General features: G+C 37.6%; 1 long non-coding RNA gene across 1 annotated transcript, besides 2 other annotated features; it reads right to left on the bottom strand.

The window, feature by feature from the left end:
* Nucleotides 19,232-20,431: an enhancer, noted in NCBI's record as "P300/CBP strongly-dependent group 1 enhancer chr9:118453216-118454415 (GRCh37/hg19 assembly coordinates)". NCBI's record gives its function as "activates an origin of replication core promoter dependent on BRD2, BRD4, P300/CBP, MED14 and CDK7 cofactors, with strong dependence on P300/CBP, by STARR-seq in HCT116 cells {active_cell/tissue: HCT116}" and the evidence as "EXISTENCE:reporter gene assay evidence [ECO:0000049][PMID:35650434]".
* Nucleotides 38,088-39,287: an enhancer, noted in NCBI's record as "MED14-independent group 3 enhancer chr9:118434360-118435559 (GRCh37/hg19 assembly coordinates)". NCBI's record gives its function as "activates an origin of replication core promoter dependent on BRD2, BRD4, P300/CBP and CDK7 cofactors, and independent of MED14, by STARR-seq in HCT116 cells {active_cell/tissue: HCT116}" and the evidence as "EXISTENCE:reporter gene assay evidence [ECO:0000049][PMID:35650434]".
* Nucleotides 38,540-114,685, bottom strand: LOC105376235 (uncharacterized). Its single transcript, XR_930270.3, has 7 exons — nucleotides 114,623-114,685; nucleotides 114,259-114,339; nucleotides 46,892-46,984; nucleotides 46,431-46,532; nucleotides 45,703-45,765; nucleotides 38,852-38,931; nucleotides 38,540-38,723 (listed from the first exon to the last, which is right to left on the bottom strand). It is a non-coding gene; the product is annotated as an uncharacterized LOC105376235 (long non-coding RNA).
* Nucleotides 114,686-141,988: the final 27,303 nt, after the last annotated feature.

Below are 141,988 nucleotides of genomic sequence, written 5' to 3'. Positions count from 1 at the left end.
CACTTTGGGAGGCCGAGGTGGGCAGATCACCTGAGGTCAGGAGTTCAAGACCAGCCTGGCCAACATGGCGAAACCCATCTCTACTAAAAATACAAAAATTAGCCTGGTGTGGTGGCACACGCCTGTAATCCCAGCTACTCAGGAGGCTGAGGCACCAGAGTCACCTGCACCCGGGGACGCTGAGGCACAAGAATCGCTTGAACTGGGAGGTGGAGGTTGCAGTGAGCAGAGACCTCAACATTGCACTCCAGCCTGGGCGACAGAGCAACAACAACAACAAAAGATATAGAGCATTTTATTGCTCTCTTGCAAACACCTCTGCCAGGCAAAGATTCATAACAACTATCAATTTGCTATCTGTTACTCTAGTTTTAACTTTTCTAGAATTTCTTAACAATTTAATTATATAGCATGGAGGAATTTTTGCCTGCCTACTTACCCTTAGAATAACCAAAATTTGAAATTTTGAAACTAATAATAAATGTATTAATAGTTCGTTTCTTTTAATGGCTGATTAGTATTTGGTTGGTATAACATAATTTATTTGTTCATTTATCAGTTGATAGATATTTTGGTTGTTTCCTACATTTAACTATTAAGGAAAACAACTGCTGTGAACATTCTAGTACAGGTTTTATTGTCAACATAGGTTTCTACCTTTCTTGCATAAATACCTAGGAATTGGATTGCTAGATTATGTAGTGAATACTTATTTAATTTTGTAAGAAAAATCAAACTACTTTCCAAAGTAGCTTACAATTTTGCGTTCCCACAGCAATGATTGAGAGTTCCAGTTGTTCTACAGTCTCATCAACACTTGGGATGGTTAAACCAATGATACCCATTTGGGTATGTATGTAGTGGTATCTTCTGGTTTTGATATGCATTTGTCTAATGGCTAATGATATTGCACATCTTTTCATGTGCCTTGGCCGTAACATTTTTTTTTAACTTGGAGTTTTTGTTTTCTTGTTATTAAGCCTTAAGTATATATATATATGTATGTGTGTGTGTGTGTGTGTGTATACATATATGTGTATATATGCATACATATATAATATAAACCCTTAATCAGATGTATGGTTTGTAAATTTTTTCTTTCAGTCTACTCTGTGACTTACCTTTGTTATTTCTTAACAATGTCTTTCAAGGAGCAAAATTTTTAACTTTGGTAAAATACATCTTAGACATTTTGAAGTTTTCAGTTCATGATTATGCATCCTTTCTAAGAAATATTTGTCTAAACAAGTAGCAGGAAGATTTTTCTCACTATAATCACCAAAATAGTATGGTACTGGTATAAAAATAGGCACATAGACCAATGGAACAGAATAGAGAACCCTGAAATAAAGCCAAATTATTACAGCCAACTGATCTTTGACAAAACAAATAAAAACATACAGTGGGGAAAAGACTTCCCATTCAACAAATGGTGCTGGGATCATTGGCAAGCCACATGTAGAAGAATGAAACTGGATTATCTCCCACCTTATGCAAAAATCAACTCAAGATGCATCAAAAACTGAAATCTAAGACCTGAATCATAAAAAATTCTAGAATATAACATCAGAAAAACCCTTCTAGACATTGGCTTAGGAAAAGACTTTGTGACCAGGAACCCAAAAGCAAATGCAACGAAAAACAAAGATGGAGCTTAATTAAACTAAAAAGCTTCCGTACAGAAAAGAAAAAAAAAATCAGTAAACAGACAACTCACAGAATGGGAGAAAATCTTTGCAAAATATGCATCCGAAAAAGGGCTAATATTCAGAATCTATGAGAAACTCAAATAAATCAGCAAGAAAAATACAAACAATGGCAACAAAAAGTGGGCTAAGGTTATTAATAGACAGTTCACTAAAGAAGATGTACAAATGGCCAACAAACATATGAAAAAAAAGCTCAGCATCACTAATGATCAGGGAAATGCAAATCAAAACAACAATGCTATACCACCTTACTCCTGCAATAATTTTTTTTTATTATTATTATACTTTAAGTTCTAGGGTACATGTGTATAACCTGCAGGTTTGTTACATATATATGTATACATGTGCCATGTTGGTTTGCTGCACCCATTAACTCGTCATTTACATTAAGTATTTCTCCTAATGCTATCCCTCCCCCATTCCCCCACCCCACGGCAGGCCCTGGTGAGTGACGTTCCCCTTCCTGTGTCCAAGTGTTCTCATTGTTCAATTCCCACCTGTGAGTGAGAACATGCAGTGTTTGGTTTTCTATCCTTGTGATAGTTTGCTCAGAATGATGGTTTCCAGCTTCATCCATGGGGCTACGAAGGACATTAACTCATCCTTTTTAATGGCTGCATAGTATTCCATGGTGTATATGTGCCACATTTTCTTAGTCCAGCCTATCATTTATGGACATTTGGGTTGGTTCCAAGTCTTTGCTATTGTGAATAGTGCCATAATAAACATATGTGTGCATGTGTCTTTATAGTAGCATAATTTATAATCCTTTGGGTATGTACCCAGTAATTGGATGGCTGGGTCAAATGGTATTTCTAGTTCTAGATCCTTGAGGAATTGCCACACTGTCTTCCACAGTGGTTGAACTAGTTTACAGTCCCACCAACAGTGTAAAAGCATTCCTATTTCTCCACATCCTCTCCAGCACCTGTTGTTTCCTGACTTTTAAATGATTGCCATTCTAACTGGTGTGAGATGGTATCTCATTGTGGTTTTGATTTGCATTTCTCTGATGACCAGTGATGATGAGCATTTTTTCATGTGTCTGTTGGCTGCATAAATGTCTTCTTTTGAAAAGTGTCTGTTCATATCCTTTGCCCACTTTTTGATGGGGTTGTTTGATTTTTTCTTGTAAATTTGTTTAAGTTCTTTGTAGATTCTGGATATTAGCCCTTTGTCAGATGGGTAGATTGCAAAAATTTTCTCCCATTTTGTAGGTTGCCTGTTCACTCTGATGGTAGTTTCTTTTGATATGCAGAAGCTCTTTAGTTTAATTAAATCCCATTTGTCTATTTTGGCTTTTGTTACCCTTGCTTTTGGTGTTTTAGTCATAAAGTCCTTGCCCATGCCTATCCTGAATGGTATTGCCTAAGTTTTCTTCTAGGGTTTTTATGGTTTTAGGTCTAACATTTAAGTCTTTAATCCATCTTGAATTAATTTTTGTATAAGGTATAAGGAAGAGATCCAGTTTCAGCTTTCTACATATGGCTAGCCAGTTTTCCCAGCACCATTTATTAAATAGGGAATCCTTTCCCCATTTCTTGTTTTTGTCAGGTTTGTCAAAGATCAGATGGTTGTAGGTGTGTGGTGTTATTTCTGAGGGCTCTGTTCTGTTCCATTGGTCTATATCTCTGTTTTGGTACCAGTACCATGCTGTTTTGGTTACTGTAGCCTTGTAGTATAGTTTGAAGTTAGGTAGCATGATGCCTCCAGCTTTGCTCTTTTTACTTAGGATTGTCTTGGCAATGTGGGCTCTTTTTTGGTTATGTATGAACTTTAAAGTAGTTTTTTCCAATTCTGTGAAGAAAGTCATTGGTAGCTTGATAGGGATCGCATTGAATCTATAAATTACCTTGGGCGGTATGGCCATTATCACAGTATTGATTCTTCCTACCCATGAGCATGGAATGTTCTTCCATTTGTTTGTATCCTCTTTTATTTCATTGAGCAGTGGTTTGCAGTTCTCCTTGAAGAGGTCCTTCACATCCCTTGTAAGTTGGATTCCCAGGTATTTTATTCTCTTTGTAGCAATTGTGAATGGGGGTTCACTCATGAAGAAATAACTAAGATCAGAGTGGCGCTGAAGGAGATAGAGACACAAAATCCCTTCAAAAAATCAATAAATCAAGGAGTTGGTTTTTTGAAAAGATCAACAAAATTGATAGATCGCTAGCAAGACTAATAAAGAAGAAAAGAGAGAAGAATCAAATAGATGCAATAAAAAATGGTAAAGGGGATATCACCACTGATCCCACAGAAATGCAAACTGTCATCAGAGAATACTATAAATACCTCTACGCAAATAAACTAGAAAATCTAGAAGAAAAGAATAAATTCCCGGACACATACACCCTCCCAAGACTAAACCAGGAAGAAGTTGAATCACTGAATAGACCAATAACAAGTTCTGAAATTGAGGCAATAATTAATAGCCTACCAACCAAAAAAAGTCCAGGGCCAGACGGATTCACAGCTGAATTCTACCAGAGGTACAAAAAGGAGCTGGTACTATTCCTTCTGAAACTATTCCAATCAATAGAAAAAGAGGGAATCCTCCCTGACTCATTTTATAAGGCCAGCATCATCATGATACCAAAGCATGGTGGAGACACAACAAAAAAAGAGAATTTTAGACCAATATCCTTGATGAACATCGATGCAAAAATCCTCAATAAGATACTGGCAAACCGAGTCCAGTAGCACATCAAAAAACTTATCCACCAAGATCAAGTTGGCTTTATTCCTGGGATGCAAGGCTGGTTCAACATACGCAAATCAATAAACGTAATCCATCACATAAACAGAACCAAAGACAAAAGCCACATGATTATCTCAATAGATGCAGAAAAGGCCTTTGACAAAATTCAACAGCTCTTCATGCTAAAAACTCTCGATAAACTAGGTATTGATGGAACGTATCTCAAAATAATAAGAGCTATTTGTGACAAACCCACAGCCAGTATCATACTGAATGGGCAAAAACTGGAAGCATTCCTTTTGAAAACTGGCACAAGACAGGGATGCCCTCTCTCACCACTCCTATTCAACATAGTGTTGGAAGTTCTGGCCAGGGCAATCAGGCAAGAGAAAGAAATAAAGGGTATTCAATTAGGAAAAGAGGAAGTCAAGTTGTCTCTGTTTGCAGATGACATGATTGTATATTTAGAAAACCCGATCTTCTCAGCCCCAAATCTCCTTAAACTGATAAGCAACTTCAGCAAAGTCTCAGGATACAAAATCAATGTGCAAAAATCACAAGCATTCTTATACACCAATAACAGACAAACAGAGTGCAAGAACTTTTTAAATCAAAAAATAAAAAATAATAGATGTTGGTGTGGATGTGGTGAAAAGCGAACACTTTTATACTGGTGGTGGGAATGTAAACTAGTACAACCACTATGGAAAACAGTGTGGAAATTCCTTAAAGAACGAAAAGTAGATCTACCATTTGATCCAGCAATCCCACTCTTGGGTATCTACCCAGAGGAAAAGAAGTCATTATTTGAAAAAGACACTTGCACATGCATGTTTATAGCACTAGAATTTGCAGTTACAAAAATATGGAATCAGTCCAAATGCCCATCAATCAATGAGTGGATAAAGATAAAGAAAATGTGATACACACACACACACACACACACATACACACACACACACACACACACAGAGACACACCATGGAATATAAAGTAATGAAATAATGACATATTCAGTAACCTGGATGGAACTAGAGACCATCACTCTAAGTATAAAAACTCAGGAATAAAAAACCAAACATCATATGCTCTCACTTATAAGTGGGAGCTAAGCTATGAGGATACAAAGGCATAAATATGATACAACAAACTGTGAGGACTCAGGAGAAAGGGTGGGAGTGGGTGAGGGATAAAAGTCTACACATTGAGTAGAGTGTACACTGTTCAGGTGAGGGGTGCACCAAAATCTCAGAAATTGCCACTAAAGAACTTATCCATGTAACCAAACACCACCTGTTGCCCAAAGACCTATTGAAATAAAAAATTAAAATTAAGAAAGGTAAATGGTAGTCCCTCTGATCCATGCATAGACAATTGAGAGTTTAAATAGAGCACATCATCTAATGACTTAACTCTATTTTTAATAAAGTAACTGTTAAAAAGAGGTTTTTTCTCCTATGATTTTTATGAGCTTTATAGCTTTAAAGCTAAATGTTTAACAGATTTGGCTATATAATGCACTTCCAGTTAATTTTTATATGTAATGTGAGATAAGGGTTAATTTTTTCAATAGATCTCCAGTTTCTCTGCTGTTTGTTGAAAAGACAAATATACAACCATTCAATTACTTTGACATCCTTCTTAAAAATAAACTGATCACATATAAACATGTCTATTTCTAGACTTTCAATTTCATTGTAATAATCTATATGTTTTTCTTATCCTAAACCACAGTTTATAGTAAGTCTTGAAAACAAGTAGGGTAAGATGTCCAATTGTATTGTTCATTTCAATAACATTTTTGACTATTCCATGTTACTTACATTTCCACATACATTTTATTATCAGCATGTCTGTTTCTACAACAACTCCTGCTAGGATTTTGTTTGGGATTGTTTTGAATCTATTTGACAAGAATTGTTGAAATGTTTTCTTAATGAATTGTGTTTTCTCCTCATGAACATGGTATATCTCTCTGTTTACTTAGGTCTTCTTTAATTTCTTTCAGCAGTTTTGTAGATTTCAAAGTACAGTCCTTGTACATATGTTGTTAAATGTATCCCTTAAGTATTTCATAATTTTGATGCAATTGTAAATGGTACTTAAAAATTTAATTTTAGTTATTTTATGTTAATATAAACAAATAAATGTATTTGAAGAAAAGAGTTTATGAAGGTGAAATTCAAATAACACAAAATTAACTAAAGTGAATAATTCAATTGCCTATAGTATATTCATGAAGTCATGCAACTATCACTTCCATCAAGTTCAAAAATATTTCCATCATTCCAAAGTAAAATCTCTTATTCATTAATCAGTTTTACCCCATTTCCTCCCTCCTCCATGCCCTGGCAACCACCAATCTGCTTTCTGTCTCTATGGATTTATCTATTATGAATATTTCATATAAAGGAATTATAAAAATTGTGCCTAGTTTTTCCATTTAGCATAATATTTGCAGACCCACCCACATTGTTGCATGTATGAATACTTCATCTTTTTCTGTGAATGAGTAATATTATATTGTATGTATATACCATAATTTTTAAATCTATTCATTTGTTAGTGGACATATGAACTGTTTTCACCTTTTGGCTGTGATGAGTAGTGTTGCTGTAAACATATATTTATATGTACTTGTTTGAGTACCTCTTTCAGTTTATTTGAATATATACCTAGTAAGAGAATTACAAGTTTATATAGTAATTGTATATTTATATTTTTAAGGAAATGACAGATCATGGTGATTAAATTATTATACAGTTCCACAAGAAACGTTTGAGGGGACCAATTTCTCCACATCCCTGTCAACTTTTTTTTCTTTTCCTTTTTTTATTATGGTTATCCTAGTGGTACCAATAAAATGATACCTTATTGTGATTTTGATTTTCATTTCTCTAATGACAAATTATATTGAACGTCATTATCACTTTATTTACTTGATGACCATTTATATATCTTCTTTGAAGAAATGTCTACTCAAATTACATGCCCATTTTAAAAATGTGTTGTTAGTCTTTTTGTGGTTGAGTTGACTTATTTATATATACTGGATGTTAGACCCTTATCAGATATACTATTTGTAAGTATTTTCTCTCATTCTTTCAGGTGGATATCAAGTTGTTCCAGCATTATTTGTTAAAGAAACTATTCTTTCCTCTTTTAAATTGCTTTGGCACCCTTGTTGAAAATCAAATGGCCATAGATATATGGATTTATTTCTGGACCCTCAATTCTATCTCATTTGGCCTTTGTGTCTATCCTTATGACTGTACTACACTGTTTTGATTGCTTAAGCTTTGTAGTGAGATTTGAAATCAGGAAACATGAGTCCTCCAACTTTGTTCTTCTTTTTCAAGATTGTTTTGGTTATTTGGGGACATATATAATTCCATATGAATTTGAGGATTGGCTTTTCTATTTCTGCAAGAAAAAAAAGAGGCCATTGAAACATAGATTGCATTGAGTCTGTAGCTTGCTTTGAGTAATATTGATATCTTGACAATATTAAATCTTCCAGTACATGAACATGGAATGAATTTTCTTTCATTTCTTGACAATATTAAATCTTCTAATACATGAGTATTGAATGCATTTTCATTCATTTTAGTCTTCAATTTCTTTCACCATTGTTTTATAGTTTTCATTTCTTCCTGGGTATTTTATTATTTTGGATGCTAAAAAAATTGACTTGTTTTCTTAATTTCCTTCTTGAAATGTTTATTGCTTGTATATAGAATAACAACTGATATTTGCGCGTTGGTCTTAACATTACAACATTGCTGAATTTATGTGTTAGCCCTAGTAGCTCTTTTGTTAATTCATTTAGATTTTCTAAATATAGAATCATGTCATCTGTTAATACAATCACTTTACTTCATATTTTAAGGTTTGAATATGTTTTATTATTTTTTCTTACATAATTACTATAGCTAGAACTTCTAACACAATTTTGACTAACAGTGTTCAGAGTGTGAAATCTTTTCTTGTTTCTTCAGGGAAAATATTTCAGCCATTTACCATTGAGTAAGATGCATGCTGTGGGTTTTTCATAAATGTCCTTTATCCATGTTAAGGAAGTTCCCTTCTATTCCTAGTTTCTGAGTACTTTTATATATATATATTTTATTATACTTTAAGTTCTAGGGTACATGTGCACAATGTGCAGGTTTGTTACATATGTATACATGTGCCATGTTGGTGTGCTGCACCCATTAACTCAACATTTACATTAGGTGTATCTCCTAATGCTATCCCTCCCCGCTCCCCCCACCCCACAACAGGCCCCGGTGTGTGATGTTCCCCTTCCTGTGTCCAGGTGTTCTCATTGTTCAATTCCCACCTATGAGTGAGAACATGTGGTGTTTGGTTTTTTGTCCTTGTGATAGTTTGCTCAGAATGATGGTTTCCAGCTTCATCCATGTCCCTACAAAGGACATGAACTCTTCATTTTTTATGGCTGCATAGTATTCCATGGTGTATATGTGTCACATTTTCTTAATCCAGTCTATCATTGTTGGACATTTGGGTTGGTTCCAAGTCTTTGCTATTGTGAGTAGTGCTGCAATAAACATACGTGTGCATGTGTCTTTATAGCAGTATGATTTATAATCCTTTGAGTGTATACCCAGTAATGGGATGGCTGGGTCAAATGGCATTTCTAGTTCTAGATCTCTGAGGAATCACCACACTGTCTTCCACAATGGCATCTCACACCAGTTATAATGGCGATCATTAAAAAGTCAGGAAACAACAGGTGCTGGAGAGAATGTGGAGAAATAGGAACACTTTTACACTGTTGGTGGGACTGTAAACTAGTTTTGAGTACTTTTAACATGACATGATGTTAAATGATTGGATTTTTGCCAAATGGTTTTTTGAAATCAATTGAGATAATTGTGTGGGTTTTTTCCTCTTTATTCTATGAATATGATGTATTACTTTGATTTTTTTTCAATGTTGAGCCACTCTTGCATTTCTGCAGTAAATCCCACTTGGTCTTTTAGATATGCTATAGAGTTCAGTTTGCTAGCATTTTGTTGTGGCTATTTGTATCCATTTCAATGATGAATATTTGTATGTAATTTTATTTTCTGATGTGTTTATCTGGCTTTGTTATATGGTTAATGCTGGACTCATACAATAAGTTAGAAAGTGTTTCCTTATACATTTTTGGAAGATTTTGAGAAAGACTAATGTTAATTCTTCTTGAGATATTTTACAAAATTCACCAGTGAGGCTGTCTGATCCTGGACTTTTATTTTTTAGGTAACATTATTTTTTTCTTATAAACTTTCTATTTTACAAATTTGCCAAACTAATTTATTAATTCTAATAACATATATTGTAAGATTATAAGGATATTTGAAATAGAGAATCATATCATCTGCAGATAAAAACAGCTTCACTTCTTTTCAACATTATATGATATTTTTCTTGCCTTGTTGCACTGGCTAGGAACAATAATATAATGATAAACAGAAGTTTTGAAAGTGAACATCTTTGCTATTTTCCCTAATTTTAGCGGGAAGCATCTCGTATTTCACTGTTAATTTTTATGTTAGCTTTAGGAATTCTTAGGTGCCTTTATCAGTTTGATAATTTTTTCTTATTTTTTCTACTTTTCCTAAAAATTACTTAAGAGTATGTATTGGATCTCATCAAAAGTTTTTTTCTGCATCTATTGAGAGGATTATATATTTTTTATTTTATAGTCTAATAATAGGATGGATTGCATTGTTTCCCAATTGTTAAATTAATTTTACATTACTGACTAAACCCATTTGGTCATAATGTACTAAATGTTTTAGATGTTGCTGGATTCAATTTGTTTGAAAAACATTCTTGCACTTGTGTTCATGAAGAATGTTGGTCTATAGTTGACTTTTTATAATAGTTGACTTTTTATAATAGTAGCTCATTTTGAGAATGCATTGAGCATGATTTCAGTCATTTTAAATTTATTGCAATTTGTTTTATGTACTAGAATATGGCCTATAATAGTGAATGCTGTTTGAAAAGAAGGTGTGTTCTATTCTTTGGGGTGAAGTATTCTATAAATTTTTATCAGGTCAGGTTGGTTTATGATTTTGTTCAGATTTTCTCTATCCTTATTGATTTTTATGTTTGTTAGCTTGTTTTATCAGTTCCTGAGAAGGGAGTGTTGAAACCTCCAACTAGATTTGTACATTTTTCTTTCCTTTTCTATTACTAATGTTTTTTGCTTTATGCACTTTGAAGTTTCAATACTTGATGCATTCATATTCAAGATTATTATGCCCTGTTGATTAACCTCTTATCATTATGGAATGTCTCTCTTTGTCTTTAGTAATATCGTTATTCTGAATCTGTTTTGTTTAATATTAATATAGCTACTCTATCATTCTTTTGGTACGATTTTCCTTGGCATATCTTCTTTTTCCGTTTACTTCTAAACTCTCTGTCTTTATGTTGAAATGAATTTCTTATAGACAATATATAAGTATGGTTTACATTTTATCCAATCTGAAAATCTATGCCTTTTATTTGGTACATTTAGACCCTTTAAATTTTATGCAATTAAAATTTGGTAAATCTACTACTCTGCAAATTGTTTTCTATTTGTCTCATGTGTTCTTCTCTCCCCATTTCTTTTAGGTTAATTGACTATTTTTATTATTCCATGATACATATACTTATGTTTTATTGGTTATAATGCGTTTTACATTTTAGTGGTTATTCAACCATTAACTAATATTATACCACTTTATATATAGTGTAAGTACTTTATAACATAGCATTTTTATATTATTCTTTCATCCTGTGTGCTATCGTGTTCAGAGTTTTATTTCTACATATGTTATAAATAGCAAAATAGATGATTTTACGTTGTTCTGTTGGTGGCCTTTATTGAATGAGGTCTTTTATTATTATTGTCACCACCATTACCATTATCATGTTGACATTTTCGATCTGTTTAGCTCTTTAGAAAAATACCTAGTATTTTTGGATTTTTAAAGTTTTTGTATCTGTAAAACAGTGAGAAGATTTTTCTCATAAAATTATAAGAAATTTTTCTTCATAAAATATGGCACATTGCAGGCATTTTATAAGGGCTGAGTGAACTTCATGAAATAAGTATGAAACACATGTATAGCTCTGTGCTAGGCACTAAGGGAAACAGAAGTAAGTATAGGAATATTAACCTGCATTTACAGAATTAATTATGAATTTCAATTATGGAAAAAATAGAGTATATATTAAATACTGATTTGGAAGTTCAATTTGAATTTCTTATAAATCTTAATAGAAGTGATGTAGACATGCAAGATTAAACTCAGATTAAGAATTTTGTGTAATAATAATTATTGGAGTCAAAAGAGATATCAAAGAGAGAAGTGACTATGTGCTCTGATATAAAACCGTTTCTAGAAATTGAGAACATTAATTTCAATAGGATAAATGAGGACTGTAGCTGAAACAAAAACATAGAAGCAAGATTGTTCAAAATGTATTTGCTTATCCATATCTTCTATTTCACTGATAGGCCAACTAAGTACAGGGTGCCATTAAATCTTGGCTGAATTAAGTTAATTGCTTTTTCCATTTTTGCAAGCTCAGAGTGAGACATCAAATCCATTCCCTCCTTATATTCTGTCCTTAAGTATAATAGTAACCATCTATCAGATTCCCAGTAGTGAAAGAGGCAAATAAAGAGAAGATACATGAAGTGTTAAGGAATTGAAGTTAAGGAATTTGCATGCTCTGTGGGGAAATAGGTTACAAAAGCATTTATGCAGAGGCAAGAATCTCTAGGATTGTTTTTATTGATGCATAACAATTGTATAGATTTATGGGGATACATGTGATATTTTGGTACATGTATACAATGCGTAATTATCAATCAGGATAGTTATGCCATCCATCACCTCAAATATTTACCATTTCTTTGTGTTGAGAATATTCCAAATCTTCTCTCCTAGCTACTTTGAAATATATAATAAATAACTACTGTTACCCTACTGTGCTATGAAATGCTAGAACATATTCCTTCTCTCTAACTGTACTTTTGTACACATTAACCAACCTCTCTTCATCTTCTACTTCCTCCTACCCTTCCCAGCCAGTGGTAATAATCTAGGATTATTTTTGATTTCTGACAAAGAATCATTGTAGTAATAAGTTTGTACAAACTTAACTTTCTAGGTTAAAAAAAAAAATTACAGACTTAGGATAAAAGTAGAAATAAAACCTGGAAATCATCCTTGATTCCTCTGCCTCCTGTAGACTGTCTTACAGTTGAACACAAAATCTTGTGTATTCTACTTTCTACGTATCTACTAATTCCATGGAGCTATTTCCATCCCACGGCCACCATTCTAATCCCAAGCGCTATCATTTCTCCTCTGATTAAAGTAGATCAGCAGTAACTTCACTAGCTGCCAGCTTCCACTCTTGTCCTTCAAAATCCGTTCTGCAAATTGCAATCCCAGTGTTTGAAGGATCATTATTTTTGACATTCTCTGATTTTATGGTAAAAAAAAATTCTCGTATCTTTAAGAATCTTTCATGACAATGAAATCTTTCATTTTCAAGTTTGCTTTGGGCACTTACTAGCTTGTGTGGACCCAGTTAAATGCAGACCTGGGAAATTTGGCCATCAAAATCTCTTAATGAAAATAACCACATAGTGACAATCATTCATTTCTATTAAAAATTGTACACTGGGAATATGATAAATGCCTGTGTCAGTCATTGTACAGGAAGCCATAGCAGTGAAGACAGTGGGTGAGTGAGAATGTATCAGAGAAACAAGGAGATTCTATGTGCATCAGGTGATGAAAACTTAATGACAAAGGGGAAAAGAAGTGTAAGAATTTCTTTCTCTCTTCCTTCCTTCCTTCTTTCCTTCTCTCTCTCTCTTTTTCAGAATTTCACTCAGTTGCCCAGGCTGGAGTGCAATGGCACGATCTTGGCTCACCACAACCTCCGCCTACTGGGTTCAAGCTATTCTCCTGCCTCAGCCTCTCGAGTAGCTGGGATTACAGGCAAGCACCACCACGCTCGGCTAATTTTGTATTTTTAGTAGAGACGGGGATTTTCCATGTTGGTCAGGCTGGTCTCGAACTCCTGACCTCAGGTGATCTGCCCCCCTCGGCCTCCCAAAGTGCTGGGATTACAGGCATGAGCCACCGCGCCCGGCCAGTATAAGGATTTCTTAAGAGCTCGATGTAACCATATAAAGAGCGTCTCTAGAAGATGTAATGTATCAAGCTTAAAAAATTACTCAGAATTTATTCAATTATTTTATTTTTCAGAAACAAAATATGTTATCCCCTTTGTGTGGCTAATCAAGAAATATTTTTGCAGGGGTCAGAATCTTAAAGAGTGAGAACATTGTAATTCCTTCTTCCAGGAAAATACATACACACACACACACACACACACACACACACACACACACACACACACACACAAATATTTTACAATGAGTATTTTTAGATAGCCTTCGAGGGATGGCTACAATAAGTTTATTTTAACTTAATATCTCTTTTTTCAGCATTTGTATTTGATGTGGTAGTTTTTGTATGAAGGGAGGCTTTAGAAAAGATATAGGTAAACTTTCAAGCAGGATTCTACTCTGATATCTCTCTGCAAAGAGTGCAAATGTAGGGCAAAAAAGTAAAAGCTGGCCAGTCAAATAAATTGGGAACACATATTATGCCAGAAGTGGAAAATATTTCAAACAGCTCTTATAGCCTGGACATCCCTTCATTTATCCATTTGGTCATCTGGCAAATATTTATTAAGCATGTTTCATTGAAATAAAATAAATGCATTTTATATTTAGGATGACTTGGTTCCAAACTCTGAAATTTATAAACTGATTTTGGGTAAATCAGTTATTTTATCTTATCCCTACATTATTTTACCAGGAGTAAATAATCAGAATTGCTTTATAGGATTCTAATAAAGATAAACTGAGATGACTTTTGAAGGTGCTAGTCTAAGGATAGGAACATGTGAAATACTTTGAGCTTATCTCATATAAAGAGGAAATTTGGATGCAAAGATGAATAAGGTGCTTCCTTTATCCTTGAGTACCATAAATACTTGAAGATGAATATAAATTACTAGATACTCAATAGCGAGAGACACGGATAAGTGGAAGGTTTGGGTTGCAGCCGTGACCTAGACCTGAGTTCACTTTCTTCAGAGTAAGAGAAATAAGTGTCGTTATACTTAGAACTGAGGATTGCATGTAATTTGCACCCTCTTTACCTGAGTAAAAATGGCCAATAGTGCACTGTCACTATGTTTGGAGTCTGCCAAGATGTAAATGTGATCCCCCAAATGTAGAACTGGGATTAAAAGATTGAGAACCATTGCAGTGCAGAGGAGTCAACATATTGACATAATGTATGCCATATTCTCACCTCCTGTGCATTGGCAGATGTCACTATCAGATTTCAGTCCTCTTTGCTATTGAACAAAGTTGTAACCTCAAGGTTTTCTCCAGTGACCTCAGGATCAAATAAATATGACACCTTAGAAGAAATATACTTCACTTTTTGTTTTAGATACAGATAGGAATGGTAAATAGGGTTTCCATTTATTTACAAACTTCAATCAAAAGGTAGTGATTGCATCATGGAGTAGAGAATTCTGGAACTTTGTTCAGGCTTTTGAATAAAGAGAACCATTAGTGAGTGATGCCTGCTCTAGTGTATTTTTAGAGGCCCTGGAAAAGCATTTTCGTTCCTCAACTTATCTTTCAAGTCGAATATTAACATAATTTGTTTATCCAAAGTGACATGCAAAATGCTAGATCCATAAAATGACAATTCCACTTAATTTAGTAAGAGTAACCATAGGAATAATCATGAGATCCCATGGGAAAACCACTTTGGGGGAAGAGGATGTATCACAGGATTCTTCGAAAAGAGTAACCCATGAAATGAATCTTAGAGAAGGAGAAATCATGAGACAAAAGAGGGAAAGGGGTAGTATTCTAGACATAGGGATTTTTTGAGCAAAGATTAGAAGCTAAAACTAGCAAAACATATAAGGGATGCCAAGAAGAGTCAGTTGTGCTGAAACATGATGGGAAGAGCAAGGAGTGGTAGGGATGAGGCTGGGCAAGTAGGCTAGAGCCTGCATCAAAAAAGGTCTTGATTGTCATGCTAAGTTGTTCATACCATTTACTAAAAATGGAAAATCATAGAAATAATTGATGGAAAAAGTGATATGATCAGAATTGTGTTATTGAGAAAGACATTGCTAGTTACACTGAAACAACAATTAGATGAAATAAGGAGTTTGGAAGCAGCAATCTTGGCTTCCAATTCCTGCTTGGGGACTAAATTATTACATGGTATTGAGAACAAAAGTTCCCCCTTTGGATCTATCTGTTTAAGTGAAAAATGATTGAGTTGGGCAAGGTGATTTCACTGGGCTCTTGTAGATACAATATTTTATACTTATCTTTTGGTAACTGGATTATTTGATTATCTGCTCCTCAATTGTGTCATTGGAATAGTAGAGAAACTTATCTTTGGGTTTCCTACCATGTACAAAGAGATTGTATGATGTAAATGAGGTTACAGATATTTTGGAGAATGAGGAAATAGTCAAGCAAAGATGACAAATTGTCATTTTGTTTTCTAAATAAATAGCTAGCCCACAGATAATGAGGAAAATACAAGTTTAATGCATTTCCCCAAACTTGCATTTTCCCATTTATCTGTAGATAATTTCTTCTTCTATTGTGAAACATATCTTTGTGTGTGACTAATGTGGGAAGTCTTTGCTGGACCTCTATAGAGATGGGAAAATGCATTAACCTGACAAAGAATGGAGACAGAACTGTGTCACCTTTTTCACAACTTAGAGATCTAGTTCCTCAGAGCTGCAAGAAATGTTATAGATCTTCTTGTCCCATAGTTTTCAGGTTCTGTTCCTTATGACTTAGATGTTCTATGGAGGCACCTGAGGGATAACCTACCAAGGAAGAAAGCAGAGATGAGGAAGACAGCTTTTTTATTTCTTTCTCTTCTCCTAGAACCATGTTGCTGCCACACATTGAGAGCGCACTGAGAAGAAAGCCAAGTAGATATAGGTACATAGGAAATGGAGATGTGGATCTCTGATGACAGCTTTCAATTCCTCACCCAGCCATGTCTGACATGGTTCTTCCACTTAGATTTCCTGGTTATTTTAGGTAATAAATTTCCTATTTTACTTTTAAGCTTGTTTGAATTGAGTTTCTGTCCCTTATAAAGAGTTTTGAGAAGTACTTTATATGAGAATTTCATGTATGACTTTATTTAATAAAATATTTTTCCACTGTTTATCATTGGGAAAATATAAATTTGGGAACCACTGATTTCATGCAATGTAATCTTTTTTAAAGGAAGTGACTGAAACAAAATCCAGGATTATTTCCCAAAGTTACACATCAAATACATGGCACTGTTGGTGCCAGAATGCAAAGCCCCTGATGTTTGTAGCTGCTCATCTCACTCTAGTTATCTTCCCACATGCACAATATCACCACTTATCTCCACGCAACATCACTGTGACTTACCAAATATCGAGGAATAATATTCCCACACTGACCAACAGGAAATCATTTGAGGAAGAAGGCTTATCCATCTCTATAGAGGTCCTGCAAAGACTTCCCACATTAGCCACACATAAAAATGTGTTTCACAATAGAAGAAAATTTGCTCAATCAACCAGACAGTGTGGAAAGACCTTGTAGGATTCTTGGAATCCCTTAGCCCCAACAGGGGCAATACTGCTTGGACACCGTTAGTGATGTGTCATCATGGTACTGGAGCACCACCTCCTGGTTGTGTTGAAAGTTTAATTTACCTTTTCTAGTTAAAGAAGGTCTGGTATTTACTAGAAATTTATGACCTTGGAACTAGAAGGGCCTTTAAGAATGACCTGGTCCATCACTCTTCTTTCATGGATGGGGAGATAGGCCAGAAGAGGAAAAGTGATTTCCTCCCACCATAATAACCAATTAAGAGCAGGGACACAATGAGAACCCAAATGTAGTCTCCCTTTCCAGTGCCTAATTCTATGGTTGTAAAAGTTGATAATTTTTTAGTGTAAGAAACCAAAAAGAGTCTGAATTTACCTGAGGAGAAGAAACAATGAAAGTAAGTACAAACAACTTACAGAATTGAGAGGTCATTGAACAATTGAGTCACAGGCAAGAGACAATTGAGAATCTAGATAGAAAGAACCGTAGGCATTCTGTTCAGGAACTATCCCAATTCACATGAATCAGCTTTAAATGTTTCCCATTCACGCATTACTTCACTCAAGATGTATATCCTAAGGAAACAAAGACTGATTGGCCTAGATTGAGATACTTGCCAAGCCATGGTGTGAAAGTATAAGAGCCTCTGACATAATTCCATCGAAACTTTGTAGGAACTACCCCTATAGGGAGAGGTATTTTCTCAAAGGAAAATTCAATGCTGTTCCCATAAGAAAAGGGAAGGGAGCCGGGAATGGTGGCTCATGCCTGTAATCCCAGCACTTTGGGAGGCTGAGGCAGAGGAATCACCTGAGGTCGGGAGTTCGAGACCAGCTTGGCCAACATGATGAAACCCTGTCTCTAGTTAAAATAAAATTGGCCAGACGTGGTGGCATGCGCATGCATTCCCAGCTACTCAGGAGGCTGAGGCAGGAGAATCGCTAGAACCTGGGAGGTGGAGGTTGCAGTGAGCCGAGATCATGCCATTGCACTCCAGCCTGGGGGACAGAGCAAGACTGTGTCTCAAAAAAAAAAAAAAAAAAAAAAAAGAAAAAAAAAAAGAAAGAAAAAAAGAAAAGGGAAGTGATGCCAGTGAACAAAAACAACAGATGTCCAGTGCAGAAACAAAGTCAAGTTATTACTCAGGCATTTTCAAACTAGTGTCGTGAATCATCTACTCATAGACCAGAACACAAAATTCACATTTAAAATCTTCCTTTGCATTGTAGATGCCCTAGCTCCAAAGCATGGACAGCCATGACTTTACCACCTCTGAGTATCTGATACACCTGCTCCTTGGCACTTTCTGTTCCACTGCTTCTTGATATTGAAATGACATCTGTTTTACTTTTAGCTATTTCAGGAATGACAAACCAGGTCACAGAATAAGACCATATAATTAATACCTGGGCCTTGCTGTTGATGGAAAATATGAGGGGCTCAATAGAAAAGCTCCAAAACCATAGCATTTCTAAGGCCTCTCTTCTAAGAGGGGGTTCCGTCTATTATATGGAAGGTCTCCTTTAGTACAGGGCTTTTCTACTTTGGCAAAGTTGACATTTTGGGCTGGAAATTCTTTGTTGTGAGAGGCTGTCCTGTCCATTGTAGGATGTTTAGCAGCATCCCTGGCCTCCGCCTACCAGATGCTAGGAGTACCTTTTAGTTGTGACAACTAAAAATGCTGGTTGACTTTGCTGATTTTCTCCTAGTGAAGGTGACAGGGAGTGTGTAATGTATTCTAATTGAAATACATTACAGGCATATGTATTTGGAGGTGACCCCAGGATAGGTAAAACTAATTTCATTTTTTTACCCCAGAGGGAACTTTTTATCAGTCAACACGACTCAACAGTGGGAGACTTTGCCTTGGAAAGTAAGAGGTGTTTTAGGGATATTTAGCTGAAGCTGGGTACATACCGGTTAGTGATGCTGTTGGGAGTGGAGCAACATCAGATAGATGGTTTTTTTTGTTTGATTTTTGTTTTGTTTTATTCTTTAAAATGAAAAAACCCTCAGATACAGTTATTATATCATTTTATTGCTCTTTGTCCAATAGATATGTGTTTCTGTTCAGTTCTTTTTGTTACAAAGAAGCCAATAGAAACTCAATTTAATGCACAGAAAGGAGTACATGTGAACTGGATATGGAAAAGAGAAGTCATAAAAACAATTAAGGTATTCTATAGGACCCGATACTCTCTCCATCCCTCCTTCCCTCAGGGAGCCCACAGTCAGTCTTTTAAAGTCCCTCTGACCTTTTCCTCTATTGTCCTCTTCCCAGCAGCTGGCTACCTTTGCTTACTCACAGTCTTTGCTTCCTTAGGACTTGCGTTGGCAGTGACTCATTAAGGCAATTCCAACATCTTTCTCTAATTAGTATCCTTGGGGATTTAGCTACTAACCTAAAATTTCTCTCTTTCCGTTGTTTCAAATTCTAATTTCTGAAAAAGAAAAAAGAATTAAAAGTTAGATTATCCTTCTGCATGTCTGCATGTGACAGCAACATAGGTAGTTGGTCTGTGTCTAAATTTGCTGTATTTGTTACTGTGTTGTTAGTTACAAATAACAGAAAACCCTGATTCAATTGGCTTAAACAATAAGGAAAGTCTGTTATCTAATAACATAAAGTCCTGAAATAGGGCCTTTCTGGGCCAGTTAATCTTTATATCATCCCTGCAAATCCCATTGATGACCCAAGGATCTAGGTTCTATACGTGAATCTGATCTGCTATGCTCAGCGTGGTGGCTTTGTTCTAGGGCTAACTCCTCCTCATGATCATTACTGTATCCTATCTAAGCCATCTTAGCCAGACATAGCAACATCGTGTGTAAGAAGGCACTGCTCTTACTAAGTTTTCTTTTTAAGAATGAAGAAACCTTTTCCAGAAGTTCACCCGGAGACTTTCCCACATCAACCTCACATTTCATTAACCGGAATTATGACACATGCTATGACTAAGCCAAATGCTGACAAGGGGAATGAGACTACTATGTTTGACTTAGACTAATCATGTTTTAAATGTGATCAGGGGAATAGAGTCAACTTTCCTAAACAATTGATTCTTGTACAAACATCAGATTGTGTTATCAAGGACAAGATGAAATAGAATGTTTGTGGTAAGGGTGTCTGATTGACCTGGCTTTGGATTGAGTGGTTACTTCTTGCCTTTCCTTCTGTGGTCAAGGAAGATGAGATTCATGACACAGCCTTGCTGCCTAGCTAATCTATGGATGTATCTGTCCTTGGATCTGGTGCCCATCCCAATTTCAATAAATTGTTATAAATCATTCAGCTGGTGGAAATGACAGCTTCCTGTGTAGCAGGGACCATGACTATGACAGCTTCTTTTCAGATGGGGGAGTTGCTAGTACCATGATCTTGTGTCCAATAAAAATTTTTAACTCCATCTGTTTTTATATAAGTCCTCATCTTTCTCATTTGTTCAGTTATAGGTCTATCAATCCTGTACTGAGTGCCTACTATGTGTGAAGTAGTTTGGATACATAGATGAATAGTACATACAACAGAAATTGAGGAATCCACAGTAGCAGTGCCACAAACTGGAGGCTGTGTTTACCGGCATGAAATGAAATCTCCTAACAATTTCAGCTAGGACAATGTATTATCAAGAAAGGGTCAAACAGTGGTATATATGAGAAAAAATAGTTGGCTTATGAAAAAATAGCCTCTTTGCTTAAGTTTTTAATTTTTAATAATACTAAAATTAATAATAGAATTACTTTATATTCTGATACTGTTTCATAGTGCACAATGCACTTTCACTTAGCACAGTTAATCTTTATATCATCCCTGGGAATCCCACAGCAGAGCTATCTTGATTCTTACCAGAAATGGTCTTAGGATAATAATTCTCACCTGACCTCAACTATGTAAAAGGTAACATAAGTAAGAAACAGAAGAACAGGGGCTTAAACCCAAGATCTCTTGTTTCCATATCCACTCTTTATTCTACTTCATAGTCTACTAAAAACATTGTGTTTCTTTCTTGATAAAAATAAAGTCACAGGTTATTAAATGGAACTAATTATGGCACTCATGGCCTGTCCAAGTTAGTATCAATATTTTAAAAGTTTGATGATTACAAAATAAATGAAACTGACTTCTCTCAGGAGCACATACATTGGGTCAAACTAAGCTAAGTCCCATAGGTAGAAATCACCATAGGGACCTGCTATAATAAATAGATAAGAATAATCTGTAACTAGCATGTCATCTCTCTATGTATAAATTGTGTTTTAAATGTATTGAGGAAAAGTTTGCTCGCTTAAAGAGGTTAAATATTGCTGCCTGCCATCCTGTTTACACTGTTAATTTGCTTTCCAAATCCTTTTAGCTAGATAAAGCAAAGGTAAACTTCAGAATAGGCTCTGTACAAATTATCACCAATTGTAAATTAATGAGCTTTTTGCTTTATCTGAGTTGCAGAAAGACTAAACAAATGAGCTGGAATCATATATTTTCTTTCCATCTGAAGGGCTATATTCCCCCCTTTACCACTATTTCCTCTCTCAGGAAATTCAAGAGGTCCACTGATTTAATACATCCAATGTTTCAATATAAAATGGACAGCCAGGCCACCCTTTATCTTTTTTTGTTTCACCCAATTGGTGACTAAGCCTTACTTACTGGTTTAATCTAATTTTTCCCTTTCCAAACTTACATTCAACATAATCAAACACTAATGTAATTGTGTATGATGTCTTCCTTTCTTCACAATTCTATAACGAGGGGAAAAGGTTTTGTCAGTAGGAGTGGTATCATATGTAGTTTAACTAAAGGAGCAATGACTTATTGTACTCTCTCCCATTATGTGGCCCAGTTGAGGCTAATTAACTCCCATTTATATACTCTTTACCTCAATTCATACCAGGAGTTTGAACCTGCTCTTCCCAATTCATGAATTTTGTAATGGAGAACATTGGATCCAGACAAATCCTGATTTAATTTCAACTTTACACCCTCAGGCAAGTTACTTCCCTTTATTAAGACTACATCTTTCCATATGTAAAATGAGATTATCTGATGTGATTAAGATCTCTTCAAAATATTCAACATGTTTTACTTCCACTTTGCTAAATTTTTATCAAAGTAGTGTTCTCTAATTACCCACATCATCAGAACTACTCAAATATTGTTCATGCACTTCTTTAGAGCACTTTGGAAAATTTCAACAGAATTGGTTGTCTGGTAAACCCAAGGTCACAGGCATAGAAACCAGTTTATAGTATTCTCTTGCAAAATATCTAATGATATCCATAATGTGGAAAGCAAACAATAATTTTATGTCCAAAAATAGAATAAACTGTTCTACCTGGCAACCTTTGCCAGGAGAACAAATGCTTGCTTTTGAAATTTATCCTTCCCTACACCATGACCAGGCTGAATGTATATATTCATGACCTAGGCATTTTTCCTGCCACCTCCAAAAATTTGTTTTTTACCATTTATCATTTTGTCTGGATAATGTGCATGATGATTTCAAAACCTAGTAAAACCTATACATGTTTGATTTGTTCTTCTTTCTACAAATAAAACAAAACAAGAAAAAAGTGACAAAAAAGCAATACCTTACAGGTAGCTACATTTTATAAAACCTATTTACTCTCTTGTCTTATTCAACAATAACAGCCAAGCAAGCAAATAACAGAAGAAGTAAAGGAAGCCAAACAACATCAAAATTTAAAACCAACCAACTAGTCATGTGTGGTGCCTCATGCCTGTTGTCTCAGCACTTTGGGAAGCTGAGGTGCAAGGATCGCTTGAGGCCAGGAGTCTGAGACCAGCCTAAGCAACATAGCAAGACCCTGTCTCTACAAGAAAAAAATAAAAATAAAAATTAGCTAGGTGTACTGTGTACCTGTAGTCCCAGCTACTTAGGAGGCTAAAGCAAGATGATCTTTTGAGTCCAGGAGTTTGAGGCTACAGTGAGCTGGGATTGCAACCTCACTCCAGCCTGTGCAAGAGAGCAAGACCGTGTCTCAATAAACAAAAACAGAAATAAAACAAAAAAAACAAGTAACCAGTCACCACCACCGTCACCACCACCACCGTCACCACCACCACCATAACAACAACAGAAAATGCATGGTTTCAATCACCACCCATTTGTAGAGAACTTTTGATTCATAGACCCAGGCCAGATCTCTCCCCGCCTGAACTATAAACTTGTGTACTTCTTTTGCCCCCTTGACATTTCTATCTGCATATCTCACTGAAAATTTTATTTCTATATACATATCTAACTGAAAATGCTTAAAACTGAACAAATTTCTACACAAATTCTGTTCTATTATTCATGTTACCTTATTTCGGTGAATGACAAAAACAAGACAAAAATATGGGGATTATTTTCAACTCCCCTTTTTGCCACACCTTTTATAATGAATCACTTCCTAAGTCTTTATGATCTAACTTTTCAGAATTCTCAAATCTTTCTCCTTACTTTTATCTCCAATTGCAACATATATATTAGTGTGTGTATGTATGCGTACTACCATCATCCTTGCAGCTGACTTCTTAATGATGCTACTATTTGCTGATCAATGGATTTTCTATATGGCAGTTTCAAATGTGAGTGGGACTCTTTGCTCTTCTGCTTATGACTCCACAGGGTTCCAGTTGCCCTCCAGGTAAAGTCTAACTCACTAATATGGATTGCAAGTCTTGATGAGATCAGAACCCTGACGATTTTCTCGTTTCACTTTTACTCTGTTCACTGGCCTCCCCTTAATCTCTAATTCAGTATTCTCAATCCTGACTGCACCTTAAGATCATCTGGAGAAAAAAAAATGCTTCTCCACCCCTCACCCTCATACAAATGATGATTTAATTAGTCTGAGATAAGGTTATTAATCAGTAGTTCAAAAAAATTGCCACAGATGTTTCTACTATGCAACTACATCCAAACACACAAAGAGCTCTCTTGTCTCTAGCTTCTTTCTACTAAGAACCCTCTTTTTACCTGTTTTACTACTCCTGTCTGTGTCTCAGATAGAGACTTTATTCATTAAATATTGGCTACATGTGTTCAGACAGGCATTTAGGCAGGTTGGGTATGGAGAGAAATAACAAAGTGTGCTGAAAGAGAATAAAAAAGATCTGGATTTGAATCTTCATTCTGATAGATAGTAGATATGTTCAGAACATTACTGAAACACAGTAAACCTTGGGTTCATTATTTGTAAATTGCAGAGAATACTATCTACTGCACAGAGTTTCTTTGATAATTAAATTTGATAGCATATGTACATTTCAGAAAACAGGGACTACAGGAATACAACTTTAGTAAAGAACACTGGCTTTGGAACCATCTAACACTCATAATCAAGTTTTAAGTCATATGCTTAATAACAATATCACCTACTTTAAAAGTTGCTTAAACTCTCTTGGCCTTAGTATTTGTAACCTTAAATTAGGAATGATATTACCAAAGTTAAAGTTCATAACAAAAATTCAGATAGATATGGAGGACATTTGTAACACATAAAAATTCTCTTGATACTCTCTTCTGTGTATGCATTAGGCTTGAATAAAAAGTTTAAAGTCTGTATAAATTCTAGATATTATAATAATTATAATAGAATCCATTATTATTAACATTATTATTTTCTCATTTGTAAAATTTACTCCTTTTCATAACCTTGTTCATTTCCTGTAAGTACCTATAAAATATCAGTTACTTATTTTATGTAACACTTCCCACTATAATGGGAAGCCTTTCTTCAGCAACTAATGTTTTAACTTAGTGTTGGAACCTCCAAACAACTATGTGGATGATCAATGCTAGGCCCTGTATTGACTCTTTTTTGAAGGTTCTTCTTGTCTCATTTTATCTGACCACTCAGGCTGGAAACTGGAGACCCTTGCAATATTACTCTGATATTAATCCCATCTAGAAATCATGTTGAGTCATAAAATGCAAGTCATTCTTCAAATTACTCGATGTCAAAAGATTCTTCTATATTGGGTCTGATGTCACATGTGATGAAATTAGTTGGCTATATTTTCTGGATGTGAAGTCATACATTGATCATGCCCTTGACACATACTGAGTAGTCTCATTTTTCTGGATTTATAGTTTTTGGAAAATACAAATACATTCAATATTCCATATATCAAAATATGTGAAGAAAACTGGTGTTAATAACTTATACAGGGATTAATTTCTGTAAGTGTTCATCACAAAATAGCACTTCAAGATGGGGGGTTATTCATTAAATGGAAGGTATGCTTAGCCAATTTGTAAATGACAATTGTTTGAAAGATATAGAGGACATGGATAGCTCTCAGACTCAGTATGCAGATAAATAGGAAGAAAGTGGAGCAGAGATAAATTGTTTGTAACAGAAAAACACCTAGTAGAAATAAATTCAAATTCTTTCTTTTAAATGCAAAGAACTAATTCCACAAGAACTGTTTATGGAGTTGTCACTAAGCAGAATCACTGATGGAAAGGGATGTGATTAGTTGACATAAGCTCACCATATCAATTGTGCAGTCTGCCACAAAGAGAACAGGGATAGGTCTTTATTGTATCCTCTGCTGGCTTATTACATTATTTTATTTAATCCTCACAATAATGACGTGAAACTATCTTTAGTTGAACAACTGATGTCTTTAATAAAGAACAAGTTTTACAAGTTTACTAAATGGAAAAAACAGAAATAAAATCCAGATAAATGGGGTCTCTAAACATTTTTATTCTATTTGGTTTCCTCCTCCTGGTGTCTATATAAGTTCTGCTTCCACCAAGATAGACTAACACAAACAACTTACCTTTCCATCTAAAACAATAACACACACTCACACAAACAAAAAACAGACAAAATACTTGAAGCAACACATTTTAAGATACTGAACATTAGGCAAAAAGAACAGTGATCCCTGGAATATGACACAAATATGAAATAAGCCTTACAATTGCCTTCTGTTATTGTATTGAGAGGTTTTCCAGACCATAACACAAAGAGAATAAATATAGACAAAGTCCCAAGGAACTTTTTGAGTTTAGAAAATAGAATGGTAAGTCCAGGGAGGACAAGGCCTTTAGAATTCATGGGACAGCATACCAGGAAATAAAGAGCAGCACACAGAAATTCACAGATATCCAGAGGATCCCTCTCCAGTATTCAGTTGTCTACTGAACAATTCTTGCATGTAAGAAAAGTAGTGTAAAGTGGAGGAAAACAACCAAAAGAATTAGAAGAAACAGCATTCAGTACTCACTCAGGGTCAAGAAAAATGTATTTTCTCATCAACCAGACTAGAAAACCCCTAATTCATAAGGCAATGGGTGGAAAACACAGAAAGGCTGTGCCACAGTAATGAGGAGTAATTAGCTCTAGATTGAACATTGTTCTGGTCTCAACTAATAAATCTTAAAAGCAAGACATGAAAGTATTCACAACTAGTTTAACTTCATTATAAAACAAAGTTTAATAATATAAGTATATAAATATATCCAGCTCTCAACAAGGTAATATTTACAATGCTTAGCATCCACTCAAAAATTACCAGGCACACAATGAAAGAGAAAAATATGACTTATAATGAAAAATCAATCACCTGAATTCAACCCAGAACTGACACAGATGTTAGAAGTAGAAGGCAAATACATTAAAACAGTAAAAAGACATAATTAGACATAATTATGAAGACAGGGAAGTAACATCTTTAAAATAATAAAATTATAATTTTTAAAACTGCAGGCTGGGTGTGGTGGTTCATGCCTGTAATTCCAGCATTATAGGAGGTCAAGGCAGGTGAATTGCTTGAACCCAGGACTTCAAGACCAGAGACCAGCCTGGACAACACAGCAAGACCTCATCTCAAAAAAAAAAAAAAAAAAAAAAAAGAAAAGAAAAGAAAACCTCAAGACCTAGAATTTTATGCCCAGTTTAAACATCTGTGTAAAAGAAAACAAAGAATAAATAAATACGAATATCTTCAGACATACAAAAGTGAAATATTCACTTAATCAGACCTGAACTCAAAGAAATGTCAAAGAATTCCATCAAGCAGAAGAAAAATAACACTAGAATGAAATATAAATCAACACAAAGGAATAAAAAGCACTGGAAATGGAAGCTACATGGGTAAATATATGAGTTTTCTTAACATTTAAAACCCTTTAAAAGATAATTGTTTAAACAAAAACAAACATGTAGAGTAGTTTATATGACCATATAAAAGTGAAATATATACAAATAATAAAGTTCAGTAGGGGAAAAATGAAGTGATACAATATCAGTTGGAGGTAGGCTAATTAGTTAAAAATGCGTATTACACATCCTAAATAAACAACTAAAAGAACAACTAAAGAGTTATGATTAGTAAGCCAACAAAGAAATTCAAGTGGGATAATAAATACATTCAATTAACTCAAATAAAGACAGAAAAATAGGGGGCAAATATCAGATGTGACAAATAAAAAACAATGGTAATTTCATCAGCAAAGATAAATGTAAATCTAATAATGTCTGCAATTACTTTAAATATAAATGGTCTAGATAATTTAATTAAAAGCCAAAGATCATCAGACTGGATTAAAAAAAAGAGGACTGAACCATATGCACTGTTTTGGTAATATTTTAAATAAAAACAAGTTATCATTAAAAGGATATGAAAAGATATTCCTTGCTAACACTGATCAAAAGAAAGCTGAAGTGGCTAAATTAATATTATAATAAATAGATTTCAGAGTAAAGAATGTCGCAAGGGATAAAATAAGTTTGTTTCATAAAAAGATAAAATACATCAAGAAGATGTAACAATCCCAGACCTAAAAGCAGACCTTCAATATACATGAAGAAAAAAATCAACGGGACATCAGTGAAAGTGGACAAATTCATAACTATATTCAGAGGTATCAATACCCATCTTTCAATAAGTACTAGAAGTAGTAACAGAAAACAAAAAAGGATATAAAATATTTGAAAAAATTATCTAATTTGACTTAATTGGCTTTTATAGTATACTTCTTTCAAGAACAGGATAATAAACATTTTTTTTTTCATGTGTACGTATAACCTATACCTAAACTGTATTCTGGGCAATGAAATAAGTCTCAATAAGTTTCAATGGATACAGTTCATTCAAAGTATGTTCTCTAACCAAAGGGGAATTGAGTTAGAAATCAACAACAGAAAGATCTCTAGAAAATCCAAAAACATTTGGCAATGAAATAACACTACTAAATAACCATGAGACAAAAAGAAAATACATTTGCTTATGTATTTTCATAGCAAATTTGAGAACATTTTGAGATGAACAAAGATACAAACACAATATACCAAAATGTGTGAGTTGCTATTAAAGCAGTTCTTAGAAGAAAATTTATAGCACTAACACATACATTAGAAAAGAAGAAAGATCTCAATGAAATAACCTCAGATTTATCATTTAAATCTAGAAAAAGAAGCATAATTGAATCTAAAGTAAGTAGGAGAAAGAACATACTAAAAATCCACATGGAAACGAACAAATAAAAAAACAATAATAACAGAAATAAATTGGTGAATCCAATATTTATTTTTTTCTGGATATCAATAAAATTGATAAATAACTAGAAAAATTTATCGGTGGGGAAGAGAGGAAGAACTGGAGAGAGAGAGTGTGAGAACACAAATTATAAAAATCAGGAATGAAAAAATTGATGTCATTACAGAGTCTACAGATATTAAAAGGATAACAAAGAGATGTTATAGCAATGTTATGCCAATAAATTCAACACTCAAACGAAATGTGAAAATTCCTTGAAAAACAGAAAATGTCAAAGGCTCATTCAAGAAAGAACAAAGTAAATAGCCCTATATTTATTAAATAAAGTGAATTTGTAGTAAATATTCCACAAACAAAACCCTAGCACCCAATAGCTGTACTGGTAAATTATTTATGAAGAAATTAAACACCATTTACATAACTTCTTCCAGAAAATTGTAGAGGAGGTAATACTACCCAACTTATACTATGACCCCAGTATTCTTTTAACAAATCTAGATTAAAAATATTACAAAAAAACTACAGAACAATACTCTCAATGAATACAGATGCAAAATTTTGAATGAATGTTTATTAGATCAAATAGATAATATGTAACAAATATAATCCTTAGTTACTAAGTAGGTTTTATCCCAGGAAGGCAAGATTTGGTTAATATTTGAAAAAATAAAAATAAACTAATGTAATTATCCAAATTAACAGACTAAAAAATAAAAACATGATTATCTCAATAGATGCAGAAAATCATTGACGAAATCCAATATCCATTCCTAATAACAATTTTCAGCAAACAAGGGTACTTCCTTAATCTACAAAGGGCGTCTATTAAAACAAACAAAAACTGTAGCTAACATCATACTTAATGGTGAAAGACTGAATGATTTTTCCTAAGAGATCTGGAACAAAACATGTCTGTTCTCACTACTCATTTTTAATATTGTACTGGAGTTTTAGCCAAATAATGAGGCAAGAAAAAGAAAATAATGACTCCCAGTTTGGAAAGGAAGAAATAAACTACCATTATCTGCAGATGACATGAAAAATCTACTCCCCGAAAAGTAAAACATAACCTAAACTTAGTAAGTGAGTTTAGTAGGGTTGTAAGATGCAGAAGTAACTTTAAAACTAAATTTCATATTTATGTATTAGCAATACACAGTCAGAAATTCAAATTAAAGAAAAAATACCATTTACAATAGCATTGAACATATAAAATACCTATGGAAAAATATGGCAGAATATTTGTACAATGTTAATTGCATAACATTAATGAGAGAAATTAAGACCTAAATAAGTGTAGAAATATATCCTGTTGTGGGACAAAAACTCAATATTGTTAAGCCGTCAATTCAATTTCATATAGATCAATTTGATCTATAGATTTCATGGCATCTCAATTAAAACCATAGCCGGCATTTTAATATAAATATGATTTATTTAAATTCATATACAATTGACAAAGGGAAACTAAATTAATTTTCTTTGTCACAATAATTCAGTTTAGGGTATGGCATTTAACAGATATTTTCTTAATGATTTAATGTTTAAGTGAACAAAATGAGGAATAAGTTGAAACTTGCAGACAGAATTGGATTTATTAAAATAAATAACTTCTACACTGTCACAGTTACTGAAGTCAGGTTGGATTTCCTTGGAGAGTTCAAACTCATAACAGAGGAAACAAGTATTATACAATGTTAATAGTGGAATCTAAATGGTGTGTATATAGGAGTTCAGTTAATTTTTTTTTCAACTTTTATATATGTTTGAACATTTCCATAGCTTAATACTCAGATTTTCTGTGAGATTTCTCATCTACTCACTTTAAATTTTGGGGAGAATCCAATACCTTCTCCCATCTCCAACAGACTTATTTGAGGGAAAATACACAGTTGTTAAGGAATGATTAGATTTTTTTAATCTGTCTTTTATATGCAGATCTCTTTGGGAACTGTTTTCCACTCCTATCCACACTCCTGTTTAAAGAAGTGTCCCATGCCCATTTTCCTTATCTTCCCTACCTCCCTTGAAACAAAACAAAAACTAAGTAATTAGTATGTCAGGTATCGTGCTGAATATTTTAACACTGACTCATTTAATTTCTAATTTGGCATGAATATTGGGATTCTCCAGAGAAACAGTACCATTAAGATTAGGATATTTATTTATTCATTTATGTATTCACTTATTTTAAGGGATTAGCCTATATGATTATAGAGGCTGGCAAGTACCCAAATCTGCAGTTAGTCAGCAAACTGAAGACCCAGAAGAGCCAATGGCTTAGTTTCAGTTCAAGTCCAAAAGGCCTGAGAACCAGGAGAGCCTATGTTGTAGTTCTAATTCAAAGGCTGGCAGCTTCAAGACCCAGAGAAGTCCTATGTTTTAGGTTAAGTCCAAAGGCCAGAAAAAAAGCAGATGTCCAAGTTCAAAGACAATCAGGCAGGAAGAATTCTTTCTACTTGAGGAGAGTCAGCTTTTTTGTCCTATGTTAATCTTTATCTACTTAGATAAAGCCCAACCACATTAGAGAGAGCGACCTGCTTTGCTTAGTTTACTAATTTAAATGTTAATTTCATCTGAAAAACACATAGCTGGAGCATGGTGGCTCATGCCTGTATTCCAAGCAGTTTTAGAGGCTGACGCAGGACAATAGCTGGAGTTTAGAAGTTCAAGACCAGCCTGGGCAACATAGAGAGACCCTGTCTAGAAGAAGAAGGAGGAGGAGGAGGAAGGGGAGGAGGAGGAGAAGGAGGAGGAGGAGGAGGAAAGAGACGAGAAGGGGAAGGAGAGGAAGAGGAGGAGGAGAAGGAGAGGAAGAGGAAGGAGAAGGAGAAGAAAAAGAAATAATTAGCTGGGCATGGTGGTGCACACCTGCAGTCCCATCTGGGAGGCTGAGGTGGGAGAATCACTTGAGCCCAGGTGGTTAAGGCTGCAGCAACCTGTGATGGCAATGCTGCACTCCAGCATGGGCAGCAGAGTGAGACCCTGTCTCAAAAAAAAAAATAATAAAATTTTTAAAAAGACACATAATATTAACTTTCACATGTTCACCCTTTGCCAGCTTAGTGCAGATACACATCTCCCTAAACCATACTTCATCTTCAAATAAAAACAATAACAGGGCCATATGCCACATAACATAATACAACTATCCTGTGTGCAACTGAAAACACACTAATTCCTTCTCCAGAAAAGGAGATAAAGTACATGAATGATGTTTACTCTTCTTGATATATTGTAAGATAAATACTGTGATGTAAAGTTTAAAATATTTAAATACTATGATATAAAGCAAATAATCTTATGTTACATGATAAGGAGCTAAGGCAGGGAAGAAAACAAAGATATTTGCTTAACATGTATACACAAACATATTCATAACCAGACAAAGGAGGACATACTCATGACAATTACAATCCTTGTTGCTGTAGGGGTCACATGGTCCTAGGTGGCATTTATAATGACCTTATTCTATGTATTATGCATTCTTTCTGCATTCAGCAAGCACCTCAGCTGGTCATGGTTAACTACCTGATAGGGTGACCAAATCTTCATTCCTGAAGGGTCTGGTTTATTAGTAGTCCTTCCTTAATTGGGTGGCTATAATTTTCCATTGACTTTAATCACAGGACATGAAAATACCCAAACCCCCTAAGGGATCTCCTGTATTCCAGACATATGCTTCCTTACCTCCAGAGTAGACTAGTAGTCCAATTTCCCTTTAGGAGTCAGGATCAATCACCCAATTCAACACAGTAACTCTCTTTGCATATCAATTCAGAGGCATGAGGAGCCCAAAGTGGAAGTTAAGCAGTCTTAACTTCCACTTCAATTTAATCACTGTTGTGTCTTCTCATGGAAGCATTCCTCCCTCTGGAACTAAGACCGCCAGGCCAGCAGAATATAGCAGAGGATAAGATTGTGGTGACAGGAAACAAAATTTTGCTAGTGGGTCACTAGGGATAATGGTGAGATGAGCCACTCTCATTTCCACCACTTGATTCCTGGACCTGTGAAATCTAACTGTTGGAGAAATAACATCATTTATTAGATGCTGATTCAGAGCATATAGAGCCTTCTGTAGAACTTTGCCCCAGGCCTGCAAGGTATTTTCATTTAGCTGGCACTGCAACTGAGTCTTCAACAGGCCATTCCACAACTCTGTCAAGCCAGCAGCTTCTAGATGGTGGGGAACATAAGACCAGTAAATTCTGTGAGCATGGCCTCATTGCTGCACTTATTTTGCAGTGAGTTGAGTTCATTGATCGGAAGCAATGTTGTGTAAAATACCAAGACAGTAGATAAGGGACCCTGTAACTCCATGGACGGTATTTTTGGCAGAAGCATTGTATGCAGGGACAGCAGATTCATATGCAGATTTTGTCTATTGCAGTGAGAACAAAATACTGCCTTTTCCATGATAGAAGCAGTCCAATGTAATTAATTTGTGACCAGGTAGCTGTCTGACCACCTCACACATTTATTTCTCACAGTCATGATTCAAGTTGTGAGTTCTAAACTCCCAGGGTAGATGAGTTTGTCTTAAATGACAAATCCACCCTAACATACTGTGATGGTTAATACTGAGTGTCAACTTGATTAGATTTAAGGATACAAATTTTTGATCCTGGTGTGTCTGTGAGGCTGTTACCAAAGGAGATTAACATTTGAGTTAATGGGCTGGGAAAGGCAGACCTACCCTTAATCTGGGTGGGCACAATATAATCAGCTGCCATCATGGTTAGATTATAAAGCAGGTAGAAACGTGAAAAGAGAGACTGGCCTAGCCTCCTAATCTACATCTTTCTCCCATGCTGGATGCTTCCAGCCCTTGAACATTGGACTCCAGGTTCTTCAGTTTTGGAACTCAGACTGGCTCTCCTCAGCCTGCAGAAGGCCTATTGTGGAACTTTGTGATTGTGCGAGTTAATACTTAATAAACTCCCATATATATATAGAATACATATGTATATTGCATTACTTCTGTCCCTCTAGAGAACCCTGGCTAATATACATACTAATCCCCCTAAGCTTTTAAATTCCTTTCTCCACATTAAACCAAAGCAAGTACGTATTTCTGACTTGCTAATTATTGGTCACCTTTTGGTCCCTGTTTCAGCCAACCAACAAAACAAACTATTAGAACCCCTTTTAACTCCCTGAGCTGCAACATTGGTTAAGAATCACTGCTTAGTGAGCTTATATGAATAATTTAACTTGATCCAACTTTATGTTCCTTTCACCATTATCCCACACCATTAGTATCTGTTCCCACACATGTTCCCTGGATTTTTGTCTGTATAAATTAGAAAGCACAAAGTAGTTCTTTTGGAATATAGTGCACCTCCTTGTTTTACTCATGAGGATGTATACTTCACCTTTAGGCACCTTCTGGACTTTAGCTATAAGTCTAAAAGCAAAGAGGGATCATGGGGATGGGTCCTGAGGAGAACCATTAATCTTACAAGATAACTCTCTCAGGAGAAGCCATTAGAGTTTCTTCAGGCAATACATAGTAAATCCCCTCAAATGGGGATAGAAAAGATGCTTCCACTATGTCTGGAAAGTCTGCTTCCACTGGCAAAAATGATGCAGAATTTAGGGGCTCAATGTCTTAACCTTCATCAGGATCTTCCCACATATCTCCATTTCATCTTTCAGGAACCCCATTACTTCCTTTGCAATCAATGTCCACATTTTAACAGAAGGCAACCTGTGAGGTTGGCAGTTCAAACTTGTATTGTAATTCAGCCAGTTGCATGATAAAGATTTGGTTTTCCACAACCTCAGCCCTGAGCTACAGGAGATAGCAGTCTCCTTCAGGGCTCATATAGAAGCTATCAAGTCATTTACGTAGCACTTGAATTGGGACATTGAATCCTTGAGTTCATCTTTTTCTTTTCCTACTTAATTAAGCAACATTAGGAGCAACCAGCCAATCTCATTATACTTGTTAGTCAGACAGAAGTGTTTAAAAGTATCATATATAATCATGCAGATCCTTCCAAGATTCTTATATGCCATTGATCAGTAGTATGCAATGGTGAGATTTTGTGTATCTGTACTGTCAGACCATGCCACAGACCATCAGTACTTTTTCTACCACTGAAAATAGAATCATTAGCATATTTAAATCTAATCAGATTAGAGAGCAGATTTCATAAACCCCACAACCCATTCAGAAAACTCATCTTAAAATTCTGTTTCTCTTAAACAATAAACATAAGATGGCAGTCTAAAAATTGAAAAAAATTTGCAAACCATATATCTGACAAGGGGTTAATATACTGTATTTATGAAGAATTCATACAACTCAATAGTGGGAAAAACATAACCCAATTAAAATACAGACAAAAAACCTGAATAGACATTTCTCCAAAGAAGACTTAAAAATGGACAACAGGTATATAAAAAGGTGCTTAACATCATTAACCATCAAGAAAATACAAATCAAAACCACTATGGAATATCACCTCATACCCATTAAGAAGGCTATTGACAAAAAGTCAAAAGATAATAAATGTTAGAGACATTGTGAAGAAAAAGAACTCTCGTAATGCTGTCAGTGGAAATGTAGACTGGTGTCGCCAATGTGGAAAACAATATAGAAGTTTCTAAATAAACGAAAAATAGAATTCTCATATGACTCAGCAATATCTTTTCTGGGTATATACCCAAAGGAAATGAAATTACAATCTCATAAAGATATATGTACTCCCATGTTCATTGTATCATTATTCACAATAACTAAGATATAAAAACAACCTAAGTTCCTGTTGACTGGCAAATGGATAAAGAAACTGTACTACATGCATACAATGGACTGTTACTCAGCTTGAAATAATGAGAGCTTGCACTTTGCCACAACACGGTTGAGCTTGGAGAACATTATGCTAGGTGAAATAAACCAGACACAGAAAGAAATTTTTCACATTATCTCACTTATATGTGACATTTTAAAAAATTGTTTAAATATACAGAGACAGAGAACCAAACAGTGGTTACCAGGTGAGGTGGTGGGGGAAGAGGGAGGTGCAAGTCAAAGGATATGAAGAAGCAGATATGTAGGATGAACAAGTATACAGATCTAATGTGTAGGATGAGAACTATGGATAATAAAATTGTACTGCATATGGTATCAGGCTAAATGAATAGATTTTAGCTGCTCTTGCTACAAAAACAACAACCGAAAAAGAAAGGGCATTTTTTTTTTACTATCTATGCATATCCCATAACATCATGTTGTATGCCTTATAATAAATATGCACAGTAAGTATAAAAAAGAAAGAATATAATACATATATTGAGTTTATAGAAAGGGACTTCTAGAAGATTATTGAACCACTAGATGGAAGGGCCTTGGGTCCCTAAATGACTATCTGAAGCAGATCAGCATCACACTCCTCCCCCAGCATGCCACTGACTATGACATGTGAGATGAGTATGTCATGTCTTTTGGCTATGGCATTAGAAAGAGTAATAAACTGTTAAAATACATGTTTTTATTTTTTTATTTTTACTTTTTAAATTTATTTACCTGTCACCCAGGCTGGAGTACAGTGGTGTGATCTCGGCTCACTGCAACCTCTGCCTCCCAGGTTCAAGCAATTCTCCTGGCTCAACCTCCTGAGTAGCTGGGATTATAGGCACCCGCCACCATGTCTAGCTAATTTTTTGTATTTTTAGTAGAGATGGAGTTTTGCCATGTTGGCCAGGCTGGTCTTGAACTCCTGACCTCAGGTGATCCACCTGTCTCGGCCTCCCAAAGTGCTGGGATCCCCGGCCACAATATTGTTAATAGAAAACAAATATTCCTCTAGAACCACTCTCAGTGCCAAAATTTCTATTTGTCAGAATTCTCTAGAGAAGCAGAACCAATAATTATCATCTCTTGGTATCTGTTGGGGGTTGATTCTAGGACCCCTCCATCCTCGAGTATACCAAATCCCAGTAATGCTCAAGTCCCTTATATAAAATGGTGTGGTATCTGTATACAACCTACACATGTTCTCATGTATGCTTTAAATCATCTCTAAATTACTTATAATACCTAATGCAATGTAAATACTATGTAAATAGTTGTTATACTTTATTATTTAGGGAGTAATAAGAAAAGACAAAGTCAGTACATGTTCAGTGCAGATATTCTTTGTTTCAAATATTTTATCTGAAGTTGGTTGCCTCTATATACATACGGAGAGAGAGAGAGAGAGGAAAGAAAGGAAAGAAAGAAAGAAGGAGGGAAGGAAGGAAAGAAAGAGAAAGAAAGAAAGAAAGAAAAAGGAAGAAAGAAAGAAAGAAAGAAAGAGATATATTTATTATAAGGAATTGGCTCATGTGATTATGGGTACTTGAAAGTCCCAGGATCTACAGGGTGAGTCAGGAAGCTGGAGTGGAGACTGAGGAGAGCTGACGGTTTAGTTCCTGTCTGGACTGTCAGGCTTGAGACCTAAAAAGAGCAAATGTCCCAGTTCAAAGGTCATTAGGAAGAAAGACTTCTCTGTTACTTAGCCTTTTTGTTCTACTTGGACCTTCCATTGATTAGATGAGGCCCACCTACATTAGCAAGGGCAATCAATATTCTTTACTCAGCCTACCAATTTAAATGTAATCTCATTCCAAAACATCCTCACAGAAACAGAATAATGTTTGTGTAAATATTTGGGCACCATATGGCCCAGTCAAGTTGACACATAAAATTAACCATCATGGCACTACTAAATCTTGGAGAAGAAACTTCCACCATGGTGGAGCTAGGACTCTTTAAAGATGTAATATTTGAGCAAAAACTTGAATATTATGAAGGAATTGAAGGAATCATGAGATTCTTGGGTAAGAGCCTTTTCCTCAGTTACAGAGGGAAGACCAGAGCCAATGACCATGAGTCACAGCGGGTTACATGCTCTAGGAATAGGAAGGATGCTAAGATAGCTTGTGTGAGAATGAGTGTTGGAAGCAGTGATAATAAAGTTCATAGATATAGCCAGGTGTCAGATCATGCATGGCTTTGTAGGACATCAAAAGGCACATCGATTATATTCTATTTGTGACAAGTAAGGACTAGAAGAATTTGAGCCGGGAAAGGACATTCAGTGCTTTGAGAAAAAAACATAAGATTACGAGACAAGAATAAAAGTAGGAAGATCAATTGAGAGCCTGTTTGTATAATTCAGTTTCATTTTCTTGAAATTAGACTACAGAATGTATACTGGCGGGTTGCGGTAAGTGTCCCAATTTGAATGCTGCTCACTACATAGACAGCCCAACCTTTCATGTGTACCTTCCTTAAGAATTCTGGAGTAAAGTGTGGAAGCTGACATACATTAAGGTTATTGACCACCTCTGATCTCAGAGGGCAGATATTACTCTCAGGATTTCCTTTGCAGCATTAGAAGCTGCAGGCTCATTAGACTCCAAATATGTGAACCACCACCACATGTCAACTTTGATTTAAAGCAAAGGAGCTGGCATTGCTTGAAGGTGAGGTCACTGGAATCGGAGCCTTGATGAAGTTTCTCAGAAAGAAAACATTGTGCTGTGTTTGTGTCTCCCTCACATTCCTCTTTCCCCCTCGCCTCACTTCCCACCACATGTGGGTTGGCTGTTCCTAAGGCCCCAGGGATTGAAGGAAAGGCGTTGAGTTTGGAGCATATCAAAGAGTCTACACAAAACCAGGGAGAAGTCCCCCTCAACCTGGGCACAGTTTTCCAAGGAAAGATATTCTAATTTTGATGGGAGAAAGAGACTGGGAGAAGAAGCTACTTCAGCCTGTTACAGAAAACAACTCTTGGTGTGTGTTCATGGAATTCGCTACATAATAAGGAAGCTGATTCTCCAGCTGTGAGTCAGAGTCTGGCTGATGTAAAACGATGAAAGAAAAAGCCCCTAGAGGTTTACACACAGGCAAAATTTCCAGGATTGTGTCCCCATTAACAAAGGCTGGGACCAGGGAGTAAGGTTACCTGGGTTTCAAGATCAGTCCATTCACAGGGGTCATGCAAGACTGAGCTAGTTAATTTTCTCCTTTGGCTTCAGTGTCCTCTTCTGTAAAGTACGGGTAATAATGTTATTTCGTTTGCAGGGTTAATATGAGGAGGAGAAGACATAATGCATGGGAAAATGCTTTGTAAATTCCAAAGCTATTACCAGTATAAGTTTGTTTTACTTCATACCATTCAACTAATATTTATATTGAAAATCCCTTTGCTTCTATTCCTGTTCTAGGTCTGGAGATTGAACCACAGTCGAGTACCTAGTGGAGACAGAAAGTTAAAATCATGTTGTTTGTTTGTAAAAGTGGAAGTGTTGGTTGGGTGTGAACAGTTTGATTCCTTAGAAGTGAGTTGGAACTCACCTTAGAAGATAGTTATTCATTGTATATCCAAAATTCCTTTCTACTCCAGTCTTTGTCTCAGAAGATGCTATTATATGATACCCATCCAATTGCTCAAAACAAAAGCCTAGGAGTCTTTGTTGATTCTTTTATTTTTTTCTTTTTTTGAGACAGAGTCTTGCTCTCTTGCCCAGGTTGGAGTGCAGTGGCACGACCATGGCTCACTGCAGTCTCAAATTCCTGGGCCCAAGTGATCCTCCCACCTCAGTCTCCCAAGTAGCTAGGACCACAGGCATGCACCATCACCACACATGGCTAGCCCAGCCTTTTTTTTTTTTTTTTTTTTTTTTAGATAGAGGGGTCTCCCTCTGTTGCCCAGGTTGGACTCAAAGTCCTGCGCTCAAGCAATCTTACTGTCTCAGCTGCCCAAAGTATTGGGACTATAGGCATGAACCACTGTACCCTGCCAATTATTTTCTTTACTCCTTCCACATCCAGCCTATCAGAGAGTCCTATTTCCTCTGCCTGAAGAAAATATCTTGAAATCTCTCCTCCCCTGCCCATCTCTACTGCTGTCACTCTGATGCAAGGCCTTCTGTCACTGCTTACATGAAAGTTTCCAACTGCTTTCTCTGTCTCCAGTATTATCATCTATCCTACAGCAAACAGGTCTCTTAAAGATACCATACCATTTCTTCAAGAAGCTGAGGTAGGAGAATCACTTGAATCCCGGAGGCGGAGATTGCAGTGGTCGCACCACTGCACTCCAGCCTGGTGACATAGTGAGACTCCGTCTTAAAAAAAAAAAAAATGCCATACAATTTCCTGCTAACCCCTCTAACCGCCTAGATTTCAAACTCCTTAGCATGGCCACTCATGCCTTATGTCATCTGGCCTCTGTCTTCAAGCTAATTGCTCTCTCCAATGGTTTAGTCTACTATAAGTACACTGGCATTCTTGCTGTACTTCAAGAGAATGTTACTACTATCTTGGAGCATTTCACTGGCTGTTTCCTTTTCCTGAAAAGCTCTGATCCCAGATCATTGCCTCCTTCTCAGGTCTCAGCTCAAATGTCTTGACCTCAGAGAAGCTTCTGTCACCACCCAATATAACGACTGCCAGCCTAGTCACTTTCTGACTATGGTGCTTTTTGTTTCCTGTGCATTTATCATTATTTGCAATGATCTTGTTCAGTTGCTTACATCTTTGTTGTCCATGGTCACCTATCTCAGAAACTCTATGGGAACTGGCATCTTCTTTATCTATCTAGTTCAGTACTGTACCTGGCTGCCAATCTCACCATGATACACAGGAAACCTGGTCAGGTCCACAATCAATAGCTTCAGAGTGGATCCAAAGGCCCCTTTTATTTTTAGGAAAGCACTTTATAGTACCTTTTAGGGCTAAATCTAAAAATCTAACCCACCTAAATCCACCCTAGTTATGCAGGAATATCTAAGGTGAATGACAGGATCTAAGGTAAATTCTGCAGATTTAGAGAAGTTTTCTGTTCAGTGATATCAATTGGTTGTTTTTTGTGTTTTTAAAAAAACAACTCATACTTCAGAAAATTGCTTCCCTGGAAAACAATATTTTTCCTAAATTTGGATTTTGACTTGCCCAGGGCTATAAATCATAGGGTGTTCTTGTGGAGTTATCAGCAGCTGCATACAAAAGGAGAGTAGATGGAAAGGAATTGTCAGCAGGGGTTTGTTGATTGGATATGTTCATCATCTCACTCTGGTGAAAAGCTTGTTAAAAAAAGAAAAAAAGGAATGAACAGAACTCAGCATTGGAAAGAACACAGACTGAATACCCTTACTTGGTATTATTTACCAAAGCATAGACATGTACCAAACAAGGAAGAACACCTTGTATACTCTGGATCAAGGGGCCATAATAAGTGTAAGTGGGTAAGTGTAAGGTTAAGGTTAAGGTGAATAAGTGTAAGGTGAAGCAAATGTATATTCTCTGTCATCAATTACACAGGAAATTTTGTAATCCTGTTGCAGAAGATGAGGCCTGGGGCAAAATGGCTTTAGAAAGGGAGAACAAGGCCAGGCGCGGTGGCTCACACTTGTAATCCCAGCACTATGGGAGGCCAAGGTGGGTGGACCCCTTGAGGCCAGGAGTTCAAGACCAGACTGGTCAACATGGCAAAACCCCGTCTCTACTAAAAATACAAGAAAATTAGCTGGGCATGGTGGTGCATGCCTGTAATCCCAGCTATTTGGGAGGCCAAGGCAGGAGAATCGCTTGAACCTGGGAGGCAGAGGTGGCAGTGAGCTGAGATCATGGCACCGACCTCCAGCCTGGGCAATAGAGCAAAATTCTGTCTCAAAAAAAGAAAAGAAAAGAAAGAGAGAGAAAAAAAGAAAGAGAACAAAAGGTTTCCACTTTTATTTATTTATTTATTTTAATTTTTTTATCTTTTTCTGAGACAGAGTCTCGCTTTGTCGCCCAGGCTAGAGTGCAGTGGTGCAATCTTGGCTCACTGCCACCTCTGCCTCCTGGGTTTAAGCAATTCTCCTGCCTCAGCCTCCCGAGTAGCTGGGACTACAGGCACATGCCACCACGCCTGGCTATTTTTTTTTTTTTTTTTTTTTGTATTTTTTAGTAGAGACCGGGTTTCACCGTGTTAGCCAGGATGGTCTCCATCTCCTGACCTCGTGATCTGCTCGTCTTGGCCTCCCAAACTGTTGGGATTACAGGCATGAGCCATTGCTCCCAGCCAAGTTTCCACTTTTCTATGGGGACATTACATAAGACTAATGTCAAGTGTCAAGTAAAAGGCAGATGCTTGGAAAACCCCATGCAATTGTTGGGGGAGGTGAATGGGGGTGGGATGGCATTGGGAACTGATACCTGCTTTTAAAGGAAGACTGAGAGCTAGTCAGGTATGAGTAGGTAAGGAACCATGGCATTGCATTTGACCTGTGGATTCTGAATGAAGCCACTTCCAGTGGCAATTATAAGTTACTCTCTGTGTTGTGTATCAATTTCATTATCCCCAGCTTCTTAGGAGTGTCCCCTCACCCTTGGTCAAGTCAGGAGGTAAGAATGATCCCAGTCTACTGAGGACACTGTGCCCACTGGAGTGGCAATCTGGTGAGGACCAATGGCAACCAACGAAGTTAGATGATACCACAACCAAGAGGCAGATGGCAGGAAATAAATAAAGAAATGGCTCTGTCTACATGTGCTAAAGTGGAACTTGGAAAATCCCCTACAGGATCAAGAGACATAGGTGGGGTGGAGCACCATTTTTTGGCAAGTAGGCTGGCTGAAGCTGATACTAGAGTAATTTTGCTATAAAAAGAAATGTGGCTTATTTTAGAGTACCGAGCTGCTTGTCTAGAGGAAAACAGCTCACACAGAGATGAGGAAGACACAGCTCACAGGATACTTACAGTTGGAATAAGCTATTTCAGTGCCTTTCAGGACTCACATAATCCTTTCGATGCCCCTCAGTGAGCTATGCACAAGTGTTCATTTTTCAATTCCCATTTTGGAAAATAGCTGAGCCCTTTACAAAGCCTAGCAAGAACTCCACATGTGAGGAAACATAGAAAAGGGCTTCTGAAAACTTATCCTGAAGAAACAAATTCTTCAGTCTGGAAAGGAAGATGAGTCAATCACACATTCCAGAAGAGGTAAGTTACCCAACATATTCTTATGTTGCACACAGGCCTGGCTCCACAAGCATGAGATAAGTGCAGCCACACAGGACCAACACTTGGAAAGGCACCGTACTTTGGGCTTAAAGCTCCACAGTCACTTTCTTGAAATCCTTAATTTTTTGTTTGAACTTGTATTGTGGAAGTGAAATCTGATAGGACAATGGAGCATGTTTCAGGACTTGGAGTCTTAGTCCTATGGACCCTACAGCCTGCTGCCTTCTCACCTCCCCTGGATAGGTTTTCAGCCACCTGCTCCAGGTCCCTGGTACTTAGTACCTGGGATTCCAGCCAGCCATCCCCTCCAAGCCCCTGCTCTGTGACTGTTGCTGCCCTCCAGCCAGGATTGTGAGGACCCTGGTAGTGTCATCAGGGGTGAGAAGCCTATGTTCACTGTCATCATCCATCTCCAGTTGGGGTCTGCTCATGGTGCAGGGTGGGCAGATCAGGATCAGATGTGCATGCCCTGTGGTGTCTCTAGGAGTGTACGGCAGCAACATGCCCTGCCACGGGTTAGTCCCAGTATTAGGACTGAAATTCTTTAGTGGTTTCCTATCCCAGTGGGTTGGAGCAATGAACTCTGGAAAGAAAAGACTGAATTCTGTGCTCCCAGTTAGGGCATTCCACTCCAGTGTGGAGGTTGATGGGAAAGAGAACCAGGCAGCAAGATGCACACAGCAGATTATGGGACAGACCTTGGTCACCTGGGAGGGTCTGCTCACATGCAATGAGTATCTTCCTGTTAGAGGGTGACATTGAATAGTGTTAAATAAAGTTTATAGGAGGGCATGGGTTTGGACTGAGCTCCTGCACTCGGCCAAACAGACAGAACCAAAGTGGAGTTACTTATGTGGAAGTTCCACACCACCAAGCCAAAACTAAGTTGTTTATCTGACTTTTCAAGAAGTCAGAAGTGAGAGAAATAATAGCTAAATCCCCAAACAGGCCAGTTTTACCCTGAGAAGAAAGTCACATTTGCTTTAACTTTTACAAGAAAAATAACTTTGAAACAACCAACCCACTTTTTATTCTGTTTCTGCTTTCCTCAGCCCTTTTCTGTCTATTAAGTGAACTTCCTCTGCTCAACTCATCAGAACACTCATACTATTTGATAAAATGAGGTGCTGTCCAAATCTGGAATTGCAAAAGAAACCCAACTAAGGTCTTTAAATTTATTGTAATTTTGTCTCTTGACAATAGCAAACAATATGACAACTCGGGAGGAGACTGGTGAAGAAGGAAAATATTATATTTTAATATAGTTCGTGGCACTTTTTATGTTTGTTAAACAAGGAGCCTCACAAATTGTATAGCCAGCCTTGGTTGCATGCATAGTTTTGTGGCTCTTCAGATAGTCCTTGTGTTCCTGCCTACAGCCTTTATCTGCCCAAGAAGGCAAGCCTGGACATTTCTCAAAGACAGTGCCAGGACTTAGAACGTTGAAAAGCTGAGAAATCTGGTGATAGAGGCAACAGAGAAGGATAGGAGCAAACCAAGAATTAGTAGAAAGTCTGAGAAGATACGAGCTGTCCCCAAAGTTTCAGTTTAGCCAGCTTACTGCACTTTCTAGAAATGGGTGGGAAGAGCGCCTAAGCAAAATCTATCCCTAAAAAACCAATCTGCAGAACTATGTGAAGTCAGCAGCATGGCTAGAGGGTGTGTTTCTTACTGGATTCTGAGGGGGTTTTTAGGTGTTTTTTTCACCCAAATATGCCCAAGACAAACTTAAATGTTACACTTATAAAACTCCAATACATCAGAGAGGAGAAAGCAAAAGAAACGTCTTAGCGTTCACCCCATACAATTTACAGATGAGGAGTAGGAGATCTATACCACTGCCAAGGGGGGCAGAAGAAATGCTCAAATGTATTAGAATAACCTGGTTAGTGACAGAATTTGGAAAAGAACTTCTGAGACCCAATCCAGGGAAGTTTCCATTAAATCTGAGTTTGTTTCTTTCTTTTTCTTTCTTTCTTTTTTTCTTTCTTTCTTTCTTTCTTTCCTTCCTTCCTTCCTTCCTTCCTTCCTTCCTTCCTTCCTTCCTTCCTTCTTTCTTTCTTTCTTTTTCTTTCTTTCTTTCTTTCTCTTTCTTTTGTTCGTTAGCTTTCATTTTTACAAATATTAAATGTGAAAAGGCCAGAATTTGCCTTAAAATATACCATGTGTGGAGTGTCTGCTTGCTACATGACAGGCCTTGAACATTCACACTTTAACATCCAACAGTGTTAGAAACATATTATCATGACCCTATTTACAAGAGAGGATGTGAAGGCACAGAGAGTACAAATTGTGTAGTCTGTATATAAGCTGAGATTTAAATCCAGGTTAGTATACTCTAAGCCTGTTGTAATGGGTTCAGTGAAACCCAAAATTCAAATCCACCTGGAACCTGTAAATGTGACCTTATTTGAAAAGAGGGTCTTTGCAGCTGTGATCTGAGGTCATCCTGGATTACCTGGATGGGTCCTGAATCCAGTGAAAAGTGTCCTGATAGGATACAAAAGAAAAGATATAGGATATGGTTTGCCTGTGTCTTCACCCAAATCTCACTTGAATTGTAGCTCCCATAAACCCTACATGTTGAAGGAAGGGACCTGATGGGAGATAATTGAATCATGGGGATGTTCACCTCCATGCTGCTGTTCTTGTGATAGTGAGTTCTCATGAGATCTGATGGTTTTACAAGCGGCTTTTTCCCCTTTTGTTTGGCACTTCTCCTTCCTGCCATCCAGTGAAGAAGGGCTGTTTGCTTCCCCTTCCACCATGATTTTAAGTTTCCTGAGGCCTCCTCAGCCAGACAGAATTGTGAGTCAATTAAACCTCCTTCCCTTATAAATTAACCAGTCTTGGGTAGTTCTTTATATCAGCATGAGAATGGACTAATACAGACACACAGAGAAGATGATGTAAAGATAGAGGCAGAAAACTGGAATGATGTGTCTATAAGTCAAAGAATGCCAAGGATTTCTAGCAGCTCTTAAAAGCCAGGAGAGAGGCATGAAACAGATTCTACCTCAAAGCCTCCAGAAGGATTCCACACTGCTGACACCTTGATTTTAGACTTCTGCCCACCGACCTACGAGAGAATAAATTTCTGTTGGCTTATGCCACCAAGTTTGTGATAATTTGTTATGACATCCCTAAGAAACAAATACCTTTCTTTTTCACATCTTATAGCTTTATATATATACTTTTCTTTGTTTTGCTCCCTTTTAGTTTCAAGGCTTGTCCTGACAGGAAGATTCTATAGATAATGGATAAAAAGGAATTAAAAGAAAACATCTCATATCTGATTGCTATTTTCAAAGCCATTTCTGGATCAGTTGATTCCATTACACAAGCAAGAATTCTTAAAATGAATTTCCTTGGAAAAATGAGAGGAAGCACCCATAATAAATTACAAGCCATTGCTCCAGTTGCTTTTTGTTTAAAAAAAAAAAAAGACCACTGAAATGATTCATAAATCATGTGATTTTAATACTGCAGATACCATACAAAACTTTGTTGTTTACCAGGACTTTTATTTCACATGCATGATCTCATATCATTCCCAAGTCAAGCCTATATTTTTGTGTTATTTTATTCATGAAAATACAATGGATCAGTGAGTTACCTTCCCAGGGTACCATGATTAGTATGTGTTAGAATAGGGACTTAAGCTCAGCTCACTTGCTCAAATGCTTTTACCATTATGAAATAAAGGCATAGCCCCCTCGTATTCTTGATGGAGAAGTGACTTACTTGTTGAACTTTTTGTAGAAGTAGAAGAGAAGCCAAAAGACAATTGGAAGGATTACACTCCAGACTTTTACTTTTCTTATCTGGTCTGGTTCAAAGCATTTTCTGAATAAAGAAACATTTTATTGTGTGAGGCATTTTGGAATTCAATATTGGGATTAAAGTCATAAAACTACCAGACGTTTTAGAGCAAAATCTCTAAACGTGCTAGAGAATGTACTGTGATGCCCGCCACTTAAACACATTTGAGACACAGACTTGGAAGAGGAGCCTCATTTTTCTAGTTTCCACAAATGGTCATATTCAGGGTAGTACTAAAATGGGAGTGGGGGAATGCTTTGAAGCTTATGACATTTGTACACTTTTCCCTGCCTTTATAACTTTGATCCTATCCCTGAAACAGAAGATATTGTCATCATTTTACAGATGAGGAAATTGAGGCTTAGAGGAATCTAATGACTTACCCAAGGTAACAGAGCAAGAAAAGCTTCGTCGCTGGGATTCTGATTCTGGATTTACACACTCCTCATTCCATCTGACTTCATAATGAAATCACACTGTAGAGGTAAATTTAATTCCTGTTAATGGACCAGAAATGTTATGAAGTGTCATCTGCAGGGTAGGACGCTGAGTGACAGAAATCATTAATGGCTCCAAGTAGCTCACAGTCAAGTAGGAGAAAGGGGAAAAAATGCCTCAGCACAGTACCTACATTACAACTACCATTCTGAAGGCAGTTGTCCCTCCGTATCTGTAGGGAATTGGTTAAACAACCTTGAGAGTACACCAAAATCCAAGGATGCTCAAGTCTGTGTTATAAAATGGTGAGGTATTTGCATATAATGTATTCACTTCTTCTGTATAATTTGAATCATTTCTTGCCTACTTATAATACTTAATACAATGTAAATGCTTTGTAAATAGGTGTTTAACTCTATTGTTTAGAGAATAAAAACCAATAATGAGTCTGTACATGTTCAGTAGACATGCAATTATTTTTTACTATTTTCAACCTGTATTGGTTGAATCTATAGATATGGAACCCATGGATGTGGAGAGCCAACTTTACTTTCAATTTTAACAGTTTATACCTGAGCCTTTACCATCAGCTCTGTGTAGTTAGGCATATATTCTGTACTATCTAGCATGCCAACTAGAAACAACAAGGTTCTGACTATTAGTAATTAATACAATACAGAAATGTACTAGCTGTTTTATTTAGAATGCTGATAATTGACAATTCCAGGGCTGGTTCTGTGGCTCAATGATGCCATCAAGGACCTAGATTTTTATCTGTGTGCTTTTCACTTCATGGTTATAGAATAGCTGCTCCAGCACCAGACCTCACATACTAGTGTCCTAAAGCAAGGCAATAAGAGTTCTGTAAAACGGTTCTCTTTTTATCACAGACTTACTCTGAGCCAAGCGTTGTACTTCTCTTATTTAATTTTCATGGAAACAAAACAACCTTGAGAATATCATATTTTCTACACCTTACAGGTAAGGCAGTTAGATTTGTCCCAAGTATGAGCTCAGAATTCAAACTCAGGTCCAAAATATTCTGAAGGGTAGGGCTTTAACCATCAAGATGCTATGAAACTTGCTTTGCTAAACATGATAAAACCATTAAGGTAAAATGCATACATTAATCATATATTTGTAGGCTTATCATATAGTGGTTCAAATAGTTAATAAAATTTATTTCCCTCCTTCATTTTACAGACAAGGACACTGTAGGAAAGAAAAAAGAGAATCTTTGAAAGTCATACCACTGTTTAGTGGAGAGCCAGGTCCCAGGCCTCAACTTACATCTCCTGCTCCACCTTTCTCCTTTTATCCCGTTGGTTTTATTCTATTTCTGCCTATGACAGGATGGGCCTAAGATGAGTATATGCTTTATATGTTTCAGTGAGAAGGTGGGGAAAGGGAAGTAGAGAGGGGTACACTTTGCTGCCATATCTCAGGCAAGGCTCGAATACCAAGAATTTTCCTCCCTTTCTCATAAGAAAATGTCAGGAAAGAAACCACTTCAAGATGCTTCTATCTTCCTATGCAGGGGGTGGGGGTGGGAAGGAAGGAAAAAGAGAGAAAGAAAAGAAAGTAAAAGCCTAGAATGTCTTTCCATCTATATTACCAGAAAAAAACACTCTTTTAACCACTGCTTACCTGCTTACATCAGATGAGAGACTTTTTAAAATCATTTTTCTTTTTCTTTTTTTTTCATACCTTCACTTCCTGAGGTTTAAGACAGTGCTGGTGAACGTAAGCAAATGAGGTGGAACAGTGTGCTTAGGTTTGCCCTGGCTGAGAGAATCATTCCTCTAATGTTCTTTCTATTCTTTTCTCATTCTTGGCTATGCTGTTGTCACTTTCTCTGCACTGAAATCTTTCCAAGCCTCATGATTCCTTAAGTCTTATGTATGGTCCATAAAAAATAGACTCATGATTCCTTGTTTTGGTAGCAATTTTCAATTAGCTTTGACCCTGGTGATCCTCTCCAAGGTCCTGTGATTTTTGTTGCCTCATTTAATGTAACTGATGAATTTGGGTGGGGCATGGAGTAGAACCTAATAAAGAATTGTACCTCCGTAATGGAAAACAAAAGCCAATAATATTTTTACATACATTCTGAAAAATTTAAACTATAGAGAGAATGTAGCATGCATATTGGGGTCTTAAATCAGCCTAATTTTCCAGACAAATTAGATAATTAACAAAGATCTTCTTAAAGGGTCATTAGCAAAGTAAGATTTGAACATGTGACAATTACAATACATGTTTTTCTCATAAAACAGCCAACATGATGACTAGTAATTAACCTCAGAACTGACAGAGCATTATTCCTTCTGTTTCTTTCCCAAGCAAAATTGTACCAAAATGGCAAGGAAATCCCAAGGGATCTGTTAATTTTCTCAGTGCAAATTAATTTTATGTATTTATTATTTATACCATACATTTGACCAAACAAAATCTATCTGGCATCTCAATGGTAATGTCAGTATCTTGAAATCTTATTTATTTCTCACAATCTATAGTAAAATGATTTCAAGTCATATCTCCTGCTTATAGAGATAATATGTCTAGTTTTTTTTTATAAAACAGGAGCTCTAGATAATATATTGTGTTTATTAAATGGAAGGTAACTAGCATTTTTTGAGCACATATAAAGTGCTAGGTATGAAACTAGATGACTTTTTCTGTTCATTTGATTCTTCCAACAACTTTCTTGGATAGGTTTTATTAATCCCATTTCATGGGTAAGAACCCTGAGGATTAGAGGAAAGCAAAATTATTGGAATAGGATCCATCTGGTTTCTAATCCTGTGCTTTCTTTTACACCACAGTGCATATGCACACACACTTACAAACATGTACTATAAGCCCATTTATATTTTGTACTACAATTTTTCTAATATGACTGCAAGGTAGAGCATGAAAAATGATCCATTTAGGTTGAGTCCTTCTAGAGTCACACATTCAAAGTCAACAAATGCAAGGCATACCATTGTCATTTGTGATCCTTTCCAAATATCTAAGTGTATCTGTGAGAGATATAACCTGTGCTAGCTTGATGACACTCATTGCATAGGCTAGCCATGAACCTTTTCGAAGAATGTGGAGAAGGAATGGCAAACAAAATGTGGCTGCATCCTATCCATCTTCTTGGGTTGCCTGGGTGTTTCTTCCTCCAGGAATCATTCCAACTGCAAACTGAGTGTTTCTTTTTCCCTGAATTCCCCTTTTTAGAGCAGTGTTGCTACAACACTCATATACATACAAATTATCTGGAACATATGTTAAAATGCAGTAGGTCTGAGGTGGTGCCTGATACCCTGCATTATTAAGCTTCCAGGCGATACTGATGCTGCGAGTCCATAAACTACTCATTGAATATAGCAAGAGTTTCGAGCACTCTCGACTTCTTGCCTTATCTGATTCTTTTTTTAATTTATAGGCCTTACTTCTCCAACTGAATTATTGTCATTTTTTGGCAATCTGATTGCAGCTTTAAAAATTCATGTTCAAGAACGTCCCTGAACAATCTAAATGGACATTCAGTGACACTATCACATACACTTGTTTTAATTATTGGAATGGGATTTATCATTTCTCTCCACACCCCTATCCCCGCCCACACACATTATAGAGTAAGAGTGTAATTTTTTTTCAGCTGGAACCCACACATTAAAATATTACGTGATACAGAGTAGACAAACTCTTTTTTTCTTACTACCAATTTCATTTTCTTTATAGTTAATGTAAGATTCTACCATAAACATGGTATGGTAACTCTAATAGTTTTCTGTGTTCTTTAAAGTTCATTATTTTTGTAGTTTATAGCACAGCAGTTAGGCTGAATTGAGGGCTACTAACAAAAAATGCCATATTAAACCAAAAGCTTTTGTGTATGGATACAAGTGTCTGTGTAAGTATAAAATATGCATAGTATAAAATATAAAATAAATTATATATATTCCACTTGGATTCCTATCCTATCTGTGCTGGTTTTTGAGATTCTTGGTTAAAATTAAGTAAAGCACAATCTTTTTCCTGGGAAGAAAAAATCCAGTATTGATTTTTCTTTATTGACCAATCATACATTGCAGCATAAATATTTATGATGGCTACACATAATAAAAAGAATAAGTTAAATACCACAGAGGAAAATGAAATGTAAATGGGAAATGATTCCTCGTGGGTAATACATCACTTTATAATCTTATGTTACTTTAAGAAGCACCTAACAGCTTTCTAGAATCAATGCTCAGATTACAAAACCTTCATCATCACAAACAGACATTTGCAATTTGGTCTCCTGTCCTCTTGGGGCTCACTCGTGTCAGGTTTATTTGGCGATTTAGCAAGTGAAATACAATATATATGCAAAGCCCTTCTAAAGTGGCCGGGTGTTTAAATTGAACTCTTCTAATATTTTAGAGCGTTTTTGTAGATTCCCCAAATGTCAGAGTTGAAAGGAGCCATAGAGATCATTATTCCATGGTTCTTATTTTATGGTGAAGGGAAAGGAAATACAGAGAGGAAAAGTGCTGGTCTGAGATCACACACAGCACGTTGTTAGTTGAGCAAGAGTTGTATGTGGCTCCCAGTCTTCCAGTACAGTGTCTCTCCTGAGCAAGTCTCTAATTTTGGAGAGCAGAGAGTGATGTGGAAAGGGCAGCAGGGATGCAGTATGAGTAGAGTGTGGATAGCTCAGATAATAAAAGATGAATTTTCCTTAAATGCTTAGCCAGGCAGGTTTAAAATTCTAAAGGACACAGTAAAACAGTAAACAGCAGCTCTTTTTTTTTCTGGAGTTGTTAATGACTTGGTTAGAATATGTGGAGACAGCCATTTGGTTGGACATCAATTTCTGTCTTATTTATCTCAGAAGGCTGGTGAATGATACTGAAGGGTTTTCAGTATCAGTCTCTAAAAGTCTTTAAGTGGTAGTCACAAAGATGTTTAAGAAAAAGTGGGTCCTCACTGCCACCTTCTTTTCCATTACTTAGTCTTGTGAGGCAAGTAACTTCCATTTTTATAGACTTAGCCCCTTTTGATAATTCAAGAAGGTGGAAGATGGGATACCCCAGTAAATATTATCTACAGAATTAGAGATTCTAAATGTACAATGCATATGTGTTTGAATGTGAGCAATATTAGTAAATTAAAATTTATGTTATACAGTTAAAAATACACTATGCATTTATCTTCTACATACTATTTATGGGAAAGAGGAAGAGAACATAGGACTTCTGCCTTTTTTATTGTCTTTCAGTCTCTTCCCAATTATTGTAGCAGGAAATATATAACGCCTCCCTTCTTTGTCATCAACCTCCTTAAACATGCTTACTGAACAAGATTCTCAAATGGCAAATGGTTATGAAAATACATTTCAGTGAGATAACTTCAGGAATCAGACATATATCTAAACTGGGTAGAGATTATAAACCCTTTATTCAAAACTGTTATGTTTGTCCTCAAAAGGAAGTGCTTTTTGGGTGAAATATGTGTGTCTCTGTGTGTGTGTGTGATTCTATCTATCTATCTATCTATCTATCTATCTATCTATCTATCTATCTATCTGCATGTATGTATTTTTAAAGAAAAGAGCAGAAGAAAGTAATAGCTGCTATCTTGCATCAAAAATGCAGATATTCAAGGTAACTTGAGTATTCATACCAGGTCAGCAATACAATGCAGTTTGAGAGTTAAAAGAACTCCCTCAATAGCTCTAAAACCAGAGTCCGGATGACGAAAAGGATACCTGATGTTTGAATTGCCTTTGCAACTACATTTTTTAGTGCGTTCAAATTGCAGCTCGATAACATTTATAGTTCTCTGCAGCCATAATATACCTCCATGGGATTTGAAAGGAGATCAAAGAAGCAGGAAAGATATTTCTATTCCCAAATTCTTACTAGGAAAAGATCGGCACATGTCAAATAGCTTTTAATGTCCACAAACCCAGTTCTGTATACACACAAGGCCATTTCCATTAGTAAAACCTACACTTTTCTCATCGAAAATCTGTTCAACTCCAAAGAGGAAAGAAACTCTGCTGTGAATGTTAATAGTTATAGATGTTAGCCTTCAAAGGAACTTTCTCAACATTTTAAGTCCCTTTCCCATTGGTTACAGAATATAAACATGCCTTTTATTAAGAGAACTTGCTCTACATAAATTCCTACTTTTGCTTAAATAATTGAAGTAGGTGCAGGAAAAGTAGAATATTTTAAAGAAAGGATTTTTCACTTTGTAAACAAGGCTTGACAAATTTCAGAAAAGCATACCATATGCATAGCATATCTCTTCTCTAAGATCCACATTGCACATATATTAAAATGGAACAGAAGCAAAAGTAAACAAATTAAAATGATTTTCTCTACAGAGGAGGGAGGAGACAAATAGAGGGTACAAATAAAATCTAGATTTCTCTGAATGTATCTCATTTTGTAAATTTTACTTTGGAGCCATAGTAAATATATTACATCATTCTAAAAAAATAAAAGAAACCGGGAAATATATAAAAATTGAAAGCAAAACATAATAAATGGATGTGTGTATTCAGCTGGTGACAAAGACACACACGAAAGATTTATTTTAGTTGACTATAAAGCACAATGAAGTGGAAATATACACCAAGAACAAAATAAAATGCAAGAAACTTCTTAACTTGCTTTCAGCAGTCATATTGATAGTAAAAACATTGGCTTGTATTCTAATATTATTAGCTATTTTAATTGGATAAAACATATAAGTGCTTGGGAACCAAAATTTTTCATCAGATAATTTAAAATCAAGATGTTAAACAAACCAAAGATTACCCAATTTTGAATTAGAAATAGTATGACTTTGTGAAATATTTTATCTTAAAGATATACATATTTCCTAGTTCTGTCCACAAAAAGCATTAGAAACAACGTTTGACCAGTACTAACCAGTAGCAAGAAGTCCCTCTAATTTCCAGGTGACTGCTTCAAGATGTCAGTTCCCACTAACGAGAACAAGGGCACCTTGAAGAAATGATTAATTACTTCTGGATCTGGTGTCAGAAACTTACAAGATGAGCCTGAGATATTGTATCATACCTAGAAAGCAACTCTATTAAGAAATGAGAATATGTCAAAAGGACTTAGGAGTTCCCCAAAAATATTCTCAGGAGTTGGCCAAAAAGTGGGAGAGTTTGGGCCATGAAAAGACTAATAACTGAAATAGATTAAAATATATACAATGTTTTATAATCCATGAGTTCATAAGGACACCTTTAAACAAAGTCACAAACTCACATTTTTCACCTTTATATGAGCCAATATATTCTGAAAACTTCTAAACAAGAAGAAAAACACAATCATTAATTCTTCTTCTCCATAATAACTGTATATTATTATCCAAATATTTATGGAAGATATTTCTTTATAGAACAATTGCCGCTATTAAACCTAGGGGTAATAATAGACTCTTAACATTTTGGCATCCCTCATGAAATAATAATAAATCTAGGCAATGAACATTCATGGATTTTAAAACCTTAGGTGAAATGCCAATGAGGAACTTTAAGAAGTTTAATCATCATTTAGCTCCTACTTATAAGTGAGAATATGCAGTATTTGGTGGAGAGTTCTGTATATTAGCTAAATGATGAGAGCACATGGACACATAGAGGGGAACAACACACACTGTGGCCTATTGGAGGGTCAAGGGCGAGAGGAGGGAGAGGATCAGAAAAAATAACTAATGAGTAATAGGCTTAATACCTGGATGATGAAATAATCTGTAGAACAAATCCCCATAACACAGGTTTACCTGTGTAGCAAACCTGCACACGTACCTCTGAACTTAAAGTTAAAAGTCTGACATTGTGGAAAGATTAAAAAAAAAAAAAAAAAGAGTAAGATAAATTAGTTAAGTCATGGAGATGCCAAACACTAAGTTTGGAAACTTAAACAGGAAGCAGGAGACAAAAATTAACAATTCATAATAAATCTGATAAGGCCTAAAAATTGTTCAGTCAGATGGAAAACACTTGAATCAACTAATTAATCTTAACATCAGAAGAATAGACATCATCAAACATGAATTATCTTCTGATATGATGGAATAGGAACCGATAGATTGCCTCCTATAAAGTATTCAAACCTTACCAGTTCACAGAAAATACAAGACTAAAGTAAGATATTAAATAAAAATGCAATATAAAAATTCAGAATGAGAAAAATTCTGAAAGACAAGATACCAAGTTTCTGCAACACACAAATTACATACAAGCTCAGGTGCACAAGCACATACGCACAAAGAGGGATAAGGAACCTGTACATTAAAATGCATTGCAGAGACATATCATTCAGATTAATTGTTTTAGATCTTGTTTGCATCCTGCCTTAAAATTATGCTAAAATTATATATATTAGACAGTCAGGGAAATCTGAATATGGGGCACATATTTTACACCATGAAGAGATTTTTTTGGTATGATCTTTATATTGTGGTTATATTTTTCTGAAAGATTCTTAATTTTAGAGATGTATATTGAAATATTTATGTTTGAATGGCCAAGTGGTGTCTGGACTGGCTTCAAACTAATCCAGTAGTGTCTTGGGTAGAGGGGAGACAGGGGCAGGGAGATGGGGTGAATGAAACAAGATTAACAACATACTAAAACTAGTTGAAGTTAAGTATTTATTATACTAATTTCTCTATGTGTGTATATGTTTGAATATTTCAATGATGAAAAGTTTTTAAAATGGTAAAATAGGGTTTAACACATATTTCTTATAATGATAAACCACACTAAAGAATTAGTACATTTTTTATAGCAAGTAACAGAAACTCAGCTTAAACTAGTTTAAGCAAAAGGGAAAAAAACGAAATGTATTTGATGTATTTGTTTAAATTACTGAAAGTTCCAGAGATGGAGCTGGCTCAGAAACTGAAGATTCAAATGTCAACTTGTTCCGTTTCTTTTTCCTTTTGGCCCATCCCTGTCTCTCTGTAACCTCATCTTCCCTGTTTCCCTCATCCTCTCTCTCCTCTTGTTTCCACTTCCTTTTCTTTGTAACTCATTTCTCCTTCCTGCAGCCAGCATTAATTTATGAGAAGAGGGAGACAAATCCAATAATATACAATCCCAGTTTAGTATCCCTAGAAAAGACAGACTCTCTCCCAGTGAAGGTCTTACTGGTTTCAATAACAGAGTTGAATTGAATTATTATAAGCCCCAGTCATGGCTCAGTCACCTCTCGTCCACTTAAGGATTCTCTCTGGTTTACTTTATTCTAATTTTTGGCTCTTTCATCCCTAATTCTTATTATCATTTATTTTCCCTGACCCTTAGCAAAAATATTGCCTCATATTTTGTTATAATATACTTTTCTATATAAGTACCTTTGTAAAATATATATTATGGTTTTGCATGCATATATACTTACGATAAATATCTCATCTAAAATTAATCTTTTTTGCCTTTAAAATATTGTTTTAAAAATAATTTTATTCGGGTGTATTTACATGCAGTAAGATGCACAGTTCTTAAGTGTACAGTTAAATGAGTTTGACAAATGTCTATTCCTGTGTAATGGACACCATAGCCAAAACATAGAACATTTCCATCACCCTGGAAAATGTCCTTCTCTCCCTTTACAGCAAATCCCAAAATAGATGCAACTACTGTTCTGATTTCTATTACCACAGATTAGTTTGCATGTTTAACTTCATAAACATGGAATCACATGGTACGTACTCCTTGATGTCTGGCATCTTTTATTCCACTTAATATTTGTGAGATTCATCCAAGTGTTTGCCTATATCAGTAATTTTTAAATTATTATTTTGTCACTTATTAATATTCTACAGTAAAAGTATAACACTATGTTTTAATAAAGGTATGTGTGCATCTAGTTCCTTTCTTCTGACTACTTCATAGCATTCTGCAATATGCACCTTGTATATTTTATTCATCCAGTCCCCTGGTCACAGACGCTTAGGTTGTCTCTCAACCCCTACCAGCAGAAAATAATGCTGCAGTAAACATCTTTGAATCCATTCCCTTTAGGATCTGTGTGAGAATTATTTGGAGCCAATAAACATTCTCATTTCATTAAAAAACAGTTGCTTTCTAGAATGCTCACATCAGTTTTCATTCTTCTTAGAAGCACTTCCAGGCATTGTTTACCCATATAATCGCCATGCATAACAATACAATAAGTTAAAAAATACTAACCAGTTTTCAATATTTAGAGCAAGACTGTACAATAGAAATTTCTGTGATGAAGGAAATATTCTATATCTTCAATGTGCAAAATGGTATCTACTTGCTACATGGAGTTATTGAATGCTGGAAATGTGGCTAGTATCACTGAGACACTGAATTTTAAATTTAATTTTCATTAATTAGTCACCTGTGTTGAGTGGATACCATGTTGGACAGTGTTCATTTCTAGTCCATCAGGATGATGACATTGGACTTAGATTCTGAGACTAGTGGGGAGTCACTGGAAAGAGTTGGAAGAGAATGGTATAATACAACTTGCACTTTAGATCATTCCAGGAGGGGTGGAGAATGAGTGAGTGGAGTGGGGTTAAACAGAAGTCAGAGAATATTAGCTGGAATGCTATTGTAGTGATGCTAGCTAGAGAAGATGGTAGCTTGTGTTAAGAGCTGCAAGGCTTGAGAGAACAGTCAAGAATTTAAGTGGAAACACTAATAAGACTCACAGAGTGACTTCAGTAGGGGATCAGAATGAAGAATCAACAATAAATTTGAAGTTTCTAGCTTGAACACCAGGATACATGGCTGTACATCATCTCTGGTAAAAAAATAAAAGGTCCCAGCAAATTCACGTGGAAAAATCACCCATCCACCAGGGGTGGTGATGCAAACTTAGCTGCAGTCCTTTGAGTCATGGAAAGATTGTGTCTGTGGACAGATTCTCTCAGGCTCGGGAACCCTATTACTGCTCTTGTTTCACCAAGGTTCACACCAAAGGTCACCTTGATCTTTCACAAACCATCTTTTGCTCAGTCATATGATGACATCTTTTAGCACAAGAGGAATGAAGCGACCTGGGGAAACTTGCATGTATCTGGAAGCTGTGAGGTTGACACAGAAGGAAAAGTCTGGGAACTGATGTGCAACCATTGTTTAATGTTGCAGGCAATTAGTGAGCAGGAACAGCTGCTATGGTTAAACTGTTAAAAATGCCAAAGTAAGTGATACAGAGCATATGTGATAGGTTTTATCTCCAAAGAACTACTTTGAGGATTATATTGACATAATTTGCCGATCATATTTTCCCCCTTTGAAATGATTTGCATAACATTTCCTAGAAATATGCTCCATATGCGTTTTAGTAATTTGGTGGTAGAAGTGTAAACTCAAGCTCACTGAAGGAGAGCCAGCTAGAAGAAGAGCCATGAATCTCCAACTGGAGCCAGAGAATCTCTCTCTTTATGGGGAAAGAGGATCCACAGGGAAAGCGAGCTGGAAAATGGACAGTTACATGAGTCCTTTCACACGCCAAACACTATACCAGGCACATTGTGCTGCCATAGTAGACATTTCAGGTATTTGTTACCAGCCCCATTTATATATTTGCAAACTGAGACTGTATTAGAGAAGGTAATTCTCTCAAGTTATAGTTAAAAAGTGTCAGATCCAGGATATAAATCCATTTTACTTAACTAAAAAATGACTTTTTTAGACAAAAATTTCACCTATGGAGTTGGACTAATGTAGTATCTCTCAAAGTGTGATTCCAAGTAGGATAGACCTTATGTAAAAAATGTTTTACAAGTATGAATCACCAGAATCACTACTTCAGACTTATTGAATCACATATTCTAGAGTTGGCCACAAAATATGTATTTTTACACAGGTTCAGGTAATTCTGATGTATGTTCATGTTTTAGAACCACTGGAAAAGTGAGATTTAATTATCATATAGGAGTCAGTTATCCAGGAAGACTATAGCTGGGATTATGGAAGATCAAAAGAAATATAACATATGTTTTCCACAAAAAGTAGTTGCAGAATATTTGGGGAAATATGCATTACTGAAATATTGGCAACTTGGCTTAATTGAAAGAATGCTAGATAAGTGATGCCGAAACTTTGTTTTCAGCCCCAGATCTGATGCTAATGTGCAGGTTGGCTTTGAATAAATTATTTAATTTCTATGTGTTTTCTTTGATCATCAATTATAATGATAATGGTGACGGTGATAAGAGTTAGTACATTTGCATGGCCCTATAGAGTTTACAATGCGTTTGCATTATTTTAGAGATAAAATTGAAGGTGTTTGCTTAGAAAATCTCTGATATGTTTTCTAGATTGACATTATGGGAGACTTTCCATATAAGTAAGGTTAAAATATTCAAAATTATAGATGACCATGTCTATGGGTCTCAAGCATAATTGCATTTCAAAGTCACCTGATAGCTTAACAGAGAGCAAAAAAATAAAAAAAATAATAATCCAGGCCTCTCTCTTCAGAGCAGAGGCTCATGCCCTATATATATATCATCTGAAGGGTATGTGTATGAACCAAGGTAAGTCATATTACAATCACCATATTAGAATCACACACATGTTCATATATTCTTCTGGTGATTCTAATATGTTTCTAAAGCTGAGAACTATGGCTCTAAATGTGAAGTGAGTTCAAATAAAGGAGAGATAACAGTGGCTAATAGTAGTTCTCTGAAGATGTAGGGTGACATCCTAGCCAATCATCCTCAGACTCTCTGCCATCTATGAGGAAATTCTAGTTTGCTTAGCCTGGAATTCAAAACTTTTTATGTTCTGTTTCTTGAGAACATTTCCTGCTTTCTGTTCAATTAATCACTCTTGTAAAACCTAGCTTTAGCCAAATTTGATTCCTTACTTTCCTCCAGCTATACCCAGAGCTCTACATCTTTTGTAGTTTTTCTAGTGTTGTTTCCTATGTCTGATTTTGTCTGTTAAATGTATACCCTTCTTCCACAGCAAGATTCAAATGTTAGATCCTTCATGAAACCATCCCTGATGGTATCATCTAATGAGCTGCTCTCCTTCCTCTGTTGTCCTATTACTTTTTGGATATTTTATTGACTAGGATGTTATTGACTGCCTTTAGAATTCCTTGTCTCAAATTACTTCAATAATAAAGACAATGTATTATCTCACAAGTCTGGAGGTGAAATGACTGCAAGGCCAATTAATTTAACAGCTCAACAATGTCATAAAAGACTCACATTCTTTCTACCTTCCCCATCTTCTAACCTAGCTTTAGTTCCCTTGGTAAATCTAAAACAGCCACCCAGTTACAAGTGTCTCCTACTGATATAAAAATGTCCAGTGGGTGATGGAAGCTTTTGTTGGTTTCTTTTGAAGAACATGAAAACCTTTCCAAGAATCTGCCTATCAGACCTCCCTACATGTTTCATTGACCAAAATTATGTTACATGCTCATTCCTAAACCATTCATTGGCAAGGAGAATGCAATTTCCATGACTGGGCTCATTGAAATACATGTTTAATGGGAGGATTTTCTAAACAAATGACAGTGCTCTTAGCAAGAAGTGGTGGTAATTGGTGAACAGTTGGCTAAGCTGCTAACTCCTTTCCTCAAGCAAGTATACTCTTTCCATTTATATGATAGTTGTCTATTCCTGTGTTTTGTTTTGTTTTTTATTAAACTCAAGTCTCCTTGAAGACAGATTTTTGCTTTATGATTAAAGGCATCAGCTTTGAAGCCAGGACACACCAGTATTGAAATTAGGGTGACAAACTCATCCCAATTTTCCCAGGATTTTCCCAACGTTAGCACACAAATTCCCACATCCATAGAAAGTTCTTAGTCCTGGGAAAAGAAGAATATTTGGTCACCCTAGTTGAAATCTCATCTCTGCCATATACTGACCACATAAGTTGGGATTCCAGTCATTAGATTTCCCAGTGTTTCATTCAAGACCTGCTTCTTGAATGTCCATAATGTGCCAGACACTGTTTTCAGAAAGCTCTCCTTGTTTTTCTGATCACTCTAGCACTAGCTGTTTGATTTCCCGCAATCGTGCTAAAGCTTCCCCTGGACTGCCTTCTGCGTGACCCCCTCTCTGCACCCCATCACTCAGAGATGATGTCAGAGGAAGCCTGGCCGCCTGACGAATGGGGCTTGGGAAATCCCCAGGAGTTTTCAGACACTGTTTCTGGCCTGAAAAACAAAACACTCGTGAAACAGCCAAGGGTCCCAATCTGCTCAGGGAACATGTTGTCCTCTCCTGTTTGCAGGGCCATTTCTTGGACAAGCAGCAGCTCTGTTTGCTGGACTTTTGGCCCCATGCAGTCACTGTGAGGCAAGGCACATCTCACACAAACGGGCCAGTGAAATGAGGTAATTGCGGCTTTCGATGAATGCTATTTCTGTCTCATGGGCTATGCTGGCTGGGATATGAAGAACAAGAGTTAGTGTATCTGACACATTATGGCTTTCTCCACAAAGTGGAAATAGATAACGCAGGAATGGGAAAGTCCCTCTCTGTTTTCTTCTCCTAATGATGAGTGAATATTCCATGCACATGCTATTTTCAGGCAAGACCTGCACCATGTTGGAAAGTCTTTACAATTGCCAGAACATTCCCGTTTGGGCACAAAAAATGACCTTTCAACATGATTTAATACAACTATATGGAACATAATCTATGTGTCGAGCGTGTTATACACGTCATCTATTTTCCTCTTCACAAGGACCCTCAGAAATAATTAGTTTTCCTACTGTAGAAACTAGTAAATATGACTCAAAGTGGTGAAACTCCAGGACACAGAACTAACATGTATGTGCAAGGCCAGGGTGGGTACCAAAATATCTTCTCTCCATAAGCTAAAGCCATTTACTGCACCAGTGCATATTTTAGTCATTTAAATTAGATTATTTTCCCTTGAAGTATATTTTATTCTGTCATATTACTTCAAAATGGGAACTATAACATAATTTCTTTTTAACCCAGAGTTGTCACTCTTCACAGTGACATTCTGGACCAGAATATAGTGACAATTTCGCTGAATTTAACAAACTTTGAATTTTCTCACACTGACTGTTTCTGTTTGTTTGAATTCCATGTTTTGTTTTGTTTTTGTTCTTTTGTGTCCGCTCTCATTTAATTTTCCAATACTCACTGACATTGTCCACAGGCCTACCTCTTGGATTCCCTCATCACTATGACTTATTAAATTTATAGTTTTTAATGTGTCAACTAGATAACCAGGTATCATCATTAAGTTATCATATAAAAAAAGAGTAAATGAGCTCTACTCTGGAACTTAAGGGGCTATTTCATGACTAAAATTTAAAACTTGGTTTAGTAGGCACATTTAGTTATCCATAGGAAGAAGCCTTGGGTTGAAAATATTTGGTAAATAGCAGGCTTTTTGGAATTAGAGTTCTAGTGCTAGTCCATCATATTCTAACTCATAGACCTTGGCATCCATTTAACCTTTCCAAGTCTCAGTTTTTCTACCAGAAAAATTGGAAACATGCATAATATGCACGCTATCTTTGCAAATGTTAGGCACATCATGTATGAGAAAAACTGTTTACAAAGTGCCTGGTGCCTAGCAAGCTTCATAAATGCGAGCTATGTATTATTATTGGGGGTTATTTTATATCCTCTCATTTCACTGCCTACTCATAGGTCACAGGCTGTGCTGGAAATAGTAATCTCCAAATAAGTGAGATATCTTTGTGTTTATAAATGTGTCTACAGGTTCATAGTGCCATTTCCATGAAGACTGCCCAAGCATGTTTTTGTCTAGAAAGTGGTAGATAGACTGTAACTGTGCCATTAATTACTTACTGGGTAATCAAATGACCTGCGCTCAAGTTTTAAGTTTCAAATGTGCCTGGGATTCAGTCTCCAGTCCCTCGCCATTGTTGTTCAATTTCCCCTCACTTCTCTGTTCTCTTCTATGCCTCAACTTTACTGATTTTTTAATGCTGAAAACAAAAATCATTTAATTTCCTGACTCTAACCATGCCCTAAGTGTCTCATCTTCCACCAAAAGCAGCTAATCAAGGTACTTTGATAGACAAAAGATTTCCCACTCTGGGAGGAATTTTCATGCTAGCTGTTGGGTTAGTCTATGTATTTCTTCCCTCTATGATTAAAACAGAAACGTGGGCTGTGTGTGGTGGCTTGCACCTGTAATCCCAGCACTTTGGGAGGCCAAGAGGAGAAGACCGTTTGAGGCCAGGAGTTTGAGGCTGCAGTGAGATATTGTCATGCCACTGCACTCCTCCCTGGGCAACAAAGCAAGACCACATCTCTAAAAAAAAAAAAAAAAGAAAGAAAAATTATCCCTGTGTGGTGGTGCACACCTGCAGTCCTACCTTCTCAGGAGGCCAAGACGGGATGATCACTAGAGCCCAGGAGTTTCAAGCTGCAGTGAGCTATGATCAAGCCACTGCAGTCTGGTCTGGGTAACAGAATGAGACTCTGTCTCCAAAAGAAAAGAAAAAAAAAAAGCAGACGTGTGTATATAGTAAACAGTATCCTTATCAACTAGGAGGCAACTACCTGTCTGAGCCACATTTAGAGGCAGGTAGGGAAGTTAATGAGAACTTCACTAAACATATTTATCTAAGCTGAACCTTAAAGGATGAAATAATCAGGTTCTCAGTCCAAGGACATCCCGTTCCTTGGTGCTATTTCAAGTCACAATAAGGTAGACCCAATTAGGTGAGCTACCAGCATGCTCAGAGAGACAATTTACCACCAGTAAAGACCATTAGAGTTAATAGAAGTTTCAAAACCAGTGAAGGGCTCATGAAGGGTGAGAATGGAAGGTGTTCTTGGACATTTGCTCTGGGTCGAAAATGCTATTGTGTATTCATTAAAACAGCAACAAAATAAAAGACCCTTCAGGAAATCCCAGTAACTAAGGTCATCAGTATCAAGAAAGCAGAGCTCTAGTCCCTGAGCAGACATTCTGTCATGCAAAGCCTCATTTAGAAATATTGACAAATTGATCTATACTATTTTTTAATGCTTAAAACACTCATGGCTGTCCTTATGTAATTGGAAGGAGGAGGCAGGAAATGGAAGGGAGGCTGTATTATTCTTTCAGAAAGTGCCTCTGAGTAAGCAAAACAAGGACAAACCTGTGACAGAGAGAGCCCTAAGAATATCGCTAATAGAAGCACTGAACTGAGGCAAACAGGTTTTATACCTGGAGGGAATATCGAAGAAAGCTCAAGAAGTACAGCAGCTAAGGACTGCCATGCTACTCTAAGTTTGGCATTGAATTGACGTCAGTTAAAGCAGCAAAAGCTATGGCTACTTTGAGTCCAGATCCTCTTAGCCACCCAGTCTATAAATGTCTGGATGATCTTTAGCTCCCCCTTATTCCTCATCACATTCACTCAAGTAATCTACTTCTAGGAACTCTCTCTTCTACGTTTCTATACTGTTGAATTCACTCTATCCTTCATGTGGTTTGGCTGTGTCCGCACTCAAATCTCATCTTGAATTGTAGCTCCATAATTCCTGTGTGTTGTGGGAGGAACCCAGTGGGAGACAATTGAATCATGAGGGCGGGTCTTTCTTGTGCTGTTCTCGTGATAGTGGTAAGTCTCATGAGACCTGATAGTTTTATAAAGCAGAGTTTCCCTGCACAAATTCGTTCTTTTATGTCACCATGTAAGACATGCTTTTTGCCTTCTGCCATGATTATGAGGCCTCCCTAGCCATGTAGAACTGTGAGACCATTAAACCTCCTTTTCTTTATAAATTACCCAATCTCTGGTATGTCTTTATCAGCAGCGTGAGAACAAAGTAATACACCCCCTGATGCTACTTTCATAGTGAAATTCCATCTAGTTTTGTTTTTTTGTTGGTTGGTTTTTTTTTTTGTTTGTTTGTTTTGTTTTGTTTTGTTTGCCTTGGTATCCCATCTCATTCTTCAAACATCAACTTGCAAATAAGTCACATGGGGATTTTGTTAAATTGCAGATTCTGCTTTAGTAGGTCTGGGATGCAGCCTGGAATTCTGCATGTCTATGTTGCTGCTGGTGAGAGGACCACACTTTAAGAGTGGAGCACTAGGGGCAAAGCCAGGTCTTGAACCCCCTATGGCCATGTTTCTTATACCACTCTCAGCAGTCTTCTGAAGGATTAGGGGAATAGACTTTCTCTATGGACCCCCAAGCCTGAAATGAGGACCACTGGGTGGAAGGAAAGCAAAGTATTAGTATCCTGAAAACAATTCTGACATCAAGAACTGATGGACAATAATATGGACTGTCTTGTGAGATAATGACTACCCTGTCATTGTAAATATTCAAGCAAGGATCAGACAGTATTTTTTTCTAATATTTTACTGTAAACATTTCAACCATAAAGGACACTTGTAAAAACTACAGTGAAAACACATATGCTTACTTCCTAGATGCTATATTAGCATCTTACTATGTTTGATTTATCCCATAGATATCCATTTATTAATCCCTGTATTTACCAAACAATGCAGTATTGTTTTTCTAGTCCTTGTACATGGGCCCCTCCATCCCAAAGCCAGCAATGATGTGTTGGATCATTCTCATGCCTGGAATCTCTCTAACTCTCCTACATTCAGGTGAAGAAAGTTTTCTGCTTCTAAGAGCTCATGTGATTGGGACCAACCCAAATAAACCAGGACAATCTCCCTACCTTAAAATCTGAACCATATCTGCCAAATCTCCTTCATCAGGTGTAATAGTCCGTTTTCACACTGCTCTAAAGATACTACCTGAGACTGGGTAATTATAAAGGAAAGAGGATTAATTAACTCACAGTTCCACATGGCTGAGGAGGCCTCAGGAAACTTACAATTATGGTGGAAGGTGAAGGGGTAGAAAGGACCTTCGTCACATGGTGGCAGGAGAGAGAAGAGTGTGCAAGATCAGGGAAAACTGCCCTATAAAACCATGATATCTCATGAGAACTCACTCACTATCATGAGACTAGCATAGGGAAAACCACTCGCATGATCTAATCACCCTGACCTGGTCCCTCCCTTGACACATGGGAATTATGTGGATTACAATTTGAGATGAGATTAGGGTAAGGACACAGAGTCAAATCATATTACCACGTAATGTAACATATTCACAGGTTTCAAGGATTAGAGGATGGGTATCTTTATTCTGCCTGCCATAGCCCTATTGCCTGACTAGGGCCCAACATTCTGCTAGATGAGAAGATTTGAAATTTTGATTTTCATCTTCCAAACTCTATTTCAGTTTTCCTTCTCTATCACATTTTGTCAACTCTGATTAAATGTGTCTGATATTTTATGTAATTATATCAAGAACAACTTCATATGAGTATCTTAGTTTAACTTGGTGATTATAAGAGTGCTACCTCATAGGATTGCAATAATAATTCAGTAAGTTAATTGATGCAAGGAAAAGCAGGGGGAATAGCACCTGCTAAAAGTAACTTATTATTCCCAAATTCATGATGCTAAGGAGAATTAAGATCAAAATCTCTTTTCCTTGAGAGTGCAAACTTTCCTTTACCAGGCTGTCTTTAAGGTCATAGCTGTTAGAGTGAAGATTTAGCATACTTGAGTTTCAGAATCAGCATGGAAACAGGTGCATGGTAGCAGTAAAGATGTTTTTGCTAAATATATAACTGACTGAAGCAATAAATTAATGAACAAAAAAACTTTTGCAGATGAGTTACGCTGTCACAAAGAAGCCAGAGTCAGACAGAGGTTGACACAAAAGGTGGTCAAAGCCAGGCGTTAGGATATTAGTTGGAACTACTAGGGAAGAGTGTCTCCAGGAAGATGAGGTTCTTAGTGCAAGCAGAGTTTGAACAAACCTCCATTGCTACCTTCTAAACCCTTTCCCGTTGCCAGGCACAGAATGTTCCCATGCAGGGGAATTACTCATGTTTCAGCATTCTTAGGGATTACATCTGTTGTCAGGTGGATTGCCTTGGATTATACTTGTTATATGCTATGGAGAGAATGCCAGGACAAGGTATGGTTTTCACCTAGAATAACAGCATGACAGAAGAAAATCTGATTTCCCCTCAGGAGTACAAACAGCTTCCCAAAGTTAATTTGCATCTCTCCCTTACTAAGGACATGTTATTAACATATATTATGCTTTCCATCGATTATTACATTTAAGTGTCATAACTGCTCTGTGAGGCAGGCATTATTAGTCCCATTTACAAATTTAAAAACTGACACTCAAACAGTTTACATGACTTGGCATCACAGAATAGACAAGTAGCTGAGCTGGTACTGAAAAGCAGGTTTATCTGACCTCAAATGCCTGTTCTATACCTTCTATCAAAATACCACAAACAGTAATCGTTACTGGAATTTGGCTAGTGTTTTAGAACAACACTGTATTCTGCCAATTACTTTTGCAATTCTTATGTGAACTTATTTCCCTTTCTGAACAATTAATACCTTGATGGCTGGTTTATCTAATTAGCTCACTGTCTTCTTTTCATTACTTTAGTTAAAAATTGTATTTCCTTTTTCTGAAATCTGAAAGTACATCTAAACTTGCATGGTGTATTATCTCTGCATTTCAAGTTATAAAATAGGAGTTTTAGTTCAACTCACCATTTACCTGTATAACCTTGGGTGAATAATTTCAATGCTCTGAGTATCAGTCTGATCACCCAATAAGTGAGGGTGATTATCCCTGCTCAATCTAGTTCAAGGGACTTTGTAGGAATTATCAAATTAGATAATGGGTGTGAAAGAACTTTGTGAACTATAAAGCTCAGTGGAGATGTATTAGGTTAGTAGGTTATTCTTGTGATTTTATCATTCAGCATAGTGTGTGTGTGTTTTATTAGTCTTCCACCTAGTTATATGGATTAGATAGGACAAGTTTGCTTATTCAGGATTTGTAGATTTCTTTCTTCATTTTTTCTTTCATCCACTTTCTTCTCTCCAATTTTTCTCCTCCTCTACTTTCTTCCATCCTTCTATTCAAAAAACACATTTTATGTTTTATCATGAACTTGGCTCTCTGTCACAGCACAGCATAAGGTCGAATAAGGCATAGTCCCAGCCATGAGGAAGCCAACAGATGATCACAAGGAGTAAACAGAGACATGATCAAGAGAGGGAACAGTGGATTAATTAAAGTCCATGGTAAGGAGATTGCACAGAGAAGCTGAAACTCAGACTTTCATATCCCTAAGACAGTATCATTCCTACCATTTTATAAGCTTCTTCTGGGAAAAATACCAATTATAGGTCTGTGTTTCCAGGGGCAGAATGTGGCTTAAAGAAGAAGGAAGCCAATGAGTGTTCACTGAACATCTGTACATACAGAATATCACGCTATATTATTTTGTCCTCCTTACTACCTTCATTTTGTAGATAAGAACAAAAGGTCCAGAAAGGTGAAATACTTTGTGCAATCATAGAACTAGACAATGATGGAGCTGTTTCCATGCTAGGCCAGTTGCACTTCAAATATGTCAAGTCAAAGGCATCCTTAAGCAACATAGAGAAAGTTTAGTGACAGCAACAGTCTAGATTTTATAAGCCGGGAGGGTCTGTCCTTCATAATCTTATGGCCTCAAGCCTTCTATGTCAGCTCCTTTAAAATAGCCAAGGATTACATGTTAATAGGGCCATTTTAGCCAATGTTTTCCTTCTTCAGAGCTATTTCATTTGGGGCCTATCTGGAGATGCAATCACACAGACCTGTAGATGCCCTTTGAAACTGTCCTAAAGCCTTCTCTTCAAGTTGAATAGAAAACCACTCCAGCCCAATGGAGCAGCCTATGGAAAATTCCTGACACTGTATGTTCTCATAATTTTTGGAACACTGTAAATATTTGAGTCAGTAGATCTTAATCCATAAACACAGCTGTACTTAAAAAACCCTGATGGAGAGTTATTATAATTTAAACAATTGGGTAACAAAACAAATCAATGTTAATCATTTTCGTTTTCTAAGGACAATGGACTCAGACTTCTCATAAAACTGACATGATGAGCTTCACAATTGCATCCACAAATAAACTTACAAATGCTAAGATAAACCATTCTCAACTTTTTAAGAACATTGTGAAAAGAAAAGGAGGTGGGGGAGGGCCAGGGAAAAGAAGAAAAAACAAAACCATTTTGAGCAAGACCAAGCCACTCATAACAGTAATGCACATGAGGCCTTCAAAGATAAACATTAAGAGAAAAAACTGTTCTAGGTTTGTCTTTTCTCCATATAAATTACTTTATGAATTAACCATTATTCAGGGATTATTTTTGTTTCTATCAGAGCTACCTTCAACACTTTTGACAAACTTTCTCTTCGCTGAAATTCTCAGAATAACCAATTTATTCCAAGGAGGTTTATTAGGCTCTTGTGTGTGAAGCACTGTGCTAGGCACTGGGAAATAATGTGAGAAATGAAACATAGCCACCGCAAATTAACGTTTTAAATAATTGAATAAACCAATATTTTGCAGGAGAAAAGAAAAGGAGAATGGAATCCAAAACTCTGGAGGACATTTCTGGCTGAAAATTTGAAGGGCCATGTTTTACAGTGAGGTTGGAGATCATTGGGGATCTTCATGGAAGAGCATACATTTGAGCTGAAGATGTAAACAAGCATAGTTTGAGCATGGAAACAAGGAGGATTCCAGCAAAGGAAACTCAAAAGAATAGTGACAGAAAACAAAGGCAGTCATTTGGTTCAGGTGCAAGTGACCAGGTAAAGGATTTCAGGGCATAAATTTGGCAGAGCAAACCATGGGAAGTTTGAAGGACCTGGAATCTCAAACCTGGGAGTTTATAATCTCTTCTATAGTTGCTTGGAAAGGATGGACTAATTTTGATTGAGACTTGACCAGAACTGGGATATAAAAAGATTCATCTGGCAAAGTATAGCATGAAATTAAGACAGAAAAAACAAGAGGTGGACCTAAACATAAGACCTGAATCTATAAAAATCCTAAAAGAAAACATAGAGAATACTCTTCTGGACATTGGCCTTGGCAAAAAAAAAAAAATTATAACCAAGTTCTCAAAAGCAAACACAACAAAACCAAAAATAGACAAATGGGACTTAATTAAATGAAAGAGCTTCTGCACAGCAAAAGAAACAATCAACAAAGTAAATAGACATTTCACAGAATGGGAAAAAATATTTGCAAACTATACACCCAGTGAAGGGCTAATATCCAGAATCTACAAGGAATTCAAACAATTCGACAAGAAAAGAACAAATAACTCTATTAAAAAGTGGGCAAAGGACATGAACAGACATTTTCAAAACAAGACATACAAGCGGCAAACCAGCATAAGAAAACATACTCAACATCATTAATCATCAGAGAAATGCAAATTAAAACCACAATGAGATACCAGCTTGCACCAGTCAGAATGACTTAATAAAAAGTCTAAAAACCACAGATATTAGCAAGCATACAAAGGCAAGGGAATGCTTATACATTGTTGGTGGGAATGTAAAGTAGTACAGCCTTTATGGAAAACAGTATAGAGATTTCTCAAAGAGCTAAAATAGAACTACCATTCAATCTAGCAATCCCAGTACTGGGTATATGACTAAAGGGAAATAAATCATTACATAAAAAAGACACCTGCATTTGTCTGTTTATTGCAGCACTATTTACAATAGCAAAGATATGGAATCAACAGCTTAAGTGTCCATCAGGAGAGGACTGAATAATGAAAATGTGGTATATGTACCATGGGATACTGCTCAGACATAGAAAAGAAAGAAAGCATATCTTTTGCAGCAACATAGTTGGAATTTGAGGCCATTATCCTCAGTTAAATAACTCAGAAACAGAAAGTCAAATACCACATGTTCTCACTTATAAGTGGGAGCTAAACAGTGGGTACACATGGACATATAGAGTGGAATAATAGACATTGAAGTATACAAAAGGGAGGAAGATGGGAAAGGGATGAGGGTTGAAAAACTACCTTTAGGGTATAATATTCACTATACAGATGATGGGTACACTAAAAACCCAGACTTTCTTTTTTATTATTTATTATTTATTTTTTATTATTATTATACTTTTAAGTTTTAGGGTACATGTGCACAACGTGCAGGTTTGTTACATATGTATACATGTGCCATGTTGGTGTGCTGCACCCATTAAGTCATCATTTAGCATTAGGTATATCTCCTAATGCTATCCCTCCCCCCTCCCCCCACCCCACAACAGTCCCCGGTGTGTGATGTTCCTCTTCCTGTGTCCATGTGTTCTCATTGTTCAATTCCCACCTATGAGTGAGAACATCCGGTGTTTGGTTTTTTAACCTTGTGATAGTTTGCTGAGAATGATGGTTTCCAGTTTCATCCATGTCCTTAAAAAGGACATGAACTCATCATTTTTTATGGCTGCATAGTATTCCATGGTGTATATGTGCCACATTTTCTTAATCCAGTCTATTGTTGTTGGACATTTGGGTTGGTTCCAAGTCTTTGCTATTGTGAATAGTGCCGCAATAAACATACGTGTGCATGTGTCTTTATAACAGCATGATTTATAATTCTTTGGGTATATACCCAGTAATGGGATGGCTGGGTCAAATGGTATTTCTGGTTCTAGATCCCTGAGGAATCGCCACACTGACTTCCACAATGGTTGAACTAGTTTACAGTCCCACCAACAGTGTAAAAGTGTTCCTATTTCTCCACATCCTCTCCAGCACCTGTTGTTTCCTGACTTTTTAATGATCACCAGGGATGCCCTCTCTCACCACTCCTATTCAACATAGTGTTGGAAGTTCTGGCCAGGGCAATCAGGCAGGAGAAGGAAATAAAGGGTATTCAATTAGGAAAAGAGGAAGTCAAATTGTCCCTGTTTGCAGATGACATGATTGTATATCTAGAAAACTCAGTCGTCTCAGCCCAAAATCTCCTTAAGTTGATAAGCAACTTCAGCAAAGTCTCAGGATACAAAATCAATGTGCAAAAATCACAAGCATTCTTAAAACCCAGACTTTCCCAGTACCCAATATATGCATGTAGGAAACCTGCACATGTACCCCCTAAATATATTAAAAATAAATAAATAAAAGAAAAAAAGAAGTGGAGAGACATAGGTAAGGTAATAAGAGTTTGGCTCATGACCACAGCAAATGGATGAAGAGAAGAAAAACTGATATGAGAGATATTCAGAGGATAAAAATCAGAATAATTTGCTGAAGAATAGGATATGGAGAAAGTCAGAATTTATGAACCAATAGAGACAAAAGTTTACATTGAAAGAGGCCTTTAGGATTGAAACATTTGGAGTGTGACTTTAATCCAGACCACTATTGAGGCTCCAGGTTATTCTTTTATTCTTTTTCTATACATAAGTGAAAAAACTTGATGTTCCCCTGAGGTTTTAATGAGTGTTCTTTCTCATCCTTCCACTTGTCTCCATTTTCTCTAGGACTATATAGTGCAAATTCCACAAGCATACCTACATATGGGTTCACAATGGACTGAGAGTCTAGTTTATTCTCTCATTTGTTTGTTTCCTGTGTTCACCTTAGTCTATGGAGAGAATACATGAATGATTATTCTTGTCCTTACTTTATAGAAGACATAACAGGCACGCACAAACACAGACACACACACAAACACTCGTATGACTAACCTTGGGTCACATATTTAGGGGCAAAATGGGAACTAAGCATTGGTATGAATGGTAGGGATGGAGAAGGATAGGAGATAAGAAGTTAGAGATGGGGAGGGATCAGAGAGGAAGAGGTTTAGACAGAAAAGGGACCTCGGTTCTTCTCCCAGTGTTATCACTAAGCAGCTGAGTGACTAGGTGAATCACTTCAACTTTCTGAGTCTCAGCCTCCTGACATCAGTATGCTTTGCAAATGAGAGGTCACAGAATGCTTATAATTATTTGTAATATTGCTATTTAATTTAGACATTCTGTCTGTGGAGCTTCTGATGTGTATTCCTTATCTAACATATACATTACTTGATAAGACAGGCTCTATGATTATCTAAATTGAAAAGCAAGGAAGGGAGGCAAAGTTTAAAAACTTTTACTCAGCACATATTAGGAGCTAGATGCATTTTGTATATACCTCATGTGACTATCATAGTACTCCATTTAACAGATGAGAACACTAAGAGTTAGGAACGTGAAGTTCCTATTTTCTGTAAGACATTTAGAGCAAGCTGGGTGAGAAATGAACAAAGTGCAATACTTCAGTGAATTTTTCTGGATCAACTACTCTTCACAGAGCACATTTAACTTTGCATTTATAGAGAAGTTGCTTTGTACAAGGTTCTACTAAATGCTGGATCCATAAACACAACTGTATCACTAGATTAGAGTCTAACATTCTTTACCCAGCCTGTAAAGTCTTGCACAGTCTGTCCCTTGCTTACCTGTCCTGCCTCAACTCCCAGTATTCCCCCTATTTCCACTCTGACATTTCCTAAAACCATAGCTGAAGTTCCTCTGGTGTTCTCTTCCATTACAATAATGTTGGGCTTTATCACATTTTTTTCTCTCCCTAGAAGGAGCTTTTGAAAAAAAAAAAAAATTCTGGCTGAAGTCTACTCATTATTCATCTCTCAGTTTAAATGTAACTTCACAAAAAATTCCATCCTGACTTCCCCAACCAACCAAGGTCCACAAGTAAAAATCTTTCTGTGCTCCTCTTTCACAGTGCTTAGGACATCCTAATTTTTTGAAATTGTTTATTACCCTCTGCCTTCCCCTTTTGCTTATAATTTCATTGGAGCAGCAAACCATGACCCACTCTTCCTTTTTCCCTCCCTCCCTTTTTCTCTCCCTCCCTGTCTCTCTCCCTCCTTTTCTCCTCTCCTTTCTTTCTTTCCTTCCTTCCTTCCTTCCTTCCTTCCTTCCTTCCTTCCTTCCTTCCTTCCTTCCTCTGTTAGTGGAATAGCAGATTCACAAAAATATTTTTTGACTATCTGAATAACAGATTCAATATTCAGTACTAAGTTTGACGAAAGCCAAAAGACTGACGCAGGATTTTATAGGTGATGGCAAGATGAGGAAGCAGTAAAGTTTCCTGGAAAAGATGTTAAAGTTGGATGTACAAACAGAGATCAAAGAGTCATAAGTGCAGCTGATCAAGCTATGAATAACTACAACTCCTGACAAGATGCATAATCAATATGAGGCCTTGTGTGTAGATTCTCATTTCCTTAATTCCACATAAGTTTTGAAACCAGGTCTTAGCTTCTGTCTTCATGTCTGCCTTTCTGCTACCTCCTACACCCAGTAATATTCTAATGGGAATCTGAAAATAAAGTATCACTACAAGGTAGACCATGTGTCCACAGTGAAGCCAGAGCAGACAATTGCATCTTGACATTAGCCTCAATTGGGACTTCACTGTCCAGAGGATAAGCATGTTAGAAAGGCTGAGTACAGGACATGGCAAGCATGGCCTAGAGCTTACAGAAGGAAGAGGGGTCGGATGTTGTCAGAGTGTCATAACCTGCCCAGAAGAATGTCTCAGAGACCCAGCCAGAGGCTTTGTGGCCAACTCACACTCCCCATCCAATTCTGGAAGCCCTGGTTCTAAACTCGTTTCAATTTGTGGAAGCTTTGTTTCCTCCTCCCATAGACCTGGCAGTGCTTCACCTGAGGAAGGAAACGATTCAGAAGCTATAAACCATTTCATCCCTCAAATATGAAACTAATCCGTGTCACTCAAGCCCAAACCTTTTCCCACCACTGAGATTAAAGAGGACTCTCTGGATCCGCCCCTGCCCTCTGGCACTGCCTTTCTTCACTGCTCTGCTTCATTGCCTCTCCATCTGCTCACATAACATCAGAAAACTCTACCTTTTCTCCCTACTCATGGACTCAGAATTATTCTTTTTTGGCTGGCGAGCTGTGGTCTGGGCAACTAAATGAAGCTTCCATGTTCATTGTGAGACAGCATACTAAATTCATGCAGTGTTAATGGGGTTAAATTAAGTGAATAAGATACATTTACTTATTGTCAAGTTTAGTTTGGGGAAGAAGGAAAACCACTTGTTAAAGTTTATGTCTTTTTCTGTGTTCATTTTCTTTTGATTGATTACTGTGTTCAATACATGCATGTATAGGAAGTAAAAACAATTGTACAATAGGAATAGTCTAGTGATAACACAAAAGCACAGAAGGGAGAATGGATCTGTGTAGCACAATTAACATGGTCCTAGTTTAAGAGTCAGAAGTAATTTGGGCCATTCCTCACCTCTTGTGCATTCAGTTTCTTTCCAATTGTATAATATGAGGGTTGAATTTGCAGAAATCTAAATTCACTCAGCACTTACATCTATTGTTTCTATTTTTACCAGCACTTATCAACTGAGTAATCTTGTGAAAATTGCTTTATTTATCAGTTTCCATTTCTTCATTCATAAAATATGCATATTAAGAATGAAAGGTAAATTAGTCAACCTATGTGAGGAGCTTAGCACACTTGTGGGGTATTAAATAAAGTCTAATTATTGGTGGTTTAGTGGTGTGATGGGTACTGGTGCTGTCAGTGATTGTAGTGGTGACATGCCAGTCATTTAGTTTTGGTTCTGGATTTGATGGTGCTGGTGACAATAGTCATAATGATAATGCAAGTTGTACTCATAATGGTGATCATGTTTGTGGGAGTGTTGAGTTTCTGGTCTTGGTGGTGATGGTGAGACAATGGTGATAATGGTGAGGTAATAATGACCGTGATGATGGTGTTGCCCAGAAGAGGCAATCAACTCACAAAAGATTAATTTATTTACCCTCCATCATAGTCAACACTTCTGCTGGCTCTGCCACTAGGTTGGAACTCAAATAGAATACTTTAGAATGTTCCATGAAACCTCCTACTCCCTTCTCCAGAAGATGTAAATTAGGTGCTCAAAACGTTTAGAAAATAATCGAGGCTCCTTTGAGTAAGTGGATGTCTATGAAGTGAGGAACTCCTTCATCGGTCCTATCAACTGCAACCAACTCTGAGCTGGGATATTAAGTTATCTACAAAATTAATAGAGAAAGCACTAACTGAGGAAACTAAATTACTAAACACTACTGATTAATGTCAACTTAAAGTCTATTCTTCAAGATTAAGGGCAGGCTAAGCAAAATCAATAGCATGTATGAGGGTATAAAAAAATGAAACAGTATAGCATATTGTAGGGAAGATCAAGACCTAGGGACAGGAGCACAAGACAGAGGAAGGAGCAGTAGGTGGGAATAAAGAAGTTGATTGTGGCCAATCACAGGTGGTCTTGCAAGTCAGGCAAAGGAACACTCATTATCTTCTTGACAGCAAGCAGGCACCTTGAAGGAGGGGAGTCTGATCTTCATATTTTCAGAACATTATATCATCCGCACTATGGAAAAGGGGTTAGTAGGATGAAAATGGAAAACAAGACCAACATGTCATAGTGGTTCAGATGAAAAATGATGCAGTCCAAACTGGGAAGAGATCATGACAGGAGATTGGAGAGATATTTTGGAACTGCAACTAAAAGACTTCATATTAAAAAAAAAAGATGAAAGTAAAAAATAACAGAAAAGGAGTAACAAAGAAATTGTCTCTGTTTCTATTTGAGGCTTCTGCTGGAATTAATGAAAAGACAGTTGAGGAGTATTGTGATGTAAAATAGATGGAAGAAAACCTAAAAAGTTTGTAATGGCCAAAGCTGCACAATTGGAGGGAAAAAAAAAGAGAAACAGGTTGTGTATAGTCTTAAAGTATCTCCCCCAAGATATTTGCTCAGTATGGTGGAGATGGGGAGGAGATTTGAAACTTTATAGCGGAAAAAAACAGAAGAAACCACTTTCACCAAGTGATCCAAGAGTACATCTCTAATAATAAGACACTTAAACATCATAAACCCAGTAATCTGATGCACTAGGAATGGTAGAATGTCTTTTCTGTGGTATTCTTTCCAAAAATACACAGCCTTATTACAATCACATGAAAACACTAGTCAAATTGAGGGATATTCTACAAAATAATTTACTGATACTCTTCAAAAGTCTCAAGATCATGAAAGACAAAAAAGGAGAGAAGAACTGCTAGAGTCTGTAGGAAACTAAGGAGAAACAAAAACTAAATGTAATATGGAACCCTGTATAGGATCCTGAAACACAAAAAGAACGTTAATGGAAAAACCGGTGAAATTTCAGTAAAGTCTTTAGTTTCTTTATTAGTATGTACCAATGTGAATTTCCTCGTTCTGATCTTTGCACTATGGTTATGCAAGATGTTAATATTAGAGGAGGTTAGGTAAAACATATATGGAAATTCTGTTCTATTTTTGCAACTTTTCTTCACTGAGACTACTGTAAGTAGTTCAGTATAAAGGTTTTTGTTTTTTTGTTTATTTTTTAGTGGACAGCACACTGGCTGTTTATTCTGGTTCCAATGTGGTGCTTTTCCACTCAGTTTGACTTGCAATTATTTAGCTTCTCTGTCTCTTCCCCCAGTCTCTCTATAGGGATGACAATAACTTACCTCTGTATAGGCAGTAGGCTGTGTCAAGTGGTTCATGCACTAAGGAATGTACGCAGCACTGTTCAGTTTTGTATAATATTGAATTCAAGTCTAGACTCTTTTACTTGCTAGCTATGAGACCCCAGCAAAGCTGTGTAATTGCTCTAATTTTTTTCCCATCATTAGAAGGAAGCTAATAATAGTATTTAGTTCATAGGGTTATCATGAGGGTTAAATGAGATAACAAACAGAGAATGCTTCGTCCAATACCTTGTACATGGGAAATGTCTAAAATAGCAATTATTAATATTTTCCAAATTTTATGCTTCTAAAGCAAGTTAAGAAAAGGAATACTGAATCATGCCTATACACAGAAAGTCTAAAATTGTAATTTTGCTAAATTCTGTTTAAAGAAGACAGCTTGTCTCTAGTCAGGCATTGTTGACCAAATGAGGTTTTGGGGTAGAGGATAGAGTTAGGAGTTTCTGTGCTAATCAGATTGGCTGTAGGAGCTGCTCATATTTTCTTCTCCTAGGCCCTTTGCCGTCATCATCCACATCCCTCCCTGGCACACCCTAACATTACACATTTTGAGTAGAAAACAACCTCAGACAAGGTACTATGTCCAAACGTGGTTAAGAAGTTAAATTTAGAACAGACGGACAGCCTGACTTCATTTGGCTGCTGAGCTCCAAGTCTCACATCCAAACCACAGTGGTTCTCTATGCATTCCTGAAATCAAGGGGTGGAGAAGGAAGAGTGTTTGAGAAACTCCTACCTTGCATGTCTGTTCTCCTCCTGCAAGCAGTTGTGCCCAGAGGCCTGGGAGCTGAGTTCATTGCTCTCTATGTTGTGCTAGTCCTAGAAGAGCAGCCCTAGGATGGGCAAATGTTGTAGCAGTCAAGTTTCTGAACCAAAGGGTGAAGGCCAGCCTGACAGCAAGGCTAGAGAGTCTATCCTTCCAACCTCAATATGGATCAGGACTTGTCCCTCTACAAGCCCATGGCCACTGCCCTAGTCCAGCGCACTGCATCTCTGCAGGGATTACCACAGAAGCCTCTTTGCAGTCCTCCCAAGGTTCAGTTTCTCTTCCTTCTCTCTGAATCCCACCAGTGGCAGTGCCAAGAAGTGGTTTTGGGAGAGCCCCCAGAATACCTCATCACTCCATTTGGAGCCAACCTCCCAAATAATCCCCAAATCAATATGCAATCTAAATAAAAGCAATGTCAACACACAAATCTAAATCCAACCAGCTCGTTAGCTGTGTGCCTGCTCTGTACAAATACACACATCATCACTGTTTCTCACTTTACAAGTAAAGCTGATCACAACTCCCTTCTGGTTCCCAGTGCCTCAGGATTCAGTCTTGCCTCTGGAACTTGCCATTTAGGGATCTCTATGCACATGCCTGTTTTCACTCTCTCTTCTCGCTGAGCCGTCACTCTTGTAGGAGTTTCTGACTCCGCTCCAAACTCTGATGCCCAGTGCTCCAAGTATATAGCACTGTTTTTGCTTCTTATGCGTAACTTGCTCTCCAGTTTTTATCTTTTATATATTCCGATTCCTCTTCCTGGAATGCCGTTCCCCAGTTTATGACTAGATTCATGGCTCAGAGTTCAAAATCTCCACACAGAATCCATTTGTAGATATCAAAGAAAGTTCTTTTTTTTTTTTCTGAGACAGTCTTGTTCTGTCACCCAGGCTGAAGTGCAATGGCTCGATTTCAGCTCATTGCAACCTCCGCCTCCCGAGTTCAAGCCATTCTCCTGCCTCAGCCTCCCGAGTAGCTGGAATTACAGGCGCCCACCACTGCGCCTGGCTAATTTTTGTATTTTTAGTAGAGATGGAGTTTCGCAATGTTAGCCAGGCTGGTTTCAAACTCCTGGCCTCAAGTGATCTGCCTGCCTCGGCCTCACAAAGTGCTGGAATTACAGGCGTGAGCCACTGCGCCCAGTTTTTTTTTTTTTTTTCCATGGAGTGTCACTCTTGTTGCCCAGGCTGGAGTGCAATGCTGTGATCTCGGCTCACAGCAACCTCTGCTTCCCAGGTTCAAGTGATTCTCCTGCCTCAGCCTCCCAAATAGCTGGGATTACAGGCATGCGCCACCACACCCAAGTAATTTTGTATTTTTAGTAGAGATGGGGTTTCTCCATGTTGGTCAGGCTGGTGTTGAACTCCCAAACTCAGGTGATCCACCCATCTCCGCCTCCCGAAGTGCTGGAATTACAGGCGTGAGCCACCACACCCAGCCCAAAGAAAGTACTTAGAAATTATCTGGTCTATACATATGATTCACAAGTGTCTTCGTCAAGAGAATACTGATAATAGGAAATTAGTACTTCACCAGACCCTAGGCACCATGCTAATCTCTTCCCATGCATTAACTTACTGAATACTCATAAAAAACCCTGTGGGGAACGAAGTTATATTGTTCCCATTTTATAGCCAGAGTAACTGAGGTTTAGTGAGGTTAATTAACTTGCAAAGGGCACACATACAGAAAGGGCGGGCTTAGGATATAAATTCAGCACCAGAGACTTTGTATACACTTATGAAATGTACTATATTGCTTCTGATCAATGCCTTGGCCCCTGCCATTTACAGTTTGGGTACATGAATCCAAAAGAAGAAGTTTTTTCAAAAATATACAATGAGCTTATGAAGAGAGAGAATGAAAACCAAGTTCCCTACTTCTCAGCCTATAGGCATCCTATTTGACAGTTTCTGGAAGGAAAGGAAACCAACAAATAGCTCACTAAGCGTTGGCTTTACTTCATTATTATTTATGTAGCTGGGTGCTCCATACAGTAGAGAACTTGAAAGAAGGAAAGGCAGTCAGCTGGTATCTGTTTAGAATTCATGCCTGTGAAGATCGTATTAAGTCATAAGAAGGGCCATTCAATGAGCTGTAGCTCAAAGAAACATGGTGGAAAATTCATTTCCCTGAGTTTCTGGCCTTCATATGTGAAATGGGAAAGCAATGCCCTCTTGCAGGTTGCTGTGAGTACTAAATGAAATATTGCACATTAAGCCCTTAGCATGAACCCTGATAATTTAATAAATAACAGCTGCCAGCCCATAGGGCACATTCCTTCCAGGTCATGGGCCTAAGTTGTCATAGAAAGAGACAACATAGAAGATTTTCAAAACAGAAGAAACTGTAAAGATTTTTTAAAATTGTGAATTCTTCCTTTCACAGGATCAAAACTGAGACTATAAGAAAAAAAAAAAAAAAGAATAGGCCCAGGTCCACAAGTTGCTGGTGCTAGAACTCAAAGGACTGGAAATCTGGTTTCTTGACTCCAACCAGCATGCCTTCTAGCACAGCACTCTGTTTATAAGAACCCACAGACCGCATGGGCCTTACTAAGTGGCAGGGAGAAAAACCATGAAAGTACCCATCCTAATCTTTTCTCTGATCTGTGGACCTGAATATGAAACTTAAGAAAAGTTCTCAGCAGATATTGCCCCATCTAAAGTATATGCCTATAAGATGAAAATGTGTGTGTGTGTGTGTATGGGTGTGCATTGTGTTTGTGAAGAAAGAAAACCAGGAAGATGAGGTGCAACTGTATAAAATCTGCATGAACTCATAGTAAAGCCTGAGAATAGAAGTCTTTGTCACACACTTCACTGAGCATGTTAGGAACACCTCTATTGTTACTTCAGAAAGTCTTGACCCTTTGTCTTGTTCCTTTCACATGCCAAGGCTCATTTGCATTTAGGCTCCTTTCCTGCACTTTCAGATCCTTAAGATAGGATTTAGGACTACACGTCTTATTTCTTTCTTCTCTTTCTTCTCTTCCTTCCTCTTTCTTTCTCCACCTCCTCCCTGTGTTCCTCTGCTCCTCCTCTCTGTTCCTATTCCCTGATCACCTCCCTCCTTTTCCTTAGGCTTAATGGATTGAAAGTCTGGCCTCTGGGGAAATGCCTTGCAGTCAGCAAAGAAAGTGGTGGTGATTCCTTGATGCTTTCATTTTTGAAGATTTTGAAATATTAGCTAGAATCATTCAACGAGTATTTACTGAGTCTCTACTATGTCCCAGGCACAGCATACATTGCTAGGGATCTATGAACGAATAAGATTGTTTCATCATTAACATTTAAAATCTAGATGGGAAAATTATCTACACTGTATTCAAGGCTTTATTTTTATTTATTTATTTTTTTACCAGTTAAACTGTCATGATTTCTCATTCAAAGGCACTGTAAAGAGATAAGGAATTTATATCCTTAAGGAGCTGTGGGTCTAAGAGAAAGAGATCCAATCACTTCCACCCGTGGGTCCAGCTTGTTAACATCCCACAGCAAAAAAAAAAAAAAGAAAAGAAAAAAATTGTCATAATATCCACATTCTACATGGGGAGATCATCCATAGCACCCTAAAAATGTCAATTTTTTTCTAATTATGAAAGTAGTAGATTTTTGAGAAAGCATTAATCCTGATTCAGCTGGGGAGAGAGTTCTGGACTATTTGAACCAGTTTTAGAATATTTATTTTATTGCTTCCAATATAAAAGGGAAATAATGAAGCAAGCATGTTCCGTGTAACCCCTGAGATAGCTGTGAGGATCTAATCACTTCCTAAGTCTCCATCCCACCACATGACCAGGTAGAAGGGCCCCACCTGGGACCCTGAGATAGCAGTAACCTTGGAGTCAAGGGCCCTGGAGTAGAGACTGTCTCTCCCCTTGGGTGATATTGACTGCACTCCCCTGGAACACAGTTCTCTCAACCATGATAATAACACTGGAGTTAGCTTCATTGACAAAGCCAGTACCTAGTGCTCAGTGCCACGCTGGACAATATACTTGCATTGTCTTTTTTTAAGCCACATGGTGAACTCCTATTATTTATTAATATTATCTTCATTTAGTAGATGAAGGTCTTTGGTATTTGATAAAATTGAATAAATAACTTGCCCCAAATTATCCAGTTAGTAAGTGGTAGAGGTGAGATTTAGTATGAAGATATATAAGTTGACTCTTAAATATGAATTTTTATCGTTAACAAGATCTTATGCTTATTCTGATACAAGATGGATTGAGTAAATAAAAGTCAACTTATATGTTCTCTTTATAGAAAATATATAAACATATTTTTTAAGTATTTAAAAAAATATTCAAAATCAAAATCTTATTGCATTACCATAAGCATATACTCAAAGCTGTATAAAGGAGAAAATACTCTTCTTCCAACCCCTAACTCCTCTTTCCTTGCTCACCACCTTGAAGTACCCAGTTGTTAACAGCCTGGTGTTTGTCAGTATTTTTAACGTGTTGTATTCCTTGCCAATCCAAGTCACCATTTACGAACTCCTAAAAGTCATAACCTGTCAGGGAAGATTCCAGTTACAGTCTGTAAATGACCTGGGCATCAGCCAGGAAAGTAGGTAGTAAATCATTCATGAAAAACAAGAGATGCCCTACAAAACCAAGACCTCATTTGTCTGCACTGGAGCCTGCTAAGAATCATTCTTACCCTTTCCAGCAGGAAATGTAATGTTGCCATTTCCAGATGGAGTGGCCTGGCTTGAGGGCAGTCTACAAGGATTGTATTGAGGAAGACCTTACATCTGGAGCAATGTAGGGGCATTCACATGGCTTTCTTGAATTAAACTACACAAAGCTCCATAGAGCATTATGTGACCATAATGACAACCGTAAGACAGAATCCCTGTTGCCTCCTCATACCCCAATTTCTGCCACCACTGTGGAATGACTCATTAGAAGAACTATTTTCTATTTCTACTCCTTTCCCTGGCATCTTCCTGTCTTTTCTTAAGGTGTTAATATCGAGCTATATATTACTGTTTTTAAACCATGCAAATTGACTTCCAGGTAGAGGCCATGAACTACCATACTTTCTGGGAGTACGTTATAAATGTTAGCATCACCAAGCCTGAGAAATTGTCTTCAGTTGCAATCAATTTCCCACCATGGTGGTAAACTGCTCTCAAAGAGTTAATGGGCCCCATTCCTAATGGGGCAATCAGGGGCTTGTTTGATCCCAGTTCTAATCACTTCCTAAGTCTCCATCCCATCACATAGGCAGAGATGAATGCTTTGGGGCCTGAAGTTTGCTGTGGAGGGCAAGTGAGTCAGAGACAAACTTCCTCTCTGAAAGGTTCATTGAGAGAGCCAATTAGCCAGGGAGGAGGTGCTGTTCTGCATGCCCTAATTACTCAGGGATGAGAGGGGTCAGATCAGAAGCCTGACCCCCACAAGTAACCACACAAAACGTCTCAATAGAGTTTTCCAGGCGGGAAAACTTAAAAGCCGGACCCACGTCTGCTTTAGCAGCTCTTTCTCAAGAACCCAACAAAGGTTGGAGCCTCAGACAATGGCCGGGGTCCTCGCATGGACCACCTCAGGGACAAAGAGGGAATGCAATTGCTAAGATCCAAGACGCCGAAGCTGCTGCCTATTCTGAAGAAGGGTGGGGAAAGTGTGGCAATTTCTAAAACATGATTTTTTCCCTTGGTCCAAAATAGGAGCTTTTGATCTCCAGAAATGGAGTGAGATGAGGAATATCATAAGTGAAAGCACAAAGATTTCCAAATAGAATCCAACATTAATTTATTAGCTTTATTTTTTATTTATTTACTTTTTAATTTCTCTAAGGTCTTTGAGCCCGGGACTTCAAACGTTAAAAAAAAAAAATTACAATTCTCCAAAAATTGGAGTTCCCTAAAATGCACCTCTTCAACCTGGCTGTACCTCCTTTTGGCAGCCAACTTGGTTTGAACATTTGACAACCAAAGGTGGTAGGTTAGAAAAGGGCAATTGCAAATACACTCAACAACTCAGAAGCATCCTAAATCTCGAGGGTAAGGGGAAAACCCTCTCATTCTTAAGAGATTGAAGTCTGAGACCAAAGATGTAAAACCACTTGTCCGGTGTTAAAAGGCAAGTCAGTTACTGATAGGCCTTATGTTTTTTGTGGAACACATACACACACACATACACACAAGCTTAAATGCACACATACAGATATTAGTTTCATGAGCCTGGAACTTATTTGGTTTTTGTTGTTTTCACTCAGTGGAGTTCTTCATTGGGGAAGCTTCCAGAGCTGAGACTCAGGATTGGAAAAAGAGAGTAACCTGTTTTTGGGAAACATTAGAAGCCTTTGAAGTGGATAATAAAAGTGCCCTCACAATATCTTTCAGAGGTATCAAGTCAGGAACCTGGGGGTAAAGAGGGAGAGATAATTGACAATTTAAAATCTCTGAGATAACAATAATGTATCTCTGAGAGAAGATGAAATAGGGACTGAGGCATTAGCATGTATCAGAAAGATAGCCACAGCCATGAAAACAGCCTTTGCCCCCACTCTTTGGTTGGTGAAAGTTCCTTTACCTGTGTTTCAGTTTCCTCATCTGTAAAATAGACCACGGATACTAGATGAGTTCTAAGGGTTCTCCTACCCTAACTGGTTTAACTTCTGGGACTTCACAGTTCTACTCAATACTTGCAGCTCAGGAAGCTAAATTTGGATAATTGTGAGTAACTATGTATAACCTACCCATAACTCCACATTCTCCATGAGAAGCTCTTCTGATCCACAGAAATCTGGCCAGTTACATCTGAACTCCAAACCACCCCTTACCAGCTTCTACGGCCCACTTCTCTCAAGAGAAGTAAAGATTTGATTTATAAATGTTGTCCACATTCACCCAGGCCAGGGTCCCAGAAGCACATGGTGGAGCCTGAAGTGTCATTTTAATGACCACAAATTCAAAACTTACATCAGCGTTAAATTCAGGGAGCAGATGGCATTGTATTTCTTCTTATTCTTCACCTCCTCCTCTATCTTAGCACAGCTTTTTATTTATTTATTTATTTATTTATTTATTTATTTATTTATTTATTTATTATTGGAGGCAGCATGCTACAATAACGATGATGTTGATAACTTTAATTATTACAATATTTAACATGCTTATTTGCTGCCAAACATTCTGTTCCCTTCTGGCAAAAACAACAAAAGATCATATCCTCCGCCCAACCCTGCGCCCCCGTTTTTTTAATAGATGAGGAAGTAGAAGCTCCACTAGTTAAGTAACTCAGGATTATCCTTTCAAATAAGTGGCAGAGACAGGCATGTTAAACAGTTTAGATTCTAGACTTCAAAAAACCTGTTGGAGCTGCTGGTTCTACGCTACTTGTTACCTGAATTTGAGCAGCCTATTTAAACTTTTACAGTTTCATTTAATTTTCTCATTTGAAAAGGAGTTAATAGTTTCCTCTGAGGACTAACTAGCTAGATATGGTTAACAGAACTAGCATAAAGCTGTGTTTGATCAATATTAGCTTTTCCTTTCTCTCTGTCCTTCATTCTCTAACATCTAATATTAAAATGATTGGTATATGACATTTCTGATCCTGGATTTCCATAATCAGAGTACTTTCTTCATGTTGAATCCACACCCATGAAGCCTTATTCCCCCAAGCCTCTGCCTCTACAGACACTAAACTCAGACAATACACACTCTTTCCAGTCATTGAAAGGGATATGGCTTTGGAGTAATAGGGGGAAAATATATCATGAGTAATATTAACAAGAAACCTCCATAAAAGTTGGCCCATAGCTTCTAAAATTCTTGTGGTTTATCATCTAAATGGAAACTTGGTCTCCCTATGGTAGATGGCAGCATTTTAAGACCCATCTTCTACAAGTCACTAAGGATTATTGATGGAAAAAATTATGAGACACCATTTCAGCCAAGGGTAGAGACACTTAAAGAAACGTACCCAAAGAACAACAAGAAACAATATAATATAACCAGGACGTCAAAGACCTCATAATTCCTATTTGCGAGTCGGGGATATGGAACTGAGAGGGGCTTCCAAGTATCTATTAATTCAGTACATTCTGAACTGAGTGGCAAGGTGGTGTGAATTGGCACCATCTGTCTGTGAACCTTTTATCTCTGCTGGTTTTTTAGAGAAATACACCCTGGCATGGAAAAGTAACAGATTAGAACTCTCTGTCAACATTGCTGTTTATTTTTCTAACACCCCTGGTTTGCTTTTTATTTTTTTACTTTTTGAATGAGTAGCTATAAAGTGAAAGGTTTACTGCTGTTTGAGAGTGAAGAAAACTAATTAGCAGTTTGATTCTTGGTTATGAGATGCTTGGTACCTGTCTCCTTTGGAACCCAAGGTCTTGCTTGCACACTCTGAAGTTAATGCCTAGAATTTCTGATCTGGAAGAGAAATAGGAGATTGCCCTACCCTCTCTTGTCTACCTCAACTCCACCTTTTTGCGGATGGTTACATGAAGACACAAATGGATTAGCTGCAGAAGCAGTATTAGAACGCAGGTTTCTGACTCCCAGCCTGATGTCTTTTCTATATACTATTCTGCTCCCTACAAGACTAAGTAATTTAGCTTAGCATTCAAGAGCATACAGCCAGTTCATAGCAAAGCTGCTCTCACCACTTGTAGCTCATGAATTAAATCCACCAGCACCCTAACTTATTCTCTCATGGGCAACTTGTTTTGTCTTACGCTGTATAAATGAGAGCAAGAGTAGACTCAGTTAATCACTAGGGTCAACTTTTATGGAGAAATTTAATGAGCATGACTCATGATATATTTTATTTGTCAATATTTTCAAATCATATTCCTATTGGTGATTAGAAGTCATGTGAAAAAAGAAAGTTCATCCTGATTATAATCATCTCCTTTTCCTGCATTGGCATTGCTTTAGTTCCAGCTCAGTTTAGTGAATTCCTGGACTCCTTCAAGAATATTGTACCTCTGTCCAACATCATTTGTTCATTCATTCATTCATTCATGTTATGGGTCCAAATCCTCCCCTGCTCTCCTCCATGTCTTCCTGACAAATGGAGCACTCAAAAAGAATAATAACCAAATGATGAAGAAAGTGCTTTTTAAATAAATAATGGCTCAACAAGTGATCCACTGAAGTTCTGTGGGGACAGAGTTTAGCTCAGTACAAGAAAGAACCTTTCACTTTATAGCTATTCAAAATTGGAAAGCAGCATTACTTTGTGAAGTAGAGGACTTCCAATCAAATAGCAGATACTGGATAACCACTGCTTTAGTGGGGTGGGGATGGGATTGTTAGTGAGTGAGAGCTTACTCTGGTGTCACGCAGAAGAGGCCTTAAACCTGCCACATCCCCACTTTGAAAGTTTAGATTATTTATCTAGACTGTGCTCACATCACCTGAGAGAACGTTGTTAGAAATGCTGAAATTTGGGCCCCATCTCGGAAATCCTGGGTCAAAATCTAGATGTTAGCAAGAACTGCAGCCCATACATATGCACATTAGAGTTTGAGAAGCACTGACTTAGGCTTTCTAAACTTTGATTTGGTTATTTATTCATTAAAGATGTGGTAATAATGCCTGCCTTGCACTTATGCTTCAAGGATACACCAGATTGTGTTAGTAAAGATCTTAGCAGAGTGCCTAATAGTTAATACTAATAAACTGCAGGTACTAGTATTAACTTCTCAATAGATGAATTCAGCATTACTTCTACAGTCTCTTTATTACTCTAAGACCATATAATTCTATATTTTTTTATTTCACATATTTTGACATTTTAAAGTCAAATCATTATTCCAACTCCCACATCAAAAGTATAAATATATCTGGAGAAATCATGTTATGTTATGATGGGTCTGTTAGGCAGATGTTCTTCCTCTCCCCACACATCCATGTTGTAAAGAGACAACATTGAGCATGCTCGACAGCAGACATTTCACTTCACTCATCCATAAATATGGGTTTGGTGGGGAGTGGGAACATGTTGGAGTTACAGTCCATCAATTTGACATAGTCTGGGAACCCAAGATCTCCTTTCTGGATGCTACTGAGAGATCCTACCATGTCTACAATCTATTTTTCTCTAGTTGAAATTTACATTTTTCAGGCCTAATGTGAAATATTGTGTTCAGCACCATGTAAGAGAAAAATTTAACAACAGCTATTTAAAGGAGTCCACAGGAGCATAAAATTGATGGCATCAATCCCCTGCTTAAAACCCATTAATGACTTGCTGTTGTTCTTAGACAGAAGTTCCAACATTTTAACAGGAACTACAAATCCTATATTATTTGTCCCATGCTTACCCTTCTAGTCTTAGCATATACCCCTTTTCCTCTTGTATCAGTTATGTATTGCTATATAAAAAATTATCCCAAAATGGAAATACTAAAGTAATAAATATTTATTATCTCACATAGCTACTGTTGGTTATAATTCAGGAGCAGCTCAGCTGGGGGGTTCTGGCTCAGGGTCTCTCATGAAGTTGCAGTCAAAATGTCTTCTGGGACTCCACTAATCTGAAGGCTTGACTGGGGCTGGAGGATCTGCTTCCAATGTAGCTGACTTATACAACTGAGAAGTAAATGTTCATTGTTGGCAGGGGATGTCAGTTCTTCATTATGTGCTCCTCTGCATAAAACTACTTGAGTGTCTCCATGACACAGCAGCTGGCATCTCCCAAAGTGAGTGATTCAAAAAGGACATGGCACAAGCTATAATGTCCCTTTTGATCTGGCCTTGGAAGTCACACATTATCATTTCCAAAATACCTTAGCGATTACACAGTTTCACCCTATTTAGTGCAGGAGGAAACTACACAAGGTTATAAATAAATTCCAGGAGAACAAGAATCATTGAGGATCTTCTTGGAAGATAACTACCACACATCTCTGGCTCTAAGTATTTCAGTTTATTAACTCAAATTGAGTCCTCAGAAGCACCATCCTCTCTTTGGCCTGCCAGCCATTGCACCTAGTTTCCTCTGCAGGGATCATCACATCCAGCTTTTTAAGTTAGTACCTTTGTCCTTCATTCCATATCTTAGATGCATTTTTCCTGAGGAGTCCTTCCTGAACCCTTTCCAAGGCCATTTAGGGAACCCTCCTGTAGGTACTATCACCCCAGCACTTTTCACAGTAGACTATAATTTTCTGGGGTTTTTTTGACAACTTTTTCTACTAGATTTTAACAGCATTAGGACATCATTTGATATGGTTTGGCTGTGTCCCCACCCAAATCTCATCTTGTCTCACCTTGAATTTCAATAATCCCCATGTGTCAAGGGCTGGGCCAGGTGGAGGTAACTGAATCAAGGGGGTGGTTTCCCTCCTACTGTTCTCGTGGTAATGAATAAGTCTCATGAGATCTGATGGTTTTATAAATGGGAGTTTTTCTACACAAGCTCTCTTGCCAGACACCATGTAAGACGTGACTTTGCTCCTCCTTGCCTTCTGCCATGATCGTGAGGCCTCCCCAGCCAAGTGGTCAATTAAACCTCTTTCTTTTATTAATTACCCAGTCTCACCTGAGACTGGGTAATTATTAGCAGTGTGAGAACAAACTAATATACCATTCTATTTCCCAGAAATGTGATCTATACCTAAAACTTAGCAGATGCTAATAAGTACTAATTAAATGGAAGCATGAGTGGAAAATAGAGGTGATAAAAAATTCAGTTTGTCCTTGAAAATAGTAACAAGTTCGATTAGAGGAGAGAAAAGAAGGGGTGGAGTATGGGGATAGGGTGGGGATAATTTTGAGCAAAAGTGCAGTATGACTCTTCACTAGAGACCAATATTATACAAGTCACTAAGCATAAACACTCTAACACCTATCTCCAATCTTTTTCTTCAGTCTCATCCTTAATTTTGGCAAGGTGGAGAGAGTGTATTAATCTGTCTTCAATAACTAAGGCTAAGAGGTTTTACAGAAACAGATAGGAATATAAGGGAAACAGAAGTGAGAAGTAAAGAATGAGAGAACAACAGAGGGAGAGCTGAACAGAAGTGTAGAAGAGTTGACACACAGTTGATGTATCTTGGTAACACAAGGGATTGAAATATTAAAGTGACTTCTCGAGGTTCTCCTAAAACTGAGGGCTCTGACATTCCTCATCTTGGATATGGAAAAGATTCTAGTGATAGTTGGTGCATCTCGGATGTGCTTGAGACAATGATCTGAGGTGGTATTTTCTGGATTCTACTGTTACCTTGTCTTCTGACACTTTACTGTCTGCATCTTCCCCAGGGGCAAGGGCCAGGATGTTGCATCACCTCTCTCATCCTGATATGGTTTGGCTGTGTCCCAACCCAAATCTCAACTTAAATTTTATCTCCCAGAATTCCCACATGTTGTGGGAGGGACCCAGGGGGAGGTAATTGAATCATGGGGGTCAGTCTTTCCCTGCTATTCTTGTGATAGTGAGTAAGTCTCACGAGATCTGACGGGTTTATCAGGGGTTTCTGCTTTTGCTTCCTTCTCATTTTTCTCTTGCCACTGCCATGTAAGAAGTGCCTTTCACCTCCCGCCATGATTCTGAGGCCTCCCCAGCCATGTGAAACTTTAAGTCCAATTAAACCTCCTTTTGTACCCAGTTATAGGTATGTCTTTATCAGCAGCATGAAAATGAACTAATACAGTAAATTGATAACAGCAGAGTAGGGTGTTGCTAAAAAGATATCCAAAATGTGGAAGCAACTTTGGAACTGGGTAACAGGCAGAGGTTGGAACAGTATGGAGGGCTCAGAAGAAGACAGGAACATGTGGGAAAGTTTGGAACCTCCTAGAGACTTGTTAAATGGCTTTGACAAAAATGCTGATAGTGATATGAACAATAAGGTCCAGGTTGAGGTAGTCTCAAGTGGAGATGAGGAACTTGTTGGGAACTGGGGCAAAGGTGACTCTTGTTATGTTTTAGTAAGGAGACTGGCAGCATTTTGCCCCTGCCCTAGAGATTTGTGGAAATTTGAACTTGAGAGAGATGATTCAGGGTATCTAGTGGAAGAAATTTCTAAGCAGCAAAGCATTCAAGAGGTGACATGGGTGCTGTTAAAAGCATTCCATTTTATAAGGGAAACGGTGCATAAAAGTTCAGGAAATTTGCATCCTGACAATGCAATAGAAAACAAAAACACATTTTTTTTTTTAGGAGAAATTCAAGCTGGCTCCAGAGATTTCCATAAGTAGCAAGGAACCTAATGTTAATCCCCAAGACCATGGGGAAAATGTCTCCAGGCCATTTCAGAGACCTTTACAGCAGCCCCTCCCATCACAGGCCTGGAGGCCCAGGAGGAAAAGGGGTTTCGTGGGCCAGGCCCAGGGTCCCCGTGCTGTGTGCAGCCTAGGGATTTGGTGCCTTGTGTCCCAGCTGCTCCAGCTGTGGCTGAAAAGGGCCAATGTAGAGCTCAGGCTGTGGCTTCAGAGGGTGGAAGCCCCAAGTCTTGGCAGCTTCCACGTGGTGTTGAGCCTGTGGGTGCACAGAAGTCAAGCATTGAGGTTTGGGAACCTCTGCCTAGATTTCAGAAGATGTACAGAAATGCCTGGATGTCCAGGCAATAGTTTGCTGCAGGGGTGGGGCCCTCATGGAGAAACTCTGCTAGGGCACTGCAGTAGACAAATGTGGGGTCAGAGCCCCCACGCAGAATCCCTACTGGGGGCACTGCCTAGTGTAGCTGTGAGAAAAGGGCCATCATCCTCCAGACCCCAGAATGGTATATCCACTGACAGTTTGCACCATGCTCCCGGAAAAGCTGCAGACACTCAATGCCAGCCCGTGAAAGCAGCCTGAAGGGAGGCTGTACCCTGCAAAGCCACAGGGGTAGAGCTTCCCAAAACCATGGGCACCCCTCTTTTGCATCAGCATGACCTGGATGTGAGACCTGGGGTCAAAGGAAATTATTTTGGAGCTTCAAAATTTGACTGTCCAGCTGGATTTTGGTCCCTGTAATCCCTTTGTTTTGGCCAATTTCTCCCATTTGGAATGGCTGTATTTATCAAATACCTGTACCCCCATTGTATCTAGGAAGTAACTAGCTTGCTTTTGATTTTACATGCTCATAGGCAGATGAGACTTGCCTTGTCTCAGATGAGCCTTTGAACTATGGACTTTTGGGTTAATGCTGAAATGAGTTAAGACTTTTGGGGGACTGTTGAGAAGTTATGATTGGTTTTGAAATGTGAGGACATGAGGATTGGAGGGGCCAGAGGTAGAATGATATGGTTTGGCTGTGTCGCCACCCAAATCTTAACTTGAATTGTATCTCCCAGAATTCCCATGTGTTATGGGAGGGACACAGGGGAAGTAATTGAATCATGGGGGCCAGTCATTCCCATGTTATTCTCATGATAGTGAATAAGTCTCAGGAGATCTGATGCGTTTATCAGGGGTTTTTGCTTTTGCTTCCTCCTAATTTTTCTCTTGATGCCACCATGTAAGAAGTGCCTTTCACCTCCTGCCATGATTCTGAGGCCTCCCCAGCCATGTGGAACTGTAAGTCCAATTAAACCTCCTTTGGTTCCCAGTTTGGCATATGTCTTTATCACCAGCACGAAAACAAACTAATACACACCCCCACTGTGATGTGGGTTCCAGCATCTCCACTGCCCAGCTGAACACCATCAATCCATAGATGCTCTACTGTTAGAGCAGACTCTAGAGATGTTACATGACACAAACCAAAAATGTTGAAGAGTCAGCTTACTTGGGAGAACATTATGACCAATGAGTTAAAATAGAAGAGAAAGAGTAAGTGATAAATTGCTTTCTTTTCCCCTCTCCCAACCCTGAATAACTGTTGTGATATACATGGATTCTATGTAAACTCTTCAGAGCCATCCTCCATAAGCTAGCCATCAGCTGGATGTTCTGTGAAGTTGGGGATAGAGCAGTAGTGGACTGTCTTGTATCTGCTTTCTCTGTTTCCCCATCTTACTTTCCTCTCCCCTCATCTTTTGAAGTGGATGTGCCAAGAGAGTATTAGTATCTAAGCACGGTCTTAGGTTTCTGAATTTTCAAAAAAAAAAAAAAAAAATAGATCAGGACCAGCCTGGCCGACATGGTGAAACTCCATCTCTACTAAAAATACAAAAATTAGCCAGGCGTGGCAGCACACACCTGTAATCCTAGGTATTTAGGAGGCTGAGGCAGGAGAATTTCTTGAACCTAGGAGACGTAGGTTGCAGTGAGCCAAGATCATGCCACTGCGCTCCAGCCTGGGAGACAGAGCAAGATTCTGTCTCAAAAAAAAAAAAATACAGATGGGGTCTTGCTATGTTGCCCAGGCTGGTCTTGAACTCCTGAGCTCAACCGATCCTCTTGCCTTGGCCTCCCAAAGTGCTGGGATTATGGGTGTGAGCCACTGTGCCTGGCTAGGCTTCCGGTTTTGAATGAATGAGACTTTTCAGTGACCCAACCAGTGCAGCTCTGTGGAAAAAAAAAAAATCCAACGAAATAAAAGAGGAAGCTACAATCATTGTTATGGAAGGACAGGGTGAAGGGACAGACCCTGTAAGAGAGGCAGAGAGGGCACTGAAAATGAATATTATCCACAGAAATGAGCGTTGACCACAAAAGTCCTTCTAGATTATATGTCAACATGGAAAATAAATGGAAAAGAAAGGGCCAGCTCCTGTCCAGTCCACAGAGCTTCTATAATGAACCACACTGATACTTGGTGCCCCTAAAGGCTCACATAGCCCATAAAATTTAACTATAGAAACTGGGATATCCACCCTTGTTTTGTTGATAACTCACTGTATAACCTTGGAGCATGTCACTTTCCTGCTCTGTCCTTTTATTTTCTCCTTTGTAAAAGGAAGAGATTGGGCTAAATTAGTAGTAAGATTTTCCTTATAACCTCAATGTTCTTTCTTGATATGTGTTATAGCCTCCAAATGCCCAGTATTTACTTCTGCAGGATCTGCACAACCAATCTTTAGATGTATTTCAACTAATCTTTAGATGTATTTCAACTAACACTAAGACAGGGAGTAATTTCTTCTTCAGAGCCTAATGGGCCTCTCAGTAGGATCAAATGCACAGCACTGCTATCCATCCTTGATGAGAGGTCTTATGTAGAGATCTAATTTTACTCCTGTTTACAATTTTACAGCAACACGCTTCATAGGCAGGTACTAGGAGCTTGAGCCAGCAACCGATAAATTTAAGCCAGTCCTTCTACCCCACCATGGCCTGAACACATGCATGGAGTCATCCTGCTGCCCCCTCTCTCCCTTTCTTCTTTCCTTCCTTCCTTCCTTCCTTCCTTCCTTCCTTCCTTCCTTCCTTCCTTCCTTCCTCCCTCCCTTCCTTCCTTCCTCCCTTCCTTCCTTCCTTCCTTGAAGGAGGAGAATATGAATGTAATGGAAATGAATGGCCATTCAGCATTGGTGCTGCAGAAATTGGTGAAATGAAAACATATTATTGGTTTCCTTGAAAATGCAGTCAAATTTCCAGGCTCCTCAAAAGCTTATTGAGATACTAACTACTTCTGAATCCAGAGTAAATGCAATTCATTTTACTGGCTTTGTAACCTTGGGTATCTGCAGAGTTGTTAGAACAGCTGACAGAGCAACAAACGGCCAAATTCACAGATCTGGATTCCAGTTCTACAGCTTTCTTACCGAGTAGCTTTAGGCAATATTATTTCACCCTTCAGCCTCAGTTTTATTCTTAAGGAAATGGGAAACGTCTTTACAACAATAATTTGATTAGATTCATTGCATCTGTACCAATAGCACTATTCTTGTACATGACCCTTGGCTCAGAGTAGCTCTTTAGAACTTAGGGTTTGCAAATATAATCAGAGGAAAGAAACTGGATAGAGAGTAGAAGAGATTACAAAAATGAAAACAAAAACAAATATGAAGATATGGAGCAACTGGTACTTGCCAAGAATTTGCTAGGTACTTTCATAGATATTTTATTTGCTTAAAAAAGGGAGCCTAATGACTGAGACATTGCTGTCTTATTTTCTGTACAGATAGATTCCCCTCACTCTCCCACCAAAAGAAAGCCTAAGTCATCTAGGTCAGATTCATATGTACTATTGTTTTTTGTCTCAGTAGCTAGGTGCGAGACTCTTCTGGAATTTGCCTGGGGGTAATAACCATAACCCCCAACACCACTATCACTCTAACATTTTGTGAGGTTGCTTACTTTCTTCTGCATACTCATAACATTCTGATGAGAAGGAGGTGACTCAGCCATAGACTAAGAGGTGAATAAGCATCACCAGCCTCATTCAATTATGGGGCCAGAGGGAAAGGCAGTGTCTGCAAAAGTCACAACAGATTTTTGAAACAGTTTCTCTTCCAGCCTCTGCAAAACCTGCTCATTCAATTCCTTTTCTGTTGATGACTTTGGCTTCTGAGACAGGGCCTTTCTCTGGCGGCCCAGAGCTCTGACAATCCCCCAAATGTCAGGGGCTTGGAGAGCTCTTTGGGGTAAGGTATCCAAAAGGACAAGGCTCCCAAGCCTCAGAATCTTTGCTGAGCTCTGGAGTTTCCAAAGCTCCAGTCTCTTTCGGAGACACTGAGTTGCAAATGTGAATTGTTGGAACTCCTAATCCACAGCCTCTTGGGTGTTCTAACAGCTTGGGCTCCTTTTCTGCCTTGTGATTAATTACAATCAGCAAGCCAGGTTTCATGGGACCCCACTTCTACAGCAGCCACAGTCAACTTAACTTAGACATTTGGAGCAAAAACCCAGCTCAGACTGAGTGTCCTTCACTAGTCTACTACAAAAGGAAGACTTATGGCAGGAAAAAGCATTCTCATCCCTTTCTCTCTTCAATTCAGGGTAGATGAGGAGACATGTGTTAAGGCAGAAAACGTGATGGACAGGACCATCTGGTCTAGGTCGTAGTTGCAATCCTAGCCTTGACCTCTACTATCTATGTAATGCTGGTCAGCTGACTTCTCTAAGCTCTTGTAATCCTCATGGGGTTAGCAGGAGGGGGCCATGCTCTATCACATAATGAACAGGAGGCAACATACATGATAAAGTATCCTTGGCTTCTTCTTTTCCAAGGCTGTATACAATATCACATAATGTAGGCAGTGGTTAGTTGATCACAGGGCTGCGTGTCTGACATTCCCACTGGGACTGGGTACTTTCCTCCACATGTATTTATTACTCATCTCTATGTCTTGCTTTAACTATTACCTCTGCCTGGAAGGTCCTTCATCCAAACACAGACCTTCAATTCTTTCACCTGAGGCACCAATGCCACTGGGAATCATTTCTCCTCTGTAATCCAAAAGCATCCTCTACCTATCCCAGTCATGACAGTCACCACTTACCATATCAGTTTATCATTATCTCTTTATCTCCCTGGCATAGAGGAAATGCTTAGTTAATGCTTGTTTACTTAAATAAATAACTCATGTCAGGAATAGATCACATTCTTCATAATCATAAAAATAGCAAACTTGAGTAGCCCTCCAGCACTTACAAAGAATATATATATATAGAATGGGGTTAATACTACAGCTTTGAGTTGCTATATAGCAATTCTTAAAGCTGTAGCATTAACCCCATTCAATAGATGCAGATACTGGGGTTCTCAGTTACAGAATGGGAACACAAACATAGATGTGTCTGGTTCTAAGTGTAGAGACCTTCCTCAAGGGCTGCCCAGGAGCAATACTCAAGTGCAAATGATTGTAGCAAATGGCCAGCATGGTGGTTGATGCCTGTAATTCCAGCAATTTGGGAGCCTGAGGTGTGTGAATTGCTTGAGCCCAGGAATTTGAAAGCAATCTGGCCAAACGAAATCCTGTCTCTATTTAAAAAAAAAAAAAAAAGTTATGGCCGGGTGCAGTGGTTCACGCCTGTAATCCCAGTGCTTTGGGAGGCCGAGGTGGGTGGATCACGAGGTCAGGAGATGGAGACCATTTTGGCTAACATGGTGAAACCCCATCTCTACTAAACATACAAAAAATTAGCCGGGCGTGGTGGCGGGCACCTGTAGTCCCAGCTACTCGGGAGGCTGAGGCAGGAGAATGGCGTGAACCCTGGAGGCAGAGCTTGCAGTGAGCTGAGATCACACCATTGCACTCCAGCCTGGGCTACAGAGCGAGACTCTGTCTCAAAAAAAAAAAAAAAAAAAAAAATTACAAAAATTAGTGGGGCATGGTGGCACACACCTGTAGTCCCAGATACTCAGGAGACTGACGGGGGAGGATGGCTTGAGCCTGGAAGGTTGATGCTACAGGGAGCAGTAATCGAGCCACTGCACACCACCTGGACAACAGAGTCAGACCCTGCCTCAAAGAAAAATATATATATAGATTTATTGAAGTCTACTATGCACTAGGCACTAAGCAAGGTGTTGGGGGACAAAAATGAGTAGGATTTAGGTCTGTATTCGTACAAAGCTCATGATTGAGTGAATACAAGTAGAATTCATTCCCATATTCTACTCTCCTTTCCTAAAGATCTACAATGTTCCTGGTGTCAGGATGCCCATTATGGAAGCTTACACTGTTGTGGGAGAATTAAGTCTTGGCATAACCCAAGGTGCGTCATATGAATTCTACATTTGTATAGTAGTTGAATTTTATATAATGAACATATATTTATTTGTAATCAGAGAAAACGAGAGCAAAAAAAGAATAAGATAGGAAATAGTGATTATCTTAATCTGTTTTTACATGTTTCTTTCCATTAATTTATCATCTTTAATCTACAAGCCAAAAGAGCTGTAAAAATAAAGTGACATAGGATTTCAAAAGAGGGAGAATGTACATCTATCTAGAGAATCAGTAAAATCCTTATTTTATTTGGGATTTATGATGGTAACTTTGAAAAGTCCTTGGCAGAGAAATTCTGAAGATGTTCTCTGGAAAGCCATAGTTCCAAGAGATATGAGCAGGTGTTTCCAGAGCAGAAAACAAAAGAGGGGAGGAGAGGAGCTAGAAGTGAAATGAAAGTAAACATGTTTTTTGTTTGTGTTTTCTCTTCTGTGTGTTTGTTTTGCTTTTCTGCAGAACATCTCAAAATCTTCAAAAAGCACATGTTTCTTGAGATAACAAATGAAACTTGGGAAGGGGAGACATATAGGGTTTCTCAAATGTGTTATTCCAAAATCAAGCAAATCAATAAAAAAATTGAGACTAGTGTTCCCAAGAAAACATAGTGATAAATGATGCCTTTCTGGGCTCTTAATAGCTCTTTAGCTTGATCTATGGGACACTGAAGTTGCTCGGATGAGGTAGAGCAAGAATGAGAGAAAATGGGGCTATCTGGAAGGTACTTTGGCAATACAGCAGTTAAGCAAAATCAGGTTAACTCCACCTGAAAATTGCCTACTTTTGGGACAGTCACCCACCACCCCTACTTAATATGAAAAAGAAAACAGTTTCATCTTGTTTGCAGCCAAGAAAACTTCCTCAGAGTGTTGATACATGAACTGGGATTTGAGAACCATCTTCTCAATTCCCAACAGGCTTCAACAATGGAAATACTGTGGCAATGTCTTCATTGACACCAGACTACTTTGAGGAACTACAGACCCCCCTCAGTTTTGAACCACAGAGAGCCATTTACTGGACTGAAATTGTCAGGGGTTTGGAATCAGTTTCTCCATCCAGCAAATGGGGATAATAATGTGTCTTGTAGGGTAGATATTGGGATTAGGTGGGTTGATTCATAAAAAGAATCTAATAATGCTAGACATATTGTAGGCACTCGGTAACAAAGGACATTATTAGCTGGAACTTCCTCAAGAAGTTGAGACTCCTTACCATTTTGCAAGATGGAGCACCATCTTCTGACCCAACAGAGCAATAAAATTTGAAGGACCCTGCTGAGAATGAAGGTCTAGCATTCATCTTCAGTAATTAATACATGCCCTAGGGGATGCTTGTGATTGGAAATGGGAGGGCAGAAGACTGTTTTTTACTTTTTGATTGAGTGCTTTTTTTATCTCAAGCTATTCTGAATGTCATGGAGAGTTAATGAAGACATGTTGTACACCCACTGCAAACACAATAAAAGAGAAAATGCAACCAATTCTACCACTGTCTGAGTAGATTAAATCCTCAGTTATACTAGAAGTTCAGGGAAGAAAATGAGAGCTGTGTTAGGAGATGGATGGGGATAACACTGGTTACAAAGTCAGAAAAAAACGAGGAAGGATCCTCTTCCATCTTTTCAAATTTCTCCACTTTTCCTTCCTTCTTCAACTCCTCCCTCCCTCAACAGCTAAGGACAGAGAGTGGGCACAAAGTGTCTGCATTGACTTTAGCATCAGATAATAAAATCAGCATAATTTAGTCTTAATACTGTGTCCAGAGTTATGATCTCTATGTTTTTCTTACCACCATTTAGTGAAATTGCAGAAAATCATCTAAAAAAGAAAAAAAAGCAGTAACATTCCATCAGTAGCTTTTGCTTCTCAAAGACTGGCTTCAAATAACAGATGTGACGTTCTTCAGGTTAGCCGCCACTCACAACACTTGAGATATCCAACTGGGAACAATCTCCCTGAGTTGGAATAAATGAGATGATCTAATACCTGAAGATTCCCCAACTCCAGCCCGTTTCTTACATATACAATACATCTGAGAAATGGCTGAATGCATTCTCCCCCAAAGATTGGGTAGGGCACTTCTTCTTTAATGAGACAGCAATTTAGAGGTACCCCAAGGGGGTAGCTGAGGAGGTTAAGAAAGTCTGCAAACTTGTTTGAAATCTCTAGGGTGAATTTTCCTGCATAAATCTTAGCAATTATGACTCTATTTTCCTTAAAGAAAGAAGCAATGAAAAAAAAGTAAAACAAACCCCAGAGCGATTCCTACAGTGTGTCTATAAAGTGAACTTTTCTTCTGAGAAACAATGGTTTCTATTTTTAGGGAATTTTTAGTTTCCCTTTGCTCTTCTAGAAGGGATCTGGTATATTTCAGACTAGAGTAGATTAAGTCGTTAAAAGTGATAGCTCTGCTTCATACTCAAAGCAGTCCCCAAACAGAGCACTACAGGTACATCAGACAGTGAAATTCTCCCCAGAAGAGGAAAGGGTTCATGGTTACAATCTACTTTTTTTGTGCACAGATTCAGGTGTCGGACAAAATGGAGTTCAAATCCTAGATCTTCCCATATGCAACTTCCTTAACCTCTGAGTCTCAGTTTCCTCTTTTGTCAAATGTCCATAATGATAATAATAATAATAAATAGACTTTTCCTGTTGTGGATATTCTGTTGCATAATATTATTTTAAAGGGGATTATAATCATTTGTTGCATTCATGTTGACATACAATATTCAATGTCTTAATACTCTAATTCTACCTGCCAACAAATGCATAGGATATCACCTTCCTGTCAGTTTTTTCTGCAGACATTATTGAAATGAACTCTCTCTTATCCTGAGATGGGTTTGAATACCCAATGAGAAGCAGATCCCATGAAATTAACTCACAAATTTAAGATCTCAAAATCAGTAAGCTGTGGAGGAAGGATCAAATCCAGTTCTATCTAAATCTAAACTCTTTTTCTTATCTACTTCATGGTGCTGCCGTGAGCTGGGACTGTACACGTTGATTGATTGATTGATTGATTCATTCATTCATTCATTCTTTTATCCAATCATTCAACAAGTATTAAGCAATGTTTTGTTTTGCTTTGCTTTGTAGGGGACATTTAAAATGTGAAGGCACTTTACAAAAGTAAAGTTCTATGTGAATATAAGCTGTTATAATGAAGGGCTAAAGCCTGTCTGTTGTCCCTGGTATTTTGAGTGGGAAACATAAGCAAAATTCATATCCCGTGATCTCTCATCCTATGACAAAACAAAATAAAACAAACTCTAAACTACAACCCACCCACTGCTAATATAATCTATATTTTACCTCCAGATTTATTGAGGTATACTTGACAAAATCTTACATATATTTATTGTGTACAATGTGATAATTTGATACACGTAAATAATGTGAAATGATTACCATAATCAAATTAATTAATATGTGGCATATCTATCACCTCATATAGGTTTTTTATTTTTATTTTTGGTGTGATGGGGTTTCTTAAGATCTCTCTCAGCAAATTTCAAGTATACAATACAGTATTGTTAACTATAGTCACCATGTGTGCCTTAGACCCCCAGAACGTACTCATAACTGAAAGTTTGTCCCCTTTGACCAACATCACCTCGTTTCCTCCACCCTCAGCCCCTGGCAACCACCATTCTACACTCTGCTTCTGAGTCTGATTTTAATAGTCATTATTGAAAATAGTATAGAAATTCTTCAAAAACTTACTTTAAAATAGGACTCCTATACAATTCAGAAATATCACTACTGAATGTATATCCAAAGGAAATAAAATCAGGGTGTTGAAAAGATATCCACACTCCCATATTTACTACAGCATTGTTCACAATAGCCAAGATATGGAATTAGCCTAATGAGCCTAAGTGTCCATTGATGGATGAATATATATATGTGTGTATAAAACATTATTCAGCCTTAAAAAAGAAATCAGCATACTATTATGTGCAACAACATGGATGAGCCTGGATGTTAGGTGAATAAACCAAATGCAGAGGGACAAACACTATATGATAAGAGAATTAATCTTAAAACCATTGGCTCTTCAACAGATCAAGAATGTAGCCTCTTGGGCTAATTGTATCACAGAAAATGAGGCAACAAAGGCAATTGTCAGGAAAGCCAAATAAACCTCTTCACATGTCCCAAAAATTTCCTCCAGTCACCAGACTGGCACAGAATCTTACTTGGTAAAATCACATCTCCCAGCCATCTAGGGTAGGTTGATGGAAAAGCAGTGCTTACATGCAGCCTCTAGAGAGAGAATGGAGGAAATAAGAGAGAGTTTAAAAAGTACTCTTTTACCTGTGCCAGGTAATCAAGGTCAACATCAACAGTGATAAGCCATATTGATCATATGTACCCATAATATGTCGTGAGAATGGACTCTTACTTCCCTGAAACACACAGCTCTAGTCTAATTGTGAGAAAAGCATCATAAAATCCAAATTTAGGCATGTTCTACCTGACCAGTACTCATCAAAACTGTCAAGGTTATCAAAAACTTAGGAAAGTCTGATAAATGGTTGGGGCCAAGAGGAGCCTGAGAAGACATGATTAAAGGTAATATGGTAATTTTTCTGGTATTCTAGAACAGAAAAGTAACACTAGATAAAAATTAAGGTAATCTGAATAAAGAACAAGCTTTAGATAATAATAATATAACAATATTGGTTCATTAATTGCAACAAATGTGCCACACTTTGTGTAAGATTTAATTACAAAGGAAACAGTATGTGGTATACAGGAATTCTCTGTATTATCTTTCCAATTTTTCTGTAAATCTAAAATGGTTCTAAAAAAAAGTTTACTTTTTTTTAAGGCACTGTTGTCATTCAATGGAAAAATGGAAGCCAAAAAAGAAGATTTGATTTAAGAATAACCAACCCTCTCATTATCCCGTTGTGCACTGTTATGCCTTGTCTCTGGAAACCAATATAATTTACTTCATTTTGATTTGTGTTCTGTCTTATTCAGAAAGTGCTTCAGGTGACTTACAAGAAGATATAAAAATTAAAACTCGAGAAGCTATTACAGGGCGGGACTTGGGTGGGGAACAATTTGCCCTAGGGTGGGTATACAAGCTTTAGAATTAGGTGGACTTGTGTGTATGCTTTGCTTCTTGGTAAAGTTACTTAACCTATTTGTAGCTCTATTTCCTCATCTGTAATGTGTATTTAATAAGTATTCAAGATGCCATATGCAATGTTATATCTTAACAGGTAAGTAATTAACATGTGCACCATATTTGTATACATTGGGCATAGTGGCATTTCGGTGGTCTGATATCTCAGGGATGTTCCAGAACCCCACCAAAGGATCCAAATTGGAGAATATGTTGGTTTAACCAAAAAAAGTGTCGGAAATACTTGGAGCCCCACCAAAATGTCTTCATAAAAGAACACATCTTTCTACACACAAGAACTTCTTAAACTTTAATGTAAATTCCTTCATTTTATAGATCACAAAACTGAGGCCAAGAGGGAGGAAGCGATTTGCCCAAGATCACACAGGGAATTGGGAGCAGAATTAGATCTTAAATGCAAGCATCTCAACTGCTACTTAGTCTTTTCTTTTATATATATCAAGTTACATATTTTTTCTTCCAAATATACTTCCTGTATACTTTGTAAAACGAAGTAAGGATAAGAGATGTGCAGTTTTCATATTTCAATGTTAGGGATTAAAGATTTCTTCAAGCATCTGATTGCTGATTGGCTAAGAAACACACGCCAGTATTTGTGGATATGTAAGAATAAAAAAAGATTTCTTATGGTATATACTTTCAATGAATTTGAAGTAATAAAGAAGCATTTGTTTCCTAGGTTTGTTTTGTTATTGTTTTATCCTAGCCACAATTAACATGATAGTTAAGAGAATAAACTCTGGAGCCAGACAGATAAGGATTAAATCCTGGCTCCTCCATTTACTAGCTATATGACCTTATTCACCTTAGTAAATATTGCTGAGCTTCACTTTTGTCATCTTTAAAATAGAGATTACTAAGATACAAAATTCATAAGGTTTATATGAAAATATAAAATTAAATGCTATATATAAATTTCATAATAAAGAACTTGGCACAAAATAAACATTCATTGAAATACAGTTGTTATTGTTGCTGCTGCTATTGTCATCATTGTATTCTCTTCTTGGGAAATTAATATTGTGTGATTCCCAGGGAGGTACTCAGCCTAGCAATAAAGCAATATTGAGTCCTTTTGTCTAGGCATCAGAAAACCTGGTATCATTTATGTCATACTTGCAGCTTACTAATTATGTGATTGGATCAACGTATTTTTACTCTGGCCCCAAGTTGTACCATGTATCAGATAGAGTTTTTTTATTGAATAAGGCAAAAACCGAGTCTCAAATAGTCTTAAACCAAATTGTAGAAATTACATGTTTAGGCAATTGAAACCTCCCTAGGCAATTTCTTCTTTAGGCTCAGGTTAATCCAGGACTCAAAATATGTCAAAAAATCTGTTTGTTTGTTTTCCATTGCACAAATCTGTTCTCTTCCATGTTGGCTTCATTCCCAAGATCCACATGGTAGCAATATGGTTGACATCAGCTCCAGAGCTAAAGGCCCAGAGTTTCCATTCCAAAGAGAAGAGAGCACTTTTCTTTCCTAAACAGATTCTATAAAAGCCTTAACCCAGTTTCTGACTGGTAGACATTGACTCATATGCCTAACTCTGAACCAATCACTGTAGGCAGGAGAATAGAACACAATGTTTAGCTTAAGCTGTGGTCACATGCCATTCCTGGAAATGGGGGTAAGGTAGTTCTGTTCAAATAACTAACAGTAAAGGAATGAGCCCTGTATTCTTTTTATTTTATTACTTTATAACAAATTATTACAAACATAGCCACTTAAAACAACCCAATTTTATTATCTCACATTTTCTGTAAGTTAGGAGCCCAAGAATGGCGTAACTATACTCTTTGTTCAGGTCTTAAATGGCTGAAATCAAGGCATTAGCAAAGGCTACCATCTCACCTGGGGCTCCTAGCACTCTTTCAAGCTCATGGGGTCGTTGGCTGAATTAAGTTTCTTGTTAATTCCAGAGGCCACCCTCATGTACTTACCACATAGGCTATTCTCTCACAATACAGTAGCTTTCTTTATTCTGAAGGTTGCCAGGAGAGTGTCTCTCTGACGCTTCACCTTCTTTTAAAAGACTCACCTTGGCCGGATGTGATGTCTCATGCCTGTAATCTCAGCACTTAGGGAGGCCGAGGCAGGCGGATCACTTGAGGCCAGGAGTTCAAGAACAGCGTGGCCAACATGGTGAAACCACCTCTCTACTAAAAACACAAAAATTAGCTGGGCCTGGTGGTGCATGCCTGTAATCTCACCTACTCGGGAGGCTGAAGCAGGAAAATCTGTTGAACCCAGGAGGCAGAGGTTGCAGTCAGTGGACAGAGATTGCACCACTGCACTCCAGCCTGGGTGACACAGCAAGACTGTGTCTCAAAAAAAAAAAGAAAAGAAAAGAAGAAAGAAAGAAGAGAAGAGAAAAGAAAAGAAGGAAAAGAAGAAAAAAAGAAAAGAAAAGAAAGAAAAGAAAAGAAAAAAGAAAGGCTCATCTGATTAGGCCAGGCCTACCCAGGATAATCTCCCTATAGACTAAGTCAACTGATTAGTAGCCTAATTATGAGAGTGACATTTCATTGTATTCCACTGGTTCTGTGCATGCTCAGGCAAAGAGGATCATACAAGGAATATATATTAGGGCACACAAATCTTAGGGGCCATTTTAGAATTCTGTCTACCACAAACTCACAAAGGAAAACGGGAGTCTGGTTAACAAGATGACATTGATTGTTGGGCAGCCAGAAAAATAAAATCCCCTACATCTCTTCAGAAAAACAAAAGGGCTGGGATTGGCCTAGATTATCACTACTATCTCTTCTAATTCAAATCATGCTTAATTTTGTGAAACCAAATATAGAATCTTAAGTATTTCCAGTGTCATTGAGGGAATTAGCAGCAACTGTGTATGAAAGTCACTAGAAATAGAGGGCAAATTTTTCAAAAATATCACCCTCCTGAGTGTTGTCTCAGCAATTTTTGCAACCCTCCCCTTTTGGTGGGCATATGTTGCCCACCTCATTAATATTTTCTGACTGGCTGTTGACAGTGCATTTTTTATAAGATTTGAAGGACACAGTCTAGTCTAGGACCCAAAGGAGTTGAAGGAGCCTTCCTTAAATATGGCCCTGACCCAGCAAGCGAGTCACCTTCCCTGAAGTCTTGGAGCTTGAGCTATGGTTAATCTCTGGCCCCTTGTTTTTGGCAATGAAAGGGGAGGATGTGGTCAGACTCATAAAGGCATTACTCAGAGCCAGTTTGGTTCCGAGGAAAGAAATCTGGCAAGATCTATTCCTACATGGCTCCATCCCTGTCTCCAAAAGCTTCCCAGAGGACTGCCTTCAGGACCTTGGCCTCAGTTAGGAGCTGACTACCAGCAGAATTTGAACTCAGATCTCCCAGCACTGGCCTTCTCTCATGGGTAATTGCAAGAGAACACATGAGAAAATAAACAACTTCTTCTTTGGTTACAAAGCTCCCTACAGTGTTTCACATTCCCTGGGCTGACATTTCATAAATAATTGAGCATTTACTATGAGTTAAAGCATGCATCTACATTCCCTATATCCTAGCTCTCTTACTGTGTGTGTGTGTGTGTGTATGTGTGTGTGTATGTGTGTATGAACATATACATTGAAAGACCAGAGAAGGCACCTGCCCTTGAAGAATTCATGATCTACTGGTGGAGATTCAGAAATGTGTTTGAACAGTTTCAGCAAAATGTGAAATGTTGTAATAGGAGGGAAACAAGGTACAGCACGTAATGTAAACCAAGACAAAAGGATTCAAGGAGGGCTTCCTGTAGAAGGTAGTACATGAGTTGAGTTGAGCTTCAAGAAATAAAGAGATGTTAGTTAGGTGGAGGTCAAAAAGGTATTTGGAAATGAACAAACAGCATAAGAAAAGGCCAGATGTATAAAACAGCAAAGTTCATGCAGAGAAAAATACAAGCAAATTGATAGTGCTGGGATGTAAACTTGGTTATGGTCTGAAAAGGGTGAAAAGGTGGAGCTTTACAAAAAAGGCGAGTATGGAGAGGTCAGCATAAACAAGGTCATAGAGAATCTTACATGCTACATTGAAGAGCTTGGTGTTTTTCTTGGGGACAACATGGTGCCCCAGAAAGGTTTTGAGCTGAGGAGAGATAGGATCTATTTGTTGTGGATTCCTCTATCTATAGTGTACAGAACAGATCTAAGTCTACAAGGCTGGAGATATAGAAGTCAGCTCTTGGCTGTTGCAATGGTTCAGGTGAGAAATGGTGAGAGTCAAATCTAGCAATGACACTGGGAGGAAAGAAACAGTCTTAGAAGATTTGGGGAATAATATCTGCAAGATTAGTTGTAGATTAGCTGTGGTGTCTAATGAAAGGAAAAGCATCAAGAACAATGCCTAAGATGACCTCCTCAAGTCTTTTTCTTTCTTTTGTTCTTTCTGTCTTTCTTTTTCCCTTCCTTCCTTCCTTTCTTCCTTCCTTCTTTCTTTCCTTCCTTCTTTCCCTCTTCCTTCCTTCCTTTCTTCCCTCATTCATTTTTTCTTTGTCTTTGCCTCTTCTTCTTCTTCATGAATCAGATTGAAGTTCAACCAACATTTAGTAAGCATTTATTATGTTACAGTCATGTTCTAAACACTTTACAAAATCACATTTTGCTTCCCAAGAAACAACTCTATCAGAAAAGAGATAAAGTAGTGAAATCTTGGAGAGATAATCAGCTTGCTTAAGGTCAGCTAGTAGCAGAGATAGGAATAGATAGCATTTGTTTTAGAGAATACATGGAGTTTGCTTGAGTCCTAGACCACTGGAATGAGAATTTTATAAACTCAAAATGCATATTTGCAGTTATTCTAAAGAGAAGCATAGTGGGATAAATACTATAGCTTTATAATGATCGCTATTATTCTGCCACCAATCCAGTGGTAGGTTTAGAGATTTTAAACCAGTGATTTTCAAGCTTGCCTATACATTGGAGTTACCTAGGTAACCTTAAGAAACTTTTAGAAAACAACGATGCTGATCCCCTTCCTAGAAACTCTGATTAGATTGTTTTGAAGTACAACCTGGGCATCAGTATATTTAAAATCTCCAGGTGATTATAATGTATAGTCAAGGCTGAGCATCATGGAGCTAGCCCCAGAACAAGCAGAAAATGATCTTCTCTCCTGACTTCTGCACCTGGTCCTCTCTCCTTTCTCCTGCCTTAGATAGTGTGACTCTTGCACAAACGCAAAAGCATTCTTCCCAGCATGGCTCTCCCCTCTGCTGCAGCCTCCCCGCCGCTGGTGGTCCCATGCTCTTGGCACAGATGGATCTGCTACCTAATTGCCTGCTTATTTGTTAAGTGGTTGTCCCCAGCAGATGTTCCCATGTGGGGATTTGGAGGCCAGCATCTGTATACAAACAGCCGATTGCATCACTGTCCTGCTTTTGATCTAGTCTTAATGGGGCACCGCCCAGGCCACAGATGACCTTCCAAAACTAACCTGATGATAAGCTTTCTGATTCCCCATTTTCATCCCCAACTTGTTCTTTTAATCATCCTTCATGATCTTAGAGGCTCTGCGTCTGTCTTCTTGGATTACTTTCTTCCTCTGCTTTTTAAATTATTATTGTTGTTGTTGCTGTTGATCTTTCTCTTAGAATAACAGAGCATGATGGCAGCCTCAGTATCTTCATGGTACAAATGTGCTAACTGGGACACAAAAAGGCAAAGTCACTTCATCAGGAATAGGACACAGTCATTCAGGGGAAGAGCTGAGTTTTAGTTCTTCCATCTCTTATCTCCATTGCCATATACCACCTTACCCAGCCTCACCAAATGGACGATGGGTTTGATGGCTGATTCTGAAACCTCCTAACTGTGAGACTTTGACAAGTTACTTCACCAGAACTAGCAAGATAATAATATTCTATGTCTGCCAGTGTCATTATGAAGTTTAAAAATACTGTGTATGAAGCCCATAGCACCGGGTTAAAAGAGTTGTTCAGAAAGGTATGCAAAAATGCTGGAAAAGTGATAATGATGTCCAGCATGATGATTTAGTCCCAGGCATATGAGTTAGATATTCCCATTTGAATCTCCATTATCCCTGAGTAGCAGAGCTCCTTTGGTCAAGTTACTTCACCTCTTTGAGTCTCCATTTTCTCATTTTAAGAATGAAAATAAAAGTAATATTAATCTTACCTCATTGTAATAATATTGAGCACTTATTACACAACTTGGCACATATTGAACCTTAAGATAATGATAAATATTAGGGATGAAAGTGAGAAAGGAGAAAAAATGTAAGACAACAATGCTTTCTATCATGTAGAAAGAGCACTACATGAGGAGTCAGGACACCCGATTCTTAGTATAATACCAGCTCCGAGAGTAATTTTCTGTGTGATCTCTGATAAATTCCTTTCTATCTGTGTGCTTCAGAGGTCTTATCAGGAAGACTGGATGGTCTTTGTGCCTTCTTCCATACTGTGATCTCTATCTCAACAAAGCTCTAATTCCTCAATTCTCTCATCAGCCAAGGAATGTGACATGCCAGGGTCCTTCTGACTTCATAAAATAGGGTCCTTCTGGTTTCATAAAATCCTTTGCCTTCCCTATCTCCTTCCCCATCTTCCTAGCCTTTGTGCTATGACCTCCTTCTCACTGCCTTTTTCTGTACATAAGGAGGCAGTCTCACCCTCTCCTACAACCTTTGCCTTAAATGTGGGGAGAAGGACCCAAGAACCCAGCCATGGAGAAGAACCACCAAGTGCTTTTAGAGATTAAGCCATGGTCTCATGAGAAGACAGTGACTGTCAAGTGGAAAAACTGACAACAGCTTTAGCTCCAGTCATGCAAATAGTATTACTGCAAAGACATATATTTAGCATCTATGACATCAGCTTGATTTACCTTGATTAATGGAGCAATTTGCTGTGCATTTTTCCAAATGCTGTAATCAATTAGGGCTCAAAATAGATTAGAAAACCTCTATGACGTGGACACAGTCCAAAAAGGCTAATGCATTATAAAATATATGTATATATCCTTTCCAACGATGCAGTGGATGAAGATTTGTGTCTTGGACTAACTCAGAGGGGTTCAGGTTTATACAATTAGGCATCAGGCGCTTTTGATTTCAGGTATTGTTAAAGGCAAGTCAGGGGGAAAGGCGCCATGTAAATGCTACTCTATCTTGATCTAGCTTCTCAACATCTCTCCATGTATACTCTTTTCCCTACTCCAGTCCATTCTCACAGTGATGTTTATAAAACACTCAGCTGGTTATAGCCCACTTGTAACAACAGAATAGGCCCTAATCTCTTAGATTGACATTGACAGCCCTTTGAAATTGGCACCATAGTATTATTTCAACTTCATCTCCTCCTATGTCCCACACATTCCCCATATTTTATCTTTCTATATTTCTCAAAGTTCCCCCCAAATATATCACGTACTTCCTTACAACCCTGTATTTGACCCTACCTTCTCTCTGCCTTGAATAATAAAAATAACTCATATTTATGGAGTATTTTTTTATAGACCAGGCACTGTGCTAAATGTTCACCAAATATTATTGCCCTTAATTCTCCTAACCACCCCATAATCTGTGAAAGTTGAAATGCTTGATCTAAGTTGTACGTAAGTCAGTAACAACATTAAGATCAAACCCTGGTCGATCTAACCCCAAAGCCCTTGGTCTTTCTTCCTCTCCTTCTGTATAATTCCTTTATCTTTTCTTCTCAATCCTTCTCCACATTTCACACTCTCACTGTGCTCTTCTTTCCAGGAGGAAAGATACCTTTCAGACTTGGTGACAGTTAGATGCTAGAAGCTGAATGTGTGGCCCATTCAGAAATGAAATTACTCTGTGCCCAATTGACACGAGCTACTGCTCTAGGTAAAGTACCCTCCCAGGCACTAAATATGGTGCAGATGGATGGAGTGTAGTTTAAGGATTGAACATAACAAAGCACTGCTTGACAGAGACTCAAGTGACTTGGGATTAAATTATAGATATTCTATTAACCACGTGTATAATTTTGAGTCTCTCAGAATCTATACTTCATTGTCAATAAATAGAGATAATATTCTATATGATGCATTAATCAAATTGATATGAAGATATAAAAGTGTTTCATCAAGTACTTCACACAAAGTGTTGATTTTCCTACCTGGCACCCGGCCTGAAGGAACTTCTGATCCTAGCAGCTTTTGCTTTAAATTCTATGTAAAACTGTAAACTACAAAGCAGTGTGAATTCCTGTTAATTTCAGACAAGAATTAGAGAGCTGACTGTAAAACCATTGAAATTGCTGCCTGGTTCTTCAGGACTTCTCCAGGACCTCATAAAACCTGGGCCATAACTGGTCCTCAAAACCTGAGCCATAACTTGTCCTCAAAATACACCCACCAAATGAATGAATATTGCTGTCACTGCAGGAGAACCAGACTATGAAGTCAGAAACATGGGCTCTGGTCCCAGCTCTACTCCTCACTGACACTAGTAAGTAAATTCAGTTTCTTGTGGACTTGGTTCTTTATCTTTAAAAAGAGCATGTTAAAACCCTGACTTCATAAAGTTGTTATGTAGAGCAAATAAAACTCCACATGGAAGTGCATTGTAAACTATAAAGAGATGTGTATGTACAAGAAGACGAACAGAATTGACTTGTATTCCTAAAGGAATGCATAGGCATACAAGTGCTGTGCTTGAGGCTCTCAGAAGATCCCCATGCAAAAGTCTATAATTCAAGGTCTAGTGGTTTATTCCATTTTTACAAATGACCATTCATCATCTTGACCTGACACTTAGCGAATGAACCATAATATCCTCCAATCCACTGCTTAGCATATTCTTGGCAGAAAGAACATTAGAGACCAATGGATCCTCTACTTTCTTTTCCCCAGTACACACCATTGTACTGATGAGGAGCCTGACCCCCAGAGGGCAGGGACTGTGTCTTCCCCTTTCTTCAGCACTTAGCACAGTGCCTCGCCTATTACATTTTCATTAACTCTTCAATAAGTGAATAAATAAACAAATTAAATGACTTGTTGAAGCTACCCTCAGTGCCTAGCACAGGGCCTGACCTACTATGTTTAGTTGTTGTTGTTGTTTTTAATGAAATGAATAAATGGATAAATGCTCATCCAGCAAGTTGGTAGCAGTGATGGGACTCAGACCCCTTCCTTGGCAATCTGTATCCCAACATATCACAAGCTGGTATTCATCCTGGCTTGCATTTGCTGCTAATTGACTTAGGTTTGTGCATTTGTTTCTACATATGTACCTCTAACTCTGTAGAAGAAACAAGAGAGTTTGTCACTATGTCTCTGGGAATATATAGCTTAGGGTTTGTCACCCAGTAGGTAATCAATAAATATGTCTTAATTATATGAACCTGGGCAAATTAAAGAAGCTATCTGGAGTGTGACTTCTGAGGAAGAGACCTGGTAGGAAGTATTTGTGTGGTCTCATAATGTATTTATTTACAAGACTAATGTTTGTCTAAGCTCCAGAAGATTTCTGGCTTCATTTTGGTAACTGTGTGCATTTGTGTTATTTTCCATCCTTCTGGGGAAAATAGCCCATCCTTCTGGGGTCCAGCTGGGCTACAAAGTAATAAACAGACATAAAAATTGGCTGACTCCATGACAAGAAGTGGGAGCAACCCAAACCCTTTAAGAAATTCTTCTCTCAGTAGTGAATGCACCAGCATCCAGCTAGTTCAAGCAGGGTTCAAGTAAGCACTCTAACTTTGTGAAAACTATTTATGACCAGCACAATAAAACCTCTCTACCCACTCAGTTGCTGGGCATTTGAGACATAGTTGTTTTTCTTTCAGTCTGTTCTTTGACAGCAATCAACAACATTGAGTTACTTTGACAATTTTGACAACTAATTCAGGGTATGAGCAAGCCTCTCCTTTTGTTTACTTAGTATATCCCTTTGCAATTTAAGAATTCTACGGTGTCTGATACAAATCAATGGTCTTACTTCCTTCTGAATGGCTGAACCAAGTTTAAAACTACTGTCTAAAATATCTTACTGGATATTCTGAAGAGACCAAATCAGTTTCAAAGGTTCATCATGTCTCTTTGCTCATGACATTTACTTCACAATCCCATAAACTCCAAAAAAATTACTATAGTATGCATTTGACAGATGACTCATTTGCCAATCTGTTTATTTCATGTATATTGAATTGATAAACTTGTCCCAAAAGATAGATTAAGAGGTAAAAGCCATGGTCTGTGTCCTAAAGGATACCATGTCCAGGCATGAAAAATGAAGCATGAGTATCAATTTCTGTGGCACCAGAGAGTGCTCACTGACACAGACAAGAGACACACAGTGCCCCAGAAACTCAGAGAGAAGAATGGCCACTTCTGGAGGTGGACAAGAGGAGGGAGATGGAATTTAGAAGGCTTCATGGGACAGGTAATCCTTGCACTGGGCCAGAACTGTGTATGCAATACTAATCTGTTATTAGTGAGGGAAAGAGGTGGGAGCCTAACCCACCCAGGTGAAAAGCATGGTTTTTACCAGCTCACTGTGCCCTCTTACTCTACTGAAGTCCTATGGTCCTAAGCATGTACCCTCTTGGGGCTATTCTTGAAAAAATAACAGTAACCAAATTTGCTGTGTGCCAGATATCATTTGAAGTGCTTAACATTTGCTAGCTCCTCACCACAAAGGTAAATGAAGTAGGTTGTCTCCATTTTTGTACGTGTGGAAAACATACTTGAGTTTAAATACAAGTGTTGGGCACTTGACCAACATCAAGAGCTAGTCAGTAGAGCAGCTGGGCTCCAATTCAGTTCTCTCCTACTCCTTAACCTACCTTCCTTAAACCCCGTGCTAACTACCTTCTTGGTCAGATGGTTTAATTGCTCCGTGGGGGAAAATGAGGGTTGGTAGAATCATCTAGGGAGATATCCCTTTGGAACTTACTCCCCCAGGGCTCCATAATTGTGCTTGTATGAAACAGAACTCCCAGTGCCTACCATCTGAGCTCATGATCAAAGGAGATTGCAGAAACTCACAAATGTCAAGTGCCCATTTATCCCAGATTGTACTGTGGTGCTTTAATCTACTCAGTCTGTTTACCCTCACAAGAAGCCTGTGGACAATGGATTATTTTCTTCATGTTGTAGATGAGAAATCTGTCTTGTAAAGTTTCAGAAGTTGCTTGATTTCCCACAGCCAGTCTCTACCAAGGCAGCATTTACAAGTAGGATATTTACCTCCAAAACCCATCTTATTTTAACTTTCTCCCTCTGTAGATTGCACAGTACCCTGTAGCATATGGCTTAATGATCACAGTGAAAAAGGAAAATTAAAAAAAAATAGAAAGGATAAGGAAAAGAAGATATAAAAGGAGAAAGAGGAGGAGGAGGGAAAGGATAATTAAAAAAAAGTAGTCAGAATGTACTTACATGCAAGCTACTTACATGCTTTAAAGGAGCCACAGTATTAAGTAATATTCACTAAGGTAGGACATTGACATAAATATTCAGGGGACATTTTCCGACCTGGATTTTGAATAAAAGAAAGACCAGAACGTAAGAGGGAGTAGGGTTTTAGTGCTCTGAGATGCCAGATTGGACACAGGAGGAAAATCTGCAAGACTAGCCTAGTGTAGCAATGGTGTTGGTTTTTACATAGCAATTTGCTGAAACATCTTCCACAGGATTACATGGCTCTCTTAACTTGAAAGTCCCTTTTATTTGTTTATTAAATTAACTGATAGACAAAAGGTTCAGTCTTTCACTATCAGCCTACGGAATTTATTAGTCAAATAACGATTGCCCTCACCTCAAGTTATGTTTTCATTGTATTTGTTCCATGTCTTCTGAGCTCTGGCTTCCTTGGAATGAGGCTTGCATTCTCGGCAAGATCCGTTAAATCTCTCTACTTTGCTGATAGCAAGCAGCCCAGAAACAAAACAAAAGCATTGAATCTATATTTCCCTGCCCCCTTTCTTTCTTCCTTTTCCTCTCTTCTCTAACCCCTCCCCTAGAGAACACCAGAGAAATAAAAAGTCGTAATTAAGAAAAGGACTAAGAATAAATTCCATGCATTTAACCCAAGTTCCATCTCTGAACCCAGGAGGATTGGTGCATAGCTGTGGTTGTGCTAGAGGAAGCGTGCTGGGAACTCATGCTGTGCTTTCAACACAAATACAGCTCATAAGGAATAGTTTATCACTTAAACCATCTCTTTAATTCTGCAGAGTAGAGGGAAGACCTCAAAAAAGGCTCAGATACAACCACCACGGCCACCAGGGTCTTTCACTTCTGGAATCCCTCTGGCATAAATAGCTCAGAGCAATTCACAAACATTTATTGACGAAACCCCATGACCCCTCCCCCAAGTGAATACTTTAATATCCCATTCTGCAGAGGGCAAAATGGTAACATGGAGAAGTTCAAGGCGCTTGGCTGCCTGCCATGCAGAGAAAACGAAGTCGTGGCTGGATTCTGAAAGAAAAGCATCGCCAGGTGCACAGTGGATTATTCAAGAAATGTGGTGAAAAGAGCACAGGGCTGTAAGTCAGACCTGGGCTCTCATCCCTGTGCTGTCGCTCACTTGCTGGGGAACAGTGGCCAAGTTACCTCCCTGCTCTGGCCTCAGTCTTCCCACATGTGTAATGGAAGGTTGAACTAGAAGACCTTAAAGCCCCTTCTACCTGTAAAAATGATGGAGTTATAAGTCCACCAAGCCAGAGGACTAGACAGGCTTTCATATCATGGCAAATCCTAAACCTTGCAACCCTCTTTTTGTTGGAGGGACTCCTCTATGCCTCTCCAAATTCAGCCTCTTAAAGCCTGGTTCTACTTCTCCTCTTCCAGGTGGTGTTCCCTGATTTGTTGCTGCCTATAAGAATTCTGTGGCCTTCAGAACACCTGATTGCTTACTTTTTCACATGGGAGGAGCTCAAACAGTATTACTAAATTAGAAGATTCTGTGTGGTTTAATCCTTAATTCAAATACCCTCATCTAACCAGTGGGACCTGGAGGGCAGAATTAGAAAAGTGTTTGTTAAACCTTAAATATCTTAATAGATCTTCAACCTTCAATATCTATTAATAGGTGCTTTTTTCCTAAATCCATCTGGATTTTAAAATCCTGATGATACATGCCCAGAGAGGTGGTTCTTAATGTGGAGGTCCAATTTAATGCACTGTAATTTAATTTAGCAATTAATTATTGATCATGTACTCTTTGCCAAAAACTAGAGTAGACTCTGGAGTTACAAAGATTTCTAAGATTCAGTTCTTTTCCCAAAGGCTATTCAGCTCCCTGAGAGAAGCAGGTAAGGAGAAAGGCAGCTGTAATACATTGAGATTATTTCAATAGCAGAAGCATCTACAAGACAAACAGGAGGTATGAGGCAAATAAAGAATAAAAAGGCCAATTACAGCTCAGATTTCGTTGAATTTGCTTTGCCTTAGACCCTAAAATAGTAAAGTTGTGACATGAAGATTTCAACTTTGATAAGATTTCATAAGACAAAGTTGGAAGATCCCAAGATTATTGTGTATGTATGTTGGGGGTCAGAGGGAAGAGGGGATGCTGCATGAGTGAAAAACTTAAACTAGATGTTCTTTTAAAGGAAATGCAGTTGGCATGAACACAGTTTCTAAACTAATGTATACCAAGGTATAGATTCACTGCAATTAAAAGTAGGTCATTTGAGACAATCCCATGGCGTCACATATAGGAATATTTCTTGTCCTTCCTGGCTTGATTTCCTTAAATGGAAAAGGGGTGGTTAGATGAGATAATCACAATAATCCCTTCCAGCTTTGGTGTTCTGTAGCTACATGGAACACAGACAGTGTCTTCTCTGTTGCCTCCCACAACATTTATTGCTGGGTTGGGCACTAGAATGGAAGACAGGAGGGAGGAAACAAGAAAAGTGGGGAGAGAGGGTTGTTTTCTCCCTCCAGGGACTCTGAATTTTGAAGTAAGGTGAAATTCAGAGGTATTCAGAAAAGAAGTAGCAGGATATGAGTTGTCATTATAAGTGTATTCCTTAGATGTAATAAAGGTTTTTATCTTGTGTAGTGACATTAGCCAGATACTTGTAATCAGAAAGCTTGGGTTCAAGTTCTGGCACTGTAATTAAATAGTTTGTAGATCCTTAGGAATCTACTTACTCCCTTGAGCCTTAATTTCTCCTCTGTAAAATGGAGTAAATAACACTGACTGTTAATTTAGATATATTAAATATTTGAGAGAGACATGCTTTGTAAACCACAAAAGGCTATATAGAGGTTGGTTATTATTGTTGTTATAAAGGGGTGTGATACTTTTCCAAAATGATGATTTTATAGACATTTGTGACAGGCAATAAGAGAAAGAAGTGGAAATCAGAGAGTAATCAGATCTACTAGAATACCCTGTTCTATCCTCACATGAGCTGTGAGCCGAGTCTGTATTCTGCGTCTCCTTTCACAGAGCAGTAAGCAGAAGCTATGGAGAGCTGGTGGGCTCTCACAAGCCCATTGAGCTATACACTCAGAGAAAAAGCCGCTAATAATTTCCATCTCACCCTGGAGCAGATACACACACAGTGTTGAGATTGCTCATGGCCATAGAAGAGCCTCAGCTGGTAAATTTATAGAAGGCTGGTCTGCATTTTTAAGCAAGATAACTAAGCCTCCAGAGTTCACCCTGAATTTAAAAAAAAAAATCTTTACAAGTATATGATTCTTACAAGCTGAGATTTATGTAGAGATTTTGGTTTGTTGATGTATAAAGTAAATTTTTAATTCACCGGGTAGATGCCAAAGCAAACCAAAGTTAGTATATCAGCACCATCTAGTGGGTGATTTCAGTCAATGCACACACTAGAGGAGAAAACGGTAGGCAAAGAAAGTGTGTACCCCCCAAAGCTTTGGGAAGGCTGCGGAGGAAATAGCACTTATCAGAGAGAACCTTAGGCTGGTCATGGGGGCCCACACCTGTAATTTCAGGGCTATGGAAGGCTAGTGCAGGAGGATAGCTCGAGGCCATGAATTTGATACCAGCCTGGGCAACATGGCAAGACTCCAGTCTCTACAAAAAATAAAAAATTAGCCATGTATGGTGGCATGTACCTGCATTGTAGCAGCTATTCTAGAGGCTAAGGCAAGAGGACCATTAGAGCCCAGGAATTCAAGGCTGTAGTGAGCTGTGATTGCGATACTTCACATTAGCTAAGGTGACAGAGTGAGACCCTATCTCAAAAACAAACAAACAAACAAAGGAAAGCAAAGGAAACCTTAGCCAGGAGCTCTAGTAGTCAGCATGGGTCAACAGGTCTTCTACTTCAGTTAAGGCATGATGAAACAATTAGACCACAGAAACAGTCCAGACACTGTCTAGTTTTAAATCTCTCAGTTTCTTGGCCTGTGAAATGGGGATAATAATTCCTGCTTTAGAGGGTTGATGATGAGATTATATTATAGTATTAATCAGGATGAATTTAGAAAAGTACCTTATGTGGAAAATAATAATCCTTGGTAGCTACTGACTTGATGCCTATCATCTGTCTCCTTTGGATATCAAGCAGCCATTAATACTTTAGGTTTCCAAATAAGAAACTGAGGTTGAATATGGGTCAGTGACAAGTCCAAGGTCACACAGCCAGTAGATGGCAGAGCTGGAATTAGACCACCAGTGTGATATGCCCCAAAGCACTAGTTGACTCCACTGTACCAGGTATTAGATGCACAAAGTTTGCTCTTTTTCTTCACCCTTCATTTTGTTTCTTAAGATGAACATTTGAATGCTACAATGTACCTAGCTTTGTGCATGCACACAAATAAGTATCATCAGATTCTTTGTACAGATGTAGAAGCTGAAACTCAGAAACACTAAATAATCTAACAAAAATTAACAATTACTGAGAGATCTGAGATTTGGGCTCTGACTTTCTGATTATTGCTATAGACTATTGCTTTAATCCATCCTCTACTGACTCATTTGCTCATCATTCATCTCTAATTATGAAGTATGTTTCTGTTTCTGTTTACATCCCAAGAGTTGCTGGTTTATTTAAATGGACATCTGCATTTATTAAGGTCCCTGGCTCATCTAATTGCGATCTGTTTTTCTGCCCATAGAGGAATGGAGGGTTATCTTTGGTGTATAAGATTGTTTCTCAGACTCCCATCAGCTCAAGAAGAGCGATGTGTCCCATGAGGGCAGAGGACAAGCTGGCTGAATGGAGAGAATGTCATCTCTGAGCCTAAGGAGGGGTTACCGCTCCAGTTAGTCTTAAAAGAGGTGACGGAAGAGCCTTATAAAAAGAATTACTGGGAGAGTTTCACAAAAATAAATAAAGGCCACTCATGTTTCCCAAGGCTATACTTTGTGTCTATAAAGACCCAGGGACACAGAGCCCAAATGTGGTTTGTTTGTTTGTTTATTATTTATTTATTAGATACAGGTTCTTGCTCTGTTGCCCAGACTAGAGTGCAGTGGCACAATCATAGCTCACTGCAACCTTTAACTTCTGGGTTCAAGCGATCCTCCCACTTCATCCTCCTTAGTAGCTAGGGCCACAGTTGTGCACCTCCATGCCTATTTTACTTTTTTGTAGAGATAACGTCTCCCTATTTTGCCCAGGCTGGTCTCAAACTCCTGATCTAAAGCAATCCTCCCACCTAGGCCTTCCTAAGTGCTAGGATTACAGATATAAACCACTGCACGCAGCCCCAAGTGTGGTTTGATCAAAGTCAGTGAAAGAGCTTGGCAGTAGCCAGGCTCCGTGACTACTAACTTCCTGTTAGAACTAGGTATTCTGTCCAAACCCTTGGAGTATGACACACAGGGATCAAATTACCCATGGCGTGAAGAAATTGCTCTGCCTGGCAGTTGCTTCCCTCTAGTGGTCACTTTGCCTACAAGCAAGAAGATGCTTGGATTTGAATCTTAGAATTGAAAATCCAACAGATAAAAATAGGATGCTGTTTTACCAAGAAAGTTGGGTGTGGACCTCCATACACTCTCAGAGGAGTATGATGGCAACAACAGCAACGACATAAAATACAGAGGTGTGCTTGTATTCTGGTCTTTGCAAAAGTGTGTTTTGTGAAATATGTTAGAGGAAAAAAATTAATTAAAATATTCTGGCCGGGTGCGGTGGCTCATGCCTGTAATCCCAGCTCTTTGGGAGGCCGAGGTGGGCGGATCACGAGGTCAGGAGATCGAGACCTTCCTGGCTAATACGGTGAAACCCCGTCTCTACTAAAAATACAAAAAATTAGCCGGGCGAGGTGGCTGCTGCCTGTAGTCCCAGCTACTCAGGAGGCTGAGGCAGGAGAATGGCGTGAACCCGGGAGGCGGAGCTTGCAGTGAGCGGAGATCGCGCCACTGCACTCCAGCCTGGGCGACAGGAGCGAGACTCCGTCTCAAAAAAAAAAAAAAAAAAAAAAAAAAAACTCTAATCTGGGATAGATGAACACACACATAATTTCTTTTTAAAAAATTGAGAAATGTCGATATGTGTTGTTCCTTTTTTCTGCCTCATTTCATGAATTCCCATTTTAAAAATGGGACAGTTGAGGTCCACAGGACAGTCACACAGTGGTTAAAAATGGGACAGTTGAGGTCCATAGGACAGTCACACAGTGTTCCAATGCTGTGCTTATGCAATGACAATGTCTTTTGGAAATATGTATCAAGACAGAACCTCTATTGGCCTGTGTGCCTGCCTGAACTATGCTGAACAGAGACCCATGCTAACTGATAACATACTGTAGTGTGAACAGAAAATAAATGTATGTGAAGAAAAAAAGAACTTAAACAAGAAGTCCTCGAGATCTTTTTGTTATTTGCTTCTGCAGCATAACCTCAGTTACCCTGAATTCTATAACACATCTTTCATTAGCTAGCTTCTGTTTTGCTCCCCTCTGGTTCAAAGGGTACAGGGGACAAGGAGATGGGTCATTTATTATTCCTGATTGACTTCTCACTCTCTAGGCCCTGCCGAAGATTAAAGCTGACTTCCTTTCTCTTGGGGTGTTTCCCTGAACTCCTCAGAGGTTTCATGTTGGACACTCCTCCCCTGCAGCTTCTTTGACCCCAGGCTTTTCTAGCTATTCTAGGAGGTCTCTGGGGATCTGTCCTCATTATCTGGGCCTTCACACACAAGTATACCCCCAGTCTCCTTTTGTAAGTTTTCCTTCTCCCTCCAGGCAGACCTACTGGACAAAACCAACCAAGACTCCAGTGAGCTCTGTATCATTGGCCCACACATGTTCCCTGGGAAACAATCACTGGCTCCTTGCCCTGATGAACTTTCTAACTGCAGGTCAGTAGCAATGCAACAGTCTCTCCTGGCTCTAATTCAAAGCAGTTAGTCAGCTCTTCTTTTCTCTTTCATATTTACTGAAGCCAGACTTCAGTCTACAGTCAGCTTTAGATTTCTTAACATGACCTAATTGTGGCCTTTCATATCTCAGACTTGCAAGGGATGCATTCCAGAGTTCTTTAACTGGTATCCCTAGAGCCCCCCTTACTAGCTAAGCATTGGAAGATAGCACAGTATATTAGATAATAGGGAAGTCCAACTGCTATAACAATCAACCTTCAGATCTCTCTGTCTTGACTCAGTAGTGCTTATTTCTTATTCATGTCTCCATCCATGCAGGTTGGCAGCAGAGAGGGACCCTGTTTCAAGCTGTCATTCATGGACCCTTGCTCTTTCCATGTAGTGGCTCAGATCCTCCATGGCCTTTCAGTTCTCCTCTATATTCATTTCATTCAGCTGCAGAGGATGAGAAAAAGAGCATGTGAAGTATCACACAGGAGATTTTAGAAGCCAGACTTGGAAGTAGCATTTATAACTTCCACTCATATTTCTTTGGTCTGTTCATTGCAATGAGAGTTGAGAAACATAGTCTAGCTGTCTCCAGAAGAAAAAGGAACCATGTAGCATGTTTTAGGCAACACGTCACATTGTTTCTACTTCAGTCCTCAGCTCTGGTTACTGAATATCCATTTTACTATTCTTCCCATACATAGAATACACTCAGCTTGTTCCCAGGAGAAATAAGCCAAAGTCCCACTAAGTCACCTCATCTAGCTCAAGGTCCAAGATACTTCACTGATGCATAGTTTTCTCCATCAGTTCACAACATGAGTTCTCAGGTTCTGGGTAACTATTCAGAAAAGAGGTAAATAGGAGACACACAGCAGTTACTGGACTAATGCAAGTTTGAAATCTCGCTGGGGAGACATTGTGAAGGTCCTCTATGGAGAAGAGAGAAAGTTCATGGATAAGCCCTGATTTTGTTCTCTGAACAATACTTCTTTGGGCACTCATTGTTTTCAGTGGCTCTTGGCTGCAAACTCAGACGTTCTCTCCTATCCATTACACTCCTATGCCACAATTGAAGTGGACCTTTGGGAATGCCTTCCTTGGGGGCTACTTATACTTTGCAGCCTATATCCAATCCAAAAGTTGTTCTAAGCTTTGCCAAGCCCTTGCAGGGTTTTGAACTGGGATGATGCTTTCATGGCAATATTGTTTCCTCAAAAATATTGTGGGCTTATGATTTATTTGATTCCAATCAGTTTCATGTACTAGTGAATACACCCAACATTCTGTCCCAGATAGAGTTTTTAAATTTTTTTTTTTTTTTTTGCATCCTCCTCATAGGCTTCCTCATGTCCCATCTTTATGTGTTGACAGCAACCTTGAAGTTATCTGGAATAGTAAGCTTGAGAGATAACTGTAGCTCTTTTCAGAATTATCTTTACTGAAGGGCCAAATTACTTTTCCTTTTGTTATTCAGACTACTTATTGAATTCTTGCTATGTAAATAGCTTTTTAAAAATTATTTATTTATTTATTTATTTACCTTCTCATCTTTCACTGTTTGAGACCTAGAAGCAGTAGGTTTTTCTAAACATTTAATGCCACAAATTTCTGGAATCTTTTTAATTATCTTGCATTTGAGGTTCCAAACTGGGAAATTCTTTATGGAGCTCATCTCTTTCCTTTATCCCTTGTCAATGTCAGCCAAAAGAAGGCAAGATAGGCTGGGCACCGTGGCCCATTCCTGTAGTCCCAACACTTTGGGAGGCTGAGGTGAGCGGATCACCTGAAATCAAGAGTTCAAGACCAGGCTGGCTGATATGGTGAGACCCTGTCTCTACTAAAAATACAAAAAATTAGCCAGGCATGGTGGTGCATGCCAGTAATCCCAGTTACTCAGGAGGCTGAGGCACAAGAATCACTTGAACCTGAGAAGCGGAGGTTGCAGTGAGCCAAGATCACAGATCACACCACTGCATGGCAACAGAGTGAGAAGCCATCTTAAAAAAAAAAAAAAAAAAAAAAAAAAAAAAGCAAGCTATACCCACTCTGTTGTTTTTTTTTTTTTTCCAACTGTGTACCTTAAAGCTATATTTCTCCAAGTGAATGGTCTGCTTTACACCTTATGGCATGCAACTCTTTTACCAAATGCTCTTGTACCACATAATATGGTCTGTTATCTACACAGCCTCTGATATCATTTTTCTAGCTGACCAACCACAAAGCCAAAGACACATATTTATTTTCTGTGGCAATACTGCCATTTACCAATTAATGTATTAGTCGGAGTAATTCTGTATCAAACCACCTCAGTGTCCCAAAGACTTTTCACAATAAAAGTATATTTCTTGCTGCCACCATAGCTGAATGAAATTTGGCAACAGGGACTCTATTCTCAGCAGTTAATAAATTCCCTGGTTCATTCCACCTCGTGTCTCTGCTATCACATTAGATTTTGCTGCATGTTAGGGTAAAGTTGGTAACTTAAAAAAACAAAGCAAGACAATACAAAACTCTGATGCCCAGCTCCTATGCCATACTAATTAAATCAGAGAATCTGGGAGTAGGAGCCAAACATCGTCAGTGTTTTTTAAAGATCCTCAGATTTTCCAAATTACAGCAGATGAAGAACTATTGCCCTAGAACAGGAATCAGCAAACTATAGCCCAAAGGCAAAATTCAGCCCACTGTCTGCTTTTATAAATAAAGTTTTATTAGCACACACAAGTTATTGAAACAAATTTTATTGGAACATAAATCCATTTATTTATGTATTGTCTATGGCTGCTTTTGCACTACAACAGCAGAGCTGAGTAGCTGCAGCAAAGACTATGTGGCTTACAAAACCTAAAATATCTGTTATCACCTCTTGTTACTAAAAAAGTTTGCTGACTCCTACTATAGAACCTAGGAGACCGCCAACAGAGAGAAGATAAGGAATAAAGGAGAATATAGAGCTCCACAGGAGAAGTTTTAGGGTTTATGTACAGTCCAATTTATACACTTTAAAAAAATCTTTATATTAGTGATTTTGGTATTCTCTTTCAGCTTTGGTTCCCTCAGTGTCCTGAAGGTATTTTTTGGAAGACTTTCAATTATTTATTTAATTTTTCCTGAATGGTACAGAGTGATTCAAACTTCCTGTTTCTTATTGAGTCAATTTAAGTGAATTATATTTATCTAGAAATATGTTCATTTTAGTTATCAATTTTAATATAAAATTGGTCATGCTATTCTCATGTATTATCATCTGCTGTATCTGTGGATATGTCTCTGTTTTCATGTCTAATATTACTTACTGTCTCTTTTTTCATGTTAGTAAACCTTCCTAGAGGTTTACAAATTTCATTAGCATTTTCAACAAACCATTTCTTGGCTTTGTTGACTTTTGTTTTTAATTTTGTTTAAATTTCATTACTTTTTGTTTATATCACTCTTTTGAACTCATTAATTATATTTGCTTTAGTCTTGTTATTTTCTAACCAGTTAAGTTAGATGCTTGCATTAATAATTTACAGCCATTTTTATTTCTTAATATGATTATAGGCGGCTAACTTAACCCTTGAAAACAGTTTTCCTCATATTCTAAATGTTGATAGATTAGTGTTTTTATTATCATTATAGTTTTAATTTTAAAAGAAGTTTCATTATTTACTTGTCCTATAATTTAAGAATGTTTAAAATTCCCCAATGCATGTGACACTTTAGTTAAACTTTTATTATTTATTACTAACTTAATTGTTCATCATAGTCAAAGAACACGTGCTGTGCGAGGCCTATTCCTTGCAATGTGTTGAGTACTGCTTTATAAACTAGTATGTATATGATGTACATATAATTGAAAAAGGGAATATGCCGTAATTGTTGTATGCATGGTTGTCAGGCAAAATGGTACAGCAGTTCAAAGTGCTGACTTTAGAACCAGAATGCCTGTTTTCAAATCCCAACTGCCTACTAGCTGTGTCACTAGAAGCTATGAAACCTGGAAGATTAGTAAATTTTCTGTGCTTCAGTTTAAGCATCTGTAAATTGGGGATTATAGTAGGATCTATCCCATACTGTTGTCGATGGGAATAAATTAGTTAATACATGCAAAGCACTTCAGTACCTGGCACTTTGGAAACATTATCCATTATTATATGTTCATTAAGTAAATCTTCATAATCTTGTTGATAAAATCTTCTATATGTTTACTTTTGTCAGTTTAATTTATATGTACAGTGAGAAACCTAAAAATTCTTCAAAGTGATAGCAATTTTTGTTTTTGTCACATTTTCCTGTGTTTCTGTCAAATATTATCTGGTGCTATTTTGTTAGATGTGTAAAAGTTTACACTGGAATATCTTCCTGGTAAGGTATCATTATGCAATAACCTTTTCCCTCTAAGGGTGCTTATTATTTTAAGATTGCTTTTATCAGGCTGTGCATGGTGGCTCAGGCCTGTAATGCCAGCACTTTGGGAGGCCAAGGCGGGTGGATTGCTTGAGGCCAGGAGTTTAAGACCAGCCTGGCCAATATGGTGAAACCCCGTCTCTACTAAAATTAGCCTGGCGTGGCAGCAGGTGCTTGTAATCCCAGCTACTCAGGAGGCTGAGGCACGTGAATCGCTTGAGCCCAGGAGGCAGAGGTTGCAGTGAAGAGAGACTGTGCCACTGCACTCCAGCCTGGGTGACAGAGCAACACTCTGCCTCAAAAAAAAAAAAAAAAAGATTGCTTTTATCAGATATTAATAAAATTGCTTTCAGTTTGTTTGGGTTAGTATTTTTTCTAGTATATCTTTTTTCCCCAATCCTTTTATTTTCAACATTCCTTTATTCCTATGTTTTAGGTGTGCCATTTGTATAGAACATATAGCTTTAAAAAAATCCAATTTGACAATATTTACCTTGAAGCTGGTGACTTTAGTTTATTCATATCTATTGTGATTTCTGGTATATTTGCACATATTCCTGTCAATTTATGTTATGCTTTTTCCACTGCTTTTCTAATCGTCTGTTTCTCTATTCTTTTATCTTGATTAATTGATATTTTTCTTATTCTACATTTTTTTTAAATCTCTCTAGTCTGGAAGTTAGTTGCTTTATTTCCAGTCTCTGAATGGTTAACCTTAAAACTTTGCTATGCGTACTTGTCAAAAGTCAATTAGTATCATAACTGGCATTCTGAATTGAAATTCAAAAATTCAAAAATTATGACAGAGTTGGCCCTCAATCCCTGGATTATGTGATTTTATTGTTGTATGTTTGGGTACTTTGTTGTAACCCATAAATTAATCATTACTAAAATTATTGTTTTACATAGATAATGCTTGTTTTCTTTTTGTATTTCAGACCTTCCTTTGGAAATCATTTTTATTCTTCCTGGAGTTAATCCTTTAAACACTGCTCTAGTGACACCTGCTGGTATTAATAATTTGTTTGCATTTATCTGACTAGTCGTTTTATTCTCTTTCTTAAAAGATAATTTGTGGGCCGGGCACTGTGGCTCACACCTGTAATCCCAGCACTTTGCGGGGCTAAGGTGAACGGCTCATGACGTCAGGAGATCGAGACCATCCTGGCTAACACGGTGAAACTCTGTCTCTACTAAAAATACAAAAAATTAGCCAGGCATGGTGCCACACCCCTGTAGTACCAGCTACTTGGGAGACTGAGGCAGGAGAATTGCTTGAACCCAGAAAGGTGGTGGTTGCAGTGAGCTGAGATCACGCCACTGCACCCTAGCCTAGGTGACAGACCGAGACTCTGTCTCAAAAAAAAAAAAAAAAAAAAAAGATAATTTGTGGGTACACAATTCTAGATTCATGTTGGCTTTTTTCTCACTACCTTGAAATTATTTCATTCATGTCATTTCGTTCATGTTGATTTTGATTTTTATTGTTGAGAAGTCTACTCTTAGTCCATTTTCTCTTCCTTTGTAGACACAGGGCTTTTCTTTATTGGCTGCCTTAAAGATGCTCTTTATATTGTGGTGGTGGCCATGGTATTCTTCAGTTAGAAAACAGTGTGTATCATTCCATCCTCTATGTCCCTGAACCTGTTTCTGATATGTTCTATTTCCTGGGTTCTTTGTGTTGTGTTCTAGCATCAGAGCTATCTTAGATGAACTCTGTCTTGAGTTATGCCTAATCTGCTGTTTATCCACCAAGGTTTTAATTTTAATGAAATTGTTCTTCATTTCTTGGAGTTCTAATTTTTATGTTAGTTTTTTTAATGTGCCTGTTTATTTTTTTTCTCTGTATTTTTTGGGGGAGGGAAAGGGAGATAGATGGTCATTGTTTATAGCTTGTTACTTTCAAAATCCCAGTTTCTTACTTTATTTTTAGACATGTTCTACAGAGTTATTTTACATGCTATATTGGATCATTATAATATTTAACATTTTCGTTTGTTTTTGCCGATACTAGCTTCTGTTCTTGTGTGTTTTCTTAGTGATTGGAACTGTGAGCTCATATTTGGTAGAAAATTATCTATGAAAACCCTGAGGACCTAAACTGGGGACACTTTCCTCCACAGAAGATTTACTTTTGTGTCTGCTGGGAGCCAGAGGACACATCAAATTTTGAACCTTGTTTTCCATCTTTCAGGAATCTGATTTAATGTGGGAGTCTTAAGTGTAATTCTCCTACTGTTCAGAGGATCCAATGATTAGTCTCCAGACTCTAATGCTGCTACTGGCATTCATTCCCAGAGAAAACCTGGTTTTGTGTCCTGTACAAGATACTGTTCCATTCTTCCTAATCTTATATCAGCTCTCTCTTATTTTCTTGTTCTTTTATTCTTTATTTTTAATTTTTTGTCTTTGAAGGTTTCTCTTTCTTTAGCAAGCACATAAATACATTAAAATATTCATTTTAATGTATTCATGCCTTCATCTCATTATAATTTGGAAACCCTTCCAAGTATACAGCTCTACATACCACCAGATGAAGAAATTATTCTATCAATAGTATTGATACACGTATCTTATGTTCCCAATATACTGTTATAGCTTAAAGGCATCAATTGTGGATGTTCACATGTCTTTATAACTCCTTGTACGTAGCCTAGCCTAGACTAGATGGAAAATAAGAACACCACATGTTCTCACTTATAAGTGGGAGCTGAACAATGAGAACACGTGAACACAGGGAGGGGAGCAACACACACTGGGGCCTGTTGACGAGGCAGGGGGTTGGAGAGCATCAGGATAAATAGGTAATGCATGTGGGGCTTAATACCTAGGTGATGGGTTGATAGGTGCAGCAAACCACTATGGCACACCTTTACCTATGTAACAAACTTGCCCGTCCTGCACATCCTGCACATATATCTCAGAACTTAAAATAAAATAGAATAAAATTTAAATATCTCTGTGTGTGTGTGTGTGTGTGTGTGTGTGTGTGTGTGTGTTTGAGGAACAATTCCCAGTGCTGTTTTTATGTATCCACCCAATTGCCTAGAGAGACTATCAGGGTCCAAGTAAGCCCTTAGCAATCCTGTAAACTGTCACCCCCAGACACCACACACATACCATAGTGACTTCTATTTTCATTAATTGGCCATACCAAGATTTCCAGCAAGACTTGGCCTAGGTCAGGGGCAATCACTTTTGCTTTGCCTGAGACCCAGAAACACATTAGATATTTGTCAAATACTGTGTTAGCTCATACTCTTACACTGAGGTTCTTACAAGCCAGGTAAAATGTTAACTAATAGGCAAACCCACAGTATATGTGTGTTATCATTGGCCAAAAATACAGTTTTACTCTATGGAATCCTAAATATTTTATACTAGAAAAGCATATATTATAGAATAGAATAGACTATGCAATGTGAGACTTCCAGTTAAATTGACCTCTGTTACATTAAAAAAACATACAAATCAGCATTTCTCATGGTCACAGATTTAGAAATCCTAAACAAAATATTTGCAGATTAAATCAAGAAATATTTACAAACATAATACACCACGGACACATCTGGCTTTTCCAGGAATTTAAAAATGAATTTACCATTTAAAGTTCATTAATGTATCTTATCACATTAGCAAAGGGAGAAAAATGTATAATCATCTCAATAATGCAAGAAAAGAATTCAACAAAACACAAAACTAATTCATGATAAACCCTCCTAACCAAGTGGGAAGATATAGAAATATCATTAATCTGACAAATAATATCTACCAAAAACCTCTAGCACCTGTCATATTACTGGTGAAATATTCAAGATATTTCTTACTGGAATTGGAGTTACACAAAGATATCCATTATCACCACTTCCATTCAAAGTCTTCTTGGCAGCCCTAGACAGAAAATAAAGGGAAGGGGCTGGGGAGGAAGTCAATGGAATTGAAAACAAAAGAATAAAACTGTCATTTGTAAGTGACATGATTGTGTATGTAGAAAATTCAAAAGAAAAAAATGGCAAACTATTAGAATTAATGAGAGGATTTTGCAAAGCTGCTACAAAATTACAGAAATTAATCATATTCCTATATACTGAAATTTAAAAATAGAAAATTAAACTTTAAAAATTATGCTTAATGACACTAACATCAGAAACACCACATACTTAAATTTAATAAAATGTGTGTTGATGACTTCCACATAAAAACAACAAAACATTAATTATTAAGAGAAGTGGAGATTCTTGTTCATAAGTTGGAGACTCAATATTTTTAAATGGTCAATGCTCCTTCAAAATAATAAACAAATCTAATGCAATCAGAATAAAAATCTCAACAAACTCTTTCTGCGAAAATTGACAAACATGAAGTGTCAGAAAATGGGAAAGGCCAAGAAGAAACAAAGTAATCTAAAAGAAGCAGAACTTAGTTGGAGAATTTATACTACCAGATAGCAACACCTATTAAAAAGGGGTAGTAATAAACACATTCTGATATTGGCATAGAAACAGATAGTGGGACAGATTAAAGCCCTCTGACATATACAGTCACTTGATTTATTATAAAGATGTTATTGCAGTGAAATGAGGAAATGTGATATTTTCAGTAAAAGGTATTGGATTCATTAAATATCCATACAGAAAAATAATTTTGAACTCGATCTTGCACTGTGCACAAAAGTCAATTCCAGATGAATTACCAATCTAAATGGGAAAAGTAAACCAGTAAACTAACGGATGAAAGCATAGGAGAATATTTTTACAACCTTGACATAAGCAAACATTTCTTTAAAAAGACATGAAAAGTGCTAATTATAAAGTAACAAAGCGTGGATTACTGTATTATATTCAAATTTTCTGTTCATCAAGAGAACTAGTAAAAGTTTAAAAATGCAACTCTTAGAAAAGGTACTGAGAGATATAAAACTCTGAAAAAATATATAAGAGTTCCTTTTATTGAGTAATATGTAAAAGACAGACAGCCAAGTACAGAATAGGCAGGTTAGACTTGATTTTATATATATATATATATATATATATATACACACACACACACACATATAATATATATAATGTATATATAATATAAATATATACAACATAATGTGTACATACATAATACACAACTCTTATATACAATGTGTGTGTCTATGTGTGTATATATATGTATATGAATAGAAATAGATAGATGGATGGATAGATAGATAAATAGATAGAACAAGGTAAACTCTTCTGTGACAAAGATTTGAATGCAGGGAGTTTATGATGGGAAGATTCTCAGCAACAACAACTTCAAGTGAGCTAGAGAAGTGAAGTATGACTGAGCTAACAGAGAAATTGAACAAGGATGAAACTACAACAAAGACTTTAGCTGAGCCCTCAGGGAAACACCAATTTTGAGGGAGGAAGTAGAACAAGTAGAATTCTTATATATTGCTGGTGAGAATATAAACTGGAACAACTGTGAAAAAACAATTTGGCAATATCTACTAGATCTAAATATGAGTACCTTATGATCCATCAGCTCTTCTCCTAGTTATATTTGCAAACCAAATATCAACACTTTATGCATTCTCATGGCAGGAGTATTTGTAAAGATAAAATTATGAGAGAAAATGTCTATTTATACACAGACATTTCCATATGGATGGATTTGTATGGATTAAACACTGTGGTATATTCATATAATGGAATACTACACAACAATGAGAATGAATCTCAAACATAAAGTTAAAAAAGCCAAACATCAAAGCATATGTACTGTATGATTTTATTTCTATAAGGTCAGAAAGAGATATCATTAACTTTGTCATTAGAGGTGATAGAGAGGAGAACAGTGATTGAATGGAGTTCATAGGGGATTGATGTGTCTGTATTCTTTATTTTCCAGTTTGGTTGCTGGCTCATGAATGTATTCAGTTTGTGAAAATGCATTGAGGTATATATTTATAGCTGGTGCATTCCTCTGTTTAAAGAGTTTGCATCAATTAAAAGTAACATTTTAATTGGCCTTGAAGTGAGTAACTTCACTTGGTGACCCATCTCCCCAACTCTGTTTTACAATTGAGGTGAAATTTGCATAATATAAAATTAACCATTTTGAAGTATACACTTCTGTGACCTTAGTATACTCACAATGTTGTGTAATAGCTCCTGTATCAACTTCCAAAATATTTTGATTACCCCAAAATAAAACCCTACATTTATTTATTTATTTTTTTTGAGACAGAGTTTTGCTCTTGTAGCCCAGGCTGGAGTGCAATGGTGCGATCTCGGCTCGCTGCAACCTCTGCCTCCCAGGTTCAAGCAATTCTCTTGCCTCAGCCTCCCCAGTAGCAGGGATTACAGGTGTGCACCACCACGCCCAGCTTATTTTGTATTTTTAGTAGAGGCAGGGTTTCACCATGTTAGACAGGCTGGTCTTGAACTCCTGACCTCAAGTGATCCGCCCACCTTGGCTTCCCAATGTGCTGTGATTACAGGTGTGAGCCTCTACACCTGGCCCAAAATCCTGTATCTATTGATTAGTCACTCCCACTCCCCCCTGTCTTGCCTCTGGAAACCACCAATGTATTTTCTTTCTCTTTGAATTTACCTGTGCTTGATAGTTCATACAATGGAATAATGTAAAATGTGACCTTTTACTTTTGACTTATTCCACTTAGCATAATATTCTTGAGGTTCACCCACATTGTTGCATGTATCAGTACTCACTCCTTTTTATGACAGAGTAGTATTCCACAGTTGGTATATACATACCTCCCTATTTAAAAAATCCATTTACTAGTTGATGAACATTTGGGTTGTTTCCAGCTTTTGACTATCATGAATAGTTCTGCTATGGACATTTCTATGCAAGCATTTTGTTTGAATACCTGGTTTCAGTTCTTTTGAGTATGCAGCTAGAAGAATTGGTTAGTCATATGGTAATTATATGTTTAACTTTTGTGCGGAACTCCCAAACGTTTTCTACAGCTGTTGCATCATATTGGCACTGTCACCAACAAAGGAAAAAACTTTCAAATTCTATATTTTCTTGCTGAAACTGCTTATTATTATTATTAATCATTGTCATCCCAATGTATATCAACTGCTCTCATTGTGGTTTTGATTTACATTTCTCTACCTACTAATACTATTGAGAATCTTTCATATGTTTGTTGGCCACTTATACATCTTCTTTGGAGAAATGCCTATTCAAGTTGTTTACCCATTTTTGTAAATTAAAATGCTTTTATAATTTTGGGGGGATTGTTTGTTGGCTGTGTATACAAATACAACTAATTTTTGTTTATTTATCTTATGTTCTCACCAGATCTTGAACATCATCTTTTGTCATTAATTCTGGGGTAGTGGGGGAGAATAAGAAAATCTCTTAAGATTTGGGGACCTAAAACTGTCTTCAATTTAAGCCAATGATTCTGTATGCATTAATATAACTCAGCAAGGTTTGCTTTCTAAGCAGCAGAGGAGGTTAGGAAAAGGAAGGAGATCATTATAAGGATCTTGTAGGCCTAACCCATGTGTATCTCTCTGCTATCAGCAGAGGTATCCAAGGAAACTCTCACAAGATGGAACATTTCATTAGGTTTTGCTTGCCTGGTCAGACATAAATCTCACTCAAGGCTTGAAAGACTTATTAAAAATAAAAATGTTTTTGTCCCTTCTCTTTCCTAGAAAAGGTTAGACATTTTCTTTGAAATTAGTTCTCACTGCCAACATGGTAGTTTTTAAGCTTTTTAAGGCCATTTTTTTCCCTTCGAAAGTTTATTAAAGAAAATAAATTACGACCAGTTTTTCAGATTTCAGATAGACGTAAAATATACACAATTCCTTACAAAATAGTTCCAATTAAAAATGCAGAAACAATGAGGGAAATAAAAAAATCACTATTAGAAACACCACAGCAAAAATTGCTCCAGGCAAGAGCCATCAAAGAATACTAAACTAGGTGAGAGAAAGGTAATGAGATATTTGCACAATGTTAAAAAATCTACCCATATATTACATGACTCTAGTAAGTTTGTAGTAGAAAATTCCATCAGTCACAACCTTAGTTAAATAATCAAAATTACATAACCAATTATAAATATTGACATTGTGTATATATTTACATTGCATCCTCTGATACAATGCACTAAGAACCATGTGTCATCTAAACCATGAGCATCTTCCTGCTACCAGTAGAGTTGCCCCTGAAAAGCCTTACAAGATGGAAAATATCATCAGATCCTGCGCGCACATGCAGAGGTAAATCTCAGTCAAGGCTTGGAAGACTTATTAAAACCAAAAATGTTTCTCTCCCCTTTCTTTCCTGGGTAGGGCCAGATATATTCCTTGAAATTCCATTTACAACAGCATTCGAAAGAGTGAAATACATAAGCAGAAAAGTTAAAGGTGTGAGACACATATACTGAAAAGGGGCATATCACCTGTGTGGTTTCCATTTCAATAATACAAAACCAATATAGTCAGGAGAAAACATGAAAAAATTAATTAAGGGATGTTCTACAAAGAACCTGACCAATCTTCCTCTAAAGTATCAAGATTATGAAGGACAAGCAAAGACTCAGCAAAGACTGAGAAACTTTCACAGATTTTAAAAGACTATGGAGACAGAACTAAATATAATGTGGGATCCCGGAATCTATAACAGAAAAAGAAAGTTAGTAGAAAAGCTGGTGAAATCCAGTAAGCACACCACTTTAGTAAATAGTACTGTACCAAGGTAAGTTTCTTAGTTGTGACATATCTGATAACAATGTAAGCCGATAACACAAGGGGAAGCTGGGTGAAGGGTTTATGAGAACTATATATACTATTTTTGCTACTCCTCTGTAAGTCTAAAATTATCTCAAAATAATGTAAAAATAATTGTTAAAAATAAACTAAATATTTTGCATTCAATTAAAAGGGTCCCCTTACCCTTTGTAGCCCAATTCTGGTCATCAGGTTAAGAAATCGCTAATGCGGCCGGGAGCGGTGGCTCACGCCTGTAATCCCAGCACTTTGGGAGACCGAAGCAGGCGGATCAGGAGGTCAGGAGATTGAGACCATCCTGGCTAACACGGTGAAACCCCGTCTCTACTAAAAATACAGAAAAATTAGCCGGGCGTGGTCGCGGGCGCCTGTAGTCTCAGTTGCTGGGGAGGCTGAGGCAGCATGAACCCGGGAAGCGGAGCTTGCAGTGAGCTGAGATCGCGCCACTGCACTCCAGCCTGGGCGACAGAGAAAGAACTCACTAATGTATGGAAGCAAGGTGTCTGTTGAGGTTGGAGTTTGACTAAATGGGATTGACTTTAGCTTTATTTTTTCTGAAGATTACAGGTTATTGACCACATTGTCAGTCCCGCAGTACATTTCAAGCTTTCATGGGAGGATCATTAGTTGTTGCTGTTTATATTTTGGGTGGACTGGATGATGATGGAGAGATTCATAGCACTGCATTTAACAGAATTGCTTAAGTCAATAGGAAGTAAGATATCTGCTTTTGCTTTTTCTTTCTTTTTTCTTGGTATGAGTTTTTTGTTGTTGTTGTTGTTGTTGTTGTTGTTTGTTTGTTTGTTTAAACACTGGTTTGACTTAAATCCAGACTCGTTCATTTTGAAATGTGGCTTTGGGTAAAGTATCTAAGTTTCTTGTTTCCTCGTTTGGAAAGCTCTTTCAGGACTGTGGGAAGACTTGCAGAAGTACACAGGCACTTGCTTGCTGATGATTATTGACTATAAGAACATAGAGACAGCACATACAGCTTTTGTGACCATGTGAAAATAGCATGACTCTCAAGAGAAATGTATCCAGCAAGTGCTTGTCTTGGTGAGTGGAGACCAAGCTGGATTTTAGCACACATTTATCCACTTACTGGGAGGATCTGCTTGCAGAAATGACTTGTGCAACTGTATAAGTTGCCAATAAAATGAATAACTTGGGCTGACTCTCTGAGCTCAAGGTTAAACTTAAGTTCGAAGACTTGGGCTCAGAAGGACTGTCAGGTTCTACCGTCAGAAGAGCAAGTGTATACAAAAAGGAGACACTTTTTTGACTATGTTGGCTTTGTGTCTCAAAATATATATTAAGGAGTGCTAGTTTAAGATGAGATCATTCTGAAGGGTCAATAAGTGTGCTTCAGAGAGGCTTGGCTCTGGAGCCATAATGTTTAGGTTTGGATTTCAATTCTGCCACCTATCAGCTATGAGTCCTTGAGAAAATGCTTCAACTTCTCTGTGCTTCATCTTTCTCACAATAAAATAGAAATAAAATAATTTAGGCTGGGCACAGTGGCTCACACTTTGTAAACCCAGCACTTTGGGAGGCCAAGGCAGGAGGAAATCTTGAGTCTAAGAGTTCAAAATCAGTTTGGGCCACATAGGGAGACCCCTTCTCTACAAAAATTTTGAAGTTAGCTGGGTCCAGGAGGTTAAGACTGCAGTGAGCAATGATCATGCCACTGCACTCCAGCCTGGGTAACAGAGCAAGACATTGTCTCAAAAATAAATAAATAAATAAATAAATAAATAAATAAATAAATAAATAATCATTTAAGCCATGAGTCGATGTGGTTATTTAATAAACCAATATTTTAAGCATTTAGAACATACCAGGAATAGAGTGAGAAGACAATAAGTGATTTACTATCATATATTAAGAGAACATGCTAATAAAAACTCTGCTTCCAGCCCATCTGTAGGCTGAGAATCCATGAGTCTTGACCACATCATGAATCTGCTGGGGTGATTTTGTATTAGCCATTCAGCCCTCTATGCCATTTTCAAGTGGGAAGAGTCATATGTGAACAACCCATCTCACCAAACAAGGCTGTAAAGAGATTAGTTTTGATAAGATCAAGCAAATAATAATATTGTTTTCGGCTTATGTTATTACATGTAATCATTACTCTGAGATTTTTCTTAATCTTCAGCATTTGGTTCCTAATAAAAGAACTAATCAAAAATGATAAAATAATCATTCATCTGTGACCTAACCTTGAATGTCAATGTCATTTTTACAAATGGGCTCTTTTTCTGTTATGATCTTGCCAGTGTGCACTGGTTGATATTTTTTTGTACAGTTCAACAAAATTTTTAAGCATGGGATAGATGGCGATTATCTTTGCTGGACAGAAAAGAATAAGGATAAATAAGAATAAATAAGTTACAACATAATAGATAGTTGTATTTTGCTTTTACTTATTTTCTTAAAATGTTCTTTTTATCCAAATAGTGGAAAAATACATACACAAATGCACAAACACACATATATAGAGAAAGTGTATTTATTTCAAATAATGTACATACAAAGGAAAGAGGAAAATCATCTTTATATTTTCATTCAAATATAGCCACTCAGTATTTTTCTGTATAGTTCCAATATCTTATTTTCTGGCTTATACGTATGTCTTTTAAAGCAAGCATTCTTTTGTTCACATGGAAGACACTTCCTCAGAGACATCATTAGTTTCCATCCCCAAATTTATTCCCACTGTCTCTTAACTAACAAAATCACAATCTAGTTCCAAGCAGCAAAATGCCCACCAAATTATCTTATTTGCAAGCTTTTATGGCTAGCCCTGGCCATGAGACTATCACACATAGTGATACCCCAGCTGTGTATCACATGGACAGAAAGAAAAGGGAGGTTGACTTCTCAAAGTACTTTTGGAGTACTGTCCCAGAAGAAGAGGAAATGAATGATGGAAAGAAAGATTCCCTGGCCTGATATGACCTGTAACTTTCCACATACCCAGAGTCCAGCTGCAGGATGTATGGTATTCTCAAAAATACTTTTTTCTAATTGATTGATTTTTTTTTTTTTTGAGATGGAGCCTCGTTCTGTTGCCCAGGCTGGAGTGCAGTGGCACAATCCTGACTCCCTGCAACCTGCAACCTCTGCCTCCCGGGTTCAAGCGATTCTCCTGCCTCAACCTCCCAAGTAGCTGGGACTACAGGTGCATGCCACCACACCTGGCTAATTTTTGTATTTTTAGTAGAGATGGGGTTTCACCATGTTGGCCAGGATGCTCTTGATCTCCTGACCTCATGATCAGCCTGCCTCGGCCTCCCAAAGTGCTGGGATTACAGGTGTGAGCCACCATGCCTGGCCCTCAATTGATTCCAATCAATAAAAAGTAGGAGACATACAGATATGAATGACATTTAGATAATATATGCAACTGCAACTTCCTCTTTCTACCAGCTGACAGGTGTCAAGGCTCATGCCCTTAAATATTCAGGTAGACAGAAACTTTCAAGTAATAGAACAGTGGTATCTAAATGCAGATGCAATTATAGTCCTTGGGAAAAACATTTTTGTGATTGCGGGACAGAACAATAAAACTCTGCTTGATGAAGAAAATGTGGCATTTACATTCATGCAGTATTATTAGTCTCAATAAAAGAAGGAAATCTTACCATTTGCAACAATATGGATGAATCTAGAGGACATTATGCTAAGTGAAATAGGACAGTCATCAAAGGAAAAATACTGCATGATTATACTTATGTGAAATACCTAAGATGGTTAAATTCATAGAAGTAGGGAATAGAATGGTTGTTGCCAGTGGGTGGAGAGAGGAAGAAATGGGGAATTGTAACTTAACGGGTATAAATTTTCAATTACGCAAGATAAATAATTTCTAGAGACCTGCTATATATCATAGAACCTAGAGTTAGCAGTAAGGTATTGTGCACTTTAGGTGGAGAGGATAAATCCGATGTTGAGTGTTCTTATCGCAAACATACAAACACACACACACACATACATACATACACACAAAGGACACAAGGACATTTCCAGAGGTGATGGACAGGGTTAGTAGCTTTATTGTGGTGATGGTATCATGGTGTAGAGATGTTTCCAAACTCATCAAAATGTAGACTAAATATGTAGATTTTTATATCCATTATATCTCAATAGAGCTGTAAAAAAAAGAAAAAAAAAAGCCTGCTTAAACCTAGACTTGGAAAGAAAAGAGAAGTAGACAAGCCAGGGCTGCCTGGAGTTCTAGTTCTTGAATATTTTTCCCCCTTTGGTACTAATTTTAATTATAACCAAAATGCAAACAATTACATAAAACATAGCGCAAGGCTCAATTAATTTTTACTAAGTGAACAAATACTTGTAATGTTAAACCAGATGAAAAACCAAGCACCCTCCCTGTCATCCCCCCTAGTCATTACCTTCCTCCCTCCAAGAATAACCACTATCCTCACTTTTAATACCATACATTAGTTTTGACCATTTTTGAAATGTTATATTCTTTATAAGCCTGGCCTCTTTTGCTAAACACCATGTTTGTGAGATCTGTGTATGTCATTACTGTATATACTCATTATATGCATATGGATTCATTCATTCCTCTACTCATGAACTTATAGATTGTTTCCAGTATGTTGCTATTAGAAGTAGTGCTTCTGTGAATCTTGTTGTACTAATCTTTGGGCTAAAATACCTACCCAGGTTTTGGATCACAGGTTATGCACATATTGAGGTTTGTTAGATAATATTGAAGTAGATGCCAATTTACACTTCCACTACCAGTGCATATGGTTCTCAGTCAGAGGAAGTGAGGAAAATCTTGCTGCTTCCAGGGGAATTTGGCAATATCTGGAAGCATTTTTTGTTGTCATTACTTGGGCAGGGGGAGGGGGCAGGGGCTGCTGTTGCATCTAGTGAGTAGAGGTCAAAGATGCTACTAAACATCCTATAATGCACAGGACAGCTCCGCACAATAATTATGTAACCAAAAATTTCAAGAGTACTAAAGTTAAGAAACCCTGTCCCACACCAACTTTGGTAAGTTCTGATCTTTTCTTTTTGCCAACGTCTTGGTTGTGTAGAGGTATCTTATTGTGGTTTTATTTGCATTTCTCTGATAGTGAATTTGTGTACTTTTCATATGTATATTTTGTTCTTTCATGAAGTATTTTTTTTTCCGTTGTTGTATTACCTTTGTATTGATTCGTAGAAGTCTCTTATAAAGTCTGTTCATAAGTCTATGGTTGGATGTTTGTAAATATATTATACTAGCATGTAGTTGATCTTATCACTCATTTAATACTGTCTTTTAACAAACAAAATGCTTAATTTTAATAACATTAAAATTATTAATCCAAATTTAAGTCCAATTGATTAATGATTTTTTTGTGTGAATAAGGCATTTATTTCAAATAATTTTTCCAAAATGGAACTAGAGTTCTGGTAGTATATCCATCAAACATTCTAATATGAGATTAACACAGGTAGTATAAAAAACAAATTTTAGGTGAAAATGAGCAATTATAAATTTTCTGAGTGCTCTTAAGAAAAATGTTTTAATGTTTATCTCATATATTTGTTGTAAGACTTCAATGACAAAACATTGGTAAAGTGTTCAGCAGCTGATTTAACACAGAAAATGAATCTGCTAAATTAATTCCCTTTCCTTCCACAATTATGGCCAAAATTAGTTCTTATCTAAGAGCAGTGATTTTAATAAATTGGAGCTTCTCTTTTATTCATCCAAGAAATATTTTTTTGAGATTAGACATTTTTCCAGTCTTGCAAATAAAAAATGAGTGAGATTCATTCCCTTTCCTTAGCACATGTAAAGTGGGAAAAATTAGGCATGGAAGCGTGGAAAACTGCTGTTTACTGAATTCTGTGGCAGGCATTGCAAAGGGCACTTAATATTACTCAGATCTGATTCTTTCTAATTATTGATAGGGAAGGATATTTGTTATTGTGTTACTTGTTTTATTTCTGTTTGTAGCTCTCTTGTCTCTCTTTTCCTCTCTTGATGTCTTCTCTTCTGGTTCATTTTTTAAAGTGATACCTTTCGAATTCTTTCTCATTTTCTTTTATGAATCTTCTATAAGCGTTTTCTTTATGATTACTGCTGAGTATAAAACATGTTATACTTAAAACAATCTATTTTAAGATGATAACTTCAATCACATACAAACATTCTACACTTTTCCTTCTCTACACACACTTTATATTATTAATGTCACAAATTATATGTTTTGTATTTTATTTTATTTATGTTGAGACAGTATCTCACTCTGTTCCCCAGGCTGAGTGCAATAGTGCAATCACGCCTCACTGCAGCCTCTATCTCCCAGGTTCAAGTAGTCCTCCCATCTCAGCTTCCAGAGTAGCCGGGACCACAAGTGTTCACCACTATGCCCTGCTAATTTTTTTTATTTGTACAGACAAGGTTTCACTATGTTTCCCAGTTTGGTCTCAAACTCCTGGGCTCAAGCAATCTTCCTGCCTTGGCCTACAAAAGTGCTGGGATTCCAGAAATGAGCCACCACACCCGTAAAAAATTATGTTTTTATACTGGATATCCATTAACATATTTTAGACGGTTATACTTATACTTTAGTCTTTTAAATTCATCAGAATTAAAAGTGATTTATACCCCACCATTATAGTATTAGAATATTCTGTATTCACTTATATATTAAGCTTCAGTAGCAAAGTTTATGCTTTCATGGGCTTTCATATGTTTAGTGTGCTTTCATTTCAGGTTAAAGTACTTTATTTAGCATTTCTTGTATTTGTTTTTCTGTCAACACTGTCAGTATATCATCCAACTACCTACTGGTCTGCAAGGTTTCTGCTGAGAAATACAGTAATATTCTGATGGAATTTCTCTCCATGTGACAACTCACTTTCTACTTACTGCTTTTAAAATTATTTTTCATCTGGGTTCAGTGGTTCATGCCTATAATCCCAGCACTTTTGGAGGCCAAGGCGGACGGATTACCTAGGCTCAGGAGTTCAAGACCAGTCTGGGAAATATGGTGAGACTCCTGTCTCTACCAAAAATACAAAAATTAGCCAGGCATGGTGGTGTGCACCTGTAGTCCTAGCTACTCAGGAGTCTGAGGCAGGAGAATCGCTTGAGCTCAGGAGGCAGAGGTTGCAGTGATCTGAGATCACCCCACTACATTCCAGCCTGGGTGACAGAGTAAGACTCTGTCTCCAAAAAAAAAAGGAATAAAGTTTTTTTTTTGACTTTTGATAATTTAATTATAATGCATCTTGGTTTTGTCATCTTTAGATTTATCTTATTTGGGAAGCTTTGGCTTTCAGAATTTGGATGTCAGTTTCCTTCATATTTGAATTTTCAGCCATGATTTCTTATAACTGTTTGTTCCTCTTTCTTTCTCTTCTCTTTCTGTGTCTCTGATCATGCATTTATTGATAAGGTTGGTAGTGCCCCTTAAGTCCCATAAGCTTTCTTTATTATGTTTCGTTCTTTTTTTTATCTTCTGTTTCTCTGGAAAGTTGTGCATGACCTGACTTCAAGTTCACTGGTTAAACCTTCTTCTTGCTCAAGTATGCTGTTAAACATTTTTAGTGATTTCTCTACCTCTGTTCTTTCTGTGCATACTCAATTCTACTTCCAAAATATATCTTCATAATATCCTCTTTGTCTAAAATTATTCCTCTTCTTATTTGTCTGATGACTTAAGCTCTGTCTCACTTTTCACCTTT

The sequence above is a fragment of the Homo sapiens genome, chromosome 9 (genome assembly GCF_000001405.40).
Source record: "Homo sapiens chromosome 9, GRCh38.p14 Primary Assembly".
NCBI classification, from domain to species: domain Eukaryota; kingdom Metazoa; phylum Chordata; class Mammalia; order Primates; family Hominidae; genus Homo; species Homo sapiens.
Note: the sequence above shows the minus strand (reverse complement) of the source record. Positions and strands in the feature narration are given on the sequence as shown.